Source organism: Lynx rufus, unplaced genomic scaffold, assembly GCF_022079265.1.
Source record: "Lynx rufus isolate CCGP_SWC_20201006 ecotype Redwood Valley unplaced genomic scaffold, mLynRuf1.p SCAF_13, whole genome shotgun sequence".
NCBI classification, from domain to species: Eukaryota; Metazoa; Chordata; class Mammalia; order Carnivora; family Felidae; genus Lynx; species Lynx rufus.
In genome coordinates, this window is record NW_025814827.1 from 18,249,629 (window position 1) to 18,393,807 (window position 144,179).

General features: G+C 44.0%; 2 protein-coding genes across 2 annotated transcripts in view; both read right to left on the reverse strand.

Annotated features, from left to right (window-relative positions):
* Nucleotides 1–4,413, reverse strand: part of POLR2M (RNA polymerase II subunit M) — a 9,533-nt gene extending 5,120 nt beyond the window's left edge. Inside the window, exons 1-2 of the mRNA XM_047075060.1 lie at nucleotides 4,180–4,413; nucleotides 1,838–2,473 (exon numbers count right to left, since the gene is read on the reverse strand). Coding sequence (XP_046931016.1) covers nucleotides 1,838–2,473; nucleotides 4,180–4,292 — 749 coding nt within the window. The 5' untranslated portion in view covers nucleotides 4,293–4,413. The remainder of the gene's footprint in view (nucleotides 1–1,837; nucleotides 2,474–4,179) is intronic.
* A 22,438-nt stretch (nucleotides 4,414–26,851) lies between these two features.
* On the reverse strand, nucleotides 26,852–117,488 carry MYZAP (myocardial zonula adherens protein). The gene is made up of 13 exons (XM_047075059.1): nucleotides 117,413–117,488; nucleotides 107,669–107,755; nucleotides 94,447–94,602; nucleotides 90,409–90,501; nucleotides 86,493–86,606; nucleotides 82,519–82,671; nucleotides 78,039–78,164; nucleotides 76,896–77,024; nucleotides 72,627–72,706; nucleotides 70,837–70,942; nucleotides 50,165–50,248; nucleotides 36,333–36,433; nucleotides 26,852–27,763 (listed from the first exon to the last, which is right to left on the reverse strand). The coding sequence occupies exons 1-13, from the start codon at nucleotides 117,476–117,478 to the stop codon at nucleotides 27,667–27,669; spliced, it is 1,392 nt and encodes a 463-aa protein (XP_046931015.1). The 5' UTR covers nucleotides 117,479–117,488; the 3' UTR covers nucleotides 26,852–27,666.
* Nucleotides 117,489–144,179: the final 26,691 nt, after the last annotated feature.

The following is a 144,179-nucleotide window of genomic DNA, read 5'->3' on the forward strand; positions in this document are numbered from 1 at the left end:
GTGAATTCTGAGGAGTCACGGAATAATTAATGCTCACTGTGGGAATGAGGGGCAATATGGTGAGACATAAGGGAAGTTCAGGGGCTAGGGCATGCAGGAACAGCGGTAAGATAAGGCTGGGGAGTCGGCTGGGCCCAGTCTTCAGCAAAGAGTTCTGTTCCATGTACCGGATTCAGATCTGCATTTTACTAACTTCATTTTGGCAGCGGTGGCGTGGATGGGCTGGAAGACATAAGACTAGAATCCAGAACAGGTCAGTTATAGCCCAAGAGAAGGATGAGAGCCTTCCCTTTTGATAGGAAAGGATGAAAATAAGAATGACTAGAGATGAAGGTCAACAAAATGCATCAGGCGGGTCTTTCTGGCTAGCAAATATGAAGAAAAAGGAACACACCTTGGGGGAAAAAAACCAAAGTGGTGGCACCATGAACTTAGGGAATATAGGAGAAAGTCAGTGCAGGAAGAAGTGTTCTATCCTGCACATGATAAAGCTGAGGTGCCATAGAACACCCACATGGTTTCAAATATAATGGGCCATGCGGATCTCAAGTTCCGGAAGACCTAAGGTAGAGGGATAGGAGGGGTAGCTGCCAGCATCCAGGTGGTATTCTGGAGCCAGAAGAGCAGAAAAGGAGCCAAAGGCTGTTCATACATGGAATCCCTCAATCCACAGCTGACCAGGCCAGCCTTTCCTGATCTGCTTTAACTGTACAGGAGGCCCTCTGGCTCTCCCCACTCCCACCTACAGCTATATGACCATAACCCAGAACCAGGATCACTGTATTCTCTGACCAACTAGATGATGCTTCTGGTTTTCTGTCTTCCCAGAAGTGAAGAAACCTACTTCACTGCACACAAGATGAAAGATTACCGACAGAGGGCACAAAGATTACTCTTTATTCTTAACTAAATTTTAATGTAATATAATCCTGGTTTTCTATATAGAAGAAAAAATGTTTTCAAGTTAAAAAAAAAAATGGCAGGGTTAAACTTTAGTCTCTTTATAGTAATTCTTTAATAAAAGTTTTAGGTACTTCTAACTAGAGGTTTTCAGTTTTTTCAAGAAAGACAGCAGTGATTCCACTTTGTATCTGATGTTACATCCTGGTAAATACCGGCAGGCACAGTACCAGTAACCACTCCCTGATTTGAATGTTACATCTGCATACGAGTGAATAACATTCTTTTCTCTTCAAGGAGCTTTTCTTTTTCTGGAGACTCAGAAACAAAACTATGGCAAGGTTAGTTTGCCAGTCCTGCCTGAATCTGTTTTTCAGTTTCTTTAACCCTTCTCGGCTCCTTTCCCCTTGAAGTTATTATATAGTTCAATGTTCTTTGAAATGTGTAAGGCTTGGGTTTTCATCTAGATCCTGAGCTCTTCGAGGAGCAGGAGCTTTACTTGTGTGTCACCCCAGCACCAGCTGCTTACATATCATGAGCACGCAGATATTTTTCACCGAGATGTCTGTAAGCTTCTAAAGCTGCTTTTCCCTTAACTTACCGTCTAATCTAAGGGGGGAGCTGCATACCAAAAAACTGTTGTGAAAAATAAAGTCATAATAAATTCTCTAACTCTGGGCTTAATATCAAATATTGGCTAAACACCCTGAAATTCAATACTCCACCTGCTATCTGAAACCTTTTCAATTCTGGCTAAAAACCTAAAGGATTTTCCAACATGAATCCTCCACCCCAGCGAGGCTGTTTCCACAATATGCTCTTACCTAACTATAAGCAGATCCCACACAAAGTCCAGCAAACTAAAAGCATTCTCCCAGTTTTTTGAGTTTAACAAAGAGTATGTTCCCGTGACAGGCCTGTTTCTGATGATACTTACACATTAGTTTTAAATTTATGTGGTGGGGGCACTGGGTTCTTGGCTCGAATTTCTAGCACTTCCATGTAATGAGGCTTCTTCTGTGCCCCACGACAAAGCCCTGCCAAGTTCTCAGCACTCCTGTCCTGTTCTGAATGCTGTTCACCTGGGTCCGCAATTGTGATCCTTTGTAACCTATCAATAAACAGGTTGTCCGAGCTGCTGGAATGATCTTCTGCCTGACTTGAAACACGACGCTGAGGGAGACGCTCACCAGCTTCAGAAGAGGAAGGCACACTCGCTCTGCTACTGGGAACCGGGCACTTGCTCACTGTGTCCTCAACCTCGGGAGCCTCTTCATCGCCTTTGTGAGTAGGATGTGGTTGTGAGGTTGTTTCAGACGACTTGAAGTTACTTAGAGAGGAACAGCCACAAACTGGAGACGAAGTATCAAGTATCTGGTCAGAATTCTGGGCCTTATCTGTGTCCACATCAACAACTGCAATTGCTTTTTGCCTTAGCTTACAGTCTAAACTAACAGGATGAAACAGTTCAGTTTTTCCTCTAACTTCTTCACGTTCTGCAATGGCAGCTTTCAGTTTGGCAAAAGAGTCTAAGATCTTTTTACCTCTGTCGGGCAATTTGCAAATGAATTTTCTGTTAAATGGAAAAAAAAATGTATATGTTACAGCCATGTTTTTAAACTTGAGATAGAAAGACAAAGCATTATCCTCAAAGGGAGAAAAATCTATTCTTAAGTAAAAAATCTGATTTCCAACGGTCTCAAAAGAGGAATGAAATAAGAGTCGTGATCTAAATACCCTAAAAAATAAGGGATGTAGGAAGAATAAGGAATATGCCTCATCTGTCTAAATTTCAGCAGAAGTATTTTAAGCATATGATAATACTCCGTAAGACACTCCAAAAATCAGCAGTTTTTAAAGTGTGATCTCCAAGATCTTACTGGGGAGGGAAGGTGGATGGGTCTGCAAGGTCAAAATGACTTTGATAATAATACTAAACCATTATTTGCCATATCCATGCTCATTTTTTCATATGGGTACAGTGGAGTTTTCCAGAGGTCACATGATATGTGATGGTATCATTGCTCTGATGGCTAATCATTGTGTATTCTGGTGTTTTAAAGATCTCTCACCTGTAATTCCTAATACACCAGTAAATATCAGTAGATACACATAAAACAAGAGCTCCTTGGGAGGCTCAGTGAGTCTTAACAGTCTAAACGGGTCCCAGAGACCAAAAAAGTTAATTATCGGCTCTAGATCAAAATCCCATTCTCAAAAAGTCCAAGCGTTTGTCTCTACTAGAAAGCCTCCAAATGGTCATTTGACCCTTTTGCTAAGTGACAGAAGCTCCTTTTCAGATTCTTTTCTTTATCCATATAATAGATGGAGGGAAGAGTATACCTCACGTTCCCTATTCTATGTCTCACACTACAGTCCTTCCCACAATTTCAACATTAATATTCTTCTCCAGTTGCAATTCCTATGTATTCCCCGCCTTCTCGCTCCTAATCCTCATGACTTCTCCAGCTTTTAAGTAGATAAAATTCTCCCCTCAACTCAGTACCCTCTAAATAAAATCAACCACAGAGCTATTCCCCTCCCCAGGTTTTCTGTTCTTATCAGTGGTTCTCTATACAGTCTGGAAACTTCAGCACTCTCTGTCACCTACATATTCAAATTATTCCATGCCTGATGTAGTTTTCCCAATCCCATAACTACCTTAAAAATACAGCCCTCTTGCTGGGAACTTCGCTGGAAATAACCAACTGTCTTCTCTTATTTCCTCAAAACCATCCTGCACCAAGCTGCTAAAATAAGCTTCCTAAAAAATCGCTTTCATTTTATCGTTCCCCTGCTACCGTCAAGTCGGCCAACTGAATGAGACAAACTTTTTCTGCCTAATATATCTGCACTTTATATCCTATCACTCTTACCCTTTCCTACGGTTCCTGTAAAAATAGGATCGAAAGATGAAATTGACAAGATGTTTTGGGCACGATGCGGGCCGCAGTGGAGCGGGATTACCAAAGGATTTAGGACACAGACCCTCCCTTCAGGGAAGTAGTCAAACAATTAAAATCAACGCGAAGCTAAGGAACAGCTGAAACGGTAAGCAGCCTTTCAGCATAAAGCAATCTCCGCAGGCGTTACGTGCCAGACCAGGACGCAGCCGGCTTTGCGGCTGGAGGCCGTCCGCTCGCCAGCGGGACCGGAAAGGTCTGACTGTGGCAAGGTCACCTTCCAGGGTAGGGAACCCGATGTGAGAGAAGGCGAGGGAACGCGTCCCAAGACCGAACCAAAGGAGGCTGGCAGTGACTCGGCGGGACCCAAGCTTACTCGTTGCGCAAAAGTCTCTCCTGGCGCTTCAACATCTCCTGCAGCTCCGCCAAACTCCGCCGCCCCAAGTCCTCGGGAGCTTGGGGCTCGAAGCCGCGGGCCAGCGAGGACATTCTGCGGGGGCTGAGGCTGGCGAGGCGGCGGGCACTCGGATTCCTCAGCAGCCCCCGCGGCTAGCGCCGGATCCGCGACCGGCGGGGACTCCGGGGCACGAGCGGGAGTCGCCATTTTCCCGGAAGAACAGGTCTTCTTCGAGCCGAATCGAGCTTTATTGAAACACCGGAAACAAACACAGGCAAGGAGAAGGGGGCGCTGGGAGGAGCGGGAAAGGGCGGAAGTTACGGGGGGGGGGCGGTGGTGGCGTCAACCCTCGTCTGGGCCCGCGTTTGCGACTTGTGTGTTTTCTCGGTTCATCAGCTCTTCGGGTTTATTCAGAAAGTGTTTGCTAGTGCAACTGTAAGCCCGACAGGTATCCACGATCCCTGCTGTTATGGAGTCTACCGAGGGGTGGAGGGAGGCAGAGATTAATCCGGTAATAATAAAACAATATAATAGATCGGTATGGGCGCTAGGGCAGGTGTTTCGAAGAAGTGGAATGTACATAGAAAACTGAGTGATGAGTTGGTTAGCCACTGATGAAGTTGGGGGAACGCGCCAGACAGGTTTTGGTCTATGGTGCTGCGTGCGTCCTAGCCCAAGGCTTAGTGAAGTCCTCAGATTAAAGTTGGAGGGATTTTTGAGGACTCTCAGTGGTCCTATGGCATTTGGAGCTGTACTTTTCTTCATTTGCTGCATGCCTCAGGTATTGCAAGACATTTGGTTGAGCCCACTAGTTTTATGGCACTTCTGAGAGAGACAATCCAAAACACCTTTACTTTCCCCTCTGCCCCCCCACCCTCGCTCTGCCAGTACAACACATATTTCCAAAGGTCTGCAAGAGAAGATGATGGGAGGTGCTGTACAAGCCAGCTGAAAACCTCTTTCACAATTCCCTATTGTGCTTGTAGAAAAACAGGCACAAAAACAAGTATTCCCAGGGCACAAAACTAGTAAGTGACAGCATCAGATTTCACTCAAATGCCCAGCTCCTCTTTCTACCACACCAATTTGAAAATCTCCTTCTTTCACTTTATGCCTTTTTCTAAATGTTTAAAACTGTTGAAAGGTTTTTTTTCAGGCTGTTACGAGTACAGCAGTGTAATAAGCATCCCAAACAGGTCTTACCTTCTCTCTGGGGTTAAGCTATCAGAGCTGTGTCCCATAGGAAAGACTAGGAAGCATACAAGAGTCACAACAGGTATCAATTGGGAGGTTTGGACACCCCCATAACCTCCAACACCACCTCCCCATTCTTTGATGTGGAAAATTTAAATTTTCTCAAACCTATGTGAAGTGCTATAGTAAACAGAGCAATTCCCTCATCAGAAGATCTAGATAAAATCTGAAACTACTCCAGGGAGTACAGCTGAAGCTATTTCTGTATCCTCCCAATCTCATCCATTCCACTCAGATTAAAGTATCAAAATTCTCAGCATAAGCCCCGCTTTCAAGGACTTCAGCAACCTCCTCCAGCCCAGCTAAATAAGAAATACTTGAGGCCAGGTAGTTGTCCCCTGGTAAACTCCCCCAAAGACTCCCTCATACTGTCCCTAGGCCACAGCTGGAGGCCTTTATTCAACCCTCACGAGTGAACCCATTCTGGTCCTGGACAACAGGTGTCTGGAGGCCAGGGTGCCTTTCTGTCAGGACTCAGAATTTTGCCCCCTACTGTTTTACTTTTGTGGAAAGCTGTCCCTCCTCCTTTAGCCCATTATAAATCTAAGTTCAAGCTTCTCCTCCTCAAGCCTTCCTAGATTATCCCAGCCCCAATTGCTTTTTCTTTTGAGCATAACTATACCTCTTTGAGTGGAAACCTCAGTATAGGAAGCATATTGTTCCTCTCCAATTATGTTACCACAGTGATTTCTTTTTCCTTTCTAACAAAGTTGTAAGTCAGGGAGTTCTGTCAGTGCGTTGAGTTTGTACTTTTCTGTCTCTCCTAATGAATATGGCAGGTATTGATTGATGGAATCTCCCTCTCTCATTTTTTCTCACTGCCTTTCCCTCATGTTCCTCTTAATGAAATGTCCCTTTTATATGTACAGAATCTTAAGCTTTTTATAGAAGTATCAGCCATAATAATCGTGAAGATATTTTCAGTAATGGGGATAGAATTTTTTTTTTTTTTTTTAAGAAATGAATTTTACGGGAACCTGGGTAGCTCAGTCAGTTGGGCATCCGAGTGCAGCTCAGGTCATGATGTGATTAATGGTTGTGGGCTCCAGCCTTCTCTCAGGCTCTGTTGTTGACACCTCAGAGCCTGGAGCCTGCTTTGGATTCTTTGTGCCCCTCTCCCCCTCCCCCTCCCCCCTACTCATGCTCTGTCTCTCTCTCAAAAATAAGTAAATATTAAAAACTTTTTAAAAAATGAATTTTATTAAAGGACACTAACATTGAAAATTAGTACACAGACATCCTATTATTTACTTAGAGCTGTAATAGGCATGTTCTATTCTTGTCTGTAATTGTCTCACAACTGCCAGGCGGTGTCATTTGCCACAACTGCATTTAATGTAACCTAGCAGAAGTTAGATCCTCAGGGTTTTTTGTTTTTGTTTTTGTTTTTTTTTAGCTTTAAATAGCCCTGACATGATACTATTATCTTTTTTTTTTTTTTTAATCCAAGTTAGCCAACATATAGTGTAATACTGATTTCAGGAATAGAATTTAGTGACTGATCACTTAAATAAAACACCCAGTGCTCATCACAACAAGTGCCCTCCTTAATGCTCATCACCCATTTAACCCATCCCTATGCAACACTCCGCCAGCAACCCTCAGTTTGTTCTCTATATTTAAGAGTCTTTTATGGTTTGTTTCCCTTTCTGTTTTTATATTATTTTTGATTCCCTTCGCCTATGTTCATCTGTTTTTCTTAAATTCCACATGTGGGTATAATCATATGATACTTGTCTTTCACTGACTGATTTGGCTCAGCATAATACACTCTAGTTCCATCCACGTTGTTGCAAATGGAAAGATTTCATTCTTTTTGATTGCCAAGTAATACTCCATTGTATATATACATACTGCATTTTCTTGATCCATTCATCAATTGATGGACATTTGGGCTCTTTCCATATGTTGGGTATTGTTGATAGTGCTGCTATAAATGTTGGGGTGCATATGCCCCTTCAAATCAGCATTTTTGTATCCTTTGGGTAAATACCTGGTAGTGCCATTGCTGGGTCATAGGGTAGTTTACTTTTAATTTTTTGAGGAAACTCCATACTGTTTTCCAGAGTGGCTGCACCAGCTTGCATTCCCAACAGCAGGGCAGAAAGGGTTCCCCTTTCTCCACATCTGTTGTTTCCTCAGTTGCTAATTTTAGCCATTCTGACAAGTGTGAGGTGGTATCTCATTGTGCTTTTGATTTGTATTTCCTTGCTGAAGAGTGATGTTGAACATCTTTTCATGTGTCTGTTAGCCATCTGGATGTCTTCTTTGGAAAAGTGTCTATTCATGTCTTCTGCCCATTTTGTCACTGGTTTATTTATTTTTTGGTGTTGAGTTTGATAAGTACTCTATAGGTTTTGGATTCTAACCCTTTATCTGATGTGTCAGTTGCAAATATCTTCTTTTTACTTTTGCTGATTGTTTCCCTCACTGTGCAAAAGCTTTTTATCTTGATGAAGTCTCAATAGTTCATTTTTGCTTTTGTTTCCCTTGCCTCCAGAGACATGTCAAGTAAGAAGTTGCTGTGGCTGAGGTCAGAGAGGTTGTTGCCTGTTTTCTCCTCCAGGGTTTTGATGGCTTCCTGTCTTACGTTTAGGTCTTTCCTCCATTTTGAGTTTATTTTTGTGTATGGTATAAGAAAGTGGTCCAGGTTCATTTTTCTGCATGTCACTGTCCTCCAGTTTTCTCAGCACCATTTGCTGAAGAGACTGTCTTTATTCCATTGGATATTCTTTCCTGCTTAGTCAAAGAGTAGTTGGCCATACGTTTGTGGGTCCATTTCTGGATTCTTACTCTCTTCCATCGATCTGTCTGTTTTTGTGCCACTACCATAGTGTGTTGATGATTACACCTTTGTAATACACCTTGAAGTCCGGAATTGTGATGCCTCCGGATTTGGTTTTCTTTTTCAGCATTACTTTGGCTATTCAGGGTCTTTTCTGATTCCAGATAAATTTTAGAACTCTTTGTTCTAGCTTTGTGAAGAATGCTAGTGCTATTTTGATGGGAATTGCATGGAATGTGTAGATTGCTTTGGGTACTATTGGCATTTTAACAACATTTGTTCTTTCAGTCCAGGGAATATGGAGTGTTTTTTTCATTTTTTTATGTGTTTCTTCAATTTCTTTCATAAGCTTTCTATAGTTTTCAGCTAATATATTTTTCACCTCCTTAGTTAGGTTTATTCCTCAGTATTTTATGGTTTTTGGTGCAATTGTAAATGGGATCAATTCCTTGACTTCTCTTTCTGCTGCTTCATTATTTGTGTATAAAATTGCAACCGATTTCTGTGCATTGATTTTATATCCTGCGACTTTGCTGAACTCATGGATTAGTTCTAGAAGTTTTTTGGTGGAGTCTTTTGGATTTTTCACATAGAGTATGATATCATCTGTGGAGAGTAAAAGTTTTACTTCCTCCTTGCCAATTTGGATGCTTGTTATTTCTTTGTATTGTCTGACTGCTGAGTCTATGACTTCCAACACTGTGTTGAATAACAGTGGACATCCCTGTCATGTTCCTGACCTTAGGGGGAAAGCTCTCAATTTTTCCCCATTGAGGATCATATTAGTGGTGGGTCTTTTGTATTTGTCCTTTATGATCTTGAGGTATGTTACTTCTATCCCTACTTTCTTGAGGATTTTTATGAATAAGGGATGCTGTATTTTGTCAAATGCATTTTCTGCATCTGATAAGAGGATTATGTGGTTCTTATCCTTTTATTAGTGTGATGTATCACATTGATTGATTTGCAGATATTAAACCAACCCTGCATCCTAGGAATAAATGCCACTTGATCATGGTGAATAACTCTTTTAATGTATTGTTGGATCCAGTTTGCTCATATCTTGAGAAATTTTGCATCCATGTTCATCAGGGAAATTGGTCTGTAGTTCTCCTTATTAGTAGGTCTTTGTCTGGTTTTGGAATCACCAGATTCTGCTAGCCTCGTAGAATGAGTTTGTAAGTTTTCCTTCCATTTCTGTTTTTTTGGAACAGCTTCAAAAGAATAGTGTTAACCCTTCTTTAAATGTTTAGTAGAATTCCCCTGGAAAGCCATCTGGCTCTGGACTCTTGTTTGTTGGTAGATTTTTGATTACTGATTCAATTTCTTTACTGATTATGGATCTGTTCAAATTTCCTATTTCTTCCTGTTTCAATTTTGGTAGTTTATATGTTTATAGGAATTTGTCTTTTTCTTCCTGATTGCCCAATTTATTGTCATATAATTGCTCATAATATTCTTTTTTTATTACTGTTTATGTTTCTGCATTGTTGGTTGTGATCTCTACTTTTTCATTCATGATTTTATTTATTTGGCTCCTTTGCTTTTTCTTCCTGATCAATCTGGCTAGGGGTTTATCAATTTTGTTAATTCTTTCAAAGAACCAGCTTCTGGTTTCCTTGATCTGTTCTACTGTTTGTTTTGTTCTGTTTTGTTTTGATAGCATTAAATTCTGCTCTAATCTCCTGTCTTCTGCTGGTTTTGGGTTTTATTTGCTCTTTTTTCCCCAGCTTTTTTAGATGTGAGGTTAGGTTGTGTATTTGATACTTCTTCCTTGTTTAGGAAGGCCTGAATTGCTATATACTTCCCTCTTATGACCACCTTTCCTGCATCCCAGAGGTTTGGGGCTGTGATGTTTCATTTTCATTGACTTCCATGTACTTTTTAATTTCCTCTTTAACTTCTGGTTAACCCATTCATTCTTTAGTAGGGTATTCTTTAATCTCCACGTATCCATGATCTTTGCAAATTTTTTCTTGTGGTTGATTTCAAGTTTCACAGTGTTACAGTCTGAAAATATGCAAGGTATGATCTTGATCTTTTTGTACCTGTTGAGGGCTGATTTGTGACCAGTATGTGATCTGTTCTGGGGAATTTTCCATGTGCACTGGAAAAGAAGTGTATTCTGCTTTAGGATGAAATGTTCTGAATATGTCTGTTAAGTCCATCTGGTCCAGTGTGTCATTCAAGCCATTGTTTCCTTGTTGATATTCTGCTTACATGATCTGTCCATCTGTAAGGGTGTTAAAGTCCCCTACTATTATGGTATTATTTTCAATGGGTTTCTTTATGTTTGTGATTAATTGGTTTATATATTTGGTCACTTCCAAGTTGAGGGCATAAATATTTACAATTGTTAGATCTTGTTGGTGGATAGACCCCTTAATTATTTAAAAAAAAATTTTTTTTAACGTTTACTTATTTTTGAGACAAAGACAGAGCATGGATGGGGGAGGGTCAGAGAGAGAGGGAGACACAGAATCCGAAACAGGCTCCAGGCTCTGAGCTGTCAGCAGCTCAGTCAGCTCGACACGGGACTCGAACTCACGGACCGCGAGATCATGACCTGAGCTGAAGTCAGACACTCAACCGACTGAGCCACCCAGGCGCCCCTAGACCCCTTAATTATGATAGAATGCCCTTCTTCATCTCTTGTTACAGTCTTTATTTTAAAGACTGTTTTAACTAGTTTGTCTAAGTATTGCTACTCCACCTTTCTCTTGACAGCCATTAGCGTGATAGATGGTTCTCCATCCCCTTACTTTCCATCTGTAGGTGTCTTTACTAAAATAAGTCTCTTGTAAGCAGCATATAGATGGACCTTGTTTTCTTATCCATTCTGTTACCCTATGACTTTTGATTGGAGCGTTTAGTCCATTGACATTTAGAGTGAGTACTGAAAGATAGGAATTTAATGCCATTATGTTGCCTGTAGAGATGGTGTTTCTGGTGATGTTCTGTGGTCCTTTCTAGTCTTTGTTGCTTTTTTCTTTTTTGTTTTGTTTTGTCTTTTCTCCACTCAGAGTCCCCCTTAAAATTTCTTGAGGGTCTGGTTTAGGGGTCACAATCTCCTTTAGTTTTTGTTTGGGGAACGCTTCATCTCTCCTATTGTGAATGACAATAGATAATGCTGGATAAAGAATTCTTGGCTGCATATTTTTCTGATTCAGCACGTTGAATATACCCTGCCACTTCTTTCTGGTCTGCCAAGTTTCTGTGGATAGTCTACTGCGAACCTGATCTGTCTTCCCTTAAAGGTTAAAGACTTTTTTTTTCCCTTGCTGCTTTCCTAACTCTTTCCTTGTCTGTGTATTTTGTGAATTTGACTATGATACACCTTGGCGATGGTCAATTTTTTTGAATCTAATGGGAGTTCTCTGTGCTTCTTGGATTTTGCTGTCTGTGTCCTTCCCCAGATTAGGGAAGTTTTCTGGCATAATTTGCTCACATAAACCTTCTGCCCTTTTTTCTCTCTATCTTCCAGGACTCTGATGATTCAGATGTTATTCTTTTTTAATAAGTCACTGAGTTCTCTAAGTCTTGTATCATGATCTTTTGCCTTTGTTTCTTTTTTTCTGCTTCATTATTCGCCATAATTTTATCTTCTGTATTGCTGATTTGCTGCTCTGCTTCATCCGTCCTGCCATCATGGCATCCATTCAAGATTGCATCTCAGTTATACCATTTTTCATTTTGGCCTGCCTAAATTTTATTTCTTTTATCTCTGCTGAAAGGAATTCTCTGGCGTCTTCTCTGCTTTTTTTAACCCTGGATAGTATTCATATTATCATGATTCTAAATTCTAGTTCAGACATCTTATATCTGTGTTGATTAAGTCCCTGGCTGTCATTTTTTTCTTGTTCTTTCTTTTGGGTTAAATTCCTTCATTTTGTCATTTTGGAGGAGGGAAAAAATTAATAAAAAATTAAAATTAAAAAATTACAAACAAACAAAAAAAAACAAAGGAAGCTAGATCCTGGGTGTGTTTCAGTCTGCTTGTTGAAAGAGCTTGATAGAATAGAGAAAAAAGGGAAAGGAAAGAAAAAGCAAATGTAAGAAAAAAATTTAATTAAAAAAGATTTATAGAATAAAATGAAATGAAATAGAATTAAAAAAATTAAATAATAAAAAAGTGAAAAAAATGAAAAAAATGTTCTCTTTTTGTGTCTAAGAAAGAGAAAGAAAAGAAAGAAAAAAAGAACACAATTTAAGCAAAAACAGAAACAAAGAAAACGAACAAATAAATGAACCAGCAAACAGAATGAAACCCAAATGAAGTTACATCTGCTTTCCCCTATAACCAAAACTATGTAGCCCTCTATAGTACACTAAGCAGGTGAAGTGACTTGTGCTGGTGGTCTTGGGATGTGCTTGGAGGGCACAGTTGGGTGGGGCTTGGTGTAATGGCTCCATTCTCCACCAGGTGGCCCTGCTGCGCTTATTAGGGTGGATCAGTGTGAGTGGTTGCGTGCGTGGGAGAGATGGAAATGATTTCACCCAGCTCCCTAGTCTCTGACACAGGAACTTCACACTCTCACTAACCCATGATCAAGCACCCCTCCTTTGTCTCAGGCTTCTGTCCACTCCCCACCTCTACCCTGTTCAAGTCCAAGCTGTCCATCTGCCAGGTGGCACCTCTCTCCAGAGTTTTATCTCAGATAGGATTGTGTTTCAAAACCCCACACTCAGAGACCCCCACAGCTTGGACCCAACTCTCTAGGGGAGGGTCTCACTGACCAATGGTCAGGTGCTGGCTTGCCCTGGAAAACATTTGTGCAATCACACAGCAGCAGAGGTTCAAAGATTATGGCAAATCACAACACATAGCTGGTTCCAGGCTTCACCATACTCTGGCATCTTTGTCCCAATACCAGCAAACGTGGTTGCACTCCGGGGTCCACTGGGACCTTTGCCTGTGGGGAAGCGGTATGGCCTCCACCATATGCTCTCCATGCAGGGGAACTGCTTCTCCCCATGTGGCATATCCTGCTCCTGGGGATTCACCCTACTTCCTCACCCAAGCCCTGCCAGGCACTGAGCTCCTCCACTGTTTATAGCATCCTGGTGGTATTGAAACCCTCTACTTTCCCCCTGCCCGTGGTTTTGGGGAACAGATTTCTTATTCGGTGTTTTTACTCTTTCTCTTTAACTGCTTTCTGGGGGAGTGCTTTTCTCACATGATCCCAATGCATGACACTCTCTTCCTTTCTCTTTCTCTCTCTGTCCTGTCTCCGCAAAAATGACTCCCTACCCTCTGTGGCTTTTCTCTACCCCAGTTCAGCTCTCTGCATTGTGTACCTGCTTAGTTCTGTGGCTCAATTTATGCAGATGGTTGCGTTAATCCTCAGATCAACTTTCTAGGTGTTGAAAAATGGTTTGGTCCTGATTTGTCTGTGTTTCAGAGACAAGACAAGCTCAGGGTCTGCATGGTGCTCCACCATCTTAACTGCTCTCCTGGGATAGAATCTTTTACACAACGTAGCTTAGGACTCCAGGATGTCATAATACAAACCAGAATTCCTAATAACCAACCTCCCATACACAAACTGTCTAGTTCTCTTGTCAGTAACCAAGAGGTTTGGCAATTGAGGAAACATTACCCTAAAACAAAAGCACTCTGTTTTCTCTTCAGAATGAAAATAGGCAAACTCTTATTTTATGATCCATGAAACAAACAAACAAAAGATAAGTATTAGAACACAGATTTTGGATGCCTCAGTCGGTTAAATATCTGACTTTGGCTCTGGTCATGATCTCACCATTCATGAGTTGGAGCCCCATGTCAGGCTCTGTGCTGACAGCTCAGGGCCTAGAGCCTGCTTCAGATTCTGTCTCCCTCTCTCTCTGCCCCTCTCCCGCTCATGCTCTATCTCTGTCAAAACAAAAAACATTTTTTAAAAATTAAAAAAAAACCCCACAGATTCTAATAGCAGTATCGGGGGAAATGATATAAAATGGAGAAATTTAACACAAAGAGAAACAATGAGTGCCATAGGTTTTAACATCTCCATACTAACCAGGAAAACACTTTGAAAGAAATAGAGCCCACAAACCACAGGCAGCTAATCTCTGCTGAAGAATTCCAACTGCATATCAAGAGCCCACCTGTTATAAAATTGAATCTAGACAAGTGTTTTTAGTTTTTGTTTGTTTTTGGTTTTCACTGCCCTTTTTAAAAACATCTAAATCACTTTTCTGGTGGTACTTGGACTAATCTCCAGAATAGTAATAGCCCACAGGGTAAACTAATGAATTTGGCTATTAGAAGGCAAGAAAAATTCAAAATGAAGAATTAAAGGAAACGACAATTTCATCATTATGTGAAGTTCTGCCAGGATGATTTAGCCATTCCATTGCCACCAAGCTGCTTAGGGTGTTGTTTGAATGCAATTTAAAAAGACGAAAAACAAACCTGGGAAAGATTTCCATTTGTCCTTAAAGAGTTGAAGATAAAAATTACAAATCAGTTATAAAATTGGTAGCAATGATCCTCAGAATCTCCAGGTTGCTCTTCTCTGTTTTCTCCCGTTAGTTATCAGGCCACAGAACTGGCCGTGATATGTCTGGAGTCCATCAAAATGGCAGCAAAACTATTTCCCATCCCGCGTGTTCTTTTTACTACGTGAGTTTAACTCTCCTCCTCCCAAGAAATGAATCTATCCTTGAATCTGGGCATGCTTATGACTACAGCAAAAGTGATTTTTTCAGTCTTCATAGTAAAAGGTGATGCAGCTTCCACCTAATTTTCGTGGGGTGTTTACTATTGGAACTCAGCCAGCAAGCCAGCCATGCAGAAACCTGAGTTTGTATGGGTATTTGGTGTTTTGTCAGCCTAAACTGGGGTTTCAGCCAAAAGGAACCATCAACCACCAGATACTAGTGAACAAACCTTTGAATGATTCCAGCCCCCAACTGGCACAGCCTTCCAGGCTTCCAAACTGAGGCCCCAGGCACTGTAGAGTAGAGACATCCCCACTAGGCTCTTTCTGTATTCCTGACTTAACAGTTCTGGGGCATAAGAAAATGGTTGTTGTTTTATATCTTTAAGTTCAGGGTGGTTTGTTAAACAACAGTGATAACAGGAGCATTAATCATGGTTAACCCTCCAGCTGTCATTTGAATCCCATGTGTTTTACCTCCTTGGAGACCCCATTCATTGGTTCATTCAATAAATATTTATTTATCACACGTGAGACACTGTTCTAGGCTTTGGAAATACAGTGGTGAATGAGACAAGTTTCCTGCCACACTGAAACTTCCATTCTGTTAGATGGTACTAAATGCCACAGAGAAAATTAATATGGGTGGGTTGATAAGGAGTGATTGGGAGGCTACCTTGATTGAGGGTGATTGAGGTTGGTTTTTCAGTGGAGGTAATTTATAAGCTAAGACCTGAATGATGAGAATTAGCTGTGGGAAAGTCTGACAGGAAAGCATCCTAAGTAAAGGGTGGAAGAAATACTAAGGCTCTAAAAGGAGAGGGAGCTCAGCATGGCTAAACAACAAACAAAAGGCCAGGGCTAGATCTTGCAGGGCTTTGTAGACTAGGATATGGAGTTTAAATTTTACTCCAAGAGAAATGGGAAGCTATCCATTGTAGGCAGCCTCTAGGATGCCTCCCAATGGTCCTGTCCTATAGGAATCCCTTCCCTTTGAATGTGGAATGGATTTATGGACTCATTTCTTACAAATAGAATATGGTAAAAAGTAATACAAATGGTAAAAGTGACAGGGTGTCACTTCCAAAGTTAGGCTGTAAAAGAGTTGAACAGACATTTCATCAAAAGTGTACAAATGAAAAAATAAGTACATGAAAGGTGAGCAGTGTTATTACTCATTAAGAAAATGCAAATTAAAAATACCATGGGGATACTATAACACAACTATCAGAATGTCTGAAATTAGAAAGACTGACCATACCAAGTGTTGGAAAGGATGTGAGACAACTGGAGCTCACATACACTGCTAACAGGAATGTAAAATAATATAGCCACTTTGGAAAACAATTTGGCAGTTTCTAAAAACCTATCCCTTAACCCAGACATTCCTCTGCTAGGTATTTACCCAAGAGAAATGGAAGCATGTGTCTATCTGAAGACCTATACCTAAATGTTGATAGCAGCTTTATTTGTAGTGGCCAGAAAACTGGAAACAACCTAATGTCCACCACTAGGTGAATGGATAAACAAATTGTGTATGTCCATAGGACCGAAGACTGTCACACATGCAACAACGTCAGTGACTCTCAACTATCCTGAGGGAAGGAAGCCAAGAAAAGAGAAGTACATAGTGTACAATTACTTTTATATAAAATTCTAAAAGATGCACACTAAACTTTAGTGACTTGAAAGCAAATCAGTGATTGCCTAATGATGGTGGGGTGGCAGGGAAGGATTATGAAGGGGCGATAGAAAATGTTCGGGAAGTGATTATGTTCATTGTCTTGATTGTCATAATGGTTATGAGAGTTATATTCATTTGAGAAGTCACAACTTATCCCACTGTACACTTAAAATATGTCTGGTGCATTTCATGTTGGTTATACCCCCAGTGAAGCTGTTAAATGTACCCCATCTAGCTTCCACCCTTTACTGGGTCTTCAAGGATAAACTTCCTGAAAGACTTATCCGCACCCTATTAATCCACATCTTCACCACTCTCACCAGTGCCACAAACCCTCTCATATTTGTCACACCCAAGATGCAGGTTTTAGTCTCTCTCCTCCCTGCTGCCTCTGACCTTGTGACCACTTCCTCCTTCTTAAAACTCTCTGCTAATGTAAGTCCCATGCTACCAATCTCTTCAGGATTTTCATCTCTGGAGACTTTTGCTCTAAGGCTAGAATTAGAGCCAGGGTAAGGACCTTACCACCTGGATGTCCCAAAGGTTTCTCAGGTTCAATTTGTCCAAAGCTGAAGTTAATTTTCCTTCCCCCAACCCACTCTTCCTTTTTTAAAATTCCCACTGTTTAATGGTATCATCGTCCACCTAGTTGCCCAAGCCAAAAACCAAGTATTCATTCCCACTGTTCTTTGTCCTCAACCCAACAGCCTAAATACCTTCTTCTCTGGACACTCTCCCTCTTTCCACCCTTTCAACACCTCCCCACACAGCCAGAATTGCCTCCATTGCCATTGTCCATGTCCTTGAGCGAACTACTATAACAGCTCCTAAAAGGTTTCCCTATCCCTGTCTAATCTGTGCTTTCCTTCTAACTGCTGTCAGAGAGCTTTCTTCCTTAAAAAATCTAATTTTTCGGGGCACCTGGGTGGCTCAGTAGGTTAAGCGTCCAACTTCGGCTCAGTTCACCATCTCATGGTTCCTTGAGTTCAAGCCCCACGTCAGGCTCTGTGCTGACAGCTTGGAGCTGGGAGCCTGCTTTGGATTCTCTGTCTTCCTCTCTCTCTACTCCTTCCCCCCTCTCCATTTCTCTCTCTCTCTCTCTCTCTCTCTCTCTCTCAAAAGTAAATATTAAAAAAATCTAATTTTCTTCCTTCACTTGGAGTGATGATGTGGAAAACACTAATGTCATTGTACAAAGACTAGAAGTGTTCAGTTCCACACTTGTTGGGCCTCTCAGCTCACATATGGTCCTTCCACCATGTTGGGATCACCGGAGGGTATTGGGGAGAGTATTGTGGGGGGCCACGTGGAAGCATGCCCAGTATCTCTGCCTAGAATTGACAGTGGTGTGTGGTCACAGTGGCAGTGGTGTGCGATGAAAGTATAAATGACAGATTTAGCCCAACTCCTGCCAAATGGTAGGAACTTGGGAAGCAGAATGATGATTAGTGGAAGGTTAGTCCCCCTATCGGCTGATATTTCAACCAAAGTTATTGGGAATAATGATCACCGAAAAAGAAACCTATGATGATGAATTTTGTGTGTTAGTTGCCTAGGTCATGGTGCCCAGATAGTTGATCAAACATTATTCTAGATGTTTCTTTGAAGGTGTTTTTTGTCTGAGATTAACATTCAAATCCGTGAACTTTGAGTAAAGCAAATTCCTCCCCATAATGTGAGTGGGCCTCATTCAATCAGTTGGAGCCTTTAACAGAACAAAGACTGACCTCCCCTACTCAAGAAGGAATTCGTCCAGCAGACAGTCTTCAGACTTGAACCGCAGCAGTGTTTTTCCCTGGCTCCCCACCCTGCTTCCTACCTGCAAGTATAATCACATGAGCCAAATCTATTTCTCTGGAATTCATTTTAAGGAATTGGCTCACATGATTATATACACACACACATCCTACTGCATCGGTTTCTCTGATGAACCCTGACTGATACAGAGCCTGATAGCATCAGTCTTTAGGAAAATCAAGGCTCCATCATAGCTGGACTTCAGGTAGAGAGGGCTGACGAAAGCAAAGGCTGGCCTTTGCTCTGCCCCTGCTATGAGCTGGGCATATGGAGAAGACACAGGAACCAAGATTCATAAACAAATTTGGATCAAATTCTGTTTTCTTTCATGTTTTTTTTTTCAAGCATTCGTTTGGGAATTGAACATGCTGAACATTCAAACCATTGCAGCCATAACTAATGAAAAATTAATAAAATATGGTAAATGTTAGACTTTATTGAACAATAATGGCCGACATCTGTGTACCATTTCCCAAACCAGCTCTTCCGGTCAGTCCCCAAACTGCTTTTCTTACAGGGAAGTGGGGACCAGCCCACTTTACAGAAGGAGACACAAGTGCCAGCATCTTGTGACGTTCCTTGCCCTGCTACTTTGTCTGTCGGTCCCTCAGCACAGAACTTGACAAATAACCAGCAGGAGCCTGGCCAGTTAGAGGAGAGAAACAAAGAAGGAAACAGGGAATTGGAATCTGCCACGAGAAAAGCAGAGTGAAAAACAGTTAAGGAAAGGAACTGGTAAAGAGGGAAATAAAACAGTAGAAGTGGCAGTAGGGATTCTCTGCACAGAAACCAGACACAGAAAGCTTCGTAGGAAGTCTTATGCTGAGAAAGTCACAGATAAATCCTTCATTTCCCTTACAGCTCTAGAATTCTGTTGTACAAAATGTCACATTCCTCCTTCTTTGTACTTTACTGTAATCCCACCTCAACAAAAGGTTTTCCTGGGCTACCGGGGGGTTGAGGCTGTAAAGTGCATGTACTCCACACTAAAAGTAAATTCTTGTATTAGTTATCCAAACTGTTTGAAATGAGGAACGAAATTTTCAACTCCTATCTGCCTCTTTATCAGCAAATAGTAATTTAAAGCCATTTACCAGGGCTGTGGCTCCCCAGTAACAGACTATGGCCTATTAAAATTAATCCTGATAGAAGATCCTTGCTGCTTTCTCTAAGCACATTCAGGCCACTGGTTTATGAACAGGATGAACAGACGGCCCATCCCAGAGGGCTTGAGGGAGGAAGCACGTTAAAATGGACGCCTGCCTTTTTGTTTGCTCAGCTGCTTGGAAAAACTAAGACCGAGGGAAATGGGATTAATCAAGGGGGCAGTTGCCCATGGAAAAAAAATAGGAAGACTCTGGTGAGAAAATCCCAGCCAAATAAGGTTCAAGTTGAAGGGAAAGAATTCTTTTCTCTTCAGATTTTCACATGGTTGAATGTTATTTGGTGACAAATCTTCCATTTCTGGCCACCACAGCATTTTATGAACTTTACAATAGTGTGGGAAGAGAGATTTGAGAGAAAAAAATAATTAAATGTTTAATTCTCTGAAAATTCATGTAATGTTACTTTAATTAGCAAATTTAATGAAGATTATCGGTTAGATAAGTGATTGTGATTGAATAACGTCTTTTCTTTGATTTTTCATATGAACTAACTCACAAACCAGAAAAAAAGTTCTTAAAAGGTCACATGTACTGATTTGTGGTATAGGCTGCATAGATGTTGTAGCTGAGGCCTCTCTTCTCAGTTTAGGAGAAAGAATCTCTTCAGAATCAAGACAGACTCTTGACCTAAAATATCTTCTCCTCCCCTTGACTTAGTTCACTTCCCTGTGACACACTGAAATTCCGGCAACAAGATTACTAGGTTAACAAGGATCTTCCTTTGAGACCATAGATATTTCTAAAAGGTTTGTGGCCGACCAGTCATTTACACACCAGTATGAATTGGTTCCAAATGGCTATCTGACCTAAGGTGATAACCTCTACTAAAGGAGTGGAGTTTGATAGGAGGTAAAGGGAGAAAATTGAGAGGTTTTTGAACAACTGGAGAGGAAGAGTAGACCAGAGAGAGTATTACAACAGGGTTTACATAGCAGGAAGACCCTAGAGGGCCTCCTATCCAGGATTTGGAGAATATGTAGAACAGGCAAAGTAGGAGAATGTCAAAACAAAACTTGGCTTGGAATTGGTTCAGATTCCATGCTGGAGGGCAGACCTCCTATATGTAAATGGACCTTGTCTAAGATTTTTCATAAAACATTGAGTACATCGTATATCATAAGATGGCTACAAAAATTATTTCATCAAAAATAAATGCAGATAAATATGCTTATGCTTCTTTTGTGCTCAAAGAAAGTGGTTTTCACATATATTTATCAGAAAATAGAAAAGGAGAGTAAGGGAGGTAATTTGCAAAGTCACTAAAGGGTGAGATGTCACAATTTCCTTTCCTTTCCTTTCCTTTCAAATTTTACGTGGAAGGGAGTTTGGAGTTGAGCCTTGCGTGGAGGGAAAGAAGAACCAGGCCTTGACTATAATGTCAGCACACAATATATCTCACTCTTTGCAGTCTGAGGTCTATCAGAGGCTATGAAATAAACTGGTGACCAGCAGCAGGATGGAGTTCGAGAAAGCTGGCTACCCCTCTCCTCTTGCTAGACCTGGCCAAAATCAAGTGTCTGGTCACCTTTAATGTTCTGTCTTGCACAAAAAAGAACACAGCTCTGGAAAGCTTCAGCTAGGGGAAGTGAGGGGGAGGCACAAGGGATGCCCATGAAATATATAGTAGGGAGAATTATTCAAAAAAGAAAAAGTCCTTGATTTTCTTCCCAAAACTTTGGAGGAGAGAACAGTCAAGCATAGTAAATAGGACAATAAAGGTGATCGAGATCAGAAAATTGAAGGGGTGGCTGTCAATCTCCAACTATGTCTTTATGGGGAGAGGGTTTATGTACCACTAACTTTGTGGCCAGTTTCTCTGGATTTCAGTCTCCTCCTGTTTAAAATGAGGGTATTGAACCAGACAAACTCCAAGATGCCTTTCAACGCTTAAATGATATGATTCTAGGATGATTAATGTTTTAATACATTCTTTGGCAACATCTGCATCTATTTAAGCTCATAAATGTTGAGAAGAAATATTTGGTATGCAGTAAACCAGGAAGCAGGTAGCTCCCTGTAAATAAATACTCCTCCAACATTGATGATATTTCGGGTCTTATCAACCCTTGCTGTACTCCCATACTTGCCCATATCTTATGGAACTGGATAATGTTTTCCATCACCTAGAATTCTTGAGCTTAATTTAATTTTTATATCTAGTGGATGACAGCTCTGAGTAATTTAAGATTGTCTATAAGGCTTTAAAAAAAACCCTGAAGTTGTCAGAAGACAAAAAAAAAAAGTCCTATAATGAATGATGTGAGAGGAACATCATTTCCAGCAGACAAGAGAAAAAGGTAGTTTGAAGGACTATTTTTTATAATGCACAGAAAAAAAATGTTTGATAATGTAAGTAAAGGGTTGCAAATTGTGGGTCTTTGGCCACGTCCACTCTACAAATGGATTTTTTTGACAGGAAAGAGTTTTTCAAAATCATGAATTTGAGTGATTTTCAGATGGGCATGTACTGACCGTCTGGGTGAGCATCCCCTCAGCCAGCCACTCACCCTGTTACCCTACCCCAGACCCTTTCCACCTCTGTGCAGACCCTGGGTACCAGGGCATTGGAGTTTGTGTGTGTCAAGAGTATAAATGAAAATTTTTGCCCAATATTTTTCTTTTCTGAGAGGCTACAGTAAATCCCATGGAAACTTCCTAGGTCACTAGTAGAAGATACATACTTATTACATGGAAGTGTTCTTTACCTCTGAATCTCAGTTTCCCTAACATCTTCTGTGTTTTAAGAATCCCCATAAACGATTCTCAGATAATTTATAGAATTAACGTCCCCCCGGAGTACAAATTTCATTAAGATTACAGGGTTTATTTTCTCTAGAATTAGGTATAAAAAGGGAATTTTAACTCAGAAAGACTCAGCCTTTTCTGGGAGGAAACCAATTTCCTTGTATAGTCCAACTAAATAAGTGCTAGAATCAAAGGTTCTAATTCTGTTGTTTTGAATATTTCCTAAAGAATTGTTTGTAAGCATCTGAATACATAGTCATTGTTTACAAAGCTTGACACAACGTTGTCACCGATTTTAAGAAAAGCCGTTTTAAAACGTCAAAGAAAATTATGAATCTTTATGGTCACTGTGGAAACATTAGCATCTTTATAACATATTTTCTATTTTTAATTCCATATGGAGGATTTGGGGACCAAAACAAGGTTAACTTGAGACAGCCCTAATTTCCTTCCCAGCCCCCCAAAAATGTTTAAATAAATTCATGGGTACCATAAAGACATTTTATTTTAGGGTTTGGGCCACAAAGTGACCGGTTAAGTTTTTCAGGCTGAATGTGTTTTGTTTAGGAGGGTGGCAAGTTAAGAGGAAAGGAGAGAATTAAAATATTTGCAAGATGTCATTAATCTCCAGCAAGAGCTAGAGTTGTTTTTTTTTTCCCCCCCCTCTTCATTTCAGAACTAATCCAGCTTTCTGTTATTTGGCTCAGAAAAGTCTTAAATCTGTAACAAGAGAGTAACTTCCTGTTCTCAAGAGTATGGCTGCCAAAGAAAACATTTACAAGAAAAGTCCCAGGGCCAAAAAATTGCCTACTAATTATTTCTTAACCCCCTCCCACCCCTAATTCAGGAAGGTGAATGCTGTAAATGCTGTATGTTAAAACTCAAAAGTATGTGTTGAAAAATTAAGAGAAAACCCCTAAGAACTGTTTGCTATTTATTTATATTTTATTGCATTCAAATTACATGGGTTTTACGGCCCTTGGGCACAAATTAATGTTTCTTATAATATTTTGTTCGGAATTCCACAAAGATTATACTATGCCTTTATCAAAATACATGATGGCAGTTTTTACCGGGCACCTTCCCAACTGAAGACGGGGAAGCAACCCCAACCTTCAGGACCTGACTAGCACTGCCAGCTAGGCCATGAGTCGCTCCAAATTGGCCTGACTCAGCAGTGAGGTCTTGGTGTTCCCCTCGGTGATCTGTCTTATTCAGGGCAATGCCAATCAAAGTCCCAGCAGCCTTTGGTAGAAATGGACAGACTGGAAAACTCATATGGAAATGTGAAGGACCCAGAATACCCTAAACCACTTAGAAAAAGAACAGAGTTGGAGAGCCTGTGCCACCTGACTTCAAGCCTTATTAGAACACTCTGATGATCAAGAGAGTGTAGGCTTGGTATCAAGATGGCAAATAGATCGATGTTACAAAGTAGTGAGTGTATATATTGACTGATGCAAATATCGCCAAGTGATTTTCAACAATGGTACCGAAGCAATTAGGTGGAAAACGGGTAGTCTTTTCAACAAAGAGTGCTCAAATAATTTATACTATACACCATGTGTTAGTAATCTAATCCTGTCCTGACACATTATCCCAAACTTTAGCCACCAGGCTCCCTCTGGTTCTTTTTGCCTCTGGTCTCTCTTTCCAGAAATACATCTCCAGTCTCCTTTTTGGCCTTTCCCTTTCCTGACAAAATCAAATGGTTATTCTCAGATTTGCATAGGAGGAAAAGGACACTACAGTTTATTTAATCTGTGTATCCAGCCACATGTTTTCCCCCACTTCCCTCCCACACAATCCCACTCACTAGTCTTCATGGAGTCTCTAATCTGTGTTCAATAAGAGGAGATGCTTGGATTTGCAAATATTCATGATGCCACACCTCTTTCCCAATGATTACTAGTAATAATGGCAGGTGGCAACTGTTGGCATGTGTCTGGTGTAGTGCTGGCAAATTTTCCCACATTCTTTCACATGATCTGCACAGCAGGCCTATGAGGGGGGTACAGTTTGAGTTCGAGGCAAAACTACTCAGAGCACTGAGCCTGAGAGCTCAAGTGGCCTCACCAAACAGGTACTGTGATTTAGTTGCAGACCCGGGACTGACTCCGGACTTCCCACCTGTGTTCTGGAATTAACCCTGTGTGGTTTCAGACAATTTTCATCTCTGAGTTTGTTTCCTTGTCCACAAAATGGCACTAGTAACATCTTCCACATAGAATGGTTGCCAAGATTTAGTGTATATATGCCGGGTCCAGCTCAGTAACTCTTGGTGTCCTGTACTTCCCCAGCCAGGGCTCTTTCTGGAGTACTTTGCATTTGTAGATTTCTTCATGATTATCAGGGTTTGGAATGGGTACCCTCCTTTATGGGAAATTACCTCCCAAGGAGCTCACATCACTGGAGAGACAGGAAATGGACATGATGATCAGTTATTAGATAGAAGAAGGAGGGCCTAGGAAAAAGTACCCCTGGGATTTCAGAGACAGAAGAGATCAGGAAGAGCCAGACTCACTGGGAACAATTTTGCAGAGGCTAGGGTCTCGAGGTGCACCTGTCTGTCTCCCCAGCACCGATGGCATGCGCTGGTTGAACTGAACTGGGCCTCTGAGTCTGGATGTGAAGAAGAGCACTGTGGTCTGAGGTGGCCTGAGCCAACACACGAGGGAATCCTGCCCTTCCTGTCACATGCTCCCACCCCACCCCTTACCCTAGGGGGACCACCCCCAGAGCTCCTGGAGCAGGAAGACAGCATTTGTTGGGGGAGGAAGAGAGTGCCCAGGGTAGACTCAACACCAGCTCAGAGGTCAGCCTTGGTTGATGCCCCCTCTACAGGGGGGAGGGCCTGTCACATCAAGCAACTCCGAGCTCTTTCCAGATGTCTCTTTCCCTGCCAGCCCTGAAGTCTGGCCTCTGGGGCCGGTCCCACCCAGATTCTAACCCCATTTCGGTCACAGGGCTTGAATATTTTCTGTCTCCATGGCTGGCTCTTGCTTTTGACTAAGGAGCAGGCCTTCTCTGATTGCAGGATCCCGGGGAAAGCAAGCCCGCTTCCTCTAAGTCCAGGCCTGCTTCCTGTTGGCTGCCCATGTTCTCTCTGGGCCCTAGGGACGCCTACAGGCCTGCAGCTCACACCTGCACAGTCCCTGAGCTCAGGTATCCAAAGGCAATATCCTGAAGGAACTTTTTTCACTGCCTGTTAGGGGGACAGGTCTGCCTCAAGCAAGCAACTTTATATACTCCTTCGTTTTCTCATTCCCAGTGTTGGCAATGGGGTCAGGAAACCACATTCTCATCCTGTTGATAAGAATTTAAATGGACACAAACTTCCACAGCCCCGGTTGGAGCATATGCACCAGAAGACTTAAGTTGGCATAGTTTTTTAAAAATGTTTCTTTATTTTGAGAGAGAAAGAGCATGCGCACACAAGTGGGAGAGGGGCAAGGAGAGAGAGGGGGAGAGACAGTGAGAGAAGAAAGAGTCTGTGCTGTCAGCGCAGAGCCCAGTGTGGGGCTCAGTCTCGCGAACCGTGAGATCATGACCTGAATCAAAATCAAGAATCGGACGCTTAACCGACTGAGTCACCCAGGCACCCCAAGTTTACATCATTTTTGTCTCAGCCCAGGGATTCCTCTTCTAGGAATTTATCCTGAGAAAGTAGTTAGGCAAGCATACAAAGATGCGTGTAGAAGAGGATTCATCAGAGGACTGCTTAAGAAAAGGAGACAACTTCCAAAATTCCAACCTGACTGGATAGGTCCAGGAAGTCATAGTATGCCAATAAAATGGAATCCAATTAATTATAAGAAGCAGTACCATAGATCTATATACCTATTTCCATATCTAGATTGATCACAGTATAGTAAGTACATTACAAAGGTATGTATTGATAATAGCACTTAGTAAGTAAGTGCCTACTATGTGCCACGCATCACGTTAGAACTTCATGGACATTAACTCATGTAATCTTCACACCAACTCCGGTTAGGAAAGAACTATCACTGATTGCATCTTACAGGGGCTCGAAGAGGTTCTGCGACTTGCCCAAAGCATATACTAGTGACGGAGCTCAGTCCCCTGAGCCCATGTTACTAAATATCATGATTCTGCTTCTCAGTATACTGCCATGTTTGTTTTAAAAACAAAATAAATTGTGTGTGTGTGTGTGTGTGTGTGAAGAAAGCCAAGAAGGACTGAAATGAAAATATTGATAGAGGCACTATTCTAGAATGTTACTTTTTTATTTAGGATAAAACCTTGCATACAAAGCTATTTTTCATTTCAATAAGATAAAATTACTATGTAATATTAGAGTTTGCAGATAATGTTCAGGGTTTACACAACACACACACACACACACACACACACGCTGGTGCTCTCTCACATACACACACCCTCTCTTATGGTTTATAAATGCTTCTAAGGACTACTAACTGAAAGATCACTGTGCCCTCACTTTGACATTCCAGATCCCGGTTCCGCTGTCTACCTCTTCTACCTGCCCATGGATGAAACACAGAGCCAACACGGGTAGAACAAAATATATGGCATTTATTAAACATATGTGACACAGATTGTAATATCAAAGTACAGCATGCATGAACAAATTAACAAAAACACCAGTCGATACTGAAAACATGAAATGATTACATTTCCACAACATACAAAATTTTTTCAGTTAAAATGAGAAAGAAAAAAATCACAGGTAAAATAAATACATTGATTTCAGTGAGCCCCATACAGACATAAGGCACAAATTAAACCGGAGGATTAGCACATGGGAATGAGGCACCCATGCCCGCAGGAGGCCAGTCTCCAACCGCGGCTCCCACACCCCACACACATCCTGGCACCAAGAAGAGAGAGCGTCTGCATGCTGGAAAGCCTTCCCTCCTGGCCAGGTCTCCCCAGGTGCCCACGCTCCCGCAGACAGGCTTCTCGGCACCAGAGAAACACTGCCTCTAATACTTTTATGGGTAAATAAAACCTTCATGCTGTAACAAATGATCCTGACGTGAATAACGTGAAATTTCAAATTAATGCCCTTTTTCCTCCCAGCTGAAGGCTAGTAAAACAGAAAATAAATTGTGAGGGAATTCTCCTGACAGAATTTCAGTGTCTACTCCCAAAGCTAATGACAGCCCAGTATAGCACAGTTGGGTGTTTGAAATATGACCTCGACACCTCTCTCTCCTGCCCTCCCCTTCCACCTCCGCTTTCCTTCATGTTTTAGAAGTACATCAGAGTCAGCAATCTCCTTTCTGGCTTAAACCTGTATAGGACGAGGTGGTAGCCTCCTTTCCCAGCCTCAAGCCACAGGGTTCTAGGGCCTTTGTCCCTCTGTCCAAAGTGACTGTCTCCAGGCGCCTAAGTCAGAGTTTTCTTCAGGGTTAACTCCAGGACTCGTGTGTACGGTGTGTAATTCCTGGAAGGCATTGCGATCTCACGAGTCCTCCCTGTTGGGCTGAGAAACGAGAAAAGGCAAGTCAGGAAGATCGACCAAAACTCCCCACAGTCTTCAAGTGAGACAGCTCTAGAAAATGGTTTTGCAGCCACGGCAGCCTGAAAATAAACTGACAGAATGCAGTTGAATCTTTTGTTTAAATATTATAAGAGGGACCATTAATCTTAGCAATTTTGAAAGGTCATGCTAAATATCATTCAGAAAAATAAAAAAAACCATGTATTTAAAGAACTCAAAATTATTTTAATGTAGGGGAGCCTGGGTGGCTCAGTCGATTAGGTGTCTGACTTTGGCTCAGGTCACAACCTCGTAGTTTGTGAGTTCAAGCCCCAAGTCAGGCTCTGTGCTGACAGCTCAGGACCTGGAGCCTGCTTCAGATTCTGTGTCTCCCTGTCTCTCTTTCCCTCCCCACCTCACACTCTGTCTCTCTCTCTCAAATAAACATTAAAAAATGTTTTTTAATAAAAAAATAAAATGATTTTAATGTAGTGTGTTAGGTACTATAATAGATGCAAAACGAGCTGGATATTCTCCATTTGCCCATTCGGATAACTCTCGCCCTTCTCCACCCCACTCTGTGCCTTTGGGAAGCTGGCCTGATGTCAGCATCCATGGGCTCCCTTAGAATTTAGCTTCCAGTTGGTTTTGACCAGTTGGGAACTGATAGCAGGGGATAAGAGAATGGAAGGACGGTGAGGTCATCACATTTGTTCCCTTCTGGCCAGGCTGCAGGTTGGTGGTTGGCTGCATTCCTCTAGAAGAGGCGACAGTTCCCAGCACCCCCCTTTTGTGTGTTCTATTGGCTTCTTCCCCCTGCCTCTGCAGAGGCCCAGTCTGGCGACCACTTCCACTGTGCTAGCTCCAGAGTAAGCCACTGTCCCTCGTTTACTTTTCTCAAAGCTGCCCAAACCTTCATCTAAGTCTCTTCAATCTTCCTGTCTTGCCAGGACCTTGAGCAATACAAGAATTAACATATTACGGGCAAACTGAGGGTAGAACGAGTTCGCGGCACTTAGGAGGAGGGCATCTGGAAATTTGCACAGAGGGGGCATCTTGAAGGGTGCTTAGGCGTTCCTCTGGTGGACAAGGAGATGGGAATTCAGGCAGAAGGGATAGTGTGCGCAAAGGCAAAAAAAGGGTGAACACAAGGACTCTGGGTGTGGAAAGACACACTTGGTAGGACTGGAGCAAAGAGTTCACAACGGAAAATGGCAGAAGACGAGGCCTGGTGTGGAAGGTCCCTGTGTGCCCTGCTAAGGAGTTCAGAAAGGGACACAGAGCCACTAAGGGGAGTGATATGCTCATGTTCTTATTCTAGCAAGATTCCTTGGCACCACTTAGGAGGCAAGAAAGAGGTCATGAGAACTTGAATTCTGACTGTAGCACTCGAGGTGAAGTAGCAAGGAAAAGGTAGGGAGATACTGGGAAGGTAGAATTAACCAGGATTTGGTGACTGAGATGGAGAAAATATCCCACTTCTTTTTCCTCCTGGACACGTAACTACCTTTCCCAGCCCCTTTGGCAATGTAATGGGCCATATGACTAAAGGGGCAAAAATGATGTATATTACTTCCAGGTTTAGCCCATAAAATCCTTCTGCATAACCCTCCATGCCCAATCTCTTCCCTTTCATGCAGAGGATGTAGCGGAGGGCCCAAAAGGTCTCCAAAACCCAGGCAGAGTCATTAGTTGAAAGAATCTGGGCTCCTGAATGACTGTGTGCAAGGAGGCCCATGCCAATTAGTCTTGGATTGTATCACGAGAAATCAGTATTTTGCCAAGCTGAGGTTTGTGGGCTTTTTGTTACAGCAGCTAACATTTCTTACCCCAACTACTGCAATGACCAATTGTATGTATGAGATACGAGTCCGCTCCCTTCCCTGAACTGCCCGTAGCCAATCTTTCACAAAGTGATAGGGAATCTACCTCCTTAGTTACTGTTTTGTCATCTGTCTTCTCTATTCCCTCAGCCACTGCCCGAGTTCAGGCTCTCAACATTTATCTTTGACTATCTTTGACTACTTTGAATACTTCAGGAGTATTCTAAATGGTCTCCTTGCCTTCCGTCTCAGCAAGTCTTCCCCCTCTGCAAATCCTCTACCCATTTTGCTGTCAAAGAGATCTCACTGATAAAAGAAGCACATTACTGTTCCTAAGACTTTTCAATGTTGCCCCATTGCTTCCTGGATGAAGTCTAAGCTCCTGTGCATGGTCTTAAAGGCCCTCTACCATCTCCTGCTATTTCTCCCATGGTTTTCATCATGGCCACACTGCCGTTCTCATGTTGTCCCCTCCACCTTGAATGCTCCCCTAATCAAATGGGTCTGGTGAATCCCTGCCTGTGTTTCAAGACTCAGACATCACCTCCAATATGACAGTTTCCCTGATTCTGCACTGCAAGGATAGAAACGATCATTCCTTTCTTTTTGTGCTTGTTTTCAGTTTCCTTGAACAGTGGTGCTCACTTTTCTGCTTCCACAAGGTCACTTTTGCTAAACCTTCCCAGCAGGTAACACCTCCCACTACCCTGAAGTGATTTGCAACTATAGTTGGGATACAGCTTCTTAGGTGGTGTGTTAGAAGCTTGGGGGAAATTTTAAACTTTTATGTCTCTCTCCAAGAGATTCAGTATGTCTTCTCCATGCTCTCCAAACCATCCTCCCCACATACACCGCGAAAAGGACTTACGGGCTTCTGGCACACCACTGGAAGCATCCCACAGCCCCCATTGGTCTACACATCCTCTGCCAGTTACAATTTCGTGAAGGGTGAAAACCGTAGCTCACCCCTCTCCATGAGTCTAGCAGCTCACTCAGGCCAGGCACACAGCTATCACTCAATGTATGGATGACGAAGGAAACCAGGGGATGAAGGATTCCCAGGAGTAAGTGGTCAGCAGGTCACCTGCCATAGATAGAGGAATCCACAAGATCTGTCAGTCGAGGGGTCCCCAGTGACCTGACCAGGCACTTTAGTGGAGTGCCAGGGGCAGGAGCCAGATGGTGATTTGTGCCAACCACTGTGAAAATTCCACATAACGGAAATGGTCTCTGGTGATAATATCCTAAAAGCCCATAAAGTCCAGAAATATTTATAAAGGTGAACGTTCTGGGTTTCAAAAACAGGCTTTCCTATCCCAGCCTTTCAAAAGGAAGTGAGGTATTTTATTTGGTTGATCACTAGGAAACAACAGGATTTCAAGAACACAAATAATTTCAACCACAGAACTAAAATTCAACCATTTTCTTTAACACTTTAAGGCTATTGTTAACCTTTTATTAATCCATAAAGAGGCAGTTCCCCCGGGGGAAACAATAGCAGAGTCAGCAAATAGAGCTTTGACAAAAAACTACTTTGTGTTCTGGTCTCTACGATAGAAATAGGAGATGGAGGCATTTTAAAGCGCTTACTATGTGCTGGGCACTTGTGACCACGGGGAATATGTTTCCATTACATCACACCTATTCAGGCATAATTTATGAGCTTGCTGGAAGCCAAGTTTCACTAAGGGGCAAGGAGAAAAAGTCTTTTTTTCTTTTCATTTTTTGTTTTTCATTTTCTCTTTGAAGGCTAGCAGACTGGAAATTGCTCTCAGTGGCTTTACTTAATATATATCAAACTTTCAAATCAAACTCTTAAGTCTTTTCTAAAAGACAGGTGTTTAAAACCCCTGAAATGACAGTGAGTGCCTTCTCGGCCCTTTCCTTCCGTCTTTGCTCTAAGATCTGTGCTCTCTAGAAATGTATGGAATGCAAGGGTTAGATGAAAAGGAGAAACGAGGCAGAAGGTGGTATTTGAGTCAACTAGACACAGAGAACCTGGGTCTCCAGCAGGCTGGTGGCAGGGGGTATGGAGGTCACGAAGCAGGTCATGCAGGGAGGAGATAGGACTGTGGGCACTGAGGCCATCCTGGAGCAGAAGTGCCCACAGTGTACTGAGCTTAGGGACCTGGTACCATGGTGGTGGCCACCAATGGAAATAGGAAAATGCGCCCTCTATGCTGGGACTTCAAACCTGTATCTTACTTCACCATCCCAGCAAGTTTCTGAGGGAATTACTGTCAAAAACCTTCCAGTTCTGAGTGAAGAAACTGAGACTCAAAGAGGTTAGGGATTTGCCCAAAACTGTAGATGTAGTGAGAGGCGGACCCAGGACCTAAACCCAGGTCTAATTTCTAAGCCAGTGTTCTTAACCACTACTAAGAGGAACTGGCTTCGATGGGAAAAAAAATGATGCAGTCAGCTATGGATGCTGTAGGTGGGTATGAAGATCAATCAGCCAGCACGCTGGGAGCACCCCGCAGGGAATGAGGACTTGTGTCTGGAGAGGCTGGAAGTACCTGAGAGCTCAGCACAGGAAGGGCAGAAGTAAAGCCAGGAGACTGGCCGCCAGCTTTGCAAGAGCCATGAGAAGCTCCCGTAGTGAGGATCGGAGGTGGTAATTAGCGATCAGATGAAAATCCCTGCCCTGATGGAGCTTATGTTCTAGTGAGGAGAGGGAGAATAATCACAAAGAAGTAAAACATAAGCAAAAATTGCTTCTTCGGGGTCCTTTATGAGGTAAATAAATAGGTTGTATTACAGTACAGATCACCTGCGTCGGTCCTCACTTGGTATGTACCTTTCATTCATTCAGCCAACAAATGTTTATTGAGCATCAAGAAAGTGCTAGACTAGGGGGTGAGTGAGCCCAGAGTCCCTGTCCACAGGAGTACACGGTGTTGGCAAAAATGGGGAAATGGTGGTGGTAGGGGGAGGAGTTCACAAAAGGGGCTTATTGGCTCTAAAAGAAAAGACTGATTTCCAGTTTTCCCAGCATGAAAACCAAGCAGCTCTAATTATAAGTCAAACACGGTTAGCAGCAGCACAGCAGGCTTTGCAGGTACAGGCAGAAATGAGTCCTGGGTGGCCTGCTCTACTGTGGGGCTTCGTGCCTGGTGCCTGGAACACCCTGGGACTTATGTTTTACTTCTGACGTTTCAGTTGGAAGAGACCTCATCCATCACTGGGCCTTCCAGAGGTTTTTCTTTATGCAATGTCTAGAGGGTTCCAAACCACTGATAGTTTAATTGGAGAGCTTAATGCATACTGGAGCATGATAGGCTTGAATCCATTTCACAATCAATCCATCTCACAAAATTACTAATAACCATCAGTAAAAATTAAGTTAATGAAATTATCATAGCATACCAAATTCACTTGTATTTGATACAGCGTCTTAAATAATAACCAGAGTTTTGGTTTAGTTAACAGTAATAATAACTATTATTTATTAAGTGCTTAACTAGTTACCATGCTAAATGCTTTATATACATGGTTTCATTTCATCCTCATAGACACCCTGTGAGATTTGATGTTTTAAGGATGAAATCTTTGAGGCTTAAGAGACATTAAGTACCTTGCCCGAGGCTGTGCTCAGCAGCTGGCTGGGCAGGGAAGCCCCACAGCCTGAGGCTCTCCACACTGTCAGGTTCTTTCTTTCTTTCTTTTCTTTTTTCTTTTTTTTAATGTTTTTTTTTTTTTTTTGAGAGAGAGCAAGCAGGATAGAGGCAGAGAGAGAGGGAGACACAGAATCCGAACCAGGCTCCTGGCTCCAAGCTGTGAGCACGGAGCCCGACTCAAGGTTTGAACTCATGAGCCATGCGATCATGACCAGAGCCGAAGTTGGACTCTTAACCGACTGAACCACCCAGGCACCCCTGTCAGGTTCTTTTTGAGAGAACATGAAGTGAGAACAAAACTCATCTGCATAATTGAGGCTTAATTCAATACTTTTATTGATCTAAAACATTTTGGAGGAGGCTGGGTTAAGATTTTTTTTTTTTTTTTTAAATAATCTCTACACCCAACATGGGGCTCAAGTTCACAACCTCAACATCAGGAGTTACGTGCTCTACCGACTGGGCCAGCCAGGCACCTTTTGGAGGAAGTGGTTTTTAAAATATTCTGGAAAACACCATGGGCTCTTGTATTAGATGCAAGTTTAAAGTCCAAGTAAGAACCAGGAATTTTGTTAAAACATATACGACACAATTCAGCAACTCTGTTTATTGTTATTTTTTGAATGTTTATTTATTTTGAGAGAGAGAACGAGAAGGCAGAGCCGGGGAGGGGCACAGAGAGAGGGAGAGAAAGAATCCCAAGCAGGTTCCTCACTGTCAGCCCAGAGCCAGATGTGGGGCTTGATCTCAAGAACCCGTGAAATCATGCCCTGAGCCAAAACCAAGAGTTGGACATTTAACTGACTGAGCCATCCAGGAGCCCTCTATTTATTCTTTTTTAAATCACACATGTACCACACCAGGACTTTGAAGACCTGGTTTTAATCCTGGCTGTGTGGTTTCCAGTAAATCACTTTTCTCTGGGCCTTGATTTTGGTATTTTTCAAACACGGGAATTAAACTAGACTTGGGGTGGGGGTTGGAGGATCTCCTGGCTATGTTGCTTAAGTATCCGACTTTGGCTTTGGCTCAGGTCATGATCTCACGGTTCGAGTTCCAGCCCCGCGTTGGGCTCTCCACTGTCAGCACAGAGCCTGCTTCGGATCCCCTGTCCCCCTCTCTCACTGGCTTTACCCCCTCCCCTCAAAAATAGACATTAAAAAAAATAATAAACTAGACCAGGGGGTTCTAATTTGTTTTTCACCATAGAACTCTTTATTCAAACAAAATCTCACTTGGAATACAACACACAAAACACACTAAAAGCTGAGTTTCTCAGGTTTGGTTTTGTTTTGTTTTCCAGGAGGGGGAGGGTCCCCACAGGCCAGCTCCTTGCTCACCTTCTCACCCCCTGAGGCATCCGGAGGCCTGACCCTGAGCCCCAGCACAGAGCCCAGCATCACCAAGCACAGGTGGGAAACTGCTACTCTGAATTCTCTCTAAAGACCCCGAGCTCCTCACCACTCAGGCCCGCGTGGCACCTTTCACATAGTAGGCACTTAATAAATATCTGTGAGGAAGCGAATGAAATCTTACTCTGCCTTTCCGGAAATGCGGATACGTAGTTTTCATTTCCTCTGCTGATTGACCTACGCAGTTAAAGTGCTAAGATGGATCCTGGGGGAAACCAAATGTTCCGTTTATGGAAAAGCTGCTTTTAGATACTGAAGTGGCTTCCAAGTCCACCATGGCCATAAGTTAAGGGTCTGTCAGCACTTCCATTATGAAAACCGCTTTGTGGTTTCATAACTTAGCCATAAAAGTTTGCTGCAGGCTATCCTTTGGCATACAAATTGAAAACCTTGTTTTAAGCCAAAATGTGGGAATTGGAAAACAAACAATTTATTGGTTTCAGACATAGTTTTATACACGTCTTAGCCAAACAAGATTTATTATGTGGGCAATTAAAGTGGACTAAACCACTTGATTCTTGAAAAACAAAAAAAGGACAGAAATGATCAAACTTTATATTTCACAAGGAGGCCCTGGACATGATCATTCTTTTTGGCTTTATTTTTATCCGGTACTTTGTCCCCCACATTGATGAGACCTCGAGTCTACTTACATACCCTTCTCCCTGCTTGTGCTGGTTAAATCTGAGCAATCACCTACTCAAACCACTGACTTTACTGAATGGGAAACTGAGGCCCCAGCAAAGAGAGTCCAGCCTGAATGTATCCCGCCACTAGCTAGGGGGACTAGACCCAGGTATTCTACATCCCAGCTTGGTGATCGGCTCACGGCCGTTTCCCACCAGATGTAACCATTCAAGGTTCCAGGATTCTACATTCTTCTGGCTTGCTAATGTCTAATGCAACACACACAAATACACCCTCCCACAAACAGTAGATGAGGTACTTTGTGATTTTGGCTACCTAAGTCACAAGCCACATGCTTATAAACTTGTTTTATGTCCTCTTTGGGCCAAGCACAGATTGGAGCTCCTAGAGATGGTGGGTTAGTTACTAGGTCACAGACTCTCCTCTTACTAGTGAGAGACCCACGCATGGGTGTGTGGAGCAGCTTAAGAACAAACAGGTCAGTCCTCGAGCTCAGAAGTGCAACTTAAACAAGGCGGTCGTTCTTGTTTGTCTGTCATGACTGAAAACAGATCCGTTTATTTGCGCCAGTGCTTGACAATACAGTGTTACGGCCCTGGGGAACAGGTGCATTTGTTCAAGACTTAGAACTTCTCCTCTGTGTTACCAAAGCCCCTCGCAGGCCCCTCTGGCACTATCGTAAGTGTCTGCCTCCATATCTGTCTCCCCAGACCGCATGTGGGGCAGGAACCAAATCTCATTCCTCTCCATATGCCTCTGGCACAAAGAACGTACTCAAGGGATGTTTGCTGAGTGAATGAATGAATGGATAGAGGAACAAATGCGTGCACTTAGGACAGGGCCAATCTTTCTCCGACGTGGCTTCTCCAGGCCTCTCTTCACTATACCCTCTGCCCTGCACAATGCCCCTGCTCCCTCAGAAACCAGCCAGACTTCTCAGCAGCGATCATTTACTGTTGCAGAAATATTTTTGATAGAAAGAATGCAATTCTGGTAATAACAGCCCTGTAAAGTATTTTCCTAAGTCAAAGAGGAATCTGAGTCAGAAAAATAGGAAATTCCTAAATACCTGGGTAGAAGATCACAGCCTACTCCAATCTCTCTGGTTTCCACCTCAGGCTTGGGCTGGGTTTCTGTTAAATAGTCCAACCTGCTTTGTAGTTCATTATTCTAGAGAGGAGGAAAAAAGTACTTTTAGTAAAGCAAATCTGTCCCCCACAAACATGCCATGTATTACCCGATTTTCCCCTGTGACATGGACATGTCATAATGTATTTTTCGAGCACCTCTTACACAGTAGGAATTAAAGAAACACATCCTTACGGATAGTTTTCTGTGCATGTACATACATATGGATCCAATTCTGCATAAATGGAAACAAACGAAATACCCTATTCTGTGCTAAATTTGGGGTCTTTTTCACTCAGCAATTTGTTGTGACTATCTTGCCATGTTTATTAGTTTTCTTTTTATGTCAGCAAGATATTTTAATGGGTTCAGAGCATTCCATTGTATGGATGTACATTATTTATTTAACTAGTCTCTTATTGATGGCACTTAGATATTTACCACTTTCCTTGCAATTATAAATAAGGTACAGCTCATGTTTTAATACTCCCTTATTAAACTATAAAATGAGTAAGTCTATTAATTTAATTTAGTGGGAAATACCTCCATAACTTAATAATTAGTATTTCTTAGGTTTGGAAAATTCAGAATCTCAAACATATAAAGTAGAACAAGCTCCTTGGGATTAAAATTAGCATTCTAAATAGTTTTTCTTCAGGCCAGAGCCAGACATTACCTAGGTTGATGATTAGATGCTCAGGAATTGGAAATTTGCCCCATGGGGGAAATGAAGGACAAAGGAGCAGGAGGGTTGAGGATATTGGAATGAGAGTAGAAGTGACGGTGCCTGACACCTAAAGTGCAAACATGCAAATTCCAGACCGGGGTTAACACGATTATCTCTGTGCATTGAGAGCTTTCAATTTTTTTTTTTTAAGTTCTTCTGTATATTTCTCTGTAATGCTAAATTTTCCTTTTTTTTTTTTTGTACATTACTAGTTTAATTTTTTCATTTTTTTTCATCATGAGAAGCATAGTTTTTCATCCCCATCACCTTATGCAGCCATTCTCCCAGCCACCTCATCTCTAGTAACCATCAGTTCTCTATAGTTAAATTTGTTTTTTGGTTTCTCTCTCTCTCTTTTCCTTTGTTCATTTGTGTTGTTTCTTAAAATCCAAATATGAGTGAAATCATATGGTATTTGTCTCTCTGACGTATTTCACTTAGCGTTAGACTCTCTAGGTCCATCCATGTTGTTGCAAATGGCAAGATGTCACTCTTTTTATGGCTGAATACTATTCCATTGTGTGTGCATGTGAGTGAATAATATGCACACACATTTATATAAAATACTTATATGTATATACACACATATATAACACACAGATATATAAGTATACACAGACCACATCTTTATCAATGGACACCTGGGCTGCTTCCATAAGTTGGCTGTTGTAGATAATGCTGCAGTAAACATAGGGGTGCATGTATCCCCTTGAATTAGTATTTTTGTATTCTTTGGGAAAATACCTAATAATGCAATTGCTGGATGGTAGGGTAGTCCTATTTTTTAACTTTTTTGAGGACCCTCCACACCGTTTTCCACAGTGGCTGCATGAGTTTGCATTCCCCTTTCTCCACATTCTTGCCAACAACTGTTAGACTAAATTTTCACTAGGCAATACTGAATCTACTTATCTATATCCTCAGAACATGGCATGTCAGAAATACAAAATAAATATTTATGGAATAAATAAATGTATAAATACTTTTACAAGTAGCATGTTATTTGCATAATTAGAAAAAAAAATTTTTTTCTTGTCTTTTTTTGTTTTAAATTGGACCTGAAGCTAAAGCACTACTGTAAGACACTAGATTAACACATGAAAGTTGAAAAGTCCTTTGAAAAAGAAGCTCATTTGTTTCAAAAGAAAGTGGGGTACAGCTCAGGAGCTCCTGCTCCACATGGCTGATTCCGAGGAGCAAAGCAGCGGCTCCGGTACAAACCCATGCTCTGCTAGTCTATGGATCCTTGCACAAAAGTGGGAAATGGTGTACAGGGGGAGAATGCATTCCAGATTCGCTAGCAGCTGACAAGCCACGACAGCTGGATGGGCTCCAAACCTATCACTTAATGCTCAGGATAGAAAAATGTTGCTGCTGGCTTACTGCCTGAGGTACACCATCTACACACACACACACACAGCTTCCCCAGCAATATTTGGACTCTCCCATTCATTAGGAAAGACCAAGGCAGAAGAGGCTTGCCCATTAACAAGCTCCAGAAATCCCACTGCCTTGTCTCTTTTCTCAGAATAGAGTAATAATGACGATTTCACATAATTCTGAGTTGACTACCCATAGTTAGGAGGCATAAAAGACAATTTTAGTACCCTTATTGGTACATTGAATACAGTGCATAGCAGACTGGTAGACACACATCCTTTGTTCTATTTCAGAAGGACTCTGTGTGCACATCAGATACCTGCTGAAGGCTGGTATGAAAACCCTGTACTCTTAAAATTTAATGCCAAATATATATATATGAGTTATCTACTATGTATCATGTCGTGTGTAAAGTTAGGGGAGCTAGTTAGCAGTTAAAGAAATAGGGCATGAGTTGCAACCCTTGATTTCAGTCTTATGAGGATACAGACTACCAAAGAGAAAATAACAGAACAAAATCATTAGTCCAATGCCAGAGGGATCCACAGACTATAAGGGGGGACTTGGAGAATATGTTGAGTGCAAGATGTGGAAAAGGATTGAACTGTCCATGAAGATTTCCTGGAGTTATACAAGGGAAAGAGAGTAAGAGATACAAAGGGATGAGTGGTCCAGAATTGGGGAACATACCAGGTTAAGAACAAGCACCTTAGTGAAGTATGCAGGTAACAAGAGTTGCTTGTGAAAGGCTACATGCACCTTTACAAGGACTTTATACCCAATTCTATAAGCCCAGAGTCAGCCCTAGATTTTATTTCAACCACTGGCCCTCCAAGTGAAAGTTGTACTGGAAGGAAATAAAACTGTAGGTAGGAAGATTAGTCAAGGAGGCCACTGTAATTTCCTAGTTCAGAGAATGAGAGCTGCATTTATAACACTGAGCAGCGAGCACTCAACCAATGGTTGGTCCTGCAAAAATTAGCTATCAATCAACTCTGGACAGAAGACAAAAAAGCATCTATTAAGGTCTTTGGAGACCAAAGACAGGCAGGCTATATAGGGGAGTGATAGGCTTAGAACGGGTTCTCTGTGACTCATTTGTTTGTTTTTGTTTGCAGCTTTGCCCAGGAGCAGTACTGTCATGGAGACCACACAGACACTTTAAAAATTCAACAGAAAGATCATCTTTCTGGTAGAAACAAAAAAACAGAAGGAGTCCAGCGTAACCAGGACTGCCAAGAGTAAAGGGGAAACCAAAAGGAGAGTCCATGAAGGCAGAAACTCTAAATTCTGTGTATAGACTCAGCTCAGGTCTCCCGCAAACCCCTGAACCATGCATGTATGGGGCAAACTCAAAGAGGTTTACAGCCAAGGCTTAAAGAACTGAACTGAGATATGAGCCATCACAGCATGGCAGGGTAGAGTTGGGGCTAACCAAATTCATTACCTAAAACAAAAACCTTAGTGCTGCTCAGAACAATAAAACAGAATCCAAAGTCTCCATGACAAAACCTTTACAAAGTCCAGGTTATAATCCAAAATTACTCGGCATGCGAAGAGTCAGGAAAATGTGACCATTCCCAGGAAAAAGGACAACCAATAGATGCCAGTCCAGAGATGACTTGGATGTTGAAATTTTCAGACAAGGATTTTAAAACAGCTATTACAACTATTGAGCACAACGAGGTCGAAGAAAATATGCTTCTAATTGATGTAATAAAAAATCAAAGAAATAGAAAATCACTAGACTGAAGAAAAGAATGGAGATGATGGAGTCAGTGAACTTGAAGACACATTAACAAATCATTCAATAAGAATAAGATAAAGATTGAAGATAATAAATGGAGCTTCCTGGAACTATGGTACAATTTCTAATGCCTAACTGGAATCACAGAAGGAAGGATAAAGAAACTAGAGCAGGAAAAATACTCAAAGAAGTAATGGCTCAAAATTTCCAAAATTTGGTGAAAGACATAAATTTACAAATTCAAGAATCTCAGCAAATCCCAAACAATAAATTCAGAGAGAAATACACATTGGTATATCCTAGTCAAACTAGTGAAAACCACCAATAAGGAAAAAATCTTGAAAGCAATCCTGTTACATATAGGGAAACAATAATTTGAATTACCATGGATATCTCATCAAAAACGATGGAAGCCAGAAGACAGCGCTAAAAGAAACTGTCATCCCGGAACACTCTATAATTCAATAATGAAAGACAAATAAAGAGCTTACTGTCAGAAAAAGGAAAACTAAGTGAATTTGTCCCTATATGAGCTGCATTACACAAAATGCTAAATAAAAGGTCTCCAGGCTGAAGGGAGATGATACCAGAGAGAGACAGATTTTCAGGAATGAAGAACATCAGAAATAGATACTATATGAGTAAATATAAAAGACGATTTTCTCTTAATTTCTCTAAAATACCATTAGATTATACATTATATATGTTACTTGTACATATTGTATATATTATAGACTATTAAAGCAAAAATTGCAATGAGTGTATTTGGGTTTGTAATGTGTGCAGATGGAATACCTATAATAACAGAAGGGGGAGGGGGAAATGGACCTATATCATCGCAAGATTTCTACATTCCACATGAAGTAGTACAGTATTACCTCTGAGTGGACTGTGAACAGTTAATGATGTATATTGTGATACCCAGAGCAACCACTAATATACTGGAGAAAAGAGAGCAAAATGCCAACTGATCCAGTAAAATGAAATTCTAAATATTGAAATCATCAAAGGGGGAACAAAACAAATAAGCAAAAAAATAAAAATAATAAAAACAAACTAGAGGGAATAAACAAAAACAATGATAGACCTAAATCCAATCATATTATCAAATGCCAATGAACTATATAGTCCAGTAAAAGACAGAGACTATCACAATACATACAAAAGCAATATTTATGTGCTGTCTACAAGAGATCTGCACTAAAGACAAAGACATGGATCAGTTAAAACTAAATGGATGGAGAAAGACACACAAGGCCAACAGTAAACTTAAGAGGTCAGGAATAGCTATATTAATACCGGGGAAAATAGGCTACAAGACACACAGTATGAACAAAGCAGTGGCAAACATTTTATAATAATGAAAAGGTCAATTCATCACCAAGAATAAAAAAAGTGTGTCTAATCAGAGAGCTTCAAAATATATGAAGTAAAAAAAATAACAAAATTAAAGAGCTGGTCTAAAACCATAGTGATGGATTTTAACACCCTTCTGTCAGCAACTGATACAACAATTACACAAAAATCAGAAAGAACATAAACAATAGTATCAACAACCTAAATCTAATTGATATTTATAGAACACAAAAATAGAATACCTATTTTTTTACACAAACCAAGAGAAATCATATGCTGAGCCATAAAACAAGACTCAATAAATTTAAAATAGGTAAGACCATACAAAGTATGTTTGCTGACTATAATACAAATTAGAAATAAAAAACAATATCTAAGAAACCCTGAAATATTTGGAGGTTAAACCACACACTTCCAAGTAACCTACAGGTCAAAGAAGAATCCCAAAGAAAATTAGGAAATATTTCAAACTGGATGATAATGAAAATACAACAGCAAAGTTGAGGGGTGCTACTGAAGAGAGCATGCAGGGACATTGATAGTTGCTGGTATTAAAAAAGAAAGTTTGGGGGCGCCTGGGTGGCTCAGTCCATTAAGCATCTGACCTTGGCTCAGGTCATTGGATCTCACAGTTCATGAGTTCCAACCCTGAATCAGGCTCTGCACTGATAGCACAGAGCCTGCTTGGGATTCTCTTTCCTTCTCTCTGCTCCTCCCCTGCTCATGCTCTCTCCCTCAAAATAAATAAAAATTAAAAAAAAAATACAAACCTTTAAAAAACAAGAAAGCTCTAAAATCAGTGACCTAATGTCCACCAAAGGAGCTAGAGAAAGAGCAAAGTAACACCAAAATAATTAGAAGGAAGGGAATAATGAATATCAGAGCAAAACTCAATATGATGGAAAATAGACAACAGAGAATATCAACAAAGCCAAAAGCTGTTCTAATTTTTGAAACCGTCAAGAAAATTGAGAACCCCCTAGGCTAGACTGATCAAAGAAGAGAGAGAGTAGGGGAGGGTGGCATACAAATTATCAATAACAGGAATGAAAGGGATGCTCAAAGGAAGTAACTGGGTATCTACGTGGGGAAAATAGGTATATATACTATTCCTTCACACCAAACACAAAAATTCAAGTGGATTACAGGTATAAATTAAAAAGCAAAAACTATAAAATGTTTAGGGAAAATCCCAGGAGAAAATCTCTGTCAGCTTGTAGTAGGCAAAGATTTCTGAGGACACAAAAAGCACACAGTTTTCTTTTTAAACCTGCATCTACCATACATTCCATCACTATTCCACTATTAGGACTTTACCCAAGAGGAGTGAAGACGTATATCCACATCATGACTTGTACAGTAATACTCATCACAGCTTCATTCACAAGAGCCCCCAACTGGAAACTCCAATGTGCATCAGCAAATGAGCAAATACAAGGGAATGCCACTTTGCAGTAAAAACGGGTGCATGCAGCATGGGTACAGCGAAAATCATCATGCCGAGAGAGAGATGCTGGACAGAGAAGAGTCCGTACTGCATGATTTCTCTTACAGAAAATGCAGACAAGTCCACAGTGACACAAAGTGATAAAGTGACCCTCCCACACACACAAAAAAAACCATCACTGGCTGCCTACAGGGGGTAGGGAGTAATGAATGGAGAGAGGGACCACAAAGGGACCCAGGGACTCTTTGGGAAGTGATGGAAATGTTTTGTATCTAGATTGTAGTGGGGGTTCCACAGGTACATACAGCTGTCAAAAGTCACTGAATTATACCTGTTAATTTTTGTTAGGTATTACATCACATTATAGTAGTTTCAGGTATACAACGATTCACTATTTTTTTTAATGTTTATTTTTGAGAGAAGGAGAGAGACCGGGAGCAAGTGGGGCAAGGGCAGAGGAGAGGGAGACTCAGAATCCAAAGCAGGCTCCAGGCTCTGAGCTGTCAGCACAGAACCCAATGCAGGGCTCGAACCCACAAACTGAGAGCTCATGATCTAACCAACTGAGCTACCCAGGCACCCTATGATTCACTATTGAATATATTGTGAAGTGACCACCACAAGTAGCCTAGTTCCTATCTGTCACCATACACTTTACATAGATGCGGTTTGTTCACGTAAGTGAACACACAAGAAAAAAAAAGAGAGAAGGTGGGAGCCTCAACAGGGTCAGTAGGAGGAAGTTAGAGAAGGAGGGACATATTAAGAAATACTTAAGGGGCGCCTGGGTGGCGCAGTCGGTTAAGCGTCCGACTTCAGCCAGGTCACGATCTCGCGGTCCGTGAGTTCGAGTCCCGCGTCGGGCTCTGGGCTGATGGCTCAGAGCCTGGAGCCTGTTTCCAATTCTGTGTCTCCCTCTCTCTCTGCCCCTCCCCCGTTCATGCTCTGTCTCTCTCTGTCCCAAAAATAAATAAACGTTGAAAAAAAATTTTTTTTTAAAAAAAGAAATACTTAAAACAGAAAACTGCCAGGACTCGTACAGCAAACAAAGCCTCTGCTCTCAGTCCCACAGACTGTAACTCAAGTGAATGCTTCTCAGGCTGGACCTCCAGGTCCCAGGGTTGTCCTTTCAAATACCACCCCCTTGTGTTCAGATGGGAAATGCAGCTCAGAGGCGCCGTGCCTTCCAGGAAGGAAGGACCTGGTGCAGCACCTTGTGGCATTTTTTGGCAATTAGGTCACAAGCGTATGGCAGCCACCTCCTCCCCCGACTCCCTCGGGCCCAAGGGAGGGAACGGTTGGAGGTGTAGCACACGCACTAAACAGGAACGCGTGTCCAATAAAATGCGGACGCGGAGCCCCGGTGCCTGGTGCTGCCGCCCCACTACTACACTGGAAAATGACTAATAGTCCCAGGAATGCACAACAGACACATTGAGAGGTTTATGTACCATACAACACGCATTAAATGCAGGGTGGACAAAACCAACTCATTTGACTCCTTTCCTCTTTGAATTTAACTGTAGGTTCAGGATTTGCAGCAGAGAAGAATGGAATGGAATCTGTTCAGTTTCAGAAAGCTTATCGACCTTATGGAGGCATATGCTTATAATTTTATTTTAATAACATTTTCTATATCGGAAATCGGGGATGGGATAGTCCTTCAAGAGGCAGGCACATAAAAAAAAATTGCTTGGAAAAAAAGAAAAGGGAAAACGAATGGACATATTTTTGTACCGGGGAGATTTTGAATTGGTTAATGGAACAAACTTTTAGGGATCTGGTGGGGGGTTCAAAATCTAATGAGTGTAAGCATTAGTAAGTACGAACGATGAATTCAGAGACCAAAATGATCCATGTTCTCTATTTAAAAAAAAAAAAAAAAGGTGTGGCCCCTGGGTGGCTCAGTTGGTTAAGCATGCAACTTCCACTCAGGTCATGATCTCATGAATTTGTGGGTTTGAGCCCCATGTGGGTCTCTGTGCTGATAGAGCAGAGCCTGCTCGGGATTCTCTCTCTCTTCCTCTCCTCTCTCTCCCCCTCCCCCATTCACAATTTCTCAAAATTTTTAAAAAAGAAAAAAAAATATTTAAAAAGGCAGGGAGGAGGAGAAGAAGGAAATACATAAAATGAGAGGAGACCCTGGGACCCATACAGCTGGAAAAATAGTAAACACATATGGCATTTACTATGAGCCATGTACTTTTCTAATCACTTAGTATTAATTTAATCCTCGTAACAACTCTATGGAGAAGATACCAAGGTAAAGAGAAGACTCTGTTTTACAGATGAGCAAACTAAGGCCCAGAACAGTTAAGTAACTCACCCAAGATTACATGACTAGGTAAGTGGCAGAGTGGAGATTTGAACTCAGGCAGCTTAGCTTCAGAGTCTGAGTTTAGGCCCTTAATAAAAGGTAGCTACTTTATTAATAAGATGGAATACAAGAGGTTATCAGATTTGTCTGTCAAAACTTTTCAAAGGTCTCTGAAACACCACCTTTGGCATCATTATGGTTTAAAGCAGAGGGATGGAAAGCGTGATATAAAAATTACTGGCGTTAGAACAGGTGAACATCATAGAAATTCTTAGTGGCCAACAGAACCCTGAATTATAAAGCAATATAATTAGACAAATTTGGAAATGTTGGTGGGACTTCATCATCTTAAAAAGACACATTTCGGGGCGCCTGGGTGGCGCAGTCGGTTAAGCGTCCGACTTCAGCCAGGTCACGATCTTGCAGTCCGTGAGTTCGAGCCCCGCGTCGGGCTCTGGGCTGATGGCTCAGAGCCTGGAGCCTGTTTCCAATTCTGTGTCTCCCTCTCTCTCTGCCCCTCCCCCGTTCATGCTCTGTCTCTCTCTGTCCCAAAAATAAATAAACGTTGAAAAAAAAAAAGACACATTTCCCCCCAGTTCTGTCATTACTAAAACTGACCTAACACTAGGCACAGAGCTTTAGCCATGACCAGTTCTCATGCCCGAGTAGTTTTCAGTATAGTTCTCCACTAAAATGAACCAGGACTCCTCGGAGACAAGCCAATGCCATATTGTGAAACAGGACAAAAACGAGGACAGCAATAATGAACCCAAAAGCATCAAGAACCCTGCTACATGGGAAAAGAAGTTAATGTAAGAGAACTCGCCCTAGCTGAGTTGTGACAATTTGAGCATCACAAAAGGCCAAGGAGAAGGAAATTATTATTATGGAAACATATTGAGTCTTAGAAATGCCTTGTGTTCACAACACTTTCAAAGGAAAAATTAATATCAAGTGTACACAAAGATTGTTTTAATAAAAAAGGTGACTAAGATAAGCTATGTTATAAGCTATGATTTTAAAACTAGAAAGCATTAACATATAAGGCGATGTAGTTTCTTTTATAGAGTATTAAATGTTTATAAAAATTCTGTATCAGGTAAAATAGTAACAAAAGAAACTGGGGGTGCTTGGCTGACTCAGTTAAGCGTCCGACTTCATCTCAAGTCATGACCTCGAGGTTTGGGGGTTCAAGCCCCGCATCGGGCTCTGTGCTGACAGCTCAGAGCCTGAAGTCGGCTTCAGATTCTGTGTCTCCCTCTCTCTCCGCCCCTCCCCTGCTCATGCTCTCTCTCAAAAATAAATATTTTTTAAAAAAAATTTAATAACAAAAGCTGTTAAGTTGGGTCATCCCAGGACCTTAGGGCCCACGGAAGGACTGCTTGGCATTGGTAATCATACAACAACCAGGTGGAAAGAGAGGCAGAGATCAGTGCCATTAGTGGTCACACACAATTAGCAAGGAACCCAAAGACAACAGTGTGTTTGTAACAGGATAAACTAGTCAAACAACCTAAAGAGGAAACCAAGTTCTCAATTCAAATCTCTCATCTTCTAGGAGGTGAAACCTCTACCTGGCCCAACAAAGTATGGTAAAATACCAATAAGGAACACATAAATTTTTAATAGTTCTAAAAACTAGGTCCATACATCATGATGATAAGGGGTCCTGAATCTGAATCACCTTGAAGTCACCTCACCCTGTGTGCTCACCCCAGAATCTGTACCCTTTAGCCTTAGAGCTACTCAGAAAAGCTATTCTGTCTCCTTCCGATCTGAAAGAGCCCTGCACCTGTCTGGAAAGTGTTACAATGTTAACTCTAAGAAAATACTGAAATAACTAAAACAATAGCCCTGGGAAGATATATAAAACAAACAATGAAGAAATAAATTAAGTCCAAGATATTTATATATTTTAGATAAAGTTCAAGTATAAATATATTATTAAATCTTATCATTGTGTAACTTAGTGTGTGTGTGTGTGTGTGTGTGTGTGTGTGTGTGTTACCTGCTGTTTAAGTGGATGTAGGAAGTAATCAAGAGGAATTAGCCATACTACATTTGTAGTGGATTTTAAATAGTTTATTGGAATTGAGTCAAACAAATTTACCATCAGTTTAAATTCTCAAGGAAAACGGGCTCTCAAAGTCTTGCTTATTGGATATACACAGCAGACACTGCTGGTCCCGCTCATATCCATTTCCTGACAGGCACTTGTGACTTTTCCTGGGGGCTTCCTCTAACCACCGGAGTCTAGGTGGCTGTGCCGAGACAGACCACAATTGCTCCCCCTGCTCCCCTAGGAGCAGGCCTCAACCAGTGGCAGATGGGAGTTAGTGGTGAAATGCCCAGGTTTCTGACCTTTTGGCAAGGATAACTCAGAGCCCTGCACAGCACCTCCTAGAGACCCCCAAGGAAAGTGAGCTGCAGGTGCCCACGGTGGCAATGTCCTCAGCAAGTCACCCATTATGGGCTTTCGGCCTTTCCCTGACTCAACTTCCCCCTCCTCTACTGGGGCTTCCTGGGATCACCTACCAAATAAACTATGTGGACGAATATCTACATCTCAGAGTCTGGACAAGAAAGGAGTTTAAGAAATGAAGTATCTATCAGGGACACCTGGGAGGCTCAGTCGGTTAAGCCTCCGACTTCAGGTCATGATCTCACAGTTTGTGAGTTCGAGCCCCACATCGGGCTCTGTGCTGACAGCTCAGAGCCTGGAGCCTGCTCCCAATTCTGTGCCCCCCACTCTCTCTCTGCCCCTCCCCTGCTCACACTCTGTCTCTGTCCCTGCCTCTCTCAAAAATAAATGAACATTTAAAAAAAATTAAAAAAAGAAAAAAGAAATGAAGCATTAAAGCATACACGTGCATTAGGCTGTTCTCTCTGCATAACATCCCCTCGTATATTCCGTCATCTACTAGTAGAGCTGGCTTGAGTGGCACAGTCGGGGGGAGGGGAGGGCTGGTGGGCACTACTTGGGTGACCTGCTGTGCCTCCTGTCAGCTTCTCCTTCCGCTCTGCTGGAGCCTCCCTCTCTCTGGACCCATGGGCTTGCACCAGGGCCCTCACTCTCTGATCTCACTGGGGAAGGTGTGATTCTTCCCACAGGGAATGGTGACTTCACAGGGCAATCTCAGAAATGGCCATCTGTAAGGCTGGAGCTGGACCTAGGGACTGTGGAGGGGAAGGCAGGAGAGGGACGGGGCAAAAACCCATTTACTCAGCTGTCAGGACGCTGAGACTCCTTGGGCTTGAATCTGCTACCAGGTCCCTGTGGGCCATGAGGGACTTCTGGTCCTGACTTTTATAGGGAGCTCCCGAAACAGAATAAATGAAAACAGTTTGTCCCTCCTACAAACACGGCAGTTAAGAGCCCAGGCTTTGAATTCAGTCTTACCCATTTCTATTATCACCTTGGACAGGTTCCTTAATGCCCCTGAACCTCAGTTTCCCCATCTATAAAATGGGAGAAATATAATCTAATTTTTTTTTCAACGTTTATTTATTTTTGGGACAGAGAGAGACAGAGCATGAACGGGGAAGGGGCAGAGAGAGAGGGAGACACAGAATCGGAAACAGGCTCCAGGCTCTGAGCCATCAGCCCAGAGCCTGATGCGGGGCTCGAACTCACGGACCGTGAGATCGTGACCTGGCTGAAGTCGGACGCTTAACCGACTGCGCCACCCAGGCGCCCCAATATAATCTAATTCATAAGACATCCCTCTTAATAAACATGCCAGGCATTTTCTATGCATCCTTACTGCACAGTCACACACATGTAGGTGCAATTACCATCCTCCTGTTCTAGTTATAAGAAACTCCCCCAGCGTCGCCCAGCTCGTAAGAGGCAGATCTAGGGTTCCAACTTGGGCAAGTCCTATTCTGCTCTTAACCTCTTATGTTCTACAAAGGATGTGGAAAGCAATTAACAACATCCAACGATACCAGGTGCTTAACAAATGTCGTTTCTTTCCTGTTTCCTCACTTCATCATTCTCTCCAGGGCTGTCTCCCTCTGGGGAAGAACTATGTTGAGCAGAGACAAGGAGAGATTCATGAGGCTCACAAGGAAGAGGCTCAGTGCCAAGTTGTTAATAAAGAGCATTCAGAGCAAATAGATTTTGGCTTCTCCTTCTATTAATGCCTAAGCTCTTCAGGTTCTTCCAAATCCATAATTTCCTTTTCTGGAACCTACACCAAATCTCCAAAGTAACTTTTTCATCAGGAAGACTAAATATCTTGAAAGTTTCAGGTGAAATTAAGTCACCTCTAAACCTGCTGACTCAATGTCACAGCAGAGCACTGGTTAGGAACCCTTCTCTCAGCCTGGCTCTGTCATTAACTAAGCTGGGTGATCTTGAGCAAAGCCACCTGCCTCCTTTTAAAACATTTGTTAATATAAAGATAATGATCCTTGTCTTGCCTTTCTTAGAGTTGCTGAGAGAACCATGTGAGGAATGTGCATGAAAAATATTTCACAAAAGTATGAAGCACTACATAAATGTGGGAAATTATCAGTGTTGTTCAACAGCTTATCCGACTTGCTAAGAAAATTCTTGAACAAGAAAAATGAGAGCCAAAAAGCAAGGGTGAGCACAGCAATCAGGAATGAGGAGAGTCAGGTGGTAAAGAAAAACTAGCTGTCAGAACCTCATTTTCAGTGTTGGCAGTTAACCTTCAATCAATTTTATAAGGCCAGGAAATAGCCATATTTTTAATTAAGTGTCGGTGGTAGGCTCAGCAACATAAAATATAATGGTAGGGAAGACACCAGCTTAAAGAAACACAGTTTCTTACCTCTCCTTCCAAGAAAGATATCTTTTCTAAAAGCTGCAGTATTAAAAGCTGTTTCTGCTGCACCTTTTTCTTTAATGATTCAATCTAGAAAGAAACAAATTAAAAACTGTTAATAAAAAAATGCAGAATTGTACAAACACGAGTTAATCAACTAGAAGGGACCCCTTTGGTTTTCATTTAAACAGAAGCCACATGTTTCTGAAGCCTTGTGTTTCATGGAACACTATGAACACGAGATGCTCCCTGGAAAAGAGGGCTCTGTGGCCATGTAAGTGTGGGAAAGCACAAGATTTTGGAGTCACATCTCACTGGGTTTGTTTAACCTGTCATTTCCACACTGATTTTGCTGGGTCACCCTTACTAACGTCCCCTGTATGTTCCAGAGAACATGCTTTGGGGAATGCAAACACAGCTCTACAGAAAATAATTATTCAGCTTAAATTTGTGAGGCGGCCCACATTTCAAACATTCAGCCCTGTTATTCCTGTTAGTACATTCGTATCTGTTCAACCAGGGGTCAAAAGTTTCGGCCTGGAATAAGGGTCACTGTCCCTAAAAGTACAAATGGAATTGACAGGATCAATCACCCACGTGGCCTGCGATAAGCGGGGAAGGCTTCCTAAATAGAGAGACTTGAGCTGGGCTTTCACCTTTGCTTTTACAACACAGTCTATCTTCAGCTACTCTAACTTTGCTTTTCATTCATGTCATGTTCCAGAGACAAACCACGGATGCCCTAAAAGCAGGAACCAGGGTGTGATGGGTGGCACAGTCAGTTAAGCGCCCAACTCTCTATCTCGGCTCAGGTTATGATCTCACACTTAAGTGAGTCTGAGCCCTGCATCAGCTGTGCACTGATGGAGCAGAGCCTGCTTGGGATTCTCTCTCCTTCTCTGTGCTCCTGCCCTGCTTGCGCTCACTCTCTCTCTCTCTCTCTAAGTAAATAAATAAACTTAAAAAAGAAAAAGGCAGAAACCAGGGTGCTGTGTACCAGGCTATGTCATAAACAATAGTGGAAACAGTGTGCAGGATCAATAACTAACTTGTGCTGTTAAAGAACACGCTAACTTTCCGAGAATCTCGAATACTGAATTTGTACATTTGCAAGATCTTTTTAAATAATCCTTCTCAGTGCAAAATGACACAATTCTGTTAGAAGTCAATCTAACAGGAGTATAATTGCATTGCCCTTCGGCCCAGCAATCCCATTTCCAGAAAGAGATCCCCAAAGACACACTGGCCAAAATATAAAATGATGTGGACAAAGGATTTTTGTTTTTAAAAGACACAAAGAAAACAGAACTCCATTAATCAATAAGTGGCTGGTTAAATAAACCATGGCTCATCATGACATGGATGGCTATGCAGATATCTAGACCAGATATGGTGCGTTGTAAGGATCATATATGGTATGTGAACTTCAGTATAAAACAGGTGAGTCCATATGAATGCATATATATTTACAAAAAAAAATTCTGCAAAGATAAAACTAACCATAATTATTAAGAAAGAGCTGCCAATAGGGAGAGGCGGGAACTCAGAGCAGACAGAAGAAAGACTTTTTTGCCTACGTTTAGTTTTGAAAGCACATTTTTCAGATTCAAACAATAAAATGAAACGAAAAAGGAAAAAAGAAGCAAATCCTAGAACTTGAAAACAAATTGAAATAAAGGAACTTAACTCTATATCAAACTGGTGAAAAGAACCCAAGTGTTGTTAGAACGAGCTAATGTGACTTTGTTTTTAGTAGAATGTATTCTAAACATAAACAGAACTGCAAAGAAGTCTCTTATTCACTAGGAAAACTGTTGACAATACTGGTCCTGTTGTTTTGAAACTATTTGAAATACTGTCATACAATAATGTTTGGCATCAAGGTTTTTCGTGTAAGAGAGAGAAACAAATGTGAAACCAAAGAACCAAAAGAAAGTTTTGTTAAATTTGAAATGAAAATATCAGTATGAACTCATAGTATTTTATTTTCCTTTGTTAAATATGCATTTCCTAACTCTGCCTGCTGAGAAAACTTAGAAATAATAACAATAAGCACAGAATACATCCAGATTGTGGCACCTAAATACCATCCCTCACCAACAAAGCACCAATCATCTTGGAGGAACAGCTCATTTCAAGGCGTAAAAATATGCTAGATGAACCCAAGACACCTTGTTATGCCTGAAAAAAAAATATGTTAAGGGTCTCCTTTGGGCCAAGGATGGGACAATGTGAGTGTCAAAAGAATCATGAATGTAATTGAGTAAAACACATGAAATATACATGTTTTTAAGACCCTGAGTACTTTAGGACTCCTCAAAAACAAAACCAACAGCAACAGTGACTCACTGCACATCACTGGGAGTGACAAGGGAACCAAGTGCTTACTTAGAAAGCTGACAATCTGGGGTGCCAGGGTGGCTCAGGCGGTTAAGTGTCCGACTTTGGTTCAGGTCATGATCTCATGGTACATGAGTGCAAGCTCTAGGTCGGGCTCTATGCTGACAACATGGAGCCTGCTTTGGAGTCTCTATCTCCCTCTCTTTCTGTGTCCCGCCCCTGCTTGTACTCTCTCCCCCAAAAATAAATAAATAAACATTAAAAAAAAGTTGGCAATTTAGAGGAAGAAAAAGGCATTTATCCTGCCTTTCTTGTATAAACCGCATTTTGAGATTACTAAAAAGTCCTAGTTTACGAGGGGAAAAAGTTTTACTTTTCAGAAGAATTCCAGTTAATGGGAAAGTGACAGATTTTGAAAATCACCACTGTGCAATCCCTAGGAAACTCAAGCAACCATCATTAATAGATGAAATGGTCAGGGGCAAAGCTAATGAAAAACTTTACAACTGTGTCTTGGGCTGTCGCCATCTGAATCCACAATCCACCTCAGCATCATCACCTGAAGCGGGACAATCCCCACGGTGACTGCAGAAGAGATACGGAGTAAATCAGGCAGAGCCACCATGAAGTATTCTTGCTTACCCCCACAAGAAACTTAAAACCGAATCTCACCAGGCTGCCGGAGCTAATAAAAAGTCAAATCCATAATGTGGGAACTTTTATAGGACAACGGACTCGGGTCCTGCAATGTCACTGGGTGGGGGAAACTTGGTGGGAGAGGAGAGCGGATGGGGAGAAGCATACTCTAGATTAAAAGACGTTAGAAGCACAACCATCAAACATAATGGACCTTCTCTGTAGACTGAGTGACACAAAGCAACAGTGAAAAGGACATGTTAAAGACATTTCAGAAAATTTTAGGATAGGTATTAAATGATACCAAGGAACTATCATTAATTTTGTTAGATGAGACAGTGGCATTATGATTAAATAAGAAAAAGGCCATATGTTTCAGAGATGTATAATGAAGAGCATAAAAAACACAAGCAGAATATCTGGGACTTGCTTTAAAATAACTACACAAAGGGAAAAAAAGAGAAAAAGAAGGGACAAGTAAAGCAAACAGAGCCAAGCCTTGCTATTTGTTGAATCTGGTAACGAGCCTAGGAGGTTTCATCGATTAGTCTCTCTGTCCTGAGTGCATTTGACATTTTCACGATAAAATATTTTAAATTCCACCTAGTGTCAAAAAATATAATCCTCTGACATAAAAAGCAAGCCATACTAAACAGAATATAATAAGAAACACATTTAAGAAAAACCATCCAATGTGGATAATAATTAAAGAAACTACCAATTAAAAACAGTAACAAGTTACCCTTTAATAACAATTAAATTTGCCCCAAACCACTGGCTGAAGAACTCCGTGCTGAAAGGGCTGGGAGAGACAGCTTCTCTCGTGTGTTGCAGGTGGCATTGTAAATTAGAATGACCCTTTGGGCAATTTAGCAATAAATATTAAGAGCCATAAAGCTGTTCATACCCTTTGACCCACTAATCCCACTCCTGGGAATTTATCCTAAGGATATCATTCAGACATAGGAAAAAAGCTGTATATACAAAGATCTTCTTGGTCCTATTATTTATAATAGAAAATGGAAATAGCCTTAATGCCTAGCACTAAAGGACTAGGTAATACATTACGGAATTTCACTTTGATGGAATATATTACACAGAAGCTACAAACAAATATATTGCAAAACGTAAGTGTTTACGAAAAGCCTCAAGGGATTAAAAAAACAAAAAAAAAAAACAAAAAAAACAAACAAAAAAAACCCTCACAACGATTGAAGGTAAAAGCCAGAAGTTAGATAAATGAAACAGTTCTGACGTTTGGGTAGGATTACAGGCAAAAAGAAAGTTTTGTTTCTTAAAATGTCCTTCAATATTTATAGGAAGAGTTTTCAAAAATCATCCTTATAGTGTTCCTTTTTCATTCCTTCCTACAGTATTAAGATTTTTTAAAAATGGACTTTAGTTCTTTAAACAAAAGGCAAAACAGGTAGTGAAATTAGCTACAATGTTCCAAGGAGGTTGGGGTAAATTTCATCAAATAACCTAAAAAGGGACTTCAAATACACTTGTTTCACTATCTCTGGAGTAATCAGAGCAGTTTGTGAGTCTGAGGAAGCTAGGATCGAAAGGCACCCTGATGATCAGTTCCCAGGAAAATACTGACAGGATTGTCATTTAAAGAAAGGAGGAGCTATGGGGCCGAGATGTCACCTGGAGGATGCTGAGGGAGGCAAATCCTGGGTGTTCTAAGAGGACAGAGGGCTGATGCTGGAGCAAAAGAGGCACCCCCTTCGGGAGAGACAGAAGGACTGTGGAAAGGGTTTGGGGGTGCTGAAGCTTCTGCTGCCAGGACTTGCCTTTCCCAGCAACTGAAGCTTCCAGAAGCGATCGTGCTCTTGTGTTAAGTGAATACTTTCATCCTTGACCATTCCTTACAGAGGCATCTTGTACGGTGTGTTCTGTGGCCAGGGTTGACTTGTTCAGATGAGAGAAAAAAGGACACCAAGGCTGGCAGACCTGCATGCCTTGCCTCTCATACCCTACACGGGGCGCCAACCTTGAATCCCAACTGAGTCTCCCTGGGGTCTGCCCCTTGCACACACCCCAGTGTCCTCCTAGAAGACATCTGTTGTGAGGCGCAATCTCTAAATGACACATTTGTGTGGAAAACAGTGTTATTTACGACTGCCAACATCAAAGCACCTTCAAACACTGTCTCCTATAGAACCCAGCACATGATAAACTCTCAAAATTTAGCTGCTATGTTATTACTAGTATTTCTCCCTCCCTAGACTGTGAGCTTCTTGAGAGTAAAGACCTTGGTCATCTTCATATTCCCAGACAATGAATGAGTGAATCAGTGGCTCCATGCATCTATCTTTCAACAATCCATCCCTTAGACTTCTGGGGCAAAACTGTCTGGAACAGATTCTTGGAGTCCTTGATGAACCAAGGTGAATGTATCCCTAAGAGCACCTCCCACATCAGGGCTACTCCAAAATGCAGGGTACCATGCAGCTGGCATGCAGCCTTTGCTCTTTTTGATACATTCATGTATGTAAATTTGACCTTGAAGAGGTTCATGTATTCTTCATGAAGCTGCGTTTAGGTCTAGCTGTCACCAGGTGGTGGTAAATGACCAAGCTACCAGGCTCGAATCAAGACATTAAGAAATGAGAAATTAGAAGCACTTACTTTCCAGACCTCATCCATTTTACTTAAGAACAGAATCTTGTCACAACCGTTAAGTTTCAGTATCAAATACCAGACCCCCTTCTAGAACAAAAGAAGAAACCCGTCTGGTAAAATCTGGAATCTCTTAACTAACGTTAGAATTTTTTTCTTATTTTTGTCTTGATAAGCATGTTTCTTTGTAACTCAAGCTGAATATATACGTCTTGCAGCCTAATGATCACATGGGATGCTAGGTCTCTTACAACTACAGCCAGTCTGATGTTTAAAGTGGTATGTTTTGGGGGAAAGGTGTATCCTCTATTTTCTTAGAACTGATAATGGCTTTTCTTCACATTTGCCACTACTGAGATACCTCCATGGGTGATTTTAGCTAAGCAATCCCTGTTAAGCCATGGCTGCACGATGGAATCACCTAGGGGGAGCTTTTACAAAACACTGACTTCTAGGCCAACCGCCCAGAGATGCTGAATAGTATCACTCTCCTACTTAAAAGCCGTCCCAAGCTTCTGACATTCAAACTCCCTAGCATGGATGTGAGGCCCTTCTGCTATGGTCCCCCCTGTATCTCCCCAGTGTCCTTTCAATGCCTGTCCTGTCCCAGATGAACCCTACGTTTAAGCCACTCCATCCTCTCAGCACTCTATGGACATACAGTGGTCCTGCCTCTGGGCCTTTGCACAGGCTGGTGCTTCCACCAACCATGCCTTCCCACCCTCTATCCCCCTCTCCACCCAGAAATCTCCTGCTGTCACAAGATACTCACTAGTCACCTCCCAGAGCAGCAGTTCCCAAGTCTTCCAGGCCGGCTTCGTGTCTCCCTCTTCTGTTCTACCTCAGCCCTCTGAACAACCCGTTAAGACACCTCACTGCTACTACCACCATCCTTTGTCGACATCTCTCTTGCACTAGACAGCACACCCACAGGGAAGATGTGTTTACTCTATCAATGATCTTATATAAAAGAACTGTTTCTCTTAGAAGATTTAATCACCCTTGTCAATTCACACATTTTTACAACCTGCTTCTGGAAACAGATAGCTGTAGTGAAAGGACTCCTACCGATTTCTTTCAAAAACAGCTTGCGTGTCAGCCGGAACGAAGTGAAACTGTAGAAAATTTTAGTAAGATCCTGTTATGGATTCAGAGCAACCCTGAAAGTTGCGAGGCTTCTCAGCTTCCTGATTTTTTTTTCTTGTTAGTGACAGACATGCAGGTCACAGGTCATTTCGTGTTAATGTCAGAATACAATACAGCCCTATAATTAGAATTACGTGAATAGTACCCAATTGTGCAAAACTCATGAAACGTAACTCACTATTGAGGCGGAGGATGTGAAGAGAAATTAACGAATGTAAGAAATGCAGCAGCAAATACATACTAAATAGTAGGCAGCACTTGGTATGTTTTTTCAAGAAACTGTGTTGTAGGGTGTTGTGTTTTACCAGCTGGCAAATGACAATATATGTGTATCTGGAAAATGCCTTAAATGAAACAGTAAACATACACCAAAAAGGAGCACAATACTAGAAGGTATGTTAAAACTGATGATCACACTGAATCACATCAACATCAGGCAAGGAAAAGGGAATTAGATTTTTTTTTTTTCAATCCAAACTAAGTTTTAACCAGTTGTTTTCTCGGAAATTTGTTTACTTTCATCTTCATTCAAATTTTAGGAATAACCAATTAAGGCCCACAGGCACATTTATTCAAAATCAGGGTGTGAGAGCTGTGTGTGTGCGTGCGCGTGTATTGTGAAACTTGACCACACGTTAATAAATAAAGCTCCCAACCTCTATCACCAACAACTCCAATTTGTTACTCTTTCCCATGGACCCTCATTTCAAAAGACTGCTTTGAACTGCATTTATGAAGAAAAAAATAATTTTCCCATTGAAAAACATACCAAAGATGACTAACTTCCATTTAAAGCCTCTCATCAAAACGCGACAACCAGGGTTATGAATTCTAGGTAAAAGCAGGAAGATACTTTATTATGAGTCCTTGTAGACTTCTCAGTGGCTGTGAGAGTATTTGAAAAATCCACAAGAAAATAGTTTGAAGATTCCCATTATCATTTTCAACCCCCCTTAGAGGCCCAGTGGATCAGTGAACCGACCAGGGCAAACATGGATCATTTGGATAGCCAAGAATCTTCTAGGGCTCACTTCTGGATTTAGTGTCCTTTTGCTTCCTCTTGTCCTGACAGGTCCTTGTTTTCCAACCAAACTCAGTGTTCCCCTCTGTGATCTAGAAAATAATTGTTCTCCTCAGCCTTACCAAAATAGGAATCCTGCCTGATGTCCATGTATTTGTCCCCCCCCATGAAAAATGAGAATAATTGACACTCTATACTCTTCCTCTGAAAAGGTTTTTCATAGTTGCTACGGCTGCTCTTAATTCTATTTCAGAAGTCTTGTAACACTGTAATTTCATAGTTATTGTATTTTTGAAGTGCATTCTCCTTGATAAAAACCACCACAGTAAGAATTTAAAAAATAATAAAGTTACCCTGTTTTCCAAAAAAAAATTAATAATAATAATAATAAAGCGCAGGGAAATATGACAAGATTGGAATCTGCCCTACACTAATGCAACATAAAAGAACCGTTTAAAAAGGACAAGGAAAATGGTGCATTATCTCATTTTGGGGGGGAGTGAAGGGAATGAATTAAGGCCACAACAAAACGAAACTGAAAAATTGCTAAATGAAGCTCTGAGTGGGGAAAATGAAAAATCAATGAAGGAACGGAGGGGAAAAAAGGTCCATTTTTCATCTTCATGATGCTTGATTGGGTTTGTAGAAATTCATTTCCAATTAATGTGTCTTGTGGCATTCAGCCAGGCTAGATATGAACAGGGCACATATTTTAATCAATTTTTTTCTATTAAGTTTGAAGTAATATATAATAATAGAACTATACCATTCAAAAGGATCAGTTGAAACTGGCTTCTGAGGTAAAATAATCTAATTTGGTTTGATTTCTATCTTATAAGTAAAGACAACCCAACTTCTCTTTCAGGAGAGGAATAGCACCCTGATTCTCTCAGGTGCCTAAACATGGTGGGCTACATAAACATCAGGGAAGGATGAATCAGCTGGTTTTCCGACCTGAGGGAGAATAATGGACCACTGGGAAGGAAGGCCTAGGGGTGTCCTGGGTACCAGGGTTATTGCTGGGTTCACTTATTATTCTCAGAAACAACCCTAGGAGCGGTTATCCACTACAGAGGAGGAAACTGAGGTTCCTAGAGTTTTATTACCCATCATTCCCTCAGCAGTCCTCTCTGATCACCTCCATTTCAGGCTCAGTGTTAGATGCTGGGAGCACAGCAGTCAGCTAGAAAGATCTGACCTTCACCTTCATAGGCCACCTGTCCTGGTGAGGAAGGCAAGCAGTAAGCAGAAAATGAAACTCGCAAGCAAGTACAATAAAGGGAGGAACACAGTGATGTTTCATACCCCCTAGACAGGATGCACCTGACGACTGCAGATGGGGTGAGGGAAGGGGTCAGACCTGGGGGCTGAAGAGGGTGGCCAGCTCACCCCTCCTTGCCTGGGACTGCCCAGGCTTTAGCACTGGGAGTCTCATGTGCCTGGAGCATTCTCATTCGCTGGCAAACCAGGACAGCTGGTCACCCAAGACTGGAGGCTGGCAGGGCTGAATCTAAGCTCATATCTCTCTGATTTCAAGGCTCTAGCTCCTTCTCTCCGCACAGTAAAGTTCAGAGGTCTGCTTCCACCCTCCCTATGATGACAACTCATCACTGCAATGCTGCCTGGAAATTAGGCAAGGCTGGGAAGACTGTTGGCAGGTAGTTTCTTTCACAAAGCATTTGCTGGGACCTTACGTCTTTAGGCTGTTCTTTTTCCCTCTGACTTTAGAGGAAGAAAGTGGAATGGAGAGGTGGGGAAGCGGGCACTCTCAGCTTCTCTACCCCCATGCTTTCCTCGAGAGATGCAGACCCTACACGGAACAGGTATATCCAGGGAGAAACCTGTTTCAGTCTAATGTAGTGAGATGATGCATATGGAGGCATCCAGCTCCACACGTGGTACACAGCTGGTGCTTTAAAAATGTTAGTTTTTAAAGTGTCCCTAAAGCTCAAGTGTCCTGGAGTACAGACCCTCACCTGCACGGGCCAGGGTTCTCCTGGGAGCCTCCTAGCTGCCCTTCCTGCTTCTCTCCTCTCCTATTCGCCCAGCACCTCCTGCCAGAGACATCTGTGGTCAGATCCGACCAGGCAAAGGGCATCACTGAGGAATCAGGAGCAGGGTAACACAGGATATTTTCTCAGCTTGGTGCTGAGTGGGTGCTCACCCACAACTGCTCACCCACAACTTATTATCACTCCCCACGGCAATCCAGTCCAACTGGATTAATAGCTCTCTGAACCCACCCTACATTTTTTCTGCTCTCCGTGTTTTTGTTTTCTTTTGTTGTCACCGTTGTTATTTATTCTGTATTTTGTCTGTCATGTCCTTTGCCACCCATTCAATCCCTGCCTAGAAAAATCCAATCCACCCGGCAAGACCTGGTCAAATATCACCTCCTCCCTAAGGCCTCTGCACCCATACCCGCAACAGTAGACATTTATGGGCTCTGTGCTAAGCCCTTAGCATGCATTTCATCAATCAATCCTACAACAGCCTCCGAAGAAGGTACTATTATGATCGTACTCATTTTGTTTGTGAGGAAACTGAATGCTGGAGAATAAGTAACTTGTTCAAGATAAAAAGCCGAGCCAAGAAAGGAGTAGGATGCAAAGCCAGGTTCAATTTACTGAAAGCCCATGAACTTAAATCACTACCGTCTCCAGATTCTGTGTCACCAGCACACAGCTCATACCCCTGATTAATACCTGTCATATTCTGCCTTGAGTTCTAACAAGTTTTAGGGTCAACCAGAAAGTCTTTTGAGGGCAAGAACTCGTCCACTTTTGCATTTTGTTCCTAAAAGACACTTGTAAGATATTGACTAACCCATCAGGGCAGAAGAACAGGAATATTTAAAGACAGTGGCACAAGGAAAACAAGTCCAGGGTGATAAAGAGGTCATGAAAAAATCAGTGGGGCAAAGATGGACTATTCAATGAGTGCTGTTAGAGAAACAAGCTTCCCGTGAGGAAAAAAAAAAAAAAAAGAAAGAAAAAAAAAAACACAAAAAAAACCCCACAAAAACAAAAACAAAAAAAAATGGATTCCTATTCACAGTATATACACAAAAATAAATTCCACATGGATTATTCTTTATTTGTTCAACAAGTATTTATTGAGCACGTACTATATGCCAGTGACTGTTGCAGATGTTAGGAGCACAGCCAAGAACAAAACAGAGAAAAACCACTGCCCTCATGGAGCTTACATTCTAGTGAAGGAAAACAGACAATAAGTAAGCAAAATAGGTAAGTGTAGTATATATAATAGGATAAGTGCTACAGAGAAAGAGTAAGGAAGAAGATAAAGGGTATGAGTGTGGGAGGCTGTAATTAAAGATAAAAAACAAAACTTTCATAAAAGTATTACACAAATAAGCTTACAGGAGACAAACAAGACACACAAACAGCACCAAAGGATGGATACATTTATACCAAAATTTAAAACTTGTACATTTTACAAGATACCATAACGAAACGAACACAAACATTGACTGGGAGAAGACAATAGCATGCAAACACATTTTGACAAACGATCGACGTTGGCAGGATCCACAGTTCCGACAGATCAGCAGGAGACAAGACAGCCAAACAGGAAAGGGAGCAAAGGATATGAACAGCCAGTTCACAAAGGCGGAAGCCTGAATGCTCAACGAGCTAATGAGACGATGCTCAGCCGCACCTGTAGTGATGAGTGGTATTGGGCTGAAGCAAATGAAAGTTAAAGGAGATACTGTTTCACAAATGGCTACATTTATAATCCAACCATGCCAAGAGGTGGTGAGGATGTGGGGAAATCCACCCCCCAGGTGGGTGGAAGTCCCTCTCTGGGGACCAAGTGACTGCTTGGCATTGTTTGTAAAAGAACAGAAATTCGGAAACAAGCTAAGTATCGATAGGACACATGACAATACATTCACACAATGAGATATTACAGAGCCATTAAAATAAATAATTTATATTTATCTGTAACATCAGAAACAGGAATGTAATTGGGGGAAAAGCTGAATAAGAGGTACAATAAAATCTACTTATCTATTATAAATAAAAATGCACATCCATTTGTAAACACCGAAGTTAGGCTAAATACTGATGACAAATACATATGTACGTAGTAAAAGCATCAGAACATGCCCTGGATGGAGAACAAACTGCTTCTGAAGAGGGAGAGAGGAGAGAAGATGGAAAAAGATCAGAGGAATAAAAAGACAATTCTTTGTCTGTAATGTTTTCTAGGACTTGGAAGAAACCTGAAATATGCCAAAATGTTAACACTCAATTCTAGAGGACAATACATGGGTCTTTGTTTCTAGCATTCTCTATGATTTTCCATATTTACAATTTTTTCAATTAAAAAAAAGAAGCAAATAAAAAACACGTGAAAGAATGCACACTTGGCTTTGGAGCCAAAGGTCTTGCTGTGGCCCCAGGAGCACCATCATTTGCTGAGAGACCACCTGTTACTTTTCTTTAAGTTTTAGTTTTCTGGGATTAAAAAAAAATTGTGCTAATAATATGCCCCGTAGAGGATTCGTGTGGGAATGTTAGGCCTAGATGCATGGGTTTGAGATGTGAGAAACATTCCGTAGCTGGTAGTTACTTAGAACAAGAGTGTAGCTGTACAAACTACAGGCAGAACGTGGGCACCCAGGACCCTGAGAAATATTTTACAGCCAATTAGAAACAATCTCAAGAAAGAGAAAGTGAATTCAATGGCATTTGCAAACAAAAGAACCTTCTCCCTCAAAAGAACAATTTGTATCATAAATATATTAATGAGCACACGTCATAAAATGAACCTGCAATATTTCCACAATGCTCAGAAAAAAACACGTCTCACACACGTGGTGAGCTTCCTGGTACCTTCTAAAACCTTCACATTTTAGTATATCCAAGATTTCAAAATAAAGAAGTGAATAATATGTTGAACATGAGAATTTGAAACATTTTTAGTTACTATAAATGAATCCTGCCTCAAACTTCAGAGTGGCACCTCTTTTGGGTGGGGTTGTGAGTGGCCAAGAGACAAAACTCTAGCCCTAGAATCCACGGCTTCCTTCCCGTGCACTGCCTACTTGCTAAAGTGGGGCAAAAGCATCTGAATGAGACACAAAGACAAATATTAACAGGAAACCCACTTTGCCAGGGAGAAGTCAGAGCAGAGAACCACCCAACATGGAAGGGACACCCAGCCCCTTAGGGAAGTCAGCCCCGTCCACTAGCTTATTAGGCTAATACCACCCATTATTACTCCCACTGCTGCTACCACTACCCATATTCAGGAACACTGTTAAGTTTTGATGACATCCCAGCACCTGTGGCTTGTCTCAAGGAGATCTCTATAAAAATAAAGCAGCTGTGCAATATATTTCACTTTAATATATTTCAGTCAAATAGATGTCTCTTTTCCTCAGATACACTTCTCCTTCTCATGAAGTTAGTTGAAGTGTCTACTCAGGTAGATTGCCCATGGGGATAAAAAGCAGACCAAACCTGGCTTAAGCAAAAAGAATGCTAAATTGACTCGCGCTTTTGATCTCCATTCAGGAAGGACATCCTCAGGGCCGCCTCCCACATGCAAATATAATCAAACTACACTTCTTCAGTATTATCTGGACTGTGATCTGGAGGGGAGCATTTCCTTCCTGGAACACGGGAGGAGTTCTTCAAGCCTGCTTCCCAGCTCCTTAGCAGGTGTGCTTGGCCGCTTTTCTGTAGGTAAGGCTTCATTTTCGGAGATCTCAGAACCAGCCTCCACCTGGCACTTCCTGAATTATAGTTTAGTACTATTTTTCATTGCAGTTCTTTCTTTGATGTCTAGGAACCCACGTTTCTAAAAATATTCTTTGAGTTCTCTTGTCTCTGCAGTGTGAGGCTGGACAGGTTGAGGTGACAATGTGTGGTGTTTTCACAAATGAGAGCCCTACGTGGTCAATTTTTCCTTCCACATCATGTCCTTCCTGTTTTGTTCGTCGGCTCATCACCAATACATGCCACCTCTTCCCAGCCGAGAAAGTACAAGATTCTTCTAATCACGAACAATAAACACAATCGCTTCCAACCCAGGCTACCATTTTATCATCTTCCAAAGAACCGGAGACTAAATCTGGAGAAGAGCTCATGTGACATGATCTAGAAACAGTTCAATTGAGTGGATTAGGGTCGTGGACTCAGTGCTATGGCTCCTTTACCCTGCCCCCATGTGGCTACATTATCACTGATGGGAAGTACTCTGAATCACTTCAACACAGGACATCAGGCAACAATGTACTTTTGTGTTATGTATTTCAGCATAGCACAGTTTTAAAGTGCTAACAAATGGCTGAACCATTTAAAATGGAAGATTCTTAGGATGGGGAGAACTAAATTTTTAAAAATTATTTTGTATATAAATACTCTCCTCCAAGGACAGGCGGCTGAGATGGAATGCAGCACAGAGCACAGAAGAAAAGACAGAAGCAAATCCAGAAGATTCCATTTGGCTCAGAAGACTCCCAAAGAGGGAAGGGCAGCTTTGTGCATTAGTCAAGAAATCACCTCAGCTACTTTTGCTTTTAATTCATTTAGTTTGACTTTGGGTATACACAGCAGGAGTCCATCCACCAGGAATAATAATAGTAGCAGCTAGTATTTATTGGGTATTTCCTATGTTCCAATCAGTATGTTATAAAGTATTTTATGTACATCATCTCATTTAACTCTTACAAAAAATCATTTTGGATACTGTTATTAACCCCATTTTACAAATAAGAAAACTCTTTGAAGGGTCTCCAACTAGTAAATGCAGGTCTGATTCAAAAGTCCTTGCTCATCTCCATTTTCTATGCTACCTTTCATTTTTACCCATAAAGGTCTCTCACTGCACTTCTTCCTCAGTCTCTAACTGCAGGGGGTGCCTGTGAATTCAGGGCCTAGGTGGCAAGTTACATGGACTTGAAAAAAAGAGAATGCAAAAAAGCCCTGCTTTTGCTGACTGGCTCAAGAGCCAAAAACCCAAAACCCAGACCTCAACTCTCTGAAGAGTTCCTCGCCATCTATTCTCCCTGACCCAGGTTGTTTCACCCCAAAAAGTGTTGCATTGGGGCACCTGGGCGGCTCAGTTGGTTAAGCATCCGACTTCGGCTCAGGTCAGGATCTCGTAGTTCATGAGTTCCAGCCCCACGTTGGGCTCTGTGCTGACGACTCAGAGCCTGGAGCCTGCTTCGGATTCTGGGTCTCCCTCGCTCTCGGCCCCTTCCCAACCCTCCCTCCCTCCCTCCCTCTCTCTGTGTCTCTCTCTCTCTCTCTCTCTCTCTCTCTCTCTCTCTCTCTCTCTCTCACACACACACACACACACACACACACACACACAAAAATAAATGAACATTAAAATTTTTTTTAAACTGTTGAATTATGACATTAATTCTCCAAAAAATCTAAGGGATGATAATTAAATACTTTCATTTCATAGGAATTGCAAAAATGTTCTGCTTTGTTTTGCACTTGAGAAGCAGTCACTATGAATACTTTTATTTCAACAAGGTATTGTGTTCTAAGAGGTACACTGTGACCAAGTGTAAGGTCTTCTGTGTAGACAGAAGCAGGGTGAGACCAGACACCTGAACGCACAAGCATGGAGGGAAGAGGATCCCTGAGAACTATTTCTGGTCTCTTTGTTAGTGGTAGGTTCTCAGCTTCCGAGGACAGTAGGTGGACTGGATTTTGTCCCTTTAAGTCTAGTATCTATTTAACAAGTAGGCCTCATCCATCTACCTTAATAACACCTCCTCTTCAGATGCACCTGGAGAGCCTCTGGAAAGTTTTTTACCTGGATACCACCAGGCCAGTACAGCACTCAGAGTGAGCTGTCAAAGAATCCTCTCCGGATGGGGCTGGCAACAAGCACTAGATCCCCTGACAAGACCAGAAGATCACACATTCGGACCAGCTCTCCGGGTGTCCGTGCTTTTGGTCTCTGCTCACTGGTCTCCTTGGCTCTCTTCCCTTCAGCCCTTCCTACTCCAGTCCAAGTTCACTACCAGCTTTGCACCTCGGGTACAACAGCTTCTGAGGGAAGCTGGCTCAATCTATTAACACGTGGAAATGAAAAATTCACAGCACTGGGGCAACTTGGTGGCTCAGTCAGTTGAGCATCCAACTTTGGCTCAGGTCATGATCTCACGGTTCGTGGGTTCGAGCCCCTCATCAGACTCTGTGCTGAGAGCTCAGGGCCTGGTGCCTGCTTCAGAGCCTGTCTCCCTCTCTCTCTGCCCCTCCCCTTGCTCATGCTCGCTCTCTCTTTTTCTCAAAAATAAACATTAAAAAAAAAAAGAAAAAAAATACAGAGCACCGGTTCTGAATGCTGGCTGCACACTGGAATCTCGTGTAGCTTGAAAAACCAAAATCCTTGCAATACCCAGTGCCTTCTTCCCACCTCTGTCTGCCAGGTTTGGCCATGTTGTAAAGCCCCCCAAATGATTCTAATGTGCAGCCTGGGCGGAGAAGCACTAGTAAGAAAATCATTCCTTCTACCTTTGCACTCATTAAACATCTAAATCATAGAGGGGGACAAGCAGGGAGTGGAACTGCTTTCTGCAAAAGAGAAGTCTAAAGAAAGAATGCATCCTCCACACTGGAAAGGAAACCTAGACGCTTCCCATTGGAAGAACCATTTCACCCATCACAATGGCAGTGGGAAATGAGAAGGAGGCGATAAAATGAAAGAAGCTATTTATTAAACTACTAAGTAGTCACCTGAATAATATCATGGCCTAGTGGCAAAAATGTAAGCCTCCCCCACCCCCTTTTTGAGGACAAACAAGAATTTGTTCTTTCCTCCAGGCAATTTTCCCCTTGGCAAGAAAGCCACTTTGCTTGGCTGGACACCTCCTTGGTGAGAGCAGGTAAAGAGGGGTGAATGATCCTGCTGACTGAGGAGCTCACACGTAAAGATGTCCAGGCTTCACAGCTCTGGCCTCAGGCTCCGCCCAGCCTTCTGCTCCCCACCCCCATCTCCTGGTTCCTTTAAAGGCAAGCTAAAGAATGCAGATGGACTCAAGACACAGAACCTAACCCCAACAAGGCTTTTTCAACAGAACAAAGAAGCCCAAAGGCAAGGATTCTGGAAGGCAGATAACACCAGATGGGAAGACCCAGGAGGGCAGGACCACAGGTGCACTGCCCCCCACCCTGCACCCAGCCCCCCACACAGACAAAGAAAGTGCTGGTGCTTAGCTAGTGAACAGACCACTCAATTTCCCTACAAGTGCTATTTTTTTTTCCAGTGTCTCCATATTTTCCAGCAAACCCTTACAAGTCTAAAAGGGTCATATACGGGCTTATTTTGTTTTTAACTTTTTTGTCAGAGCCAGAACCAGTTAGAAGAACTGGTAGACTATGGACATTTGATAATTATAGGGTAAGCTATAATCTAATGAGTCGAAATCATTTGTTTTAGTTTAAACTAATTATCATATTCAGTTCATTCTAGTCCTTTTTGGGTTCATTCGTAGGCTAGGCTTGCGGCTAATAGTGAGATTATTAGGAGAGCTATAGTGAGCATGGTTGATAGCTTGTTCGTTTGCGAGGCTCAGGGAAGGGGGAGTAATAGTGCAATTTCTAGGCCAAATAGCAAAAATGTAATGGCTACTAAGAAGAATTTCATAGAGAAGGGTAAATGGGCAGATCCTATGGGATCAAATCCACATTCGTAGGGGCTTGCTTTTTCTGCGTAGATATTTAGTTGGGGTAATCAGAATGCGATAAATACAAGTAGTGTGGATAGGAGTGTATTGGTAAGTACATTGGCAAGGGAGCCAATCCCTGACATCCACCACAAAAGGAGACTTAATTCGGTATTAAGATCTAGCCTAGTGGGGTATCTGGTGCCACACTTATCACAACACTTTGCACAAATCTAGCCTAGTGGGGGTATCTGCTGCCACACTTATGATAACACTTTGCATTGAATGTGACCCCATAAGATATATACAACATTTGATTTCACAAGGACCCATCCTGCCCGACCTGCAGTCAGCCCGTCTTATATGCACAAGTCCTCACTGACATATACTGTCCCACACAGTGAAAATCAAGTCCTTATCAAGCCAAGGATGGCTTAGTTTTTATTTTATTATTATTGTTATTATTATTATTAAATTCTATTCTACTCAGGTTGAAGGAAATACATGGCTTAATATTTAAGGATTCCAAAAACCTCCATAATAATACCTTTTTCAGTTTTAAGCTGAAAAAAAGAAGCCCATCTCAGTAAACTGAGTTTCTTCACAGACATTGCGGCTAAAATGATGCCAGCAATGGACAGAGACTGAGTCCCCACCCTTGGGAAAGGTGAGGCTATCACATGGCTAAGCTTTCAGGCTTCATGAGGGAAGCAAAACTGTCCCTAACATCTGCCACACATAAAGTTCGCCTCTACTTCTAGGTCAAGTTTGTCTCGATATCTAGAGAGCTGGGGTTCACAGATATAAACTTCTCAAGTCAGAGGTTATGAATTTGCGATTTTGCTTATTATGCAACGTAATGAGGAGATGATAATAACAGCCCAGTAAACAATAAAGCATTCTTTATATAAGGAGCTTCTAGCTCAACTCCTAGATCAGTACGAATGCACTGGTGAGGAAGGGCTAAATACCCTCCCAAGGCAGCCAGTACTAGGAGTGTTTTCTTTATGTGAAACGAAAAGCTGAAGTTTGCCTCTTTGCAAGTGCCACCCAGTGGTTCTGGCCTGGCCTTGCATTGCAGTATTATTTAAGAATACATTCTCTCATCTCCATGGCTGTTTTCTAAGATGTGGATTCAGCTCTCATGCCGCTCCTTGGCCATCTCTTCCCCCAGCCCTCAGCCATGCCCTGAATCACAGCAGCTCTCAACTCCTTTCTTTCTCCCTGCTCTTCTAAACGTGCTCCTCTGTCGATGTCCCTCTTTCATGTTTCTAACTTAAAAAAAAAAAATGTATTCACATCAACGGCTGCAGCAACTGATATTTTAAACCATCCTTTTGTTGTGTAAGTTAACATGGAATACTGGGCAAACACATTAATTCTTAGCATCTGATTTAGATAGTAGTTTCAAGTTAGAATAAAAAAATCTCTTTTCTTTCCAGTCTCCATGCGCTGTTGAAACCCAGCTGTCCCCTAGGTGGTGCTCACTCTGATGGTGCCACCCTAAATGTCAGCGTGTGATTTCATTCTGACGACTGCATCTTCTACACCACATCATCGGGACTTAGAGAAGTCTATCTGGGAGATAGTAAGTCACAGGTAGAGAAGCAAGGCATGGACAGTGATCTTTATACACCAACCTATTTTCATATATCGATTTTCCCCTACTCCCTTCAAAGCGGTATGCCTGTTATATTCCAGAAGTTAGAAAACAGAATCCTAAACTACTTGACTGTGTCTCTTTAAGAAGTATCTCTGATTTTGGGACCGATCTTAAACCCTTACAGAGAATAACTGAAAAGAAGCCAACTAGTATGAGGTTTGGTTCACTGGTTCCCTAATACATGAAACCAATGCAAAGTTGAGAGAAATGCAGTGCTCTACAGTCAAAGAGCCCCATGGAAACAGGGCCAGCCTTGCCCCAGACATCTTGCATGTGAAATTCAGAAGCAGAGAAGCTATGATCTGACATCCATGGTTCCCCAAGTGCTTTTCTCACAACTGCTCCAGCCTGCCTGTGCTATGGGAGTGCACAGGGACTCCTCCTTCCACTATTCTGCTCCCTGAGGCTTGCGGATGAGCCAATATAAGGCACACAGGACTTAACGCAGTATGAATGGATTTCTTGTTTAGGCAACAGATTTCACCTAATGTATACATTTACCCTTCAAGAGAACAAAGTAGCCCTCCATAGCTTCACAGTTCCCTGACCCTAACCTCACTCCACCAGTATCACCAACAGTTTACAGATTAATGAAATAGATATACTTTTGGTATCTTTGTCGTGTGTGTGGTTTTTACTAGAAGTAGACAGGCTTTTAATTTTAATGATTCATTAATAAAATAGATAACTTTTCAGAGTAGTGTTTAATATAAGGAAAGTGTGGGGTTTTTTTTTTCAGTTTTTCTAGTGCCAACCAATTGTTTAATTAAACTAAAAGCCTTTTCTTTTCTTTGCAAGATAGAGAATCAGATTGCAGGGAATTCTTATAAGTCTGTTAGTACTAACTGTTCCTTTTTTCTATCCAATTTATTAATTCAGCAAGAAAGATACAATAACATGAGATTAGCTATACCACAGCTTGGGCTTTCCTCTATCGAGCACCACGAGAGAGAGAAACAGATTTTAGTAACACAATTAAAATAATTTGTTTTCCTCCTGCAGAAATATTAATGTTCAACTTACCTGTTTTTTTTTCCGTTTAGAAAAACAGACAAGCAAGCTATGTCCAGCATATAGTCTGATATCCCACAGACAGACGGAGAGAGAAGAGATAGAGAAGACACTGAGGGAAGAAGGGAGAAGAGGAAGGAGGAGATGGAGAGGGGAGGGGAGAGAAAGGACACCTGTCCACAGAGGAAGGAAAGATGGAGTGGTCACTGGGAGAGAGGCAGCCAGGTACAAAGAAGTGCAGAGACCTGACTAAAGGAAACTTTTCCTGTCACACCCTTGGGTCCCCTGGGCTGCAGGTGCCCATTTGGGGAATTGCTGCCCTCTGAAAGTGAGTGACCTTACGACTGTGCTTCCCAGTTGTCTTAACTATAACCCTCTGATCTGATTAGAAAGATAATCACCAGCCTGCAGGGGGACATATGAAGAAATTTTCCTCTGGGCCACGAAGACAGTGGCCTGAGCACGTTCACTTGTGAGCCACACAAAACTGAGCTGAGAGTCAGATCCAGATCCAGGGCCGAAGTGTCCCCATAACAGACAATAATGCTGGCCCGTGACCTTTCACAGCAGCTTACCTCCTCAACCATCTGTTTGACTTTCTTCTGCTGGCAATGCACCATGTCGTCTAGGTGTCTGATCCGTTCCCGGAGGCTGGCAGATGCCTCCTCCAGCTGCTGATACCTGACCAAAAGAGAACAAAGAGGCACGGAGTCCTAAACCAAAGCAGCAACACCAGCAAGGAGAGTCACCGCCCAGGGAACACTGCCAGAACAAGAACGAGAACTCCATCATGCATCGTGTCTCCTGGGGATGAACGAGGGCTCGACCACCCTGCTACAGGAGGAACCATGGGACTCTTTCTCAAGCCCCCAGTTGCAAGTTTTACCTTGTTTAAGGACAGTGACTCTACTTTCCAGGGACTAAAACAGGTATTTTTTTTGCACCACTTACAGAATGAGGGGCTCTCTGTTCTGGAGCTAATACAATATTGGAAGATCCAATAAAATGCCTTGATTCAGATAACGGAGGAGGAGAGGAGTCTAGTATGCAGAACACAATATCTGAAATCAAGTGGCCGAGTCCTGGGAAGTCTGGAATTGTAGTCTTCTACACATCATTTATTTTGGGAAAATGGGGAACATGTTGAAGGACTTTCTCTGCATCAAAACAGATTGGGCTGCATCATAAAACATTTCATAGTTTTGTTTTAAAACAGCACAGACTGGGGCGCCTGGGTGGCTCAGTCGGTTAAGCATCCGACTCCTGGTTTCGACTCAGATCATGATCTCGCAGTTTGCAGGTCTGGGTCCTGTGTTGGGCTCTGAGCTGACAGTGCAGAGCCTGCTTGGGATTCTCTCTCCCTCCTCTGCCCCTTCCCTACTTGCTTTCTCTCTCTCTCAAAAATAAAGTTTAAAATAAATAAATAAATAACCAGCACAAACTATCTTCTGACTTTGCTCCATTCAATGAAACCAGAGGAACCAGCAGGCAGACGCCTCAGTTCTTCGGGGCCACTGGAATGGAGCACTGGACAAAGGGTCTGGTGGGGTTTGCTGACCACTACAGCACTCTGCCAGGTCCCTCCTCAGCACTACGTTCAAATCTACAGCAGAGTGCAAACTGTGAAGTTGCCAAGAGGCAAGAAAACAGATGTTTTTCGGCGTGTACCATATGGCAGGCAGCATGCCCACCGGCTCCCTCACTATTAATGACCCCATAAGATGGGCACTGCCATAGTCACCGCAACCCCCTCCCCTTTAAAAACAATTCTCAGTTTACAGATCGGCAAAGAATCTCAGCTAAGTTAAGTAACTCGTTCAAATTGCTCAAATCATCTCCACTCGTTTTCCTTCACCAGAGGGCCATGCATGTCCTCTCTGCCTTCTGATTTCTAGAGGGGACCAAGTCCTGCTCCCTCATTTTCCATGCAGGGCTTTATACGTCCATAGCCAGGGGACGAGGCAAGGTCTGAGTCAACAATGTTTGGAAACCAAAAAAGGCATTTTAAAATTAGTTTCCATTGCAATGGTATTAGTCACAGCTACTGAGTTTTCTCATCCACAAGGTGCATCCTGTGGAGTCAAAGGTTACGAAGAACATTTATAGAGTGAACTTTTGCACCCAAGACAGTCTGTGGTGTGCTCCCCCCGTGCTAACAATCAACCACAGGCTGGAAGACGTGGCTGTGAGCTACTGAAGAAACCGGCCCTGCAGTGGAAGCTCTCAGGCCGAGATTTTACAAACAGAAGTCTGCAGCAGGGATGGCCAAATGAAGGAAAAGGCGAGGAAATGGAGAGCCCACAGAAACACAGCATGGCCGCCCCAGCGTGTAAAGCCAGTACAAGATAAAGGGCAGCGGTCTTACCTTTCCTTGTCAGAACCAGTTATTTCCCCTGACATTTCTGTTTCATGCTCCAGGAGCTGTAGCTGTAGTTGATGGCGTTCCTAAAACAGACACCGACATTGGAATCAATGGATTCCAGGCTGGACAGGGAATGTGTATTGAGCAATTCCAGCGCTGGTCAGTTCAAGTTCCCTGTGGGATTTCCACATCCACTCACCAGAGTCCAAACAGAGCTCAAAAATACCAAATCTCTTGGATTGCATTTACAGATGTATTTGTGAATTAGAGACAAATATGCTGGAGAAAGCCAGATTTATTTTTTAAAAAAGGAACCAATCAACTTAGGTTCAGGTATCTTGTGAAAATTTACAGTTCTAAAATATGAGAATCAATACTCTGAAGTCAGTGTCCTATGATATTGCAAAATACTTGATTATTTTCTGCATTATCAAGAAAAGAGTCTCTGGGATTTGGGTAACATTCTATACACTAAGCTGGTGGGGTTTATACAGGTATGTATGTTCAGTTGTACCAATGTACTGTGGTAGTCAGAATAACGGATGGCCGCCCAATGATGTCCACATCCTAATTCCTGAAACCTGTGAATATGTTGCCTTACACATAAAAAGGAACGTGCAGATGTGATTAAGTTAAGGGTGTCAAAATGGGGGAATGATTCTGGATTATCCAGCTGGGACCTTATTGAAGGAGGAAGAAGGGCTGGAGACAGAGATTGGAAAATGCTACACTGCTGGCTTGGAAGCTGCCAGCTACAGCCCTCAGTCAAGGAATGCAGGCGGTTTCTAGAAGTTAGAAAAGGCTAGGAAAAAGGGGCACCTGGGTGGCTCAGTCGGTTAAGCATCCGACTTCAGCTCAGGTCATGATCTCACAGTTTGTGAGTTTGAGCCCCACGCCGGGCTCTGTGCTGACAGCTCAGAGCCTGGAGCCTGCTTCGGATTCTGTCTCCCTCTCTCTGCCCCTCCCCTGCTGGTGCTCTTCCCTATCTCTCAAAAGTAAATAAACATTAAAAAAAAAAAATTTAAGTTCATCCAGAAAGGTAACATAAGAACACGGACAATTATTTGTGTGGACAAAGTAGAAAATGTTGACAAAATCGTAGCATCCATCATAACCAAAATTGCTCTAAATACATTACAGATGTTAGTGTAATAGATGTTCTTAAAATGAAATTTATCAAATTCCGCTCATGCTATTGGGCCCTAAGTATTACTGTGCCTCATCGTTATTCTCAGAGATTCTCCCAACAAGTTTTTACCACCAAATTATTAAAAGCAAATCTTTGACAATCTAACTCGCATAACTTGTGATGCCACAAGCTGTGATCCCCAAGGAACAGACCAAAGAGATGGGGGAACAGCCCACTCTGGCAGGAAGACCGTATTATCACTGACGGATAAAAGAAGACCAACTTCGGGTGGGGTTTTGATTTTGTTTTTAAATCTCTCCAGCAGGGCACCTGGGTGGTTCAGGCAGTTAAGCAGCCAACTTCAGCTCAGGTCACGATCTCATGATTCATGGGTTCGAGCCCCACGTCGGATCCTCTATCACCCTCTCTGTCTGCCCCTCCCATGCCCTTGTATACACTCTGTCTCTCAAAACTAAGCATTTTGTTTAAAATAATCAATCAATCTCTCCTGCCAAGACCTTCTTACCGCCCACCTGGGCAGAATGCTCCCCTGTTCTCATATGATTGCCTGCTGGCTGGAAGTTTACATAAGCCCCGAAATAATAGTGACAGATGTCCCACGAGTGAGCCCCCCCAAGGCAGACTCAAAAAAAAAAAAAAAAAGCTGTAATAGAGTCAGGGCTTTTCTAAATTGATGTACAATAAATTTTAAGTCAACACTATGCGACAAGTTCTTACATTTGTATATAACTGTGAAACCACCACCCAAGCACAGAATGTTACCTTTTCCACAGCAGGGTCCCTGAGAGATCACACCCCTTAAAAGATTTCTACTAATCAGAAAAGAAAGGTGTTTGGAAAATCCAAAAATAGGAGCAAGCAGGATATGACACTGCCACAGTTCATGCCTGTGGACATGCTGTTCACATAGTGTGTGAGAGAGATTTGGCACAATTCCTGCTCTGAAAGAGGTACCCCTGAGGGAGGAGGAGCAGTCAATTGGAATACCTAATCCTAGCTAAATAAAGCTAGCATACCTCAAGCCTAAATGGAAAAGAAGATTTAGAAAAAGAACAAATCTTTTTCTGTCAGAAAAAGGTGACAGGACTTGAGGAACATCACGTGTCACATAAATGCTGACAGGGACGGCCGGCCTTACCACCTCCCCTGGCCTCCCGCCCATCGCCTCTCACACAGGCTCCATGTGGAAATCAGTGGGGGAAAATGCTGGACACTTTCAGAATCCCAAGGGTACAAAGAAGATAAGCCAGAAGATAAGCCAGGCGCTTGGGTGGCTCGGTCGGTTAAGCGTCCGACTTCGGCTCAGGTCATGATCTCGCGGTCTGTGAGTTCGAGCCCCGCATCGGGCTCTGTGCTGACCGCTCAGAGCCTGGAGCCTGTTTCAGATTCTGTGTCTCCCTCTCTCTCTAACCCTCCCCTGTTCATGCTCTCTCTCTGTCTCAAAATAAATAAACGTTAAAAAAAAAATTAAAAAAAAAAAAAAAAGAAAAGAAGATAAGCCATAAAAAAGGCCCAGCCAAGAAAAAGTTGACTGGGGACAGACACTCAGGCAAGTCTGTAACAAAATCGAATCAGAGACACACATTTCAGAGCCACTACTATATGCCAGGCAACATGCTTAGCACTTTGTGTGGACTTTTCTCATTTACTCCTCACAAAGCCTTAAGAATTATTATTATCAGCATTTTACAGAAAAGGAAACCCAGTTTGGAAGAGTCAAGTAACTGCCCACAAATACAAAAGAGAGGCACGATTCAAACCCTAGGCTGCCTGATTCTAAAACCTGTATTTTTAGCCACCCCATGGGCAGTCTCTGTAAGACAGCATCCTGTTCAAAACACAAGCTGCCCGCTCACTTTGTGCTTCTGCGTGGCAGGAAAATCTGTCATCCACAGGGAGCATTTGCATGACTACTATCTTCTCTTGTTTCAGGGAAGCAGAATGTGGGAGAAAGCTCACCTATGTTCTAGAAAAATGCCATCATGGCACAATCTTCACGACTACCACCTCCAACCTATACTGATGTGAGTTGTAAACATACAGTTTTACCCTCTTCTCTTCAATAAAAGATAGGATTCTGTTTTCCCAAGGAAGAGAGGTGAGGCAATAATGGATCCTTCGCTTTTCTCAAGTCTCTCCCAAATAAAGACAGATCCTAAAGCAGAGGCCCCCACAAGCCCTGAAGCTGAATCCAGAACACTGAATTTAATACCATTCCCACCCTGGTTACACCTCACCTTGTCCGGGGACTGTACAGGGGCCTATGTTGCAGATACCAGGGGTAAGGAGACCTCTCTCAGAATCACTGGAAGCCTAAGTGTTGACCTTGCTCACACTGTCATTATCCCTTGCTCATCACCAGCCTCAGAATGCTCAGCATGAGTTACTGGGTACTTCTATGTCACGGTCCTGGCAGGTCACTGCTATTCTGCAGACCCACACGCTGGTAAGAGCCATCCTCCAGAAACCAGCCACAGCTTTGGCCCTAAACTACCACTCCTCCCCCAGAAGTCAGATGTCACCTGCTAAAGGTCCCTCTTCCCTCTTCTTCTTTCCTGCTTTTTCTCTTTCCTCTCTTCCACCCCTTCTTCCTGTTTTCCACTTTCTGCCTAATTTCAGCTTCCTCCCTTCTCTAAATTGGCTTCGTTATCTCAGCTCATCTCCCGCCTTCCACAGCCTACCCCCATCCCCACTCGCACACAAAGAAAATGTGGTCTCCTCCGCTCTGCCATATGAGAGAAAAGCCAACCTTTCAGATGCATGCCCAAGAAACAGCACACTCAGGGTGTTGATGTAACATTTAAATAAGGTTTGGTTACTCAATGAGTAAACGAAATTCATGCCTGGGACCCCAGCAAAGCAGGGTGCTAAAATATTAATTTTTATAAATCATTACAGGTGGAATGTTTTTTAAAGCATCAAAATAATTACCAATGAGAGTTCTGTTGGACTTCATGCTTTTCTTACAGCTTTGTCTTTCCTGTTTAAATCACAAATCGGAGGGATGGGAGGGATGGGTGCTGAGGGCTTCTCACACCTTCAGACAAGCCTGCAGGGGACTGCAGAGACGGGGTAGGGGGGTCTGGGCAAGTGGGTGCTGGGCCAAGAGCAGTGTCTGTTACCTTTTCCATGCGCTCAATCAGCCTGTCCAGCTCTCCAATCTTCTGGTCCTTCTCCTCTAGGCTGATCTCCGCCGCCTCCATCTTTTTATTGGCTTCTTCAATAGCTTTCAGAAAACTATTGGTTTCTTCCTGCAAAAGAAACACACTGTCCTCAGCACAGCCATGGAGTCTAGGTTAGGCTGCTAACTAGGGTCCAAATGGTGCTGGCCTTGCTAAATCATGTCTCTTTAAAAGCATAGCCTTGGGGCTTAGCAGTGTTGTGAACTCAGATCATGAACTCAACTCCCATGATTCTGGTTCTCATACGTAAATAAAGAAACATCACGTGGCCTTTTAACGGGCCTAGTTATATTTTCTCCTTTCTCCCTACCTGAGTCCTTATGTCTGAAAAAAGAAAGAAGTCTACAAATGTTCTTTCTCCCTTGACTGGATGCTTGAAGGGTCACTGTATTTGCCCACAGTGCAAAGTGGAGCAGGGGCCACATGTGGAATTGAATGCAGAATGTCCAGACCGTTCTCCCACAATGCAAAGCACCAACTCAGTCAACCATTCAGACATCTACTGAGCTTTAAGAACACAAGATAAGGCAGCCACGGACTCCCTGCCTTCAAGGAACTTGTACTCTCTCCTAGAGAACCCAGGATGGGAGACGGACAGTCCAACTCTAATAACAGGAACAAAAGAATGCCGCAGCAAGGAGCGGAGAGAGAGCAGGGGCTTCCCAAAGACAGCGGACACTTCTAGTGAACGGGAAAGATTTCATTCACCAAGAGGGTGGCATTTTCAAGGCCTTTCAGGAGCTTAGGTGGGAGCAAGGGCAGGGGAGGAGGGTATTTCAGGTGGAGAGGAGCAGGCAGAGGGGGGAAGGGCGTGGCTGCAGGTAAGTCAGGGACCTGCCTGGAGGCTGGCTGGAGTGTACTTGGAGGCAGAGACTGGGGGCCACTGTGGGAAAAGAGGGGGATGAGCAGAGGAAGGGAGGGAGAAACGGGGGAGGGAGTGAGCAAGTGAATAAACAACCTGCCCCTCGCCCGTGTTAGAGTCCACGGACTCCCCTCCAAGCAGAAGCCCTGCTACGCAAGCCTCGCCAGCAGTAACGAACCCGACGCTCCCTGCTGCCTCCTGGGCAGCTGTGACATACACACCAGCAGAGCCTCCTTCTCCGCACTGTGCTTCCGCTGCTCTTCCTGCAGCTTCTCCTCGTACTGGCTGTACAGCTTCTTGGTCATCTCTCGCATCACCTCAGCGTTGGCTTCCTGGGAGGATTCCACCTACGGAGACACTCATCTCAGAGCTCCAGCTCTTGCAGGTTCCGGGGGAACAGCACCTTTTGCACCATGTGTGTCACCTGTGGACACTCTGGGGTGAACCCCCAGACCAAGACTCTGCGGGAGACAGAAGCAGCAGGAGCTAACGGGAGAGGGACCCTGTTGGGAGGAAGGGAGAGGGCGAGTGGAGGGGCAGAAAAAGAAAGAGCAGTACCTCACACTATGGTATCAGGACAAACACATTCCACACGAGTGACGCTTTCACAAGACAGAAACATACCTAAGTATCAGCCCTGGTTCCCAAATTTAGCCTTAAATTGAATTCTCTCGAAAATGTGTCCACGATTTGCTATCTTCTTAACCCCTTTTTCTTCAATGACTTTTCCTGCCTAATGTCTTTTGATCCTGAAGTTTTATTATCTTTTATTCTATCAATTTCAACAAACTTTTTCTCTGGATAATATTTCCATGCCCTAACTGGCATCAAAACGATAAACTTTTTTAATTCTCAAGTATTCTGTTGTGGGCCCAAAAATCAGTACATTATTAGAATTGGGTCAGAGTGTGATAAATTATAAATTAAAAAAAATTCATGGGGTGCCTGGGTGGCTCAGTCGGTTAAGCATCCAACTTCAGCTCAAGTCATGGTTTTGCAGTCCATGGGTTTGAGCCCTGCATCGGGCTCTGTGCTGACAGCTCAGAACCTGGAGCCTGCTTCAGATTCTGTGATTCCCTCTCTGTCTGTCCCACCCCACTCACACTTAGTCTCTGTCTCTGAAAAATGAATAAACCTTAAAAAAAAAAAAAAATTCGGGGGCGCCTGGGTGGCGCAGTCGGTTAAGCATCCGACTTCAGCCAGGTCACGATCTCGCGGTCCGGGAGTTCGAGCCCCGCGTCAGGCTCTGGGCTGATGGCTCAGAGCCTGGAGCCTGTTTCCGATTCTGTGTCTCCCTCTCTCTCTGCCCCTCCCCCATTCATGCTCTTTCTCTCTCTGTCCCAAAAATAAATAAACGTTGAAAAAAAAAATTAAAAAAAAAAATTCAAAGGTTACCTGTAGAAGGAAGGAAGGAGTAAGAGAGGAAAGAGAATATTACAGATACAGATATTCTATTTCTGAACATACTGTTTCGTAGATTTGACTCTGAATCACATAAACTGTTTATCTGTTACCAAAAAAAATTAAATTCTGAGAAATTACCTACTAAGACCATTCGATGGGCAAAGAATAGTTTTTTCAAAATACAGCACTGGGACAAGTGGATAGCCATATACAAAGAATGATGTTAGAAACCTAACACACCATATCCAAAAATTAAGTCAAAATGGATCAAAGGTTTAATCATAAAAGCCAAAACTATAAAACTCTTAGAAGAGAACATAAGGTAAATCTTTCTGACCTTCGATGAGGCAATGGTTTCTTAGATATAACACCAAAAGCACATGTGACAAAAGCTAAATTGAGGGGCGCCTGGGTGGCTCAGTCAGTTAAGTGTCTGACTCTTGATTTCAGCTCAGGTCATGATCTCCTGGTTTGTGGTTTCGAGCCCCACAACGTGTTCTATGCTAACAGCACAGCACAGAGCCTGCTTGGGAGTCTCTCTCTCTGCCCCTCCCCCACGCTCTCTCGTTCTCTCAGAATAAACAAATAAACTTTAAAAGTTAAAAAAAAAAAAAGATAAATAGAAAGACTTCATCAGTATTTAATATTAAAACTTCTGCGCTTCAAAAGGATACCATCAAGAAAGTGAAAAGACAACCCAGATAGAGAAAAGATCTGCAAATCACATCTCTGATAACTTGTATCCAGCATATATAAAAAAAAAAATGTACAACTCAATAAAAGAATATAAATAATCCAATTTTAAAATGGGCAAAGGAACTAATAGGTATCTTCTTTGGGAAGATACACAAATGACCTATAAGCACAAGAAATATGCTCAACATCATCAGCTATCAGGGAAACACAAAACCACAAAGAGACAGCACTTCATACCCCTAGGATGGCCACAAGCAGTGAGACAGTAACAAGTGTTGGTGAGGGTGTGGAGAAATCAGAATCCTAGGCTGCAAGTGTATTTCTAGATTATTTTTCAAACTGTTTGGCTTTTTTCCCCCACCATGTGCACCCGGTACTTAAAATTTTGTTATGTCAGAGAAGCCAGGAGGGTTTTGAAGACATGCTGCCCACATGAAGTTGAAGCTGTCCCATTAGTATGCTGGCCCAACAGCACCTAGGAAACACTTCAGCTCATACAAGAAAGCTGGAGTCAGCCTTTCTACCTTGTCCTTCCCCAAATATTGCATTTGGAAACATTTCCACTTGATCTGGGGAACACTAAGCCAGATCAGGCTAGTGTTTATGTGCAGGTCCAGCTTAGGAGATTAAAAAAAAAAAAAAGGCCAGCAGAATTGTAGGTGAGCAGGGCAAAGGCTGGAAGCGGCTGGTGTTTGCTTTCTGGATATGTAACCTCTGGATAAGGAAGGTATACTTCAACCTCAATAGGTTACATGACGTTTATTTCTAAGATTTCACAAAAGTCTCTCTTGGCGCCCTCTAATTCAACCTTCTCCATCACTGGAGAAGTTCTGCTGCAAGGGCCACAAAATGGGATATCCTGAACAGCGATTATCATCAGCTGGGAGACACACAATGTGTCCTGCACCCCATCTCCACTGCGCACACGGACTTCTAGAAAGGGCTCTGTCCCTCCTGTCCTGCTCTGCATCTAGGTCGTGTGAAATACTCTGGAGTCCTGCAACTCTTTCTGTGGGGGTTGGGAACACTAGTGAAGTACAGCATCAGCCTCTAAAACAGGCAACTGAGGATGAGACATAGCGTAGAGGCTTGGTCTCCGTGGAAGCAGCCAGACCACCACACTGCCTGATGACGTCCCTGGACGCCTGACACCACACCGTCCTGGAACACACAGGAATGTACAGGGCAGACATGTATGGTACGCACTGAATACATGCTAGTGGGATGAACGACTGGATCAAGATCCTACGCTGAGAAAAAGACTTAAAACAGTAATTTTGGGGTTTTTCAGCAACACATCCCTTTTTTCCAAAGTAACTCTTACTCAGAAATACAATATATGCAATAATAAAGAGAAGAGCCGCCCTGCTTGAAGCAAAGCAAAGAGGAGAGGATCTGCTCTAGAGCTACCTGGTCAGGGTGGCTGGGTTGGGCCAAGTGGACTGTGATGGCACGAACCCGTGGGGTGACAATCACTGTGACTACACAGTGCTGGGTGGCAGCCCCCCCCCATCTGAGGCAGCCCACACAGAGGGGGGGCCACTTGACCACCTGTCCCAGTTTGTCTCCATAAATCAATTCTTTTTTTTTTTTTTTTTTTTTTTTTTAATTTTTTTTTTTTTTCAACGTTTATTTATTTTTGGGACAGAGAGAGACAGAGCATGAACGGGGGAGGAGCAGAGAGAGAGGGAGACACAGAATCGGAAACAGGCTCCAGGCTCTGAGCCATCAGCCCAGAGCCTGACGCGGGGCTCGAACTCCCGGACCGCGAGATCGTGACCTGGCTGAAGTCGGACGCTTAACCGACTGCGCCACCCAGGCGCCCCCATAAATCAATTCTTAATAGCACCACCTTTCATTCCCAAATGTATTCTGCTTTGAGCAATGAATTATATGGATGTACTATCTATGAGGCATGCTCCTCCAGGACTGCCTAATGCTGTGTGGAACGCATTTTAAAAACCACATACTTAAGTAAAAACAAATTCGTTCTGGAAATAATTTGCTGAGTGAATCCTATGAGCCATTCTCGGGTCTGCTCCTGCCAGTGGGTAGGAATTCAATCTTGTGTCAAATGTGGAAGGGGCACTAAGACCTCCAAGGCATCAGAAGCCCAGCTGAGGAATAAGCCCAGCCTGGTGGGCAAGAGGAACACTGTCCAGAGCCGTTGGTCACCCATCAGTCTTCTTCCTGCATGCTCTTAGGCTCTTTATTATCAAACCAGACAGAAAAACCTAGAGATATCAGAGCAAATCTAAACAGTGGGGCTTCTGAAGTCCTAGGTCTGTGGGCACCCCCAGTGCCCTCTCCATATGAAACAGCAGTGCCATGGTGACTGTCTCAGCAGCCCTTGAGGCCACTGGGGCCAGGAAGGAGTGCCCACTTGGGAGTATTCATGGTGCACCCCAATCTGGACTGACAGTAGGGAACACAGAAACCCCCTCGGTGCCTTCAAGCCACACCCGGTGGAGCTGGCCACTAAAGGGAAGGAAACGCCAACTAAGAAAACAGAGAAAAGGAGATGGAATGTTGAGGCTAGGAAGAGAGAGAAAAAGGAAAGAAGAGAAGGGTCAGGCGGAAGTCTCTGCCTCTACACGTTACCTTCATTTTCAGCAGCTGGTTTTCAACTTGCGCTGCCTCCAACTGCCTCTGCTTTTCCCGCAGCTTGTCCATGGATGCTTCATAGGTCTGCTGCAGATTTCTGATCTGGTCCTTAATGTTGCTATTTTCCAAAGTAACATCCACGAGGGTTTTCTAGTGGGATGAAAAAAAAGCAAAACCAGATCTGGTGGTGTGAGACGATATGGCCAAGTCATGCACCAGGACATCCCTTTGCCATTAACCATTGAGACAGATGTCAGGCCCTAACAGTTGCAAGCCGGGACCCTGGTGTCTAAGGGGCTGTGGGTTCCCCCATACCATGGTCAAGAGGTCTGCAGCTCTGTAGTCAAATGGGCCAGCGAGCATCCCCCATGACACCCCACAACCTCTGCCCACACCGCTTGCCACTGCTTAGGATGGACTGAAATGGATTAAAAGGAGACTTTCCAAGGAAAAGTATTCATAACCCATCATTTCACATGGAAAAAAATGGGTTGGAAAATCGTGGACAGAACAATCCTATTTTGAAAAGGAAAACGTATAAGCATGTGTTCAAATGTGTTTATGCAGAGAAAAAAAATTTTAAAGACTAAGATGCACATCACCAAAATCCAAATAGTGGTTATCTCTGTGTCATAGGATTATGAAGGATATTTATTTCCTTCCATGTGTCTTCTGTATCTTTCAAATTCCCACAACGAAATAAAACAAAACACATGTTTTGCAGAATGAAGATACTCCCCTTTTCCCTTAAAGAGGCTGTCACTTCTGTACTCACAGACCCCCAGCCAGGACAGCCACCGCATGGTCGAGGCTCCTGTAATGCCAGCAAATGCTTCACCTTCTCCTCTTAGGCACAGAAGGGTGGCAATGAAGGAGTCACAGAGAACAGAGCTTGGTGATTCAGACAAGGGCCTCACAAGTGTCAAAAGCCCGTTGATTATTACTCCGGGCCACCCACCGGATCGAGAGTGATTATACTGATAATTGCTATTTAATGCTTTGGGTTCTATTTGGTTAACTGTCTGTACACAGAACAGCTTCCATAACCCAGAATTCTTACCACTGAGCCTTAGTTATGGGCATTATCTAACACCTCCCCAAATCATGTTCAACTGTCAGGCAGAAGATCCGGAGACTGGTGTTGGACACACGTCTCAACACTTTTGTCCTTTTTGTAGATGATCAGTCTCTGAAGCCTCCTCAAATCCTTAGCCTCCAATTTGGATAAAAAGCCTCCCATTCCTAAACTGACTTTAATCAAGAGCAAGGATTTTGGATGGTGGTACAAAGGCATTAAAGAAAATAGAGAAGCCATTTGGAAGCACAGAATCAGAAAAATATTTGAGCTGCAAGGGGCTTTAGAAACCACCTGACCTGGCCCAACCACGCCCTCTCCAAGGCCCACCGGCATTACAGATACAACTCCGGTGCTCACGAACCTACATCTGGACCAAGAGGCCAAGGCTCTAGTCATGGTTCTGCTACGAGGCAGACACCCTGTTCAAGTCATTTCTCTGCTGGCCTCGGTTTATGTATCCATAAAACAAAGGGACCGGAGATCATCTCAACAGTTCCTTCCACTTCCAACATCCTATGATATCAAACCAACAGTCTGGTCTCTCTGTCAATAAAAATGAAAACAGAGGGGCGCCTGGGTGGCTCAGTCGGTTAAGCATCCGACTTCGGCTCAGGTCACGATCTCGCAGTCCGTGAGTTCGAGCCCCACTTAGGGCTCTGGGCTGATGGCTCGGAGCCTGGTGCCTGCTTCCGATTCTGTGTCTCCCTCTCTCTCTGCCCCTCCCCCGTTCATGCTCTGTCTCTCTCTGTCCCAAAAATAAATAAACGTTAAAAAAAAAATTTTTTTTTTTAAATAAAAATGACAACAGAAAGACTGGCAATGGAAGAGGTCAGGGTCTTGCAGAAAGAAGATGACAACTATCTTCAGATCTCCTGTCTGTGAGATGATGCCTTTCTTTTCTCCATTTTCTCTTTCCCCTTCTGCTTCTTTTAACAATAATTTTTAATCTTTTCATTATAAAGCTCTGCTGTTTTCCCTGGGCCAAGACACTGGATCACAACTAGGAACCAGTCAGGGTCCCTGGGTTATAGATGACCCTGTGCTAACAGCTGACCTCTGAAGTAAATGCCTGGGGTACCAGTGAGGACGGCAGAGCAGAAGTATGGCAGGGACGAAACACCAGAAAAGGAGTATCAATGCAGACCAGGTCTGATCTCAGATGAGGTACAGCACTTCCTGGATGGCCAGGAATGAGAAGATGTCCAAGAGAGAAGGAAAGGGAGCCTAAGACCAGTTGATGGCCGGAGAAAGGGAAAAACAAAGGCTTCTGAATAAACTAGAGCCAGAGTAGGGGTTGGCCTGAGGTGGGGGAAAACTGGCATGCACTAAGAAGGAACAGGAAAAGGGTGAGGCTCAGAGACCCAACCAGAAATGGCCTCCCAGGGGAGCCTGGGTGGCTCGGTCGGTTAAGCGTCTGACTCTTGGTTCTCACACTTCGTAAGATCGAGCCCCACATCAGGCTCTGAGTTCCTTAGAGCCTGCTTGGGATTCTCTCTCTCCATTTCTTTCTTTCTGCCCCTTCCCCATTGTGCTGTCTCAAAATAAATAAAAACTTAAAAAAAAAAAAAAAAGAAGAAGAAGAAAGAAAGAAGCAAATGTTCTCCCAGACAAATCCAAACACAATGCCTACCCAGGCCCACTGCTGGACAGTGGCCTCGCTTCGCGGTTGGTACTACTGCCATAACACTTGTTGTTAGGGAATATTCGGTTCATAGGGAAGTGGATAATCCCAACATGAAAATGTGCATGCTTATCTGATAAGTTATTTATACAGAACCGGAAAGGATAGGAAATAGCTGTGGAACCTTTAAGAGGAGGGTAAAAAGATAAAAGCCACATAAACTTGGAGAAGAGGCAGAAACTACTGTTTACATATTTGGAAGCTAAAGCCAAGGGAAGCTGTTTCTGGTGAACATAACACTTTGTTCTGAACAGTTTCAAGTTAATTTGCATAGGACATAGAGGACTCGGGTTGGAAGGGTAACAATGGGTAACACTGGAGTGGTTAACTCCTAGCAAATCAGATTAACCACGAGAGCAATCCTCTGGAAGTGGGTTAACAGCACAGTCTTTCTCTTCCCTGTCTGGTGCTATAAGATACTCCTTGGGCACACGATTTCTTTTACTGGAAAATAATTTCTGGGGCACCTGGCTGCTTCAGTCAGTTCAACTTCTGACTCTTGATTTCAGCTCAGGTCATGATCTCACAGTTCGTGAGTTCAAGCCCTGCGTTAGGCTCTTCACTGACAGTGTGGAGCCTGCTTGGGATTCTCTCTCCCTCTCTCTCTGCCCCTCCCCTGCTTGCTCCCTCTCCCTCTCTCAAAATAAATAAACTTTAAAAAAGAAAAAAGAAAGAAAGAAAGAAAGAAAGAAAGAAAGAAAGAAAGAAAGAAAGAAAGAAAGAAAGAAAGAAAGAAAGAATGAATTTCTAAATTAGGAAAAAGTGCTTAACAGCCTCTGAGAGTTACTTGCCATGAATAAATATAGACTGTCTTTGATTAAGTCTGCCTTCTCCATGCTTGGGTGGAATATCCTGTAACACTGGGGCTGCAAAGAGCAGGAGCTGCTGTGTTATTTAAGGCACTGACACTTATGACCACCGGGGCACCTCCTGGAGAAAGTGACACCTCTGTGTGCAACTCAGAATCTGAACCCCCATTTTAATGATGGCAAAGACAAATGCAGCTCAAAGGTTTAGAGTCTCAGCTTGGAAGCGCCTTCTTTAACTTCTTTCTCTGGCTTCCTAGCAGGGTCTTTACTGTGGCCATGCTTGAAGGAACTGAATAATGAACTGAGGACATCCCGTGGCTTACTCTTCTACAAAGGCACAGGGCCCACGTGTGGTTCAGCGTGCTCACCCTGTCGCAGAGGGCAACAGTGAGCAGATGAGTACCTGCAGGCCGATGGAGTCCGATGCTAAGGCTGAGTTCATGGCATTAAAGCTGTCCAGGGCTGACGACTGTGTCTGGATGTGATTCTCCAGATACTCCTGCTGAGCCTGTGAAACCTGGACAGGATGTCAAGTGGTTACACAAAACCATATATACCAGCAACAATCTTAGGTTAGGCCGGAACCTTCTCCTGACAGGAGCCACATCCATTTCAGTGATGTGTGAAGTACAGCTTAAAATTACAATATCAACATCTGCATGACCCGAAGAGAAGACAGACAAGAACGCTTTTCTTTTGTATAGTATTTACACGTTCACCCGTGGGGCCTCACTTAGTCCTCACAACATCGTGCAGCAGCCGGAACATCCCCTTTTATACAGAGGAAACAGAATCAGAGTTAAGGGATTTGCTCCCCAACAGCTGAGCAGTGGCACAGCTAGAATGAGAACCCAGGTCCAATACCTTCTCGGGCCATCTTGCTCTTGCTCCTCACCACAGAAAGAACACATTCGGGGCTCACGCAGTCCTAAGAGTTGTTTCGTGGCTGTTGCTGTGTTACCTTTGTTGGGCGTGTGTGTTGAACATGTTTGAGACTGTTTCATCAGAGACAGTTCCACCCCACCAGTCCCAAGCTAGACCTTCAAGGAGGGCTGGACATACAGAAGCAGGGAGGCAGAACTAGAGGGTGAGGGTTCCGAGCAGGCTCAAGGGTAGAGCCCTGCGTGGTGTATGGGAGCCACAAACAGTCAGAAATGACAGAAGAGGAGGTGCGCTCCAAGAGTGGGAGGCAGAGTTGACACGGCAGACCAGGACCAGGAGCGTGTGGCACGTTCTTGTTCACGGGCGTGTTCACACAGCAGGAATTTAGGAATCTTATTCCGGCTGTGGAATGTGGGGTGGCCTGGAGGAGGAGAAGACTATAGGCAGAGAGACGGCGTTCCCATGACCGTTCTCACAAAAGAAAATGAGGGTGTGCAGGAGATGGTAATGGAAAGCCAGGGGCAGAGACTATTTGTGCATCTATTGCAAATCCCATCCCCTGGCTTTAATTACAGATGTTGACGTGTGTCAGTGGATGGCAGAGTGAAATTTCCACAAGTATGTGAGAATTTCACAAGTGTCCTCCCACAAGCCAGTGAGAATGGGCTAGGTGGGTATGTTTACACAGCCCCACGCCTATCATCAAGGCAGCGGGTCTTACCTAAGCAGACCATCTCGCAGCCAAGCCATATGCTAAACCCTAATGCACGACTGCTGTACCTATGCTTCCTTCCTGCAGAAACTAATTTTTATGGAAAGTAGGTCATATATGCATGGGCTTTTGTTCTTCAACACTGTGAATTTCAAATATAAAAATTTTTTTTTTCTCACAGGCATTAGTTTGTTTAAACCACAGGAATGTTATTTTTTCTTAAATCTGTAATACATCCACACAGTTCAAACACTTACAAAGTATAAAAGGTACACATTCAAATACATCTATCACTCCCATCCCATCTACTCAGGCACCACCTTGCCCACTCTGATCTTCAATCAGGAATCACAATTATTGAGAGGCACCGGGGGTTCAGTTGGTTAAGCATCTAACTTCAGCTCAGGTCATGATCTCGTAGTTCAGGGGTTCGAGCCCCCTCATCGGGCTCTCTGCTGTCAGCACACAGCCTACTTTGGATCCTCTCTGTCTGCCCCCCTCTCAAAAATAAACATTAAAAAATAAAAAAGAATCAGAGGTCCCTGGGTGGCTCAGTCGGTTGAACATCCAACTTTGGCTGACACCCTGTGAGTTTGAGCCCCGCATTGGGCTCTGTGCTGACAGCTCAAAGCCTGGAGCTTGCTTAGGATTCTGTGTCTCCCTCTCTCTCTGCCCCTCTCGCGCTGGTGCTCACTCACTCTCTCTCTCTCAAAAATAAACATTAAAAAAAAATTAAGTTTCTGGATCATCCTTCTAGTAACTACTTTTGCACCCGCAAAACTAGCTAAACACTTATTTTCCCCTTCTGTTTTACATAGGTGGTGGCTCATTGTAGGTATTTTCTTGTATCTTGCTTTTTTTTTTTTTTTTTTTTTACCATCCACTCTGTATCTTTGAAATCTTTCCATATCTGTTTTTGAAGAGCTTACTTGTTCTTTTTATTCTCTCCTCTCCCCTCCCCACCTCCTCCCCACCTTCTTTTTAAATTCTGCATATTCTACTGTAGGGTCACAATTTATTTTACTTTCCCCTTCTTCATGGATGTTTAGGTTTCCAATCTCATTACTGTTACAAACAGTGCTGTGATAACTACTTTCACACATAGGTCATTTCACAACGTGAGAGTTTATAGAGTATGTTCTTAAGAACGGAATTGCTGAGTCACAGGATATAGGATGTGGCAGATACGGCCATTTTGCTGTCCCTGGGAGTACTACACAATGACATCCTATCCAGCCACCTGTTTCTCCACAGCACTGCTAACAATGTCTTGTCCTGTTCCTGCAGGTGTGCTGATCTCATAGGTAAAAGTTCCATCTCAGGCTGGTTTGCGTCTGCATCCCTCTTATTGGGAGTGGGGTTGAGCATCCTGTCAGACACTGAAGAAGTCTTCACCTTCATCTTGCTGTAGGTTACTTGTAACAAATATTTTGCCTATTTTTATGGCTTGTGGCCTTTTCTTCTTGATGCCTGGGCACTTTTTTGAATACTCAGAAACTTAGCCTGTTATCTAGGAGATGAAGGGCAAATCACTTTTCCTAGGTTTGTCCTTGGATTTTGACTAGTGGCCCTGCCAGCACACGTCTTTCATGTCAGCGTAGTCGAAATTACCAAACATTTCTTTTATGGTCCTGAGATTTCATGTCAGAGTAATAAAAAGCCTTTTTCACCCTTAGAGTATAAGAGAATTCAAATATATTTTCTTCTGGCACTTTTAAGTTTTACCTTCAATATTTAAATCTTTGATCTCTTTGGAATTTATGTAAATGTAAGTCTGTCCCAACAGCATATGCTGACTGGTCCATTTTCCTCCCTTTATTTGAGATGCTGCGTTTATAATATATTGGGGTAAATTTCTGGGCTTTTTCATGGATGCTTATTTATTTATGTGCCAATGTGATACTCTTCTAATCTCTGACGGTCTCTCAGTTTCTTGTAATATTAATAGAGCTAGTCTCCCTCGCTGTATTTTTTCCCCCCAGAATTTCAACTGTTCATATTTATTTTCTGTATACTTTGGAATCACCTAGTCCAGCTGTAAAGACACAACATAAAATAAAAATCTGTTCGTATTTTTATTGGGTTACATTACATTTGTATATTAACCTGAACAATACTGACTGATGTTGGTGTTTCCCGTCTTAGCACGTGGTATGTCTTTCCTCTTGTTAGAGTTTACTCCTAGGTATCTGGTGGTTTTCTGTTGCTCTTATTACTTCTAACTGGTTGTTTTTTGTAGGATTAAGTCCATTTTTTTGTATCTATTAATTTTTTTATCCTGCTACCTTACAAAATTATTTTTTATAGTAGTGTTTTTTTCGTTGGTTCACTTGAGCTTTCTGGGTATATGATCATATAGTTTGTAAACAGTGACAGCCCTACATCTACCCTCCCAGTTTTTATACCACTAAATTTATTTCTCTTGTTTAGTTCCATTGGCTAGTTCTTAGGTACAATGTTAAATAGTAACGATGATAGCTGGCTTCCTTGTCTTGTTCCTGACTCTACAGGGAATGCTTTGAAGGCAAAGATTATCCTTGCCACAAAAAATATTCCTCAAAATAATAAGCTTAATTCTGTGATAAAATCTCAGTTCACTTAAAATAGGATGCCATTCACAAAGAACATCATTTAAACTCAGATATGTTCAGGTACCAGCCACTGGGAGGGAGTTCTAAGACCTACCATCCTTCCATATTTCCAAGTCACTGGGACATTGACTTACTGACAGTTCCTGGGTGAGCTGTCGAATCTTCTGTCTCATTTCATCATAGTCTCCATACATTCGCTTCCTTACTTTTTCCAAAGTGGCTCTCACCTGCAGCCCACAAAGATGCTGGTTAAAGATCAAGTTATAACACTTTTACATTAAGACTGCCAAAACCCTAATTTAAGAGTTTTAAGAAACCCTAATGGGAAGACGGGCCCACACACACAAAAAAAACACACACACAATTTTAAGTACATGACACTGGGGAGATTAAGGGAGAAAAATCATCCTGACATCTAGTTAAGAGCCAGTGGTACTGTCCAAATAATAACAATGATAATAAATATGTACTATGATTGTATATAATTATTAATAAAGATTAATTACTAAATAATAAGCTCTGAAGAAAAAATGGTTTGTTGAAATTCACCTATCACCTATTAAACCACATTCAGGTAAGATTTACCTCTTTTTCTTTTTTTTTTTTTCTTTATTTACCCTTCTTTCTATTGCACATTTTTGTAAGTACAAAAATTTTAACAAGTTGACTCTATAAACAGGCAGCTAAGAGGAATCAAAAATCCAAAAAGCAAAAAGCAACTTCTAATTTTCTCTATCTCCACTCTGACCAACAAAGAGCAATTAAATACCTGGGATGTACAGGAGGGAATTAGGAGCCTAGAAAGCCCATAAATTTGAACATCAGTTCTTCAATAATCACAATAAGGCATAAAATAGAACAAAAGTCAGGGTGACCCCTAACATCTGTTTACATAATCACTGTTTAAGTTTTTTCTATAGTAGCACTTCTGGAGTGGTAAGGAGAGCCTTACAAATTTTGTAAATAAAAGGAAAAAATCTTGTCCCTGTCTCCTCCCTTCTTCTGCTACCCCTCTGATTGATGGAGAACTCAGGAATCATCCAACAGAAAAGAAGCCTCACGGCATCTGTGCGGCTCAGTTGGTGAAGTGTCCACCTTTTGGTTTCAGCTCAGGTCATGATCCTGCCATTGAGCCCTGCATCAGGCTCTATGATGAGTGTGGAGCCTGCTTAAGATTCTCTCTCTCTCTCTTTCCCTCTCTCCCTCTCCGCCTCTCTCCTCTGCTCTCACTCTCTCTAAAATAAATTAAAAAAAATTTTTTTTAATTAAAAAAAAAAAAAAGGGAAAGAGGTCTCAAGGGAGCCCTCTATATGGAGGCTCCAGAACTTCCAATGCCAGAAGGGCTCAAAGGCAACAGTTGGTTGGAATAACCAGTGTGCTGGGGACAGCATGGGGAGACTTCACCTTGAAGCTGCATTTGCACAGCTAGCACATGGCTTTAAATCAGACTGCATGTTTATTCAGGGTGACTGCATATTGGTAAATATTTCAGCAGAGGGTGCAGGAGAGGGGGGTGCAAGGCAAGAGGCCAAGCCTTCACTAGATGAATTCTGATAAGAGTCTACTTTCTTCCTGTCATCTACAAACATTTTAGAAAAATGAGACCAAAAGCACAACTCTTCACTCTGGGTAGACAGAATGGCTTTTACCGTGGCCCTGAGTTGGCTCTGGTACTGCTCACCAGTGGGGACTGGGGGAGCTGGGTGGCAAATACTGCAGGAAGCTAACTGGGCCAGAGTCACTCATGGCAAGAAAGAACAAACAACCCCATAAACATGCTTAGGGATGAGCCAGCGCGAAATGGATCTGAAGCCAACTATAGGAGGTGGAACCTGGAAATTAATTTTTTAATGGAGGCTGGCAATTCAGGTCAGAACCACTCCTGTGACCTAGGCACATGTCACCCCTGGTTCACAACCAGCCTCCACCTGCTGTTTTTGTCTTGGGCAAATGGCAAGTCTCAGCCTTGTTTAAAAGGCTTACGTCTGAAGCACTGCCATGTTATCTGAGGACTTTAAGTAAGGAGGGACTAAGTATTTCTGTGAGAAAAATACTGGAGACTAGGAATGTTCAAGTTGCTCTTATATATGAAAATCAGGAATGATATATTCTGAATGATTACAAATTGTATTCGGGGATAGGATGACTAGGGATTTGAGATAACACATGTCCTATGCATTTGTGTATGTGTATAGCTTGTTTCGCTTTTATTTTCTCTATTAAGCATTTATTATACTACTTTTAATCAAGACAAGATTATGTTTTATTCCTTTTAATTATACAAATACCCAAATCTTTCAAGACATGAAAGAAGGTGTCCAACAGTTATTTTTAATATTTGATCAGAGATGTTCTTTTAAAAAATCCATATAGGGGCGCCTGGGTGGCGCAGTCGGTTAAGCGTCCGACTTCAGCCAGGTCACGATCTCGCACTCCGTGAGTTCGAGCCCCGCGTCGGGCTCTGGGCTGATGGCTCAGAGCCTGTTTCTGATTCTGTGTCTCCCTCTCTCTCTGCCCCTCCCCCGTTCATGCTCTGTCTCTCTCTGTCCCAAAAATAAATAAACGTTGAAAAAAAAAATTAAAAAAAAAAATCCATATAAAAGTTGACAACATGACTTTGTATCTTGCCTGCAAACGCACCAAATAAAATGGGGTGTGCAGGTTTTAAAAAAATTTTTTAATGTTTATTTTTGAGAGAGAGAGAGAGAGACAGAGCACGAGTGGGGGAGGGGCAGAAAGAGAGGAAAACACAGAATCTGAAGCAGGCTCCAGGCTCTGAGCTGTCAGCACAAAGCCCAACGCGGGGCTCGAACTCAAACTGCGAAATCATGAGCTGAGCCGAAGTCGGATGCTTAACCGACTGGGCCACCCAGGTGCCCCACAAAGCTGGCAGTTTTGACTTTGGGGGCCCCTTCCCAAACTCTGCAATCTACACAGGAGAAAACTGAACCCCAGAGAGAACAAAACCTTGGCTGGGCCAAAAACAGACGTGGTACCTCTGGGGTAGGCCACTGCCCCACCTGGCTCTGTTTCTCAAGAGCACTTTCTAGGCCACAGGTTGGTGTTCAGGGCCCATGAGCATGAAAGTAACTCATGTGCTCTCTATTTAATCACACTGATTTGGAAAACAAGGGCACTGAGAGGCCAAAATAACCAAAAAGTAATGGAGATAGATAGATGGATAGATGGATGGATGGAGGGATGGATAGATGGATAGATGGATGGATGAAGACAAAAAGAAATAAAAAATTTAGAAGGAAATGCTCCTTAACAACTGTTCTGGTTAAATGTCAGAATTATGGATTCATAATAAAAAATGTATGGATTCATACATTTTTGTATTTCCCATTCTTTCTTCAAAGAGTGTGTAATTAAGAAGAAATGGAATATTAAACACAAAGAAATGGCATTGATTGGCCTAGGACGGACTGTGTCTAGTGTGGTTGACTTCTCAGCATCTGTTTGAACATAATTAATTGGTCTGAGCCAGCCATCATCAATCTCATTCTCCTCGGCAGGGGATCCATCCAGCGATAGATTTGGGAATGGGCATGTGACCCAGTCCTGGCCAATGAGACATGAGGAGAAGCCTAAAAGAGGGCCTCTAAAAAGAAACCAGAGATAAGCGGCCTCTTCTCTTCCTCCAGACACCATCACATGCTCAGATGATGCCATGAGCCTGAGGATGAAGGAGGAAAGAACCAAGCGAAACCCAGAGAAGTAGGACTGGAGACTGGACGTGCCCTGCCTGGAGCCCACCCACCCCTGAACTTAGCCCCACATGACACAAATTTCCTTTGTCGGCTTTTCCGTTACTTATGGTGAAAAGCAAACGAATTTATAGTTTTCCAAACTTATATATTAAGAGTAGAATATCCAATGTAATAAGCAAAATTGCTTAAAAGCCTCTGTATCATTCATGGAAAGGAGTCATTTGGTCTCCTGAGTACCCCTGCTTAGTAACATCCAGAAGTTCACTCTGTACCTCAGGGCAGAATTACATCCGTATTTTTAACATTACCATAAAGGTATGTAGAAATATTTCCACCCAAAAAGGCGACGCTAGGAATTCTTCCAAAATGTCTTATTACATTCACATCGATGCTTCTGACTCCACCTTCTCACATGCTACAAAAAGAGGATAAACAAACAAAAGTCCTTAAATGACTCACGTCTTTGATGTAGTTCATCTCTTCTTTCAGCTGATTGGTGGACCACCCATACACCACCATTTCTTTCTGTTCGTTGGGATCTGATCTCCGCACCACACCGTAGACAACACCCTGGGGAAGTTTCCTGGTCGGTTCTCCATTGCTTAAGTCAGGACGCTAAGAAGGTGGAAAGGAGAAAAGGGTAATGGTCATTTAGGCCTCGTGGAAACAGCTGTGATAATGGGTGCACCATATATGGCTGTGCGGGCTGTGCTGGCACAGAGGAGCCCAGGGGCAAAGAGAAACAGGGGAAACCCTGCCTGCTCGCTGTTCTCCCACTGGCACCCAGCATGGGCGGAGCCAGCCTTTTACTGTAGAGGAAGGGTACGTTTCTCAAATTTCTACAGAAACCCTAACCACCCACCCAAGAGTGGGCACCTCGCCCCGGAGCAGGGCACCTTTCTCATGCTTACAAAGGTGCCAGACAGACCTGTGTTGTCCATCATGACAACATCAAGTGCCTGCATTCTCACATTCCTAGTAAGCTGGTAATGCTGCTTTTCCCCTGATCTCAGTTCCTCCGTGTGCCCTCAACCTCATCACGAAACACATCACTTGCAATACAGGAGGCTGAGATAGCAGGAGAAAAATGTGAGCTGCCCCCTGGCAGCCACATTATCCCCTGAGGTCAGGACTGACTCTGGAGCCCACTCTGAGAAAAGGAGGTGGGGGTGAGTACACAACCTGCTGTGACCATTCATGAAATATTTCTGAAAAGCCAGGCAGAGGCAGCATGACTTCACTCCAAAACCATCTTCCTGTGCCTTACTTCCTTCACCTGAAGCTTTGCTCAGGGTTGAAATGCAAATACTCTCGGAAGGCGTAACATGGCCAAGTCCTAACACCCGTGTAGACTATGAAGGCTCAAGAAGTGGGAGAAAGGGAACTTAAGATCTGTTCAGCCTTTACTATAGGTTGGGTGTGTCCCTTAGTACACCTAAGTTGTGAAGACAACCACCCTATGACGTGGCAATTGTCCTCTCCACTTTACAGATGAGAAAAACAAAGCTCAGAGAGGTTAAATAACTTGCTGATAGTCACACATCTAGATTCAAGACCAATTCTGTGCGACACAAAGTATACTTCCCCATACTGCAGACTCTGTTAGATGCAGGGGGATAGAGTCAGAGCCTCCACAGCATAGAAGGGCGAGAAAAAACCAGGGACTGAGACTTCACAGACAAACCGGCCTACGTCCTATATCCCCTTGGGCTAACCCCTGTACTTTGGCAATCACCATGCAGAAGCCTGAATTCCCTAAGAGCGACTCTGCCCTCCCACTGAGTTTTAAGCCACTTTTGCAAAAATTCCTTCCATGCAACTCACACCATATTTTTTGGCAGGCAAAACTGTCATTTGCATTTTAAAATCATTCATTTGTGGCAGAATGAAAATCTTGTAAGTCCATTTCTTTAAACTTTGTCAAAGAAAAGTCTAGAAAGATACATGGCAAATTATTAACAGTAATGACCTCTAAGGAGGGGACAGTGGGGTGAGCAGGGATACTGGGCATCGGGGTGACTTTCAAATCTGTCTTTATACCCTTTTGTATTGTTTCTCTGTGATGGGAGCTTTTTTAAAAAAAACTAAAAAACAAAACTCCCATTGCTTCCACCCTTCCATACATGGAAAGACATAAGGAATTATGATGCTCTGCATTTACTTCCAGAAAATGATTCCACTTGAGGCCTTCGTGCTTGGGCCCCACAGGCACTAATGCAACTCCTGAAATGTGTACATAAATTTAGATGAAGACGTTGTCAGATGGCTCTTGGTGGAATGATGAGCTGCGAGTCCAGGCCTCTGGTTTCCCAGACATAAAATTAGGAAGAGGAAAAGCTCTAATGAAACTCTCTATGTACCAGGAAACAAAAGCAAACTCTTTCAGTCAGACCCCACCCACTTCCTGAAAAACAAGCTGAGGCTGACAGAAGCAGAAATGCATTTCTGCAGAGCAAAGCCTTTCCCATATGGACCGGCTTTCAGGAAAAGGCTCAGGTGGCCGCACGCAGACCACTCTGCCTCCCTGCCCTGCCGGGACACGAGGACTACCGCCTACAGAAGAAAACACACAAAATGTCACGGACAACACAACAAGGTCTATGAAATTCATGGACCTAACGGTTACCCACGTGAAAAGACAGCGAAGATCTGTTAAGTGAGAACCAGTCATTTCCCTATTCTTGTTTTTTTTTTTTTCTTTTAAATGTCTGTTTGTGTGTATAAAACACTGGAAAGGATGGAACCCAGACTTTTAATACCAGTGTCTTCAGTTAAAACAGGATTTCATTTTTTCCTTTATGCCTCTTAGCCAAAGAAAGAGGGGGGGGATTATTTTTGAATGGACAGCTTTCATTTCAACTTTCAAAAAACTAAACCTAAAAGAATATTACAAAGTCAGGGACTAAATAAGAGCCCAGAGAAGGGCCATGAGGATGGGCCATTCCCCGAGGAGAGGGTTCCTGAGGCAGTGTAAGCAGAAACTGTACTGTGACGGGGACAGGGAAGAGATGTTTGCCAAGAGAGCACAGGGGATAAATATTTGTTGTCTGCTTTATTATACAGTATTTTCTTTAATCCTCACAATAACCCTACCATGTAAATATTAGTTCTTCCAAAGTGCAACATCCAAGTGCCTGAGTACATCTTCCCAAATCTAAGCTCTTCCCTTGACCACAAAGCCTTCAAAATAGCTAAGAGTCAAGAGTGAAATTGAAAGTCATGTCTCCATGCGGCAGCCCAAACCTCAGGGGCAGAGAAGCCAACACCATGGCTCCCAGTCCGGTCGGGCTACTGGGAAGAGGTAGGCTCAGGATGGGGAGGCCCTTGTCCAGCCTCCTGGGATCCGTCTTCCCCTCCTGGGATCCGTCTTCCCCTCTGCCCTCACTGCCTCCTTTCTGTTCCTTTATCAGCAAACCTCTCCTTCTCACCACAGGGCATTATGCGGGCTATTCCCTCTGCACGCGGTGCCCACTGGTGGGCTGAAATGTCTCTCCTTCAAGGCCTCTTCAGACTGGTTAGGCCTCTACACCCTCACCACAACCACAGTGGAGTGATTATTAGTATCGTCATCTATGTAAGGCCTGCTCCCCAATCCACTGGGCCTCCTTTGTCTTCTTTTCCATCATAATCCCTGACATCTCACAGTGACAGACACTCGATGAGTTTCTCAATAAATATTTGCTGAATAAAGAGGGAGTTTTAGAAGTTGGAAGAGGTTCTGGGGAATTTCCCAGTATACACAAATACAGTCCAGCTGAAGGGAACACCCTCTGATCTTCTTAGAGGGAGGGACAGGGAGCTGCGGTTTGCCCCCATCATAAAATCTCTAGGAGTTGCAAAGGAGCCCGAGACTGCTATCATTGTGATGAAATTTAAGTAAGCTCTTGGTGAAAAATTGGAGAACACAGGAAAAAAGAGAAGAGAAGAGAAGAGAAGAGAAGAGAAGAGAAGAGAAGAGAAGAGAAAAAAGGAAAGGAAAGGAAAGGAAAGGAAAGGAAAGGAAAGGAAAGGAAAGGAAAGGAAAAGAAAGAAGAGAAGAGAAGAGAAGAGAAGAGAAGAGAAGAGAAGAGAAGAGAAAAGAAATGAAAAGAGCTGGCATGTTTGGCACTGTGACCGTGGCTGAATTTTTCTCCTCCCAGGTCCTTTAAAATATCTCCCTATAAGATAAATATTAGTTTTTTTAGGCATGATAAGAGCATTGTGATTATATTAAGAGATAGCCTTTATCTTTTAGAGAAACATGCTTAAATATTTATGATATCTGGGATAGAGGGTGAAGGAAGCAGACAGGAGTACAGACAGAGAAGGACTGAGCATGGGTCGAGGGCTTCAGGGCTGGGTGGAGGGTCAGTGATTTATCACATGATTCAGTTTCCTTTTGTAGATGTTTGAAAGTCTCTGTAATTAAATTTTTTTAACTTCTTTATAAGGCTGCTTGGTTGATATTAAAATATCAAATTCTTAAAAATGTCCTAGGCCTAATAAAAGCCTCCTGGGTATGAAACAGTAGTAGGCAAAATTGCCTTGAAAACCAAAGCCCTAAGAAATACATGAAATGAAAACAAAGTCCGTGCCAAAGAAGGGAAAAGGTAACAGCCAACTGAAATGCATCCCATAACCCCTACGTGAAATGCAGCATAATTAACAGCAGGCATAATTGGTGAAACAGATAGAGAATCTCTCAGTTAAACTGTTCCCTGGGATGTACTCAGAGCTGACAACTTACTTACATGCTCATGCCTGTGGAAAGTGCCTTAGAAAGACGGAGAGACTACAGAAAAGTTACTCCCCACCTAAATTCCTGCTGCAAGGGCTTTATTGCTGCTGGAGAACAAGGGTCAGAGAGGTAACAGGCAACCGTATTTCCCAAACCGGAAATCAGAATATTTGATCTTACATGACATGAGCTCCACAATGCAGAGACTGAATCTGCCGTGTTCACTGTAGTATCCCCAATACTCGGCATAAAGAGATGCTCAATAAATACGTTTGAAGGAAGGAAGGAAGACAGAATGTTTGCAATTGGGTCTATGCCAGAAGATTTGGAGTATCTGGTCATCGGAAACACTGATCTTCACCAAGGAAGAAAATCCTTTGGTGAAGAAAGGGTCTCAGGGAAGAAGTAACAGCAGACACACAGCTTAACATAAATCCAAACCAATGGTGGTAACCCAGCCCCAGAGACCAGGACGGGCAGTGGTCACATGTCCAGTCAGCCCGAATGACTTAGGATGGACCATTACATGAAGTAAATGACATGCCAACTAGAAGCTGAGTTATTTCCAAACCTTCTTGCTTTGAACCTCTCCTTCCAGCCAGAGGGCAGCAGCTGATGCAGGGACTGCTGAGCAATGAGCCAGGGGCATCCCACTCATCTTGCAGGCAGAGGACAGCACTTTAGGAACGTGCTGGGGCCTGTCTGACCTGTGTGCCCATCCTAGAAAATTACTAGTCCCTAATCATTACTCACTTGTGACACCGTTTTGTCTCCTTGGAACAAGAACCAACAACATAGCTGAGCCGGAGAGCCTTCCCACAGCCTGGGAGAGAAGCAGGGAGAGGAGGGAGAGACCAGTCTCCTCAAGGAAATGGAGATCTCTGGCTTATTAAGGTACTTGTCATTTCTGTGAATCTCAGACTGAAGAGACCATTTTATATAAAATCATCATGTCATGCTTGGACACAGACCAATAGTTTTGAATGCTTTACGATGAGAAGGAAAAGAAAATCTTCTAGCCAAGCAGAAATCCCCAAGAGACTGTAGTTCTAATAATAGTATCCTGATAGGAGGTAACTTCTTACAGATATTGTCTTCTAGCTTCTAGGCAGACAACAGCTGCTTAGGCCCAACAACTCCAGGGAAAATGAAAAGAGTATCTGGAGAAGAAAATCAGGAACTCTTTTGCTAGAACTCAGTTGTAGAGTACACACCTTAGATAACCTTGACTGATAAAATATAAATATCCTAGACAGACTTTTCCTGATAGGAGAAAGTGTGCAAGTTGACATTCCCATGGCAACATGGCCATGGCACAGACCCAAGTGAGAACTGCAAATCCACCGTGTACTAGCTGCATGGCTCTGTGCTAGTTATTTACTGCACTGACTTTCAGGGTCCTGAACAGTACAGGGGGGATAATACCACCCACTTCAGAGGCTGGTTCCAGAAATACACAGAATAATATACACAAAACCCAGTGTATGCCATGGGCCATACCAGTAGATTCTGAAAGATTCTAGCATTAGTGGCGGTGTCATGTCTTTATATTTCTGAGTATCTAGGATCTTGCTAAAGTCTACGTGTTTGTCTGGATGCTTCTGTCTGTCTGCTTCCCTCTTATTGGGCCTTTTTGCTGTTTTCATCCCAGCCATCAGACTTGCTGTGACAGAGGAATGTTCACCCCTTGACTGGCCTTGTTTCTCTGCATGGGGAGACAATCACAGTCTCAGGAGGTCAGGAAAATAGAAAAGAGAAGAGATGTGTGGTCCAGTGGGTCTAGAAATGATACCCCACCCTTCTGTGGTGTCTGAGAAGGCTCGGGCCTGGGATACTGCTGCAGCAGCCGGCACAGCCCTGGCCTTACTTGAAATCACAGCCACTACACTTTTCTTCTTTTACCGATGGACTTCTCATATGTATTCAGTTGAATAAGGAGTTCCACAGCTAGAGAAATTTGGAAAAACAGTGACTCCAGGCTAATATTTACATTTGCTGGAAGAGAAAACTAAGGCCCAGAGATGACTCGCCTGGAAGGCCACCATAGTGAAGGAACCAGCACTAGAACCCAGGCCTCTGCCCATCCTCATGGGGCTGCTCTCTCTGAGAGGCACGTGGAGTCCTGCACACCCCCAGCATAGCCCTGACCTCGATCTGAATCCTGGCAGGACACTCCCTCCCCTGGCAACAGCCCATGATGTTGTATAAACAGTCACACCAAGGACAAGGACGAGGACTCAGCATGCTTACTCATCCAGGGCTTTTAAGGGAAAGGGGACAATAAAACTGAATGGCAAGGGTTTCCTCCTTTGAAACATTACACAGGGGTATGAAAGTTCCCCATTTTTCATACATACACCTGGACCTGCTCTCCCTCACCGGAGTTCTTAAAGGTCTAAAGAGAGACAGCTTCTTTAAAAACAGAAGTCACTAAAGGACATCTACAATGGCAGCATGTTAACAGCTACTGAAAATATTATCTGCTTCAAATTACCCTGTCACTTTGCAAAAGACTTCACTATCACACAGACTCAGAATCGGGAGAGCTCAGGTCATGTTCACTAAAATTCAAGCATGAAGTAAGACCCAATTTAACTGATAAATCTGCAACAGCTGGTGTTAGTTGTCTCTTACTGCTATGTGTGTGTATATATGTGTGTCTAAGAATACACTGCATATAGAGTTACATGGAACAGGGGTATATACACTCACAAAATTCTTTGAAAATGATAGGGAGTTAATTTCAAAATATTCTACACCAATGTGAATTTTAATATTCAACAATTTTGTAAACATTATACTCCACATTTACCAATTTCTGAACATGAAATTTGTACCCACAAACTAATAGCATTTCCTCTCCCATATTTTTAATGATTTTTAATATATAAATAAAAGCCCATGACTAATTTATCTGACTTGTTGATACAACTTAAGTTAACATTCCACAGGGGCACCTGGGTGACTCAGTCAGTTAAGCGTCCGACTTCGGCTCAGGTCACGATCTCAAAGTTCGTGAATTCGAGCCCCACGTCAGGCTCTGTGCTGACAGCTCAGGGCCTAGAGACTGCTTTTGATTCTGGGTGTCCCTCTCTCTCTCTGCCTCTCCCCGCCCCCCGCCCCCCCCCCCATGCTCTCTCACGCTCTCTCTCTCTCTCTCAAAAATAAATAAACATTAAAAAAAATTTAAGATAACATTCTACAAAGAAACTTGTTACAGGTTGAATTGTGTCCTGCCAAAAAAAAGAAAAAAAAATGTGTTGTACCCCCTAACCCCCAGTACCTCAGAATCTGACCTTATTTGCAGATAGGGTGAATTAAAATGAGGTTATTGGAGTGAGCCCTAATCCAGGATAATGGGTATCCTCACAAAAAGGAGAAAATTTGGAGACACACACACCGGGAGAATGCCACAGGAAGAGCAAGGTTATGCAGCCACAAGCCAGGGACCGCCAGAACCATCAGCAGCTGGAAGAGGCAAGGAAGGATTCTTCCAGAGCCTGCAGAGAGAGCATGGCCCTGCTGACGGACACCTTGAGCCCAGACTTCTATCCTCCAAAGCTGTGAGACAATGAATTTCTGTAGATTAAGCCATGCAGTTCATGGTACTTTGCTACGGCAGCCCAAGAAGCTAATACAAAAACCGAATCTTAAGTCACTCTTTAAGCACTTACTATGTGCAAGGCAGGGAGCTAGGCTCTGGGAAACAAAATAAAAAGACATACCCTCGTTTCAAATGGCTCTGGGTAAAATATACATGAAGAACAAATGTTAGGAAAACACAATCATCCTCACTGGTCATCGGGCAATGGGAATGTGAGATGCCTCAAGAGGCTCTAAAACAGAAGAATGGGGTCAGAACCCTTTCGAAATGAGAATACCTATGTTCCATTCCAAACGTAATGCAGCCTAGAATTTTCTGGGTTCATACAAATAATCCAGATTTCATATGTTTAAATACCAAAATAATGGTAATGTGGTGATTAAGTATCTGTATTCTAAAAAATACCACCATGTGGAGAACACAGAAAACTGGCATGGCCAAGAGCTGATGGGTAGGGTGAGCAACTCCCCAGAAAGCTCAGTGCCGTGAGAGCATGAGTTCTCTGAGGTCAAGTCTGCCGAGAGAGGAGACCAGGCCTGAGGATATGGCAGATGGATGCTCAGATTTATGGAGAAGGACCTAAGGACAGCAAACAAAGATGCTGCAGGCACAGCCTAAGAGGAAGATGCCAGACAGACAGTTGCAGGAAGGGGCATGACTCCCAGAGGGTCTGAGGGAGAAAAGCAAAGAAAGGACTGGGCTTGGCATTCAAAGAGCTGAGATTTGGCATTGAGTCACTGCCTCTGTAATCAGTATTACAGGGCACTGTGGCAGTCACTCCCATGTATTAGCTCAGTTACTCTTTGCAACCAGGCCTTACTGTGCTTCCTTTCAGGGTAAGTAAACCAAGTAGCAGAGAAATAAGTGTTTGGGAGCTCAACTGTGGCCTGCAAAAGGCAGTCTCAGGGCAGTAGGTACCTTCTATAAGAGAAGGACTAAAAGCAGCAGGCAGGAATGGTCTGCCACAGGGCAGGAAGCCTCTCGCATACGCCCCAGGAACCCAGAACTCCAAAGAAAGACACTGCCTCTGCTGTGATTGCTCCCAGAAGTCTCCAAACACACCATCACGAAGCTGGGGAAAATATACCATCTGCCACACCCTGCCTCTGTGAGTGAGTGATTCCTCTCCAGGGATTTCAGGAAGAGTGCACAGAAGAATGACCCAAATGGCAGGGCATCTATGTGTGGCCAGCTGCCCCATGGAATCCCAGGCCCTGAAAATACACTCAGCACCTTCCATGACTGTGTCAAAGAATAAGGCCCAGGCCTGCCCTCAGTCAGCTACAGCTCTAACAGGGTCCTGGATATTCTCTGAGCAGTGTCGCTTCATCAGAAGCCCATCAGGCCTTTGGTATCTTTCCGCTTCCATACCTGAGCGAGCTCCTATCCCCCTACATTTGCACACCACGGGCCCCTCCAAGGAACCCAAGTCATCTCACCAGGGAAAGTCATCCAGAGTTCTTGGCACCTTGCAGTTTTGAGGATTATGGTGTCCCAGGGAGGGGCAACAATGCTGATGGCACATGAGAGCAGGCAGTCCCTTTCAGGGCCTCCTCGCTCGTGCCTGGCCTCTGGCTCCCAGTGACTCAGGCCCAGGAATCTGGCCAGAACATGGTGACAGAACCACTCAGAACAGCCTCACAGTTACCACCCGTACCTTCGAGTGCAACCACCACCCAAGGACTTCAGTCCTGGGGAAGCAGCCGGCCCTACCCTCTCCCTGTCCACGCCAGCTCTTCTGCAGTGAGTCACCAATGCATTGCAGACGGGCACTTAGGCTGCATACCGGGCCCACCCAGTGTGAGAGGGCTCACAGCACATGCTGTCTTCACAGCTTCTGCCCTGTGCTCCTCGCAGCCCTGAGGTTCTCACGTACCCACAGGAGGAGCCGGGGAGAACCGGAGGGACCCTGGCCCCCACTAGCAACACTTTTGCCTGGTTTATACATGAGGGCCCAGAATAACATTTATTTTCATTTAAAAAAACAAAAACAAAAAAGAGACCTATTGCTTTGAAAAGTTTGAAAAGCACTGTTTAAGACAAAGGGGCTGATCGAAGTACACGACTTGGTTACCAACTCCCGCTTGACATAGAACACATGCCTTCCATCCTTGGGAATGCTTGATTCCTCTTAGTGGGGACGCACCCTCCAAGGGCTCACAGCACCAGGGTCAGTGCCCTTCATCAACATCTGCCCAGGCATGCGGCTCAGATCTAACTCCAACAGACCAAATCTCCCACCTCCCGTGCCATGCATATGGGGCAGCCACTGTGGCCCTTGTCCTGTCACTCTCTCCAGCTTAGGCCACCCCCTCAAAAAGTGCTCCTTCGGGTCATCTGGGTGGCTCAGTTGGTGAAGTGTCTGGTTCCGGTTCAGGTCACAACCTCGCAGTTCGTGAGTTTGAGCCCCATATCAGGCTCTACCAGTGCTGACAGCTCAGAGCCTGGAGGCTGTTTCAAATTCTGTGTCTCCCTCTCTCCCTGCCTCTCCCCGACTTGCGCACGCACGCATGCTCTCTCTCTCAAAAATAAACACTAAAAAAATTTAAAAACAACAACAACACTAAAAGTGCTCCCTCCGATTCCTCGTGTGCTGAGCAGCCCATAAGCTCCTGATCACAGCTCAGGGCCAGTTCTCTAAAAGAACAGTCAGGAGAGCAGAGAGGGCAGAAGGGGACACCCCCCAGCAGCACAGCACCCCACTCAATCTAGTCAACAACAGGGATCCAGCTGGGTCGTTTGGGTTAGGAGCTTTTACCCCCAAACTTTTTCTTCAGACAATGTTCAAAGCTACACACAGTCGAAAAAATGGTTTGACTATATAAGGAAGAGTCACATTTAGTTCAATAATATCTAACGTGTGGTTCATATTCAAAAGTGTACAGTTATCCCACTATGACTTTTACAGATTTTTTTTATTTTTTTGATCCCTGATCTAACCAAGCTTCGCCTGTTACATTTGAAGTTAACTCTTCCTAGCCTCCCTTTGGCCAACTGTTTTTAAAGAATGTCCCACATTTTGGGATTTGCTATTCCCTCATTACTAGATTCAGCTGAAACCATCTGGCACAAATATCACATAGGTGATACTGTGCTTTACTTGACTGCATCACCTCGGAGGCGCACAGACCAGGTTGGCCCACTACTGGTAAAGCCAGATTGGACCACATGGTTGAAACGCTGGCTGCCAGACTGCACCACTGTGCCTTTGCTTTTTTAATGTTTATTTTTGAGGAAGAGAGAGAGAAAGTGAGCAAGCACGAGAGCGGGGGAGGAGCAGGGAGAGGGGGAGACAGAGGATCTGAACTGGGCTCAGAATTAACAGCAGAGAGCCTGACGCGGGGCTCCAACTCATGAACTGAACCGTGAGATGATGACCTGAGACAAAGTCGGATGCTTAACCGACTTGGCCACCCAGGCGCCCCTGTGTGTTTTGAGTGTGGAAGTGAAAGTAATCTATGAGGTGATACTCTGGGGCCATGTGAAAATACTGCTCTACAATAACCTTCCACTAACTAGTCTTTGCATCCACTGAGGAACCAACCTGGGGTTATAAAATAGGAACTTTCCAAATTTGTCAGTTGAAGTTCTATAAAAGAGCTTTTGCTTTTTAAATCTCTGATGATTACTGTAAACTACTGAATCTTTTTTTTTTTAATTATTCAATGTGTCAAAGCCCATTACTGTCATCACTTTCTGATGGAATTTTGTTGTAAAGTTTGTTGTAAGTTTTGATGTAAAGCTGTTCCAATTTTGCCAGTGCAGTGAGACCACTTTCAAACCAGCTTCTGGGTCCTTTGCTATGACCCCATTTGGGTGAGTGCCATCTTGCTTTCCGGCATGAGATGTTCCAGGTTCACCAGGTACTTGCCTTGTTCCCACCTGCAACCAGCCATTTTTCTGGATCCTTTGGTGGGACTTCTCCTCTCTCTTTAAGCAGATAAGCAACTCTACCTTCTCTAACCTTGCACCTCATCATAACCTCATTTTCCTTCCTCCCTCCTTCCTTTCTCTGTCACTCATTATTAAAATTAGTTCAGGCAGCTTGGTCCTTAGAGAAAGCAGGGAAAAGAGCATAAGAGAAGGGAAGGAGAGACAAAGCCCAACAGTAAACTTAGGGACATGATCAACCATTTACCACTCAATGAAGAGCTTCCTTTTCCACAGGTGGCCACGTGTGGTCAACTTCACAGCAAGGCGTGTCATTGTCATTCCATTTATAAAACTTATATGGTCATATATTAAATCATTTCACTGTTTTCTTTTATACTTACACAAAATATACACACAAGAAAAATTACTACCTAACCCCTGGCACTCTCATCCCCTTCTCTTGCTCTAGGTGTCTCCATCAGCACTTACTACCTTCTAAACTCCATAAAATATGCTTTATTTAAAAATTTTCATTCTCCTTCCAACTGGAAGATAAGTTCGGTGAGTGACAGGGATGTTTTTGCTCACTGCTTTGTTCACTACTCTACTCACAGTGTAGTATATACTATGGTATACTATACGCACATGCACAGCGCCTGGAATACAGTAGGCGCCCCATAACTATTTGTGAATGAGAAAAATGGCTTGCCGGGGACAACAGACCCGGAAGTGAGTGGCACCTCCTATGCAGCCTTTAAGTCTGCTTCGGTGACTCCCCAGGCAGTCAGTTATTCCCTGCCCCGTGGTCCTGGAGCTCTTCTTGCACTTCCGGATCCTAACACTTGAGTGTCACATCAACCTTGTTCACAGGTCTGCCTCACCCGAAAAACCTTCGAGCTCCTCCAAGACAAGGACAAGGTCAGACTTATCTTCATGGCCCAGCACTTAGCACAGAAGCTGGCACAAAAATCTGATGACCTCCCCCTCCCTCCAACCAAGTGCCCTCGCCCCGTGCCCGGGCTGCCTGCTGGGCTTTTCCTCTCCAGGCGGCCTCCACCATGAGCTGGGCCTTCCGCCTCCAGCTGCTGAGAAAGGCTCAGCCGCAGGCAGCTCACAATGGGCCCTTTGACTCAACAGGACTGGGCTCTTTCAGGAAAAACTCGTTCCCTGCCACAGCACCTGCCACTAAGGCCAGCGTCCCCACAGCTTTGAGGCAACACAGAGCCAGCGTTCACCAGGAAACAAGAGCAGGGGCAGGAGGCCAGCAGGGCCAGCCGGGCAGGGCAGTCTGGCTTCTGGGAAGATGGAAGATGGGGTGGCAAGGTCGAGAGGGCTTTTCATCAGCAGATCGCTGACATTCAGACTCTGTGAATACACTGGCTAGAGGACCGGGGTGGAGGGGTGGGGGGTGGACGCGGGGGGACGGGGTGAAAATAAAAGAGAGTAAAGATGAGAACTTGTCAGAGCTTTGCTCGGAGACGGCTTACTTGTTCTTTTCTTTCGACCCTCTTTTCACCTGACTCTGGAGCTGGACTCTCGGGAGGTACAGTCAGCCGCAGTCTGCAGACATTTGCCTAGGAGAGACGGAGAGGAGAAGCCAGTTACAAACCCGTGCCAGAGGTACAAAGAGCTGGGTGACCTTGTGCTTCTTGGTGCCGTCTCCCCCACTTAGCAATGAGGTGATCGTACCAACCACACAGGGGACTCTGAGGATAAGACCAACGTTTGCCTGGCCCAGATCAGGCAACTCACCACCCTGCTGCTCAAAACGAGGACATTACCGAGTAATGTCATAGCATTCAAACAAACAGAAACCCAAGATGACAGATATCCTTATAAAAGGGGGAATTTGTAGACAGACACACATACAGGGAGAACAGCATGTGAACATGCTAAAGAGAGAAGCCTGGAACAGATCACTCCCACACAACCCTTGGAGGGAACTAACCCTGTTGATACCTTGATTTTGGCTCGAGTTCTGTAACAGTATGTATAGAATGATCGTATCTCACCTGCACTGGTCAAAATACAACTAGAGGGACAAAGGCCAAAATATACACAGTGGTGACTGGACTGTGAAAGTGCTTTCTCCTTGGCTATATATTGAATTTTTCTCTAACAGACATGCATATACAGAAGCACAAAGTTATTTAAAAGTCTATACACTCATGTTTGTAGCAGCACTATGCACAATGACTGAAAGCGACACAAATGTCCATCAGTGGATGAATGGATACATAAAATGTGGTATATACACAGAACGGAGTATCACACAGCCTTAAAAAGGAAGGAAATTCTGACACATGGTGCAACATGGATGAACCTTGAGGACATTATGCTAAGTGAAGGAAGCCAATCATGCAAAGACATGGGTATGACACAATGACAGCTCTCTCAGCTGTATGACTCCACTTATACAAGGTATATAGAATAGTCAAAATTCCTAGGGACAGACAGCAGATCAGTGATTGCCAGGGGCTGAGGACACAGAGAAGTGGGGAGTTATTCCTTAACAGGTATGGAGTTTCAGTTTGAGAAGATGATGACATCCTGGAGATGGATGGTGGTGATGTTTGCACAACAATGGGACTATGCTTAACGCCATATGTCTATTTCACCCCAATGTCACAGCCAGGACCTGCTGTGATTTCCCAGGGAGAAGTGATCTGGCCACTGGAAAAGTCCAAAGAGGGCCCCAGCAGCACCCAGAGTACCCAGCCCCATGGGCTTGTCCCTGTTATAGGCTGTACTGTGTCCCCCTAACATTTGTATATTGGAGTCTTAACCCCAGAACTTCAGAATGTGACCTTATTTGAAAACAGGGTCTTTACAGAGGTTATTAAGTTAAACTGAGGTCATCAGGGTGAGCCCTAATCCAAAATGACTGATATCCTTGGGGCACCTGGGTGGCTCAGTTGAGCATCTGACTCTAGATTTTGGCTCAGGTCATGACCTCACAGTTGGTGGGTTTGAGCCCTTCATCAGGCTCTGCACTGGTAGTTCAGAACCTGCTTGGGATTCTCTCTCTCTCTCTCTCTCTCTCTCCCCCCCTCTCTCTGCCCCTCTCCTACTCACTCGCACATGCACACTCTCTTTCTCTCACTAATTAAAAAAAAAAACTTTATAAAAAAAAAACCAGAAACCCAAAATGACAGATATCCTTATAAAAAGGGGAACTTGCAGACAGACACATATATAGGGAGAAGAGCATGTGAACATGCTAAAGAGAGAAGCCTGGAACAGATCATTCCCACACAGCCCTTGGAAGGAACTAACCCTGTCAATACCTTGATTTTGGACTTCTAGCTCCCAACCAGAGGATAATAAAAGTCTGTTGTTTAAGCCACCTGGTTTGTAGTACTTTTCACAGCAGCCCTAGCAAATTAATATACCCCTGACCTGGTCTGCACCCATCCACAGGGTGGCTTCTGAGCAAACCACCCTGCAGCCCACAAACCCAGAATGGGATGGGATTGTAAAAGACCTTTTAAGTCCAAACTGCCAACCTACAGAGGAACCCCCCCACCCACCAATGTACCTGCCAGGTGGGAGACTGAGGATAACATTTTCCATGCACAGGTAAAAGAGCCCATGTGGGATATATGTTAGCACTTCCACACACATGGTCACCTACATTTTGCTACCCAGCACCTCCAGCTTCCTGTTCCCTCAGAACTCCTCCCTAATGGACCTGGGGTTGACCTCAGGGCAGGAATAGAATTCCCATTTCTCTACACAGGGCCTCCTTCCCTCTGAACCTCTTTTCCTCTGGATCTAAAAACCCCAGCTCTTTCAACTCAGTGACTTGGTTTCACAATCACTCTCCATCTTTACGTTCCTATGGGCAAGCTTCATCCCCTCATGGCCCCAGGACTACATGCCTCCAATGTGGCCAACTTTGCACCAAACCTTCAGAGCTCACCATCAGTCATGTTGGCCAAAGACAAACCACCCATTCCAGCTAGGGGGCAGCTCTCCCAGCTGACAGGCAGGAGCACCGATGGGAATCCGAGTTCTGCTAGAGAAAGGCAAACCTCTGACTCCAGGCTGCCTGGACCGGTTGAAACCAGCCGGCATTTGCACAAACATCAAAGTGTAACTCACACCAGGTAGGCAATCCAAGTCTATGATGTTCAATAATCTTCTGTGATAGGCTGCTCTAATCCATAGCATAATTTTGCAGAGAAAAGTGCTTTTCTCCTGCACCCCATCCGATGCACACAAATGTATACACACAGGTGTGTAAACACATATACAGACTTGCACAAGTGCACACACGCACACACATACATGTGTCAACACCTACTAGCTGTTGTTGCTCCCACAGCAGCAGGCTCAGCCCTGTATTCTGAGCATTGAGGAAAACTGAATCTTACTTAGTGGGAACACCAGTTATGGGATTAGCTGTCCCTACAGGCAAGGGAATCTTCCAGTGGACCAAAAGCAGGAAGGTGGTAGATTCAGTGTATTTCATTACTAGGTTACAGAGCACCCACTACTTGTAAAATATTTTTAAGGGCAATGAGGGTACCAAGATAAAAAAGAAACAGCCTTGTTCCCGAGAGCTCAGAATCCAAAAACATACCCAAACAAAGCAAATAACAACACTCAGTGTAACCAACACAAAGTCCTGAGAGGCAGGGTACCTTGGTGGTTAAGGCATGGTAGAACTGCATTCCTTATATAGCAGTAAGAATATAAGAAGAACAATAGTCTTAACTGGACACGGGAGTATACTGAAGGCTCCTAGAGGTGACATTTGAGCTAGGTATAGAAAGATAATAAGACTTTGCAGTCCATTGAGGTTTGGAGAATCTATCATCAGAATAACAGCAAACAACTACCAGGCAAGGAATTTGCTCCAGGCTGGCCAAAGGCACAGATGTGCGAATGTTCTGAGACTCCAAGTGGGCCTGCAGCCTACACTAGAGTGAAGAGGAAAACAAACAGGCAGGGGCCAAACTCTAACAAGCTACAAATGCCTGATGGAGAAGCAAGGTCTCTAGTGGAAGACAATCAGGAGCCATTCAACAATCAAAGCCATTCCCTTTGAAGGAAGGGACTAACACTAAAATCTGAGTTCAAGGACTCAAAAAATTGAGTACTTCCCATTATATTCCATGTATTACAACATGAACAGAAAGGAAAAAATAGGGGGAGAGATCAAGCAAGCTTTGTGCTTTGTTTTTGCTATTCTTACAGTGCTTAGCATAGTATCAACACATAATGGGCACTTGCTCAGTAAATTAAATGTCAGTATGAGTTTCTTTTTAAGACGAATTAAAACACAGCCTGAAACTCCCCAGAGAGCCTTCCACTTTCTTCAAACCAGACCCTCTGGTAGGGACAACAGGGAGGAGCAGCTAGTATTCAAGCCTCCTCCACATGAAAATTCACAACAAAGCCCTTGTCTGCAACTCAGGGCACCTGGGAGCTCCCCCAAGTCCTCTGGGGCTTTGTTTCTGACCTACCCACCCCTCTTTGTGGAGGCAGAAAGCTGGGACTCCATCTATGGGGGAATCCAGAGATCCACATACCATCATGCTCTCAGCCTCAGCACCTGGGCTTACCAAAGAGAAAACTATCCTCTCGAATAAAAAGGGGTGGAGAAGATGACCCAGGGATGGGGTGGGGGTGGATGGTGTTGCTAATCAGTTTACAAAGATTTCCCTAAGGAAATTAGCCAAACGTATTTACATTTCTCTAAGGCCTGGTCCACTTTGTGACTGTGGGTTCCTGCCCAGTTCCACCTAACAAGAGCAGGTGTGGTCCCTGTGGTTGTGGCTGGAAGGACACACACCACACTCTGCTCAGCACAAGCATAAAATCTTTGGAGTATGTGGGTCAGGCTGTGTGAGACACGGCATGCCCCACCTGGAGTAGGCCTCTTAGCTCTGCTGTGGCCCTGAACTTGCAGGCCTGATGATCTACATCAGGGTGGGGCAAACCTTTTCTGTAGAGGGCCAAATACTAAGTATTTAGGTTTTGCAGACCACCATAAAAAACATTCATATCTCAGAGGCAAACAAAACAAGCCAAGAGGGCCAAATATGGCCCGGGGGACAGTAGCTTATCTGCATACAGGGACACTTTTTGTAGGTGGTATAAAGTGCTCTAGAGCCCCTCTTTCCTGTGTCAGGCCTGACACCAGACAAAATTCATAAAGACAAGGACAGTGAGCGCTCCTCCTTCCTGCCCTCAATGGCTCCCTTCTGGACAAGCACACAATGTGCCCAGGAATGCCATAATACAGACAGGAAATGCAGGTAAGTGAATGCACACAAATAGCAGTGCGACCCGGGGTGTTAGGACTTCCTGCTCTGCCCCCACGCCCCCACCTTGCTCCTTCCAAACTTGAAGGAAGCTTCCAGAACACTGTCTCAGGAGGGTATTTCCAAGAAAGCTATAAGGAGACAGTGATAATTCAAGAGATAGTTCCCATTCTTGGCTGCACATTAGAATCACCTGAGGAACTTCCTGAAAAATACTGGTGTTATTCTTTACTTTCAGACGTTCTCATTTAAACAGTCTGGCTTAAATGAGTCTGAGGCTTAGATATTTTAAGCTTCTCAGTGATTCTACATATAACTAGGGTGAACCACTGACTTAACCAATGGAATGAAACTCCAACTTGTTCAACAGGATGAGGAGACTGGAATATTTGGAGGCTTTCCCAGAACTGTCAAACTCTTCACCTGGGCCAGCACTCACATCCTTCTGTCACCTGCTTCCTGCCCAGGTGAGCCAGAGGTGATGGCCTGGCTTTAGCCCAAGCTTCTCTTCCTGGTTTCCTGTTTGGCAACTGAGTGTGAAGTGTGGCTTCTTTAGGACCCTGATGACACACACCTCTTTTTACATACCAATTACACCAGGCCTGGGGAGGCAGGGTCCCTAACCCCTCTCCTCAAGTAGTTAATCACAGACAGTGGATGCAAGCAATGACGGGGTGCACAGGCCACTAGGGGAACATGGAAAAGGAGAGTTCAGATAGGCTTCCTGGAAGCTGCCCCTTCATCAGAGAGGCATGAAAGAGGCAAGGAACAGCATGAAAGGTTTGGGAATGGCAAGAAATTTGGAATATTTGGAACAAGTGTGGGATGGGAACAAGGAAGCCTAAGGCCAGATCAGAAAGGCCTGAATGCTAAAGTAAGGAATTTGTAGCCGCTGCTGGCAGGACAAAGGGGGCTCCTGAAGCAGAGTCATTGGGCTCTGTATTTTGCATTTTAGAAAGAGCACTCTGGCCTTAAAGTGTAAGTAAGAGTCAGCAGCGTGACTGAAATTTAGCACCATCCCTCACCTCAAGCGGGGCAGAGGGAAATACCCCCGTGTGACTCTTCCGTGTGCTTGGAGAACACTGCAACTGTTCTAGGCTGGGAGAGCTCACTGCGGGAAGCCCTAAGGCCATGACGCAAGTAATTGCTTCAAGTATTTCAGATGGAACCTTTTCAACATGGTCTCTGGTTAGTTAGCCCTGGACCCACAGCTCCTTGAGCTCGATTAGACGATTTTTAAGGCTGACTGACTTGAAAGGCTTTTCCAAGAGATCAGAAGCCGAGCATCTGGGTTTCTTGTGTGCACATTCAGTGCAGACGAACCATGACACAGACCACATATGCAGCCCCCCCACGGGGCACTGGAGACAAGGAACCAGCCAGAATCCCACTCCATACCCTCTGCCGGACAACCAAGGGATCGCTATCTTGAGTTTCCTTAAGAGTCTCCAAGACTCAGGTCTGTTCGTCCTACCTCTGACACAGGAAGATGGGTGAACCAAAGCACAGATGTCATACTTTAGTGGGAGAGGCTTTTGGGCTAAGCCCTGAGGATGCCAGGGTTCCAAAACTTTGTAACTTGGTCTGTCAGGGGCTGGCTCCAGGAGGCCCTGGTGGGGAGCCAGCCTGCTTCCTGGGTGCAATGGGCCCCCGACCCACCCATCCCTGGTGGGTGCTGCAGCTAGCTAACTTCTCCCAGACACCCGATGCCATGTCCTTTCCTACAGAGCCCACAGATACAGAAGTTATGCACACAGATGTTTCTGTGAAAAGGAAGTGAGGTAAACACCTGTCTGACCCGTTCAGTGGCCACCTAAGGAAAATTCTTTTGAGCCAGTCAGACAGAAATGTGACCTAGGAGAGTGTGCATTAGTGAAGGAGGGATAACTGGCAGGCCAGCTGGGTTTTGACAGAAAAAGCCCTTGCCAAATAGAAAGAACTATCAGCAAGAGCAGGCTACGAGACAGTCCTATCCTTGTGGCCTTTTTGGGTTTGCCTCTGTTTTTCTTTTTACGAGCCACCCAGGGGCCAGGATACCGGCAACACCAGCCAAGAGTCTCTTATTATCAAGACAGTGTGATGCTGGAGGAAACTCTTGACAGATGCATGCCTCTCATCGCCCCGGCTCAACAGCTGAACCAAAAGTATTTGGCTGCACAAAGCAACACGTGCCTTCCCCCAGCAAAGAGCACAACCTGGCCACACAACTGACCTTTCATGTCAAAGGCTCATTTAGTGGGATTAACTTCATTTACAAAATTCGCTTCAAAATCATGAAGCAATGTCCATAGTTTTTTTAATGTTTCCCCCCGTTCTCTAAGGTCATCCTTCCATCCATGGTTCTTCTCCAGCCAATCTATCTTCCTGTTGTTGCCACAGATAAAACTATTTTTAGCGCGCAACTGAAGGTAGGGTTGTTGTTTTTTTAATTTCACAACCCGTAAATGGGTTGGCATCCGTAAATGCCACTCAGAGCTTTGCTTATCAGCTGACAGAAATTACTCTCCCACCAGTTTTTTTCCCCCCCTTTGAGAGATGATTTCAGATAAAAAGGAAGTACAAATTGTAGGTGGCAGCCATTGAACAAGGGATAATTGGTGACAGTCTGGTCTGGCTGCACCTCCCTGGCTGGCTGACTCAGAAAACTCCCTGTTCAGTGTCAGCTGTCACCACCATTGCTAGTTTACTTGAATATCTGGACCAACATAGCCTGGTTCCTCTGCAGTCCCTAATTTGGTAAGCTCTTTGGACAAAACAGAAATGCTATTTTGATGGCTAGCATGTTCTTGTTTAAGACCATCACTTGTCCAATAACAGCCAAGAGGAAAGACGGGATGATACAGAGTTTATTGACAGACTTTCAACTTCAGGAACAATTTCCATGATTAGTCTACAATTTTAATTTCAAGACATCCCATTCTTATCTTTCCAAGAAATAAACGTTTTTGCCCTAAAGAAAATGCAATGTGCCATTATGATACAACATATACCAAGAGCTTCATTTAAATGAGTGATATTTCCTCCTTTCAGTATCCCATTGTCAATCACCCAACGAACTCCTATGCACCCTTCAAGACTGAACTCCAGTATCTCCTGAAAAGGGAGGTCTTCCTCAGATGCTTTGGGAAGAACCCTTCCTGTTAGCTTCACCTGACTTTGTTCACAATGGACCCCACTATAACAACCATCACTTTGTACGATGGTAGTCTGTGACAATGACTGCCTCCATGGGTAGAGTAAGCCCCAACACCTAGCCCTGTATCATCCAGAAGGAAATCTCCAAGTGTTGTTTAAAAAAATCAAGCAACAGATCGTATCTTCTCACCATGTCCCCCATACACATACACATAGACAGGACCCGTGGCATTTGCAAATCATGAGCAGAGTTGGAAATCATGAAGAGAATCCTAGAACCTGTAAAAATCTTCTTTCCTGAACAAGTGCACCAGTACTCATGCACTCAGAACAGCCCTACATGGTGATTCAGCTCCCTGACCCCTCTGGTCCTAGGTACTTTGGTTGTCTTATTCAAAAGGCAAAGCCTTTCCAATAGTCTGTCCACTGTGGTTCTTACAATGAAATACTTGAAAGTGAACATTTGAGAAAAACAATCTTCAGAAGGGCTACCTAGTACACTAATCACATCTGCAGTCACCCACTCTAGCCACCCATCTCTGGAAAAGGACTGGACTATTTCATGCATTCTGGTCCCCCCCCCCCCCCCCCCCGTGCCTCTGTCTAGGCCCAGGGCTGGTTTTTCAGTGACTTCATTCTTTCTCAATCACAATTGTGTTCCAACTGAGCAAGCTTTCCATAGAAAAAAAGGCAAATGCCTGTCTTGCAGTAAGGTTGGGACTGTGATTGGAAACCCACTTGGACCCAATGGGGATCTTGCTTTACAAAGCTAATAACTGAGAAGCCAGAGTTCTGTCAACCCTGGGTGTCTGGTGTATACACATGCACACACATACACACACACACGTGTGCACACATCTGCCCCCCTCAGAATCCATCACCTGGCCCACACCCAAGAGTAACACAGGTCTTCCTTCTAGAGCTAAAGGAAGGCAGCACATAAGGGGACTGCTAGTCACCTGGTTGAGGTATGGAAATGTAAACAGGTATGTCTATGAGACTAGAAGATGGGAGTGCCGAAGGGGGTCCTGGCTTGGACTTAAGCATCTGTTTAGCTAAAACTTGGGGAACATGATAAGAGAAATCTCAACCACTGAAAAGAAGCACTGATTGATAAATATGAATATTATGAAGAAGGGATGAACTAAAAAGCCACCGCCCAAGGCCCTGGCAGTGCGCTCTGAGGCACTGATCTTGGAAGAGATACAGAATGGGAAAGATACAACAGCACGTGCCTAGCATCTTTCACAAAGCATCTGGGGAGGTGAGGAAAGATGCAATATTTAAATCAGAATGAACAAAGTGGTTTGCATAAACCCAAATCCCACACCACTGAGCTCCCAGGTGTCCAGCTGCTGATCTCTACCTTGTCAGGTGAAGCCTACCTTGGCTAAACTCACTCCAGAATCGGTGTTATTCTATCACCAGCGGGGACCAGTGACCTTTGCTTTTAATCGCTGAAAGGAGGCAATTTTGGGTGTTAAAGATATTCATTACCTGTGAGTCTCAAGTAGGCACACCACAGAAATTGTTTCCCTTGCTTTTTAAACTCGTGCCGCCAATAAACGTGGCCTGACAGAGAAGGCAGGAAGGAGAGGAAATTTCTGGGAATTCCACAAAGTCCCCTAAGCCCTACGAGCCGTTGGCTGGGCATCCAGAGAAGGGTCACGGCCGGAGCTGGGACAGGACGGGAGAGTTGAGTCCAGGGTAGGGCGTCGGGGTCGGGGCCCCGCTCCCTCCCGTCCCCAACGCCAGACCCCGCTACAGCCGGACTGCCGGGTCGGGGAAGCGGGACGGCGGCGGCTCCCGCCCCCAGCTACTCACCCTCCTGCTGGGCGCCCCGGCGCCGCCGCCCGAGAGCAGGGTGACGGTGGACGTGGAGCGCAGCATCCCGCAGCGGCGGCCGGCGGCTAGCCCGCAGCTGCGCTCCTCCGGGCGGAATAAGCGCGCCGAGCCCGCCCTGCGCGGGGGCGGTGCGGCCCAGGAGCTGCTCCGGCTGCGGCGGGGAGGGTGCGCGGAGGGGCGGGGGCGGGGCCGGGGGCGGGGCCCGCGCGCTCTCGCCCGACCCGTCTAGCTGCATTTTCTACCCAGGGCGCGGACCTGGCCAAAATGGAACGCAGTCCTCGGCTCGGGGCGCTGCGCCCGCCTAGGGTCTGTTCAGGGGCGGGCGGGAGCCCTGGAACCCCTGGACGCCCAGGCTCTCCCTGCCGCCTGCGGTGTCAAGGTCCACCTGCCTGTTCATCTTCACAGTACTCAGCGGCCCACCGCCACCCCCCCCCCGCCCCGCCCCGCCCCAAGAGGCTTCCTTCCCCATCCCTGGAAACTTCACCCCGTGTCATTCATTATTTACTGAGTGCCTACTGTGTGTCCCTCCCAGCAGCCGACACAATTGACTGGCGCTGTCTGTCCTCATGATGTTTGCAATCTGGTCGGGACGCCTAGAATAGATGACAGGTGTGGGTGCTTTGGTAGAAGAGGAGATACCTATGGGAAAAAACAACCCGACCCTAGTTGCTGGCCTGTGCAGGAAAAGACCTCTAACAGAGGTGATGAGTAAGCAGGAGCAAGCCAGGTGTAGAGTGTTTATCACAACTGCTCATATTTATTCAGTGATTACTGTGGGCCCAGCTGGCAAGTGCTTTGCATGTATTACCTCATTTAATCCTCACAGCCACTATCATTTAATCCTATACCCCTATTTTGCAGATGAGGACATTAACTCACCAAGAGACTAACACAGCAGAAGCCCCACCAGCTGGTAGGGGCAAAGCTATGACAGACCCCACAGTCAGCCCCTAGTGCCTTGCTTGTCCACTCTGCTACGCCCTCTAGTAGAGTGAGGAGCAAGTTACAGACCAAAAGAACCGGTATGTGCAACGATGGGCACAAGGCAAGAGAAGGTACAATATATTTTTAGGTGCTGAAAATATCACAGTGCAAGGGGCCCTGGTAGAGGCAAAGGTAGAGAAGCAGCAGGATGCTGAGACAGAGAACCTGGTGTCCTTAGGCAAGCGGTTTGGCCCTTACCCTGAAGATAAAGTGTCTTTCAGCAGGGGAAGACAATCTCCCTCCACTCACTCTTCAAAGCCCAGGTCAAACACTGCCTCTCCTTCAAGCTCTCCAGGACCTTCTTGCCCTGAACACTTACACTCGTGAACCTCACAGCTCTTTGAGATCTTGTATTCTGTTAGCGGTGTGTGTGTGTGTGTGTGTGTGTGTGTGTGTGTGTGTGTGTTCCCCTTCCCCAGTGGTGAGCTTCTGGAGGGTGAGGGCCAGGCCTTGCCCTTTGCTAAATCCCCAGTGAGGCCCCAAAATGAAAGATGCTCAAGAAGTGTTGCTGAATAAGGTTCCAAATGCTCCTGTGAGACTCACTCCTTCTGTAGATGAGGAAACAGGCGAGAGTATCTAAGTGACTTTCCCAAAGTCACATATTCTGTCATCATCACCACCATAGCTGTGCCTGCATTCTAAGTGCTTTGTATGCATGTTCTCATCCAGGCCTCACCATGACCCAAAAGATGGAGACTGTTCTTGTCCCCATTTTGCAAATGAGGAAACTGAGGCTCAAGGACATTAGGTTAATTGGTGAATAGACTGGGACCAGACCTGTAGTGTTCTAACTACAGGTCTACGGCTTTTTTACTACCCTCCCATCCACCTACCCTTCTGAAAAGAGGTCATTCATGAGAGATCTCTTCCCATCCTACTTTCACAGAGCCCAGTATTCTCCAGAGAGTCTTGTAAAACTAAAAGCTGGGTCTGCCCTTCAATAAATAACGGTCAGAATGTGGCTGTTGAAAGCCAGCATGGGTTAGAAATATTTCATGGTTATCTTGGTAGAAAGAAGCTAATGATTATTGTTGTTTTGTAATTTGCCCTGAGGAGAAAGGAAATGGGCTGCCATTCAGACAGAGCCCAAATAGCCTGGCATCATCAATGTTTATTTATATTATGGCAACCACCCAAGTGACCACCCAGGATGGAGTCAGCATTTGAAAGGAAGTGTGGTCCGAGGATTCAATTTCCCTCCATCTACCCAAATCTTTTTCATATTATTAATATAATACTTTCCACACTGTATTATAGTTTCGTACAAAAGCGGCAGACCAAACACCAGCTTGTGAGCTCTTTGTTGTAACTGGATCTTGTTTACCTCTCTGCCTCCCCAGTACCTAGAACAGTAACTGGCCTGTTGCAAGTGCACACTAAATGCTGAATGGATGAAGAAGTTAGAGAGCAATACTTCAACTCACTCAAGGTCAAGCCAAACAGAAACCAAGATCTTTGCCAAACCAGCTTCTAGGGTAGGCTAGGGTCCCCAAGCAGTTTGCCAGCTGAAGCAGTCAGACCCCCAGGATTATCCCAGCTACGAAAGCTCCCCACGTTGGCTTCACTAAGGGCCATTATGGGCAGATACCACAGCCCCTCCCTGCCAGCCCAACACATATGGAACTGCAAGAGAGAGGAGAGTGGGGAACCTCCAAAATGGAAGAGGAGCAAAAGGAAGGAAAGTGGGAAGACAGTTCAGGATCGAGGGATCAATGCAAAGTGGAAAAGTGGATCTAAAATGGAAGCAACATCCAAACAAAGTCATAGTCACAGGTTTCTATGAACAGTTCTGGGAGAAGATAGAAAGGAAAGATTGACTCCTTTCAAAGGGGAATCAAAGCTGAGAACTTCTGCCCTGGCCAGCAGTCCTCCACGGTCTGCAGAACTGAAGGATTGGAAGGGACCAGGACATAAGAAAGATAAGCATAGGGCTCTGGGGTGGAGGGTCACCCTCTTCCCTATCGACATGGCTCCAGTCTACTCCGAGCCCACCCTGAGCTTTGGTGACCAAGGATCACTGCTTGGGGATCACGGGAACAGGAGCTATGACAGAAAGGTCTTAGCTGCCACCCTTCCCATCCACAGTACCAGTCGCACATTCCTAAGAGCTGCCCTGAATTTCCCTGTGGAAGCACAGGCCTATAGAAAATTCTAGATGTCTGTATAGACACCCTTTATTTTCTTGAAATCAATCGCTGAATTGCCCCTCCTTCTTTTGCCCTACTTTTAGAATTCTCTCTCATCTCCTCCCAGCCTCTGCTTTCGGAATTGTCGTTGCTGCTCTCTGCTGAACCCTCTCCAAACTCTCTATTGGCATCTTTAGTTGAGGGGCTTATGGTGGGACCCATTTCTCCAGCAAAGTCCTGAGAAGCAGAGTCTGTCGTTATCTCTGGGCAGAAACAATCAGAAAGTGAATCTCTGGACAAGGACACAGAGTAGGTGAGCCCAAGCAAATGATGTTTTGTGGCCCCCTCACTCTTACATCTCTGAAGCTTCTCTTTTTTTCCTCTGCCATTCAGCTGTCACAACATCCCAGAGTCCTGGCATAGTCTCCTGTTCTGAATGCTAAACAGAGGCTAAACTTTCACAATAAAAGAAGGACACATTTCCAACCCAAGGATAAGGGTATTGAATTATAGAGCCCCTTTGGATAAAGTAGGACAAGAAACACCTCATATTCACGGGGTGTCAGAGAAGCAGAGAGCAGGCCCTAGAGATAAGGAAAGCAGACTGAGAGGAACCCAATACCCTGGCCAAGTCACCCAGATACACAGCATTTATCAACCTGTCTAGACATGGGGCTGGCACCTGCTGGTGGCCCACTCAGGGGAATACAAGTTTATTGAAAATAATCCTATACTTGCCAGTTAACCCGTGAACAAACGAACCACTGGCAGAGCAACAATAACCCAACTCATTGAACAAATATGGACCAAGGGCTTACTGTGTGCCAGGCACTGGGGACACAGAGATGAGTAAGACAGCCCCCATTTTCTAGCAGCTTACTCTCAATTTGGGAAGAGAGACAGATACTTAGTAGAGTAAAATGATATCTACCATATCTACAACACTCACGGCATTTAAAAGTGTCAAAATACATCAACGCATTTAATCTTCCCAGCATCTCAGGGAGGAAGGTGCCATTATGTCTCCTGCTTTGCAGATGAGGAAATCATACTGCAGGGACATGAAGTGACTTATCCATGGTACCAACGCTAGTAAGTGGTAGAGCTAAGCTTCAGCCCAGGCAACATGACTCCAGAGTCCTTGCGTTTGACAGTTCACCTCCTCTACAGAGGTAGAAGCAGACGTGAAGCACTGTGGGCAGAGGAGAAGGGGGTCCAAGCTGCTGCAGCAAAGAGCAGAAAGGCTTCCCAGGGAAGGCAGCACAGGGGCTGGCCCTGAAGAATGAGAAGGAAAAGTCAGGACACTGGGGCTGAGGGGCCAGAGAGTCTGGGAGATACATGTTAGCCAGTTCAGCTTGAATTTTGGAGCAGAAGGGATTGGCTACTAGAGGTTAGATTGCGAAGGGCCTTGAATACAGCTGAGAATCAATCTGTGGGTGATGGGGAGCCACTGAAGGTTTGAGAGCAGGGCAGTGATGTACTCAGGCAGCAGAGAGAACAGTCTGGATGGAAGGCAGAGACTCCAGAGCAAGTATTTTGGTGCCTACTGATATGGTATTGACACGAGATAAAGAGGAACTGTGCTAGGGTAGTCAGCAGTGGTGGAAAGGAAAGGAGGTAACAAATTCAAATGACAGAAATTTAACAGAACTTAGTGACGAACCAGAAGCTGTAGCATTTTTGTGAACTATAGGTCACCCTAGTGAGTAGTCAACCAATCAATACCTGTACGGATGCTGAGGGAGAGGGAGTCAGTGGGGCTTCGCTGTACATTAAACAGAAGGCGTCGTTCTGGCTTTTCCAAGTAGTTAAATGGGCTTGTGGTAGAAAAGTTGCAGGTGCAAAGGCGGAAATCTTACGTATTTATTCTTTCAGGAAGACAGCCTACTGACTGTCTTTAAGAGGAAGTGAGCTCCACCCAATGTCAAAAAAAAGATCATAACAGAAGGAATAAGTCAGATGAGAAATGTTAAAGGAATTAGGGACCTTCCTGAGCAGAAAGGTACAAAGAATATCCCCTTTTGTAACCATGTGCTTCCTTCCATGAGTAAGTTAGATTTACCCACTCAATTCCCAGTCAGAGAACCAAAAGGAAAAAGAAAAAAAAAAAGAAAAAGAAAAGATTTGCCCCAAAGCTTCTGAATTGGTAACGTGTCAGTGAATCCCATTTGGACCGATTAAAATATGTGTAATACCTGTATTTGAATCTACACCAAAAATGAAATAGCTAACTTACAGTGGAAAATATTTGTGTGCTTTTTAAAAAATAAAAGCACCCTGAGATGTTTATGTAGGTATACTCACGTAGAACATCTGATACATCTACTTATGCTATAACTACCTTCTCCCAGAAACAAACTCTGAGCCAAAGATCCATGTGCTTACTGAGGAGCTGCCCCCAGAGGAAACCAGGAAGGCAGTGGAGACACAGGAAGAGGAAGAAGGAAGCAAGGGCACCATTTTAGGGAAAGCTCCAGATCCAGCCTGATCCCATGGACAGCTCTGGGGTATAAACTGCACCTCAGAGTCAGTCCTGCCTTAAGATAAAAAGGTGTTTGTACTTCTACACTAGCCAGTCATTCCGTGGTACGGGGGTAGAGGGTAGGAGAGGTGTATCACTCCAAGCTCCGCGGTAGTCTGGAAGGGCAGGAACCTCCATGTCTATAGGAAATCCTCTGAAGGTCACAGGTACAAACTATTAGCATCGGAACACATACTTTAAAAAGCTGGGAAAGAGACACAGAGCTGGTAAGAGGGCCAAGAGGATTTAGGTGGGCACCAACTGTGTCCACTACATCATGTATTATATCTATATAAAACCTGGATATACATACAGATACCAAGGGTATATAATATGTCACTGCTCAGAGTAAAGATCTCTCGTGCAACAACCATAAACCACTGTGTGGCCTGGAGAGTCCAGTTTAAAAGAAAAAAAGGGGTGCCTGGGTGGCGCAGTCGGTTAAGCGTCCGACTTCAGCCAGGTCACGATCTTGTTGTCCGTGAGTTCGAGCCCCGCGTCGGGCTCTGGGCTGATGGCTCGGAGCCTGGAGCCTGTTTCCGATTCTGTGTCTCCCTCTCTCTCTGCCCCTCCCCCGTTCATGCTCTGTCTCTCTCTGTCCCAAAAATAAATAAAAAAACGTTGAAAAAAAAAAACTTTAAAAAAAAAAGAAAAAAAAAATCCCAGTGTGAAAACAGATGCTCTGAAAGATTCAGAGGAACGCTCAATCTACTGAGGGAAGAGGCAGGATCCAAAAGATCAAGAGGCTGGAGAATCTGACAAGAAGGAATGCGATAGGAATAAATCTATGGTTCAAAGTCAACAATGGCCCCAGTAGCAGACACAGGAAACCCAGCTCAGCAGCATCAGGTGCTAAAGATACCTGTGTAACTCAGCTTGGCCAGTAACTCCACAGAAGCCAATCCTCCCATGACCCAGAACACCCCATCTAATTTCACATTGCATTCAGAGGAAGGCAAGGTCTGGGCCAGAGAGGCAAGGGGCCCTTCTCTGTGGCACTGGCCCCGCCATGCCTACAGTGTGGCCTTTGATTCTGGTGCCACAACTAAAAGAACATGGGCCGCCCACATGATTCCAGAATAACCTAACACAGATGGTCTGTGAACTTGGCACCAAATAATGGGGGATGCAGGTGACACAACTGGGAATATTGTCTCTAGAGAAGGAAAGACACGGAGACATGTTAGGTGACTCTAAGTCTGTCCTTGTGACAAGAACAGTTATATGTGTTCTGTGTGACTCAAAGTATAGAAGGAGGCCCAGTAGGTAACAGTTACAGGGAGATGGGGTTCAAGAGCCAGAGCGAGTGGAGGAGAGGGGATAGAGGGCAGAACTTGGGGTGGGGGGAAGTGACGAGCAGGTCCCACTCCAGAAGCAGGCAGGGCATTCCCTATCACTCCGTCATCAGTCCCCAAGCCTGCTGTGCACTGAAGCCACTTGGGAACTTTCTAGTAATACATTTCTGGGATGACAACCAGAAATGTGTATTCTAATAAGCTTCCTAAACTTTCCCTCATGCTATCACCGAGCATCCAGTGCTCGGACCAGTGTCTGGAACCACAGGTGAAGACATCTCATCAAGGATGACTAGAGGGAGCCCAGATATCAGGTGGGGAAGGAGGCATAGAGAAGATGAATGTATTCCCTTCAAATCCTGGACATCTGTGGCCCTGGGACTGTGGGATTCTAGTTTTCACAGCAGAGAAGTCAGTATGAAGAATACTGTTCAATAGAGAGCAGGGGCTTGGAGCCAAACAAACCTGAATTTACACTCAGGTTCTGCTATGTATCAGCTGAGGGGTCCTGGGCAAGTCATTCCTACTTTCCAAACCTCACTCTTCTCCCCTGTGAAATGGGAGGTCACCCTACCACCTCGGAGAGGTGTTGTGGGGCTTGAGAGTATAGAATATAAATGAAGAGTCTATAGCACATGAGGTCCCTTCTTTTTTTTTTTTTTTCAACATTTATTTATTTTTGGGACAGAGAGAGACAGAGCATGAACGGGGGAGGGGCAGAGAGAGAGGGAGACACAGAATCGGAAACAGGCTCCAGGCTCTGAGCCATCAGCCCAGAGCCCGACGCGGGGCTCGAACTCACGGACCGCGAGATCGTGACCTGGCTGAAGTCGGACGCTTAACCGACTGCGCCACCCAGGCGCCCCGAGGTCCCTTCTAAAGAAAAGCATGAATCGCCTGGTCATGAAAGAGAATGGAACACTCCTCAGCTTTGGGACAAATTCTTCAAAGCAAATATATTGGATGCTCCATACCAATGCTGATGTAAGACATTCAGAAAAGAATAAAAGGCATTCTTTCCCTATATGTGGTTTGCTCAATTAAGAAAGATTAATATAGAGGGGCACCTGGGTGGCTCAGTCAGTTGAACGGTGACTTCAGCTCAGGTCATGATCTCGCAGTCAGTGAGTTTGAGCCCCGCGTAGGTAGGGCTCTGTGCTGACAGCTCAGGGCCTGGAACCTGCTTTGGATTCTGTGTCTCCCTCTCTCTCTCTGCCTCTTCCTCTCTCTCTCTCTCTCTCTCATTCCCTCTCTCTCCCAAAAATAAAGAAAAACATTTGAAAAAAAAAGATTCATATAGAGAACTTATCTACCCTTAGCATGTATGAAAGAGGATCATATAACTTCAAAACAAAGCAGCATTCATTAGCTTTTAATGAAGACCGACAATACTCATTAACATGTTTTCTGCCTCTAAACTTCCAGTGAATTCATGCGAGCAGGCTTCCACTATAGGTGCTGAGGCAAGTATAACGTTTACTATAAGACTTGACATGGGGGGGGGGGGGCGCCTGGGTGGCTCAGTCATTTAAGCATCTGACTTCGGCGCAGGTCATGATCTCGCCGTTTGCGAGTTCGAGCCCTGGGTCGGGCTCTCTGCTGACAGCTCAGAGCCTGGAGCCTGCTTTGGATTCTGTGTCTCCCTCTCTCTCTGCCCCTCCCCTGCTTATGCTCTGTCTTTCTCTGTCTCAAGAATAAATAAAACATTAAAAAAAATAAAAATAAAAAGACTTGACATGGGGATATGAACAATTCTCTAAATACAGTTTACTCTGCTCCAAGTACTCACCTGGCGCCATCCCGTCTGCAGGGGTCTTTCTGATATGCCAGTAGTCAGGGCCTTTGTATGTGGTTGTTGTGAGGGTTGTTCACAGCAGCAGGGCTTCAGGCTGTGTGAGCTAATGTTCCCCTTGGTAAGCTGCTCCCCCGGCATGGGGTTGTGTCCACTGGAGGAAATGATGCCATTTCTTAATTTTTTTTTAAATTTTATTTTAGAGAGGTGGGCGGTGGGGTGGGGGAGTGGCAGAGGGAGAGACAGAGACAGAGAATCTTAAGCAGGGGCCATGCTCAGCACGAGCCAGATGCGGGGCTTGATCCAAATGACGGCGGGTCATGACCTAAGCTGAAATCAAGAGTTGAACACTCCACCTGCTGAGCCACCCAGGTACCTGAAAGGATGCCATTTCTAATCCACACACAGCCATATGGGCTAGGTGGTCCTGCCTGGAACGGGAGAAATGGGGCGTCAGTTATTTTTGTGAAAGATCCCCTCCCTACCAAGAGACCATTCCTGCCATAGCCTTCTGCAGTTCAGCTGATAGAGATGCATTCTTCCAGTAGCTCAAGCCAGAATCCATGGAGTCCTCCTTGATTTCTCCCTTTAATCTCATACCTTACCTTTTATCTCTTTACCTTTACCTTCAAAATATGTCCAATATCTAAACTCTTTCACATCACCATCACCTCTCCCATGGATTCTTGAAATATAGCCTCCTAGCTGGCCTTTCTGCTTCTGCCCCTGCCCTCCCATAATCCATGCACAACACAAAGGCCACTGTGATCCTTGTAAACCCACAATCCTGTGGGCAGGCCCTTCCAGTGGCTTCACAGCTCCTCCTACAAAAGCCCAAGTCTCGTGCATTTGGTTTGTGTCTGTCTCTCCTAAGATCCAAGGTCTACGAAGGCACAGGCTTTAGTCTGTTTTGTTTGTTCCGCTAACCCAGAGTCAGCACCAGTGTGCCTAGCACTGAGCAGGCATCCAGTAGAGCATTCTTGAATAAGTGAGAGGTCTTCACCACGGTCCCCAGGGCGACACATACGCAATCCATGCAAGGTCCCTGCACCTCTGGATGGGAGTGGTGTTGGTCTCCATTGCTCACAGGATCTGCAGAAACATCTACCTCTGGTCCACACCTCCCTCTGATATGGCTATTTCAGCCTCCTGCCCTGCAACCGGTCAGCTCATGCCCTCCCCTTCAGGAACAAATGTCACCCAACTCTCAATAAGGCAGAGCTTTAACGAACAGAAGGAACTCTTGATTTTAACCTACACAAAATTCCCTACAGCAGGGGAATAGAAAGGCTGGGGAAAGACAGGGGAATAAGGAAAGGTATCTACAGCAGGAAAAGCAAGGGACAAATTAGTCACTCCATCAGTTGTGCTGGGACCCGCTTTAACACATGACGGTGCTCATCCCCATCCCTCCATCATCCCCTCAGTTGCGAGTGAGCCTTTGATGTCAGAGACTCATTCATCAGCAGACACCTGTGTGTCTCCCAGATGCAAACAGTGATCAGTCCAGGTGCCGATCCTCCAAGCCCCGCTAACTGTGGTGACAGGGCAGAGGTAGGGGGAGGGCCTGGGGGGCTGCTGCTTCTTCTGTTTCCTGGACACATTGCCTCTCTCTCTGCCTCCCACACAAACATGTCAGCTCCCTCTCAGCCAGGGTCGTGTCCCATGACCCTCCTTGACAGCCACTCAGCTCCCCATGCGCCTTTCAGAGCTAGGGCTGCGGGAGGTGGGGGGCAGGGGGGGCAGGGTCACTTGAGCCCACTTGAGGCAGATGGGTTGGGGACAGGACAGGATCTGCTCACAGGGGCAGCAAGGGAACTTCAAGTCTGCGTCCATCTGCAGGGGGCAGATGAGATTGAGTTTAGCTGAAAGACAAGGAACAACTTGCAATCATAGCCCCAGACCATCCATCAGAAGCAGGGAGTTGAAGGTTAAACAGCTGTACGTTCCCCCAGGTAGGCTGAGACCAGCAATGAGGAATCCCCGGAGAGGTCAGGGAGGGAGGCCACCAGGGAGCTTCAGGGCTGCAGCCATGGAACCAGGCTCAGGATAGATGACCTATATGTCCTGGTTTGCCTGGGATCTTCTCGTCTCAGGCACTAGAAGTCTCTGGTCCCAGGAAACCCCATCAGTCCCAGGCAAACCAGGACCAGAAGCAGGGAGCAAACCCCAAGAGCAAGGCCAAACCCTGGTGTGTGGGAGGGACACAGGGAAGACACAGAACAGTGACTCCAACAGAGTGACCCAGGCAGAAAGCCCAGGTGTAGGAACCAGGACAGATGACAGAAATTTGGCTCAGAAAGATGTGAGGTAAAGTGCCATCAAGGAGGTTAAAAGGTATTCCATTAAAAAGAAAAAAAATTTTCCATAGTCAAAAAAATTTAAAGAATCGAAGTTAAAAGTAGGCATATTTAAAATACAACTTATTGCCTTAAAGTAGATGGAATGTCTTCCAAAGATATGTAACTATGCAGTGTTTCCCCTCCTCACCCTTAATAACTCATAGGTTGAGCTCATAGGAAGCTAGCAACACACAAGCAGCTGGGGAGACACTTTTCTAAGGCAGCTTTCCAGAAAAGAAATATGCCTAATCTGGGAAGAGAAGTTCACATGGAATCTGATTATGTAGGTTAATAATTGTCAAGCTCAGAGAGATCGAAAGACCAAGCCTCAGTTCTAGATGGCATAGCCAAAATTGAGCTCTGCTGTTTCCCACGGTGGTGAGTCTAGACTCATCCATTTATCAGAGGTTAATGTGCTGCAGCTGAGTACAATTATTGGTCATAACAAGTGCCCCAGCTGGAGGCCGGCTTCCGGATGACCCTTTCCCCAGAGAAGAGAGGGTTCCCACTAACCCAGGAGTGCGGTGAAGAGAAGCCACTCATCCCATAGCCAGATCTGGCATTAAACACTGAACAGGTGTGCAACGAGGTAGAGGCCCCCCCAGTTGTGATTTCTATGGCTTTCACATTTAACTTGACCATGATTGGAGGACAAAAAGCTGGGTTTGATCTGATAGGGAGGAGAAGTGCAGAGGGTTCTGGAACAACGCTTGAGTGCCTGGCACCAAAAAATCAGTCCTTTTAAAAAAAAATTTTTTAATGTTTATTTATTTTTGAGAGAGAGAGAGAGAGAGAGAGAGAGAGAGAGAATGGGAGTGGGGGAGAGGCAGAGAGAGGAGACACAGAATCGGAAGCAGGCTCCAGGTTCTGAGCTGTCAGCACAGAGCCTGCCACGGAGCTCGGACTCACTAACCGTGAGATCATGACCTGAGCCCAAGTCAGACACTTAACCCGCTGAGCCACCCAGGCAACTCCCCGGTTCTTATTAGGTATGACATATAGACTTTCCTAAGGACTGGTGGAAAGACTAACGACGATGGCTTCCGGTGATGGCTCTGACGCTACCTGTCTTGACCTGAAGCCATGTCCCCTCTGTGGGGCTTCACAGCTACATGCAGTAACTGAGGGCCCTCAGGCTGGACGTGCTCTGGGCTGCTTTGTAGCTATGACATCCAAAAGCCTTGATAAACCAAATCATCCCCAAACACTTCCTTGTTGTTATCTACTCAAGTTAGAAACTGCCATTTTCTCTAACTCACAAACAATCTACTCGTATAATAGGTCAGCCCCAGGGGCACCTGGGTGGCTCAGTCGGTTAAGCATTTGACTCTGGATTTCAGCCCACTTCACAATCTCTTGATTTGTGCTCTGCCCTGACAGTGCAGAGCCTGCTTGGGATTCATTCTCTCTCTCTCTCTCTCAACATAAATAAATAAACTTAAAAAAATAACAATGGGTCAGGCCTCTGTGGCACTGGGCAGTATTGCAAGCTAGGTTCTGGAGAAAACTAGATACAGGTTCTTCACTGCATTTTCAGTTCAAAATGCAGGAGGAGCTGCCTGAACAGTATTTTCGACACCGCCCCACATCCTGCAGTCTGGCAGGCTTGGACTATTTTGACTCTCTGGAACACACTATATACCTTTACCTCCATGCCTCCACAAGTCTTAGGTCCCCTGGGACACACACTCTGCGGTAGGCACGTGTGTAGGACAGGTTCAGGGGTGCCCCGAGGAGACATGTCTGTCCTGGAGTAGGGGAAGCAGGACTGGTAGAGGGAGAGCCTGCCCTGTGATATAGTCATACCACAGGCCTTGGCAGATCCCATGGGGCGCTCTGGAGCTAGGATGGCCCTTCAGAGCTGTGCTCAACTGAGGCAAGGGGGCTGGGCCTTTGTACCCATCTATAGACCAGTCCCCTAGGGAGGAGACAAGGGCAATTTCAGTGAGCTGTGGACACCTGGGAGGACCCTGAAATGGAAGGAGGGAAGCAGAGGGGAAGGCCTGGGGGCAAGCGGAGCCTGGCTGGGAGAGCAGTGTCCTGCTTCAGATGTCATTAGTGTCTTAGCCCTTCATCATCTTTGCGGACGTTATTTCCACAAAGATCTCTGAAAACACTATCCCGACAGTGTTTATTATCTCCGCCAAACCACATTCTCAGCGAATAAGAAGACAGACATATCATAAATGCCAGCCGTTTCCTCCCGCCCCAGTTTAGATTTCAGGACAATGCGTTTATTACTGTTGCATCATGTGGCCACCACATATAGGAAACAGCCTGATTAGAGGGGGCTGGGGGACCTGGCTCGCCTGCATCCTGTCTCCCACGGAGCCAGACCCAGCCGGATACTCCACTAGAAGCCCACTTCCGCCTTCTCTATCCCCTCCCTCAACAAAACCATCCAGGAGGAAAACGTTTTCCTGTCTTGGGTGGAGAGAGAACTTTGTCCTCTATATGAGGGTGAAAGGGGAAAGTACACCATGAGTGGACACTTTCAACTCTCCATTTTTCCTTGTATTGTATATTTCAACACAGCCTGCCCGAACATGGCTCTGTTCAACGTGTTTATATTCAGATTCTGTGTATTTTATGTTACCGTCACTTTATTTCATTCTGCTGAAAACCCTACAGGGTACAAACAAATCTGACCTTGCCATGAGCTAAAACTCCTTAAAGCCTCACTATCTGTTATAAACACTTGAATAAAAGAAATCCTCCAAAGTTCAGCTGGCCTGCCATTTCATTCTAGATGGACAGTTTGAAATGAGGATCAGGATAGAGACCACCTTCAGTCAACTAAAAACCAAAATAAATAAATAAAACCAAACAAATAAATAAAAACCAAAATAAATTGCATTGCTTGGCAGAATGACATATTTTCATTTGCTTATTTAGCTATCTAGTCATTTACTAACTGGATGGTAAATGTATCACATACATTGTATGGTATTGTATGTATTAAGTCCTTTAATTGTCTTAGGGCTGTAGGAAATGCAAGGATGTGTAGGAATCATCCCTTGTCCTGGAGAAGCTTACGGTAGAGAAGTGGGCTGTGGAGAACAGGGCCTGGGATGCATGAAAGAATTATTCATTTGAGCCTAGGATGGTGGCAAGATCCGTAAGGCAGGGAGAATGGTGGGGAGGGTGGCTGTACATGGCACCTGTGTTGCCCTGAATTTTGCCACTACGCTTCGTCCCAAAGGCACTGTGGAACCATTGAAACATTTTAAGCAGAGGAGTCCCACGGTGCCATATTGCCACCAGACTGTAAGTGGCACGCCGAGACTACAAACAAATGAGATTGAAGGCAAAAGAGTGTGGCTTATAGAATCATGTATCCCTAGCTCTCAGCACATCCACACAATAGAGGCTCAATACATGTTTGTTGAAGAATGAATGAGTGCATGGAGGTGTTTCAGAATAGCGGAAGAGATGGGACCTCTGGAGATGACAGGAAGTGGGGCCTCATGAAGTTTAGGAAATGTTTGGAATACCCATAATGGGAATCCAGGAGTTAATAAGCAAATGATGGATAAAATGATTGCCAGGCGGCTCAACAGCATTAGTCATCAGGGAACTGCACATCCAAACCATAATGGGGTACCACTTCAAATACACTGGAATGGCTATAATCAAAAAGATGAATAATAACAAGTGTTGGCAAAGATATGGAGAAACTGGGAACCTCCTGGTGTGCTGGTGGGAATGTAAAATGGCTCAACGGCTTTGGAAAACAGCTCGGCAGTTTCTCAAAAAAGGTTAAACATAGACTTTAACATAGGAGCCAGCATTTCCACTTATGATATATACCCAATAGAAATGAAAACCTCTGGCCACTCACAGATCTACATACGAATGCTCACAGCAGCACCATTTGTAATAGCTAAGAAGTAGAAACCACCCAAATGTCCATGAACTGATAAACGAATGAACAAAATGTGTTATATTCAACTGTGACATTGTGACTTATAATAACAAGTATATATTTGGTCATCAACCTTATTTCTGGCAAGAAGCCCCTAAAACCCTTGGAATTTCCTAAGTGATGAAAATCAAAATGGTGTCTTTTGTGATGGTAATAAGGTGACTTGGGGACCTTACCTAAGGCTGAGGCTGTTATGCCCAGAATTCGTGATCCCCAAAGACCACCAGGGAGCCGAGTCCAATGCAAAAGCAAAAGAGCCTTTATTCGAGCTAGCTCGAGCTCAATCCCCTACCTGCACCGACGCAGTGGTGAGATACTGTGGAGAGAGCGAGTTTCAAAAGGACAAAGGTTTTATTGGGGCCTAGGTGCAGTTAGTGAGGTAATGGCTGTGGCCTCAGCCGATTGGCTGGGGAAGAGTCCTGTTAGGCAGGTGGGGGGGGGGTTACTCAAGGGGAAGAGGCGTGGTCAAGGTGAAGGACACAGAACAAGATGGAGTTGGCCGGCGTAGGCCCGCCCTTTCAAGGCCTAATTGCCAGGGGAACCAACCTGAGGATTCAAGGGCTGGAACTTTCGGTCCCACCCCCTGACCTCCAGGAAGGGGAGAGGAGCTGGAAGTTGAAACAATTGCCAGAGACCAATGATTTAATCAATCATGGCTGTGTAATGAAGCCTCCCATAAAAACCCAAAAGGGTTTGGAGAGCTTCCGGGCTGGTGAACACATGGAGATTTGGGGAGGGCACCATGCCTGGAAAGGATTTGGAAGCTCTGTCCCTTTTCCCTATTCCTCGCCCTGTCCTTTTATGGTAAACTAGTAATCAAGAGGTGCTTTGGTGGCTCAGTCGGCTGAGAGTCAGACTTCAGCTCAGGTCATGATCGCCTGCCTGGTGAATTCGAGCCTCATATCAGGCTCTCTGCTGGCAGCTTGGAGCCTGCTTAGGATCCTCTGCCCCCTTCTCTCTACCTGCCCCTCTCCCGCTTATGCTTGCTCTTCTCTCTCTCTCAAAAATAAATAAACACTAAATATATATATTTTAGGGGCGCCTGGCTGGCTCAGTCGGTCGAGCGTCCAACTTCGGCTCAGGTCATGATCTCACAGTTGGTGAGTTCGAGCCCTGCGTCGGGCTCTGGGCTGACAGCTCAGGGCCTGGAGCCTGCTTCGGATTCTGTGTCTCCCTATCTCTCTGCTCCTCCCCTGCTCACACTCTGTCTCTTTCTCAAAAATAAAGATTTAAAAAATTTTAAATAAATGTGTATATACACATAAAATAAACTGGTTATTAAGGAAAATGTTTCTCTGAGTTATGTGAGTCACTTTAGCAAATTAATCGAACCCTAGGAGGGGGTTGTTGGAACCTCCAATCTGTTGCCAGTCGGTCAGAAACACGGGTCACTTGCAAATGACGTCTAGAGGAGGTGCAGACAGCCTTATAGGACTAACACCTAGGGCGCAGGGGTGCAAGAGCATCTCGCTCCGGGGTCCCCCAAACAGACCAGATTGTACCACTGGCTGCTGACAAGATCCAAAGGTAAAGAGACGAGCAGGGGGTGGGAACAAGAATTTATTTCAGAGACGCCAACACCGGAAGATTGCGGACTATCTTCTCAAAGACAGTTTCTAAAGTGCTGAAAACACTTCCAGGTTTATGTGAGGAGAATGTGGGACAGAGGTCGGTGGGTACAGGAAGGTAGGCAGTACAGGTCAGGCGGATCACTGTCTCGAAATCACAGGCTACCTCAGGGCAGTCATTATTGCTGGAGGGGGTACTTTTGTTTTCCCTCCAGGATGCTTTGCCCGCTGGTCTTTTGCCTGAGTTAAGAGAGAAGCTGGAAAGACTGAGGTTAAAATGCAGTAGTTGAAGTCCTCTTTCAGACCGAACCTGTGGAATCTGATGTTATCTCCAGATAAACAGTGGAGAAATCAGAAGGGATTTCAGTTGTAGGACACCCAGCTAGTGTCGGAGCATTGCTTGTTGGAGTGGAGGAAACTCTCCCCCTATGTCAGAACTGAGTCCAGAACCCAAGAAACATACAACGAAGTATTATTTGGCCATAAAAAGGAATGAAGTGTTAATACATGCTACGACATGGGTGAACCATGAAAATATTTTCCTAACTGAAATAAAGCAGTCACAAAAGACCACATATTTCATGGTCCCATTTACGTGAAATGTCCAGAGCAGGTAGATCTAAAGAGGAAAACAGTAGGTTAGTGGTGGTCTTGGGCTGCAGGTGCTTGGGGGGAAATGGAGATTGACTGCAAAAGGTATGGGCTTTGTTTTGAGAGTCATGAAAATGTTCCAAAATTGATTGTGTTTATTGGTTGTACAACTCAGAATATACTAAACCCACTGAGTTGTACGCTTTTTTTTTAAGTTTATCCTTTTTTTTTTGGTTTTTTTTTTTTTTTTTTTTTTTTGAGAGACAGCGAGCAAGGCAGAGGGAGAGAGAAAATTCCAAGCAGGCTCCCCACTGTCAGTGTAGAGCCCAACGCGGGGCTCAGACTCATGAACTGTGAGATCATGACCTGAGCTGAAATCAAGAGTTGGATGCTTAACCAACTGAGCCACTTAGGCGCCCTGAGTCGTACATTTTAACTGAGTGAATTGTATGGTATGTGAAATACATTTCTATATAACTGTGACAAAAAAAAACAAAACCCAGCACAATGACACACATATTTGTGGATAGAATGTTTACATACACACATTCACACACACATACCCACTGATGGTCAGGTCGTGGGGAGGTCCAATGTGGGAGTATAGTGACGCCACAGCCAAAGCAAGCAGTTTGATTCTCTAGCTTTCTCTGAGCAGCCACAACGGCTGAGGGAAGAAAGCAGGTGGAAAGACAGTCAATAACAACTACGGATAACTAATATTTGCTGAGAGCATCTATGATCCAGGCACTATAGAAAGCTTTACCCACATTATCTTATTATATGTACACACACACACACACACACACACACACACACACACATATATATATATATATAATTATTCATCATGTCCTTCCCTACGAGGTAGGTGTTCTCATAAACCTCAGTTTACAGATAAGGAAATTGAGTTCCAGAAAGATGAAGTAACCTGCCTGCAGTCTCACAGGGAAGGTGTGGGGACACTGGCCAGGCAGCCTGCCCCTGAGCATCTGCCCTTAATTCTGATGGATGCTGCCTTCCTGAAGGGTGGGGGCTGGAGGCACAGATGAAGGTCAAGGAGAGTGGGTTGGCAGCAACCTAGGAAGGTCCAGGTGCCAGTGGTCTCAACGAGGGTGAAGAAATGGTTCTGTGAGTGTCGCAGTGTCATGTGGGGCTGCAACGTAAACTAAGGAGCTTGTGGCTACAACTCTTAGTTCTTGGAGAGGGGATAGTTTAAAGCTTGCTGCATTCCAATGTGTGGAGTCAGTGAGGCTGAACAGACTGCATGGGGGTCAGTTGTGAGGCTTGGACAGTGATGACAGGTTGCTCATCATCCCAGATAGCGAAATGATTGAAGTTTTCCAAATCATGAAACTCTATGGTTTTTCGAGGGAGGTACATACCAAGGACATAACCCCTAGGGGAAAATTGAAGGGAACTCTGTCACTTACCAACCAAATGTGGAGACTAAACACGCAAGAACCAGGACCCTGAAGGATACTGTTACTTCTGCCAGTGGTTCCCAGACTTGCCATCACCAAGGGCATCTTTCAGTGATATCCTCTCAGAATGGCACATTTGGCAAGATGTTGACTATCCGATCACACCTTAATGAGTAATTTGTTTTCAACATTTTCATTAACCAGAGAGATTTACAGCTGCCAGTTAGAGCTTCTGACCAGCTGAGACCACCACCCCTGCTGGCTGGGTTGCTGGAAGCTGCAGGCCAGGAACCACAGATGTCATCAGCCAAAGTGGCAATACATGTAAAACTGTAGAATTTTTTTTCTGTCATGCTATTCAGGAGAGTGGAATGGCCCACAGTTACTCTGAAAACACCTTCAGGCTCCTAAGGGCGCACAGGCCTATGTCAGGAACCCTGTCCTCGCCTTGTCCCTATGGTTAGGGCTGGCTCATTACAGGCCGCGTGGAGGGTTGGGGCAGCTGTGCACCGGGCCAGGGTTTGGGACGCTGGAGAACAAGGTACTGCTTAATTAATACCAAACTGAAGGCTAAAGCATTGAGATTACATAAATTGACATTGACAAGTCTGTGTGATTTTGTGCTTTTCAATGATGGCAATACCTTAGGTCTAGAGTCTAAAATGGCGATGTCCAGTCAAAATATAAAACAAGGCAATTCTGTGATTTTTTAAAAATGTTTATTCATTTTTAAGAGACGGAGCATGAGTGGGGGAGGGGCAGAGAGAGAGGGAGACACAGAATCTGAACCAAGCTCCAGGCTCCGAGATGTCAGCACAGAGCCCAACGCAGGAATCGAACCCACAAACCATGAGACCACGACCTGAGCTGAAGTCAGACACTTAACAGACTGAACCACCCAGGTGACCCAGTTTTGTGAGTTTTAATTTTTCTAAGAGCCATATTTCAAAAAAGGGAAAGGAAACATAAAATTAATGTTACTACTGTATTTTAAGTCAATATATCTCAAATGTCATTTCAACATTACTATTAATGTTACTGTTTATAATAGTAAAATAGTAATGAGAGATTTGATATTTTACAGACACGAAGTGTTCCAAATCCAGTATATGTTGTACAATCACAGTACATTTCAACTTAGCCTAGCTACACTTCGAGTGCTCGGTAGTCCCATGGGGCCAGTGGCTACCCAGCTAATAAGAGGCGGTGTGGAATTGGGACGCCTTCCTCAGGCCCTAGCAGCGCCACCCCTGCTGCTGCTCAAGCCATGTTTATTCCGACCCAAGGAAATGCCTTCTCTGAAGATACCCTTAACAACTGCCCAGGACAACTACTTGCCCAGGGCGTGGCTGCCTACTGATGCAGCCAGGCATCTGCAGGGACATACCAGTCCCCAGAGGCCCCTTAGAACACATTTTCCTGGTCACTTAGGGTAATCCCGAGGCCTTCAGATGCTTGCAGCTAAAGGAGCCTAACAGCCTACCTTCACGCGGAGGCCCCAGAACACGTTCCTTTATGGCGAGAGCCACAGCCTCCAGGGACTCAGCCCACGTTCTGTCTCCTCTTCTAGATGGCAGTGAGGTCACTGCAGGTTCTCCCCACAGCCCCTCAGCATCTCTGGGCATTTTTTCAGCTCAAATTCCAAGCCCACTGCAGGAGAAGGGCAAAGAAGGAGCCTGAGCCCCCTCTGGATGGTCTGTGGGAAGCGCCGGACTCTGTGCCCTGCTATCTATCTCTTCTGCGCTGCCAATGAGGACTTGAGGCCTCGATGGGCCTGTGCCCTGTCCACCTCACACCTGGAGCCTTGTGTCTCCTCTAAGCCCCACGCTGCCCTCCAAGTCTCCCCCGGTCCCTGGCTGGTGTCCTATGTCCCTTGCTCTGCACACGGGGCAGAGCTTAGCTCTTGGCTTCCTTCCACCTTGTTCTAGTTGGGAAGCTGACTTCATGCCCAGCATCCTTACTTGGTTGTGAGCTCCTTGATGATAAGGACAGCATTAGTCGCCTTTTATTTTCTCAGCTTTCTCCCCACCCACCTCCCTCCCTGTGCCCAGTTAGTAGGTGCTCAATACATGTTCACCAAGGGAAGGAAGGTCAGGACTGAGAAAGGGAAGGACGGTGGAGAAGAAGCATCTGTAAGACAGTCATTTCAAGTCCCAGATAACATCTCATCACATTGAATTCTGGACCAGCCTTGGCTCTAGCAGGACCTGCCCAGCCAAGGGGACCCAGGCAGCTGTTGCTCCTGTCATCGGAACTACAGCTGCCATAGTGCAGGCAGAGGCAGCCCAGGAACCAGGAACGGTGTCTTTTCCTAGGAAGCCACTGGTATTTCTTTGAGCAGTGAGGCCCATCCTTCAGACCCTGGATTTCCTAGGGGATCGTGCAATTCCAGTTTGTTCCTGCTCACACGTCTGCTGCAAAGCTCATGTCTGTGAGCAGGACAGAAACAGTCTTAAAGAGGCATGTGGACAATCGAAATCAACACCTTTAGAGATTTAGAAAATGGATCTAACACCACACTAATGTTTTGTGAGGGCCTAGTTATTCCAGGTGGTCTGCTGGGCCCTGGGGCAACAGTGGTCAACAAAATAAACAGAGACCATTAGTTCGTGGAGTCTCAAGATTGTTGTGTGAATTGCACAAACCAGACTCAAAAGAAAATCAGAGTCTTAAGGCAAATATGTATTAAGCATTTAAGAGGCAAAACTGAGACAATGAGAGGTTTGGCTTCAGACAGAATTGGATTCAAATACTGACTCTGTACCTACTAGCTGTTGACTTTATTTAAAAGAAATCAAAGTTTCACAAATTTCTGATTTTAACGGTCCGAAAGGTTCTACGAGCTTTGCCTACAAATGAGCACTCTCCTGCTCCATCCTCTACTCCCTGAATCCCACTTTCTAGACACAACCACTTTGAATTCTTTTAGCGATTTCTTGGTATTTAGCTCTATATATTCAAACAACACATTTATGTTGCTAGACCTAGATTTTATTTAGATTTTAGATCGTATCAACCTTTCACATGGAAGCTGAGGTTTTGCTCTCTTAAATCTCCTTGCCCACCTCCCCTCCTCCATTCGGCAGATAGAACTATGTCCTCATTTTGGTTGAATCGATACTCAGGGCTTACACCCTATTGCCATGTGATTATTAGGCCATGAAGTGCACTGTATATTTTCTTTCTTATATAATTGTTCATTTTTCTTGGAGTTAACAGTTATCACTTTTTATTGACTTATTACTAACTCATCACTAACTTCCCTGCAAAAGTAGCAATCCCTCAGTACAACAAAACTCACTCTATCCTGTATCAGTGGCATCTTCTTTCTGGACAGTCCCCACCCCACGTCCTGGCAGAGCTCTCCAAACTCCTGCTCCGGCCTGGACTGGCTGCTCTCCATGCAGGCTCCTCAGAGCCACCCTGGGGCTTCCCTTTCCATCATCTTGGGGATTCTCAGAATGTATCTCCTGGGATGGATCACCTACTTTCTTTATCCTATGTCTTCCTCTGTCTTGGATAATTTCGGAGGAACACAACTAAGGATAAACAGGAGTCTAAGTTTTAAAGACTTTGCAATCAATCTCGATTGATGATTTGGGTGTGTACAAAATTCTGGTATAGAGAAATCATTCTCTCTCAGAATTTTGAAGTCTTGCTCCATGGTTTTCGACCATCTAGTATTGCTTTTTTTTTTTCTTCTTTTTTTTTTTAAGTTTGATACCATTCTGACTCCTGATAACCCCTTGCTCTCCACAGAAGAAGCTTTTAGGGTCTCCTCTTCACCCCCAGTGGTCTGAAAAGTCGTGATTACTTTCTTTGTTGTGGTCTATTTTCATGTGTGGCGCTTGGCACTTTGTGGACCTTCTCCATCTATACATTCATGTCCTTCGGATATGGGGAAATTTCTTGAATTGTGTCTTTGATAATTTTCTTCCATGTTCTCTTGTCCTCCCTCTATGGAACTCCTATTATTTGGATGTTAGACCACCTGGATAGATCCTATAATCTTATTATGTTTTCTCTCCTATTTTCCATCTCATTTATGTTATTGTTCTACTTTCTCATTTCCTTAACTTCATTTTCTAACTCTTTAATTTTTCCACCCGCTCTCAAACTTTGAAGTTCCAAAGATTATTTCTGCTCTCTGTTCCCCATGACAACTTCCTGTGCTTGAGTATATATTCTCTGAGGGTCAATCACAAGACCTTGCTGTTGCTCTGGTGGTGGTTCCCTTCTGCCACCTAGATCGCCTGTTAATTCCCAAGTTCATCTTAAATCTTTCTTTGCTTTTGTCTCTTTGATATTAGTGATCTCTCTCAAATGCCTGATAACCCTTGGCCATCCACTCATTTTAAAATTTTTTTTAAATGTTTATTCATTTTTGAGAGAGAGAGTATGAGCAGGGGAGGGGCAGAGAGAGAGGGAAACAGAGAATCCAAAGCAGACTCCAGGCTCCAAGCTGTCAGCACAGAGACCGATGTGGGGCTTGAACTCATAAACTGTGAGATCATGACCTCAGCCGAAGTCAGATGCTCAACTGATTGAGCCACCCAGGCACCCCGGCCATCCACTCATTTTTGAGAGTGGGGTACTGACTAGCAGATGGCAACCCTTTGTGTGGGGTCAGGATCCCTCCACTGTGGGATTCACCAGAGTAAATTTTGGGTCACTTTCACTGAGGAACCCCCAACCCTCGGCATTCAGTTCTATGCCCTGTGCCAGTTATCTTCCCCAGGAAGGAATCTTCCAGGCTCCCATGTGGAAGATACCAACCAGTGATCCTGGAGCTGGGTAGGGGAGTGGCCAGTGGTCTCACTGGTCAGTTCATGGACCATCCCCAATGTAAGGAAAGAGCACTGATAAGCAAGTAAGTTCCACGTGCCGCTTGACCAAAATTCTAACGATGTCATCTTGGGGAGTTACTTTGTGTCTCTGAGCCTCTTCTTCCTTCTCTCAAAAAGGCTGCCAATAATGCATACTTCACAGGGCTATTTTAGGAATAAAATAAGGTAACATTTAGGGGTGCCTGGGTGGCTCAGTTGGTTAAGCATCCCACTCTTGGTTTCGGCTCAAGTCATGGTCTCACGGTTCGTGAGTTCAAGCCCCACATCGGCCTCCATGCTGACAGTGTGGACCCTGCTTGAGATGTACTCTCTCTGTCCGGCTTCTGCTCATTGTCTTTCTCAAAATAAATAAATAAACTTAAAAAAAAATTTTTAATGAGGTAACATTTATAAAGCACTATAATAGTGACTCTAAGGCATATGATATATACTCAGTACCTAATGGTTACTATCCTCAGCAGATCCACTCTGAGAAAATGGCATGCAATGTAGCAAAAAATGCTCAGCTTATGATCAAGTAGAACTTCCTAAATTCATAAAAATTAGACACTAGAAGTAATCATTTGCCAAAGATATCATCTTTGCACACCCATAAAATCTTTAGAATATGATGGAAAGACAGGACATGATGGTTATTTTAGATACAGTCCTTTGTGGAAGCAGGAACTGGGTGAGATGGCCTCTGAAATGACAAGGAATCAATGCATTTCTGATGAGTAAATAACATAAGGAAACAAGACTTTGGTAATCCAACAGCCCATTGGTCCTGGGAATTTTACATGTTTCATTTCCAGGTGGTAACTTATTGGAATATTAGAACTATCTCTGAGTGATACAATTCCAGGACCAGAAACATGCAGGTGGGTTATTCTAGTAAGCGGTACAGGGTAGGACTGCAAATTGTATTTGCATTAGAACTAGAAAATACATTTGAATTTAAACAAGGGACATCCAGCCCTTAGATTGACCATGAGGCCTTCTAACTAGGATTCTGGACTGCTCAGGCTTGAGAAACGCCCATCTCCCTTAGGAGGTGGGTTTTAAAGGGGGTTTTTCTACAGCATCTGGTAGCTTTTTACCCAGGGTGAGTCGACATAATAAAAAGTTCACACAAAGAATACTTGGGAATACATAAATTTTGGTCAGAGAGAGAGAGACAGAGAGAGGGAGGGGAACATAGCTTCTCTGAGGAGTGATCATGCCTGAACATTTTCAGGTAAAATCAACATACACATTGATGCTAATGTTGGGGGAAAACAGTTGTATGTAATTTATAGATGATGAAAAAACATTTGACAAGAGTCTTCTGCAAAGGCTGTCTTTTTAAAGAAGCCATGGTTGTGAGGAATGTTCTCTTAGGCATAGAGAACTGACTTATGGGCAAGAAGGAAGGAACACTCATGAACAAGAATTGCCCTTGGAGGAGAACTGGAAACCCCCAAGGCTTCTAGATCTTTGGCCTTAGACCACTTTTTTGCTTCTTTTAAACACTTTTAGTTACTACATCCTCAATGTTTAGGAAAAGGAAAATAAAATAAGTAAAAAGAAAAATTCCTTGAAATCCTACCAATCTTAGCTTTTTCATAAGTGATCTTTGTATAAGAGGAAAGGTTTAGAAAATTCTTCTGGTTTGAACATGGTATTATGTTCCTACAACAATGCCAAGCTTATGGCCTGTGCACAGAGAGCAGTCCCCTAGGGCCGGATTAGAGAGGGCCTCAAAACCTAGTCTACTCTGTTATGGGTCTATACTCTCACCAATACAGATGCCTTCTCACCAGGAAAATATTCAAAGTTCCCTGATGAAAAGCCAACATCTCATTGGCCATTAACATATCTCAGCAGAAATTACTTTGCTTTAATAAGGCCAACAGCTTTAAAAGCAGAGCAGAAGGTCTGAAGGAAAGGGAAGTAATACAGCACTTTGTGAACTGCAAAGAACTATGCAAGAGTGTTATTACGGGTCCTAAGCATGCGATTCTAGGTAAAAGTGTGATCAAGCTGCTGCACCGAGGTCATTAGACTCATAGGCCACCAATGCCAACAAAAGTCAGGTATCAGTGGGAAAACTATGAGTCTCTAGGGACGACCATCTAAACAACATATGCAAACATGAGACATGGAGACCCTGTCTTGCAGACAAGACCCTTGTCTTGCAGAAAGATAAGAGGATCACAGCTGATTGAGATTGTCCTTGGCACTATGGAATTGTGAGCTGGGGAGCCATTGGGCCATTTGGCTTGTGAGCGCCTAGCTTTTAGAGACTGTCATGATAACTGCAGTGAAAAATGCATGAAACCCTCCTTCAACACTGGTGTGATCATAAAATTATGCAGGCACTTTGGAAAACAGCTTGGCTGTTCCTCAAAAGGTTAAGCACAGAGTTCCCTTATGACCCAGCAATTCCTTTCCTATGTATACTGTATACCCAAGAAAATTGACAGCACATGTTCAAAAAAAAACCTTGTACACTTATGTTCATAGCAGCATTAGTGACAATAGCCAAACAGTGGAAACAGCTCTAATGTCCATCAACTGATGATTATACAAACAAAATGTGGTATATTCACACAATGGAATATTATCAGCCATAAAAAAAGAATGAAATACCAATACTTGCTATATGGATGAACCCTTGAAAACACCGTGCTAAGCTGAAGTCAGACACAAAAGCTTACATATTTTATGATCCCATTTATGTAAAAATGTCCAGAATAGGCAAATCCATAAAGACAAGAAGCTCATTAGTGGTTGCCAGGGCCAGGAGGATGGGGGGGCAGGATGAAGGGGGGAAAGAGGAGTGACTGGTAATGGATATGGGGTTTCTTCTGGGGGTGAGAAAAATGTTCTGAAATTAGATAGTATTGATAGCTGTACAACTCTGTGAATGTACTAAAAAATCAAGGAATTGTACACTTTAAATTAAAAAAAAATTTTTTTAGAGAGAGAGCGTGAGTGGTGGAGGGGCAGAGAGAGAGGGAGACACAGAATCCGAAGCAGGCTCCAGGCTCTGAGTGGTCAGCACAGAACCTGACACGGGGCTCGAACCCATGAACTGTGAGATCATGACCTGAGCCAAAGTCAACTGAGCCACCCAGGTGCTCCAAGGAATTGTACACTTTAAATGGTTGAATTGTATGGTATATAAATTATATCTCAATAAAATTGTTATTAAAATAAAATGCATGAAAATCCCCAAACTGCTTACTTTTTCCTTTCTGATGTCCAGAAAAATCTTAGCCCCCATCCAAATACACCAAATATACATCAACAAACAGCCTACAAGAAAGGGGGGGGGCGTCGAGCAGAGGGGAGTAACCTGGGTGTGGAG

Coding starts and splice junctions, on each gene's coding strand:
- MYZAP (XM_047075059.1), bottom strand. CDS start 117,478: ATGCTGCGCTCCACGTCCACCGTCACCCTGCTCTCGGGCGGCGGCGCC. Junction 90,502..94,446: donor AGATGAACTACATCAAAGAC/GTGAGTCATTTA, acceptor TGTGGGCTGCAG/GTGAGAGCCACTTTGGAAAA. Junction 70,943..72,626: donor ACTGGTTCTGACAAGGAAAG/GTAAGACCGCTG, acceptor TCTTTTGGTCAG/GTATCAGCAGCTGGAGGAGG.